Source organism: Notechis scutatus, chromosome Z (genome assembly GCF_049901735.1).
Source record: "Notechis scutatus isolate UNSWTSFEM ecotype Mainland chromosome Z, rNotScu1.2, whole genome shotgun sequence".
Taxonomy (NCBI): domain Eukaryota; kingdom Metazoa; phylum Chordata; class Lepidosauria; order Squamata; family Elapidae; genus Notechis; species Notechis scutatus.
The window spans coordinates 57615484-57721850 of record NC_142025.1 but is presented as its reverse complement, the minus strand read 5'-3'; the positions used below and the strand labels follow the sequence as shown (position 1 = coordinate 57721850).

General features: G+C 39.8%; 1 protein-coding gene and 1 pseudogene across 11 annotated transcripts; one reads left to right on the top strand and one right to left on the bottom strand.

Annotated features, from left to right (window-relative positions):
• Positions 1-11578: 11578 nt before the first annotated feature.
• On the bottom strand, positions 11579-73217 carry FYCO1 (FYVE and coiled-coil domain autophagy adaptor 1). 11 transcript variants are annotated; one of them, XM_026678495.2, is made up of 18 exons: positions 73168-73217; positions 70932-71113; positions 69611-69717; positions 69054-69179; positions 56315-56421; positions 56087-56230; positions 55024-55117; positions 52101-54692; positions 50902-50994; positions 47290-47408; positions 42839-43006; positions 39427-39576; positions 37610-37815; positions 36834-36975; positions 16499-16594; positions 16098-16308; positions 15012-15121; positions 11579-13527 (listed from the first exon to the last, which is right to left on the bottom strand). In XM_026678495.2, exons 2-18 carry the CDS (start codon positions 70984-70986, stop codon positions 13452-13454), a joined length of 4596 nt encoding a protein of 1531 aa, XP_026534280.1. In that variant the 5' UTR covers positions 70987-71113; positions 73168-73217; the 3' UTR covers positions 11579-13451. The 11 variants fall into 11 exon arrangements, with proteins under 11 accessions (XP_026534280.1, XP_087802408.1, XP_026534281.1 ...); XM_087946282.1 differs by having other exon boundaries at positions 69107-69179; XM_026678496.2 differs by having other exon boundaries at positions 70932-71033.
• On the top strand, positions 18278-19709 carry LOC113419213 (lamina-associated polypeptide 2-like; annotated as a pseudogene).
• Positions 73218-106367: the final 33150 nt, after the last annotated feature.

Sequence of the window (106367 nt, the reverse complement as noted above, 5' to 3'; positions counted from 1 at the left end):
GGGATATATCTTTAATGTATAAAACCACTCCTCTTTTCTTGCATTGTGTCAAAGAAGTAAATATTTTCCCTAATTTTGGCTGTATCAGCAATTGTTCATGTTGCTTTTTGATATGTACTTCTTGTAGGCAGATTATATCAAATTTTAATTTCTCTAATTTATGGAAAGTTTTCCATCTTTTAACAGCTGAGTTAAGTCCATTTATATTAATTGTAATCAGTTTTGTCTCTTCCATGGTTATATTTTGTAGTTAGGTTTAGCAGCTTTCGTAGATCTTAGTTCACGTTGTTCTTTGGCTTCCACCTTTCCACCTACTGCACCTTCTTCTTTTTCAGTCGCCATTTGGCAGTCCTCTTGGAATTCAATTAGTGAGATTTCTTTTTCTGTCTCTTCCTCTGTCCCTCCAAAAAATTCTGTGTAAAATGATTCAGCTTTCTCAATTGAGTCAATTCTATGCCTCTGTTCTTGCCATGTGAACATTAAACCTTCTGGAATCAGACATCTATAATTCACCTCTTTTTTAAGTAGCATTTTGGTCAGAAATCGGTATTCTCTTCTCATCTCTCTCACTCTTCTGGGTACTTGTTTCAGGACCACAATCTCCTTATCTTTATATTTCAATGTTTTCTCTCTTGCTACTTGCAATATTTGCGTTTTAATGGCTTTCTTTGTAAATCTGATGTGAACATCTCTTGGTAAGCTATTTCTCATTGCATATCTTGTGAAGACTCGATAAACCTCATCTATTTCATCCATCATCTTCTCTTTAGTAATTTCCAAAGCTTCAGCCAAAATTTCTATCATTATCTCAGCTAGATTTTGTCCCTTTTCTTCTTCTATGTTTTGGTATCTGAGATAAAATTCTGATCTGTCCATCTCCCACCTCAGCATCCCACTTTTATCTTGTTCAACCACAGTTAATCTGCTATCAATACCTCCAATCTTCTTATCTCTTTGTTTGTCTTCTTCAATTTTTTGGAATCTCTCATCAAACTTCATCATCATTTGTTGAATGTTCTCCACCTTTTCATCAGTTTTCCCTGTTCTCTTTTCAATATTCTCTGTTCTTCTTTGAATATTTTGAATTCCTTGCATAATCAACTGCAGGTCACTTTTTCCTGTTCTTTTTCTTGCTGTAACATTGTCTGTATTGAACATTGTCCTCCAGATGGTGAAGAGGAAGAAGTAGAAGTTGAGGAACCTGGGGCTGTTATTTTCCTACTCATTTCAGACAATTCAAAATCTTCAGGTTCTTCTAGACCTTAATCCACTTGTGAAATAACCAATTGCAATTCCAAATAAAAATAGTAGGAAAAAGAAACCAAATAGTAGCAATAATAATAATAATAAAAATTCTTCAGGTTCTTGTATTCCTTAATCCAATCGATTGGCTAGATAGCAGTAAAAACTCAAAAATGGAAGAAATGACCATAAACACACACAAAAAAGAAAAAATTGTTAAATCCTGAAAAAGGCAGAAAAGTAAAAAGTAAAAAACTAAAAAAGAGAAAAGGAAAGTTCTTCAGGTTCTTCAACACCTTAATCCAATTAAGAGGTCTCAGGTATAAAAGGATGCATAAGAATAAAAAGAAAGCTACAATATATAAAAATTTGACTTCAAAAGACAAAAAGAAAGACAAAAACAAGTTCCAAAAGGCCAAAAATCCAAATAGCTATTACGAAAAGTAAACTAGTAAGGAGGGGGTTTGTTAAAGTAAGAAAGCACAGCTTAAAAATAAAAATAAAAAGAGCACACTGCACCTTGTTTGATTATCCAAGGCTTTTGTTAAAATTTATAACTCTCTTCTCCAGAGACTTATCACCTTTTTTTTCCCTATAAGCTTCAACACCAGACTCCAGCTGTTGATAGAAACCCAGAAGAGCACCTGCAATAATACTCTCCCATGCTCTTCCCTCTATCTTATCAAATAGCAACGTCCTTGAAAAAGAGTCTCAGTTCTTTCTCAGCTTTGTCTGGTCAAGAAAAAGAAATAGAATATTTCCAAGCCTCTAATTGGCAGTGTTACAAAGTTTCTTTGCTTTCACTTTCCCCCTCCTTTTCCAAACCAAATATAATAAAAATTAATTTAAAAGGGAAAAAGATATTTAAAAAGATGACTAAAAAGCAGTCTCTAGCCTAAAATATTATAATGTCAAAAAGGAGAGAAAGAATAGGTGAAAGAAGAAAAAAAAACCAGTCCAGTTTCAAAATATAAAATCATGTGTAGAAAATCCAGCAATGAGAAAAAAAATAAACATATTACTTTGACATTCCTGTTTAAAATTGCCGCTTAATCACTTCTGTCAAAACTTTTACAGATTCTTTCTTTTCCTTAGGGCGTCGTTTCAAATCTTAAAATAAAGAAAAAGTTCTCACCAAACCGGCACACTTTGTCTTTCCGTTCTCTTTTGTTTCAGAGCTGTTCCAATTTCAGCAGCTTTAATGGCTGCCTCTTTGCCGCTGGCAAAAAGAGCTTCTCCTGGATCTACCAGGGACTTTGCGGTATCCCTGGGATCAACAGGATGCGCTCTTTACATTCACCGTCTCTTTGGGATGGTTTAGAACCGATTGGACCATCCAGGAGCAAAGATATCGGCAGCGATCTCAGACCTCCAAGATCGCATGCCGTATCGTCGTGATGCCAGCTTCACCCTCTGGTGGCATAGTTTCTTATGGGACAGAAAAAATAAACAGCATGCCCACTTCCAGAGGCATCAAATTAGAGATGCATTAATTCAAATATGGAGTAAAATCAAGAAGAATCACTATGTCAAAATACCATGCTGGCTGTCAACGATGGAGGCATTAATCTATCCGAATGCAATGGAATGGGCGAAAATGAGGAACTACAAAGATCTGTTAGATGAACAAGGAAGATTAAAAACTATACAGGAGCTACAATAACAAAATATAGATATAGACTGGTGGCTATATATGCAAATACAGGCATGATATAAAAAAGATAAAGAATACAGATTCTATTTAGATAAGCAACATTTAGACAAAATCCTACAAGGAACAGAAAAAAAAGATAATATCTAAATTGTACAATGTTCTTTTAAATTTTAAGATGGAAGAGGAGGTAGTTAAGGAAACAATGGTAGCATGGGTGAAAAATGTGGAACATAACATAGAATTAGAACACTGGGAAAGAATGTGGGAGATAAATTATAAATTAACATTGTCCATTGCATATAGGGAAAACACGTACAAAATGTTTTACAGGTGGCACCTACCCGCCGCAAGGTTAGCAAAAATGTTTGCAAATCAAAATGCAGAATGTTGGAAGTGCAAGAAAGAAAGGGGCACATACTTTCATATGTGGTGGATCTGCCCAGAAGTTAAAAAATATTGGAACACAATTCGACTTTGGTTAGAAGAAATAATAAAACAAAAGACTGAATTTCAACCAGAATTATTTCTATTAGGTATAATAAAAGGGAAATATAATAAAAATGATATATCATGCTGCACATAATAACTGCTGATAGGATCTCATATGCACAGTTTTGGAAACAGGGAAACATACCATTAGAGGGAGTAGTCGTAAAGAAAATACTTGACTGTGCAGAAATGCACAGGACACACAAATCACAAGAAATCACAAGAAATCACAAGGAGAGTTCTCCACTCTTCTACTCGTTGTAGAATACCTTATGCCACCAGACTTGTAATTCTAGAACTAGAAAACCTTGAATTACGCCGTCTTCGGTCTGACTTAAGCATGGTATATAAAATCATACATTGCAATGTCCTACCTGTCAATGAATACTTCAGCTTCAACCATAACAACACAAGAGCACACAATAGATACAAACTCAAAGTAAACCGCACCAAACTTGATTGCAGGAAATACGACTTCAGCAACAGAGTGGTCAACGTCTGGAATACTCTACCCGACTCTGTAGTCTCTTCCCCAAACCCCAAAAACTTTAACCTTAGACTGTCTACTATTGACCTCACCCCTTCCTAAGAGGTCTGTAGGGGCGTGCATAAAGCGCACCAACGTGCCTACCGTCCCTGTCCTATTGTTTCTCTTATTCTTTTATTTTTCTTATATGTACCCATTTCATGTATTCACAACTATGTATACGCTTATACTTATTATCTTGTAAACAATTGGCAAATCAAATAAATAAAATAAATAAAATAAATGGATAGGCTGACTCTAAAACTAAAAGATAAAGAGGAATTGACATACTATATAGTCTGGGATGCTTGGTATCAGAGGTGGTATTCAGCACTGGTTCTGGCAACCCAGTAGCAAGAATTTGGCATGGGTCACAGAACTGGTAGCGACTTCTGGCTGGCCACGCCCCAGAACCAGTTCCCTGGTTGCCAGTCGCTCAGTTGTCCTGCCCACCCGATGCTCCCTTGCTTGCTCACGCAGCTCGCCCGCCCGCTGCTCGCCCCACCCAATCACTCCTCCCTTCTTATGTGGCATGCTGGGCCCTCGTGGCTTGCCTAACCTGACTTCCCCACGTGCTGCCTGCACCCAACTGAGCAGCCCTAATCTGCCTGCTTACAGGTAAGCCTGCGAGTCGTGTTACCCCCCCATTTCTGGATCTTGGCGGAGCCCTCCACTTTTCCTGGGCTCAGCTGGCAATCAGAGAGCATGATGCTATGCTACCCACATCACCCCTTCCTCTCCCACCCATTGATCTGTGTGCTTTGGGCGAATGCAGGCAGCCGCTGTAAGAATGCTGTGATTGAGTCCTAATGCTGATGGCGGGAAGGAAGATCCACACCAGGTTTGCTGCAATCAGCCAAAGGGCTGCCTGCAGGGGGGTATGACAAGGCTGCCTTTTGGGCCCAGCTTTGGCTTCCATGGGGCCTTCCATGTGGGAGGCCTGAGAGAAAATGCCTCCCCCGAGGGTCGTCTGATTGCCCATCTGCCATCCTGGAAGCGGCATGTCCCCTTGTCGTGGGCTGATGCGGGACCTGAGGCAGGGTGGTGGTCAAGCAGGCAGCAACCCAGAGCAGCACCCAAAAGGCAGTCAAGCCTCGCCAGCGTAGATCTTCCTTCCCCAACTGTACCTTCCAGCCCATGGACCTCTTTTAGCGGAGCCCGCACTCTGCCAAAACATTCGGCCCAACAAGGGAGGGGCAGCTGGCCAAGGGGCAATGCAGGTAGAATAGCCTCATGCTTCCTGGTCATCCCCCCTGGCAGGCAGGACCCAGAAGCTGCCGGAGAATCCAGGCAGGGGATGAGATGTGGCCTGGCGGGGAGGGGCGTGCGTATTTCATGGAAGATTAGGATTGCTCAACTTTAAGAACAGTGGGCTAATGGGACTAGGCAATAGGGTGCTCGCAGGCGTGGGTAAGCGCTAGGAGAAAGGGTGAGCATGGCAACCTTTTCCCACCTTTTGATACTCCTCATTGCCCAAAGAGGCTGTAACTAAACAGCTCGCTGGTGGGGGTCATATAGGGAAAGTTTGTGTGGAAAAAAGATTGGGAAACCAAGAAAACGGTTAGCGGGAGTGAAGCGGTGGGGCAGTGGGGCGGGGGCAAGTGCGCGTGGCAGGTGAGGGGCTTTGTGTGGGAGTGTGGACTTTGCTTCACTTTCTGGCTTCGCTTCTCGTATCTTCCCCGCTGCTCTTGTTTCTTGTCAGGCCGTATTAACCTCCTTTTTTTGTGGTGCCTAATGGTGGGATAGGTAGAAGTTGAGCAAATGAAGCTCCCCCCCAACAACTGCCAAAACACTTGTTCAGTGAGGGAGGGGTGACTGCCCTGGGCGATGCAGGCAGAGTAGCCTCGTGCTTCCTGGTCCCCATGCCTCCCAGCAGGCGAGCCCCAGGAGCTGCTGGAGAATCCAGGCAGGGGATGAGATGTGGGCTGGCAGGGAGCCGAGTGGTGACAGCCCTAACCTGGCTGGCTTCTTTCCCTCTGCCACCAGCTGCAGGAGCAAGGTAATGTTTCAGGCAGTGATGAAAGCCAAACCGCTCCCTAGCCCAGAGCTGCTGGCAGGGGAGGGGGGCAGGACGCTGCAGCACTTGCCTCGCTTGACCTTCTCAGCCCTTTCCTTTCCCCAAAAGCAGGAGGGGAGGAAGACTTTGGAAGTCTCAAAGGGGTGGCCCCTTTGTTGGACCCAAAAGCCTTGCCTGTCGGCTTTTCCAGGCAACGTGGGACAGGAGACTGGCCAGGAAGAACCCTCATAAGGAGCGACGCTGCTGGGTGCTTGAAAGCTTGTGTGTGTGTGTGTGTGTTTGCTTCAGGTGGGTCTCCTCTCCTATCTTTAGAAGGAGAGAGGGAAGGAGAGAGAGAGAGAGATGGGAAGAGAGGGAGGGGAAGAGAAAGGAGGGAAAGAGAAAGAGGTCCCACAGGCAATAGCTGCTCATTGTCCTTCCCTTGCAGTATTTATCATATTTATATATCTCACATAAAGATGACTCTTAGTTCACTTTTAGTATTTTAGTATTGAGTATGGAGCTCTTCCTTATCCGTTGTTTCCCCCAGCTGTATTTTATTCCTCTCTTCACCAGTGACTTGTTAGCACAGTTATTTTTGACATGGATTTGGTGCTTTATGTCTAAAAAATAGCAAGCTGATAATTAAGAGATGGAAAAATAGATCACCCCTTAACTGAGCAGATGACTAAATTAGCCATTCTAAGCACCAATCCACACTATCCCATCTTGCCTTATATTAAAGAGAGCAATTAGTAATGTTTTTCCCATCTGCAAGGGATCATTGGTGGGAAGGAAAATAAAGCCAGTTGATTCTTTTTAAACTTACCTACACTGCGGACACTATCATTCTCTGTTCCCATTACTTAAGATAGTGATAACTACTGTTTTCCTGAAAATAAGACCTGGTCTTATTTTCTTTTAGGCCCCAAAATAAGCAACAGGTCCTATTTTCGGGGGATCTTTCCCGCTTACCTTAGGACCGCCTCCCATGCCCTGACACCTGTCACACCATTGCCTGATTTCTTCTATATGGCATGTTGTGCCATTGCATAAATGGTGGTACTTGGCCTCCTGCGAGCACCACCACCAGTGTGACATGATGTGTTGCCTCTTGCTGCGAGCAGCAGCACTGGTGTGATGCCACACATGGCGTCCAGCCATGAGTGGCCAAAGTCAGGTAGCACTGCAACAGGTGTCAGAGTGTGGAAGGCCTGGCTGTGGTAGTCCTAAGGTATGCAGGTGCGGGGTGTGTGGGACAGCTTCACCACCACCCCATCTTGATTTTTACACATGCGCCTCACCTTACCTTATACAACCAGAAGGTGGGATGTAGTTGGCGGAGTCTTAACTAGAACTTATTTTTTGGGTAGGGCTTATATTAGATGTGCACATAAAAATCAAGCTAGGGCTTATTTTCAGGATAGGTTGTATTTTGGAGGTAACAGAATTACTATATAGCAACAAAAACTCTTTTACAAAGTAGTTGTCTGAATTTGTACAGCCTAAAGCTGATGGCTCTAAGTAAACCCAATCAAACAACTGTGAATTCAGATGTAAGCTTATAGTGCTTGGAAAGCATGGCTTCTCCTGACTTGGGATGTCATGTTTCTGTAATAAGTATCTCCAGCACTGTCTATGGAAATTCTCAAGTCATCGTTATCCCAAGGTGCTTTTTCAAAAAGCAATTGGATTTTCTTTGTTTTTCCTTGAAGATATTTCAGTTCTCATCCAAGAATTAATTAGATGCTTTTAATTAGGTGCTTCCCTTTCATGGGCTACTGCCTTATTGTGGCAAAGGAGCTTGCATAACTCAATGAAGCTATGGCTATGCCGTGCAGGGCCATCCAAGATGGACAGGTCATAGCAGAGTTCTGACAAAATGTGATCCACTGGAGAAGGAAATGGCAAGCCACTCCAGTATCTTTGCCATTAAAACCCCATGGACAGTACCAAAAGGCAAAAAGATATGACGCTGGAATATGAGCCCCTCAGTGTCCAATATGTTACTGGAGAAGAGCAGGGGGCTAGTACTAGTAGCATCAGAAAGCCAAAAGGACGCTCAGGTGTGGATGCATCTGGTGGTGAAAGGAAAGTCCAATGCTGTAAAGATCTATTCTTCATAGGAACCTGGAATGTAAGATCCATGAATCCAGGCAAGCTGGACGTGGTCAAACAAGAGATGACAAGACTGAACATCGACATCTTAGGAATCAGTGAACTAAAATGGATAGGAATGGGTGAATTTAATTCAGATGACCATCAGGTATACAAGGCGATCAAACTGGTCAGTCCTAGAGATCAACCCTGACTGCTCTTTAGAAGGCCAGATCCTGAAGATGAAACTCAAATACTTTGACCACTGGAGAAAAGCCTAATGCTGGAAAGACTGAAGGTAATAGAAGAATGGGATGACAGAGAATGAGATGGCTGGATGGAGTCACTGAAGCAGTAGGCGTGAGCTTAAATGGACTCCAGAAGATGGTAGAGGACAGGAAGACCTGCAGGAATGTTATCCATGGGGTCATGATGGGTTGGACACAACTTCGCAATTAACAACCAACTAGATGCTTCTGTCCGGTAGGATGGATTATTTTCCTTCTTTGGCCAATTAGGGCCCTGCCTGCTTTGTTTGAATAAGAAAAAAGATTAAAAAGGCTTTCCTCATTGGTCACTTTGTTGTTGTCTATTGGTTGCACAGCCACATCAGTTGCATCTACCAGAATTAAATTACTCTAAATGAATGTCATTCTTCTAAAAACTAATAGGTATAATGCTTGGAAAACAAGACATCTTTCTGAGAGTTACCGTGTACTTACTGTGTTTTTTCCTGCTATAATCCCTTCTTATACAAAGCTCTGAAAGAATGTTTTAGCTAAGCCAGGAAAAAATTGTTTCCTAATCCACTTAATAATTTAATTGACAAATTAAATCAAATGTATGGTGGGACTACCAGAACTAAACTGCCAAAATCTAGAAAGCTACTAAATGGCATCAAAATGATTACAACTTTCTGGACGATTTTGTTTTCCTCTAGTGGTCATCTGGATATTTACAGCCCAGATCTTTACCTCTATTATGAAGTGACAAAAGAATTAACTGAAATTTCTACTGGGTAATGTTTTCCCCAATGAATAAAAGATTTTATTTAGCGTATGACATACAATGACAGGGAAATTTATAAATGCTAGACATAGTGCAGCCCTGACAGTGTAGGTTAGTTCATTCTGTTCAGCACTTGTATGTCAATCACTGATGCACTGGGGTGGGAGCAAACTATGGTAGCTTTACATCAGCTAACTAGCAGTGCTCAGGTTGCTGGCTCTTCTGGGCTCCTTCACTGGTCTCATCTTGCCTCACTTTATGTCATATTGCCTCACATTCAGCCAGATCCAATGCTGGCTTCCACACTCTACCCCCCAAAAAAAACCACAAATACAGCTAGATTTTTCCCGCTGAAGTGGTACCCATTTATCTACTTGCAATATTGCTTGCTTTCAAACTGCTGGGTGGGAAGGAGCCAGGGAATGAATGATGGGAGTGGATTTGAACCATTGGAGTGCAGACCATTTCTGGACAATAATTCCAGAGTCATTACATCATTGCGTCCCCATAAAGGGAGATGATGACAGATGGAAACAATCCCCAGAGTTCCATAATCTTGTAACTTCAAATTTTTTTTTGGCATAAGACTAGCACCAGGGCAAACTAAATCACCAAGTTTTGTATCTTTCCCAAAATGCCTGGTTACAATTTGTTTTTTGCTATCTAGTCAGCATCCTTACTTCACAAAATGCTGTTAATAGAATTAGTAAAAAGGTTGAATAAAACTTGGCAAGCAGGCTCTCTTCAAAGTTGAGTTGAATCTCCCATTACTATTGTGTGCTTCCTGCACACCTTAGTTGATTAGCAAAACATTTATTTTTATTTTTTTGGTTTATCTGTAGTATGCACTTATGCCAATGTCATTATTTTTTTCTTTTATTTTAACCCAATTGCATTCAAGGTTTCAATTTTTTCCATTCCTAGAGGTGTGTGTGTGTGTGTGTGTGTGTGTATAATTAGATCAATTTCTTTTGAACAATTTAAATTCCTCTAGGCTGTATGTTCTAGTCATAGGTTTCATTGTCAAGTTTTAGTAATGGCTACAATGTCATAACTGCCCTTGTATAGTACTTCAAGTCCACCATTTCTCATACGTTATGCGTGAGTGTATAGACATCCAAGTCCCTTTTGACTGATCCTGTATTTGCTTCCTACATCTGTTTTGTATCTGAATTCCTATTCTTTTAGACTTGGTTGATTTCCCTGAGATTTATGCTTGGAATTAGCTTCTAAAAGTTCATCTCCCTCTCCTTTCCGTTTTAGTTTAAAGCCTTTTGGATACAATGAACCAGTTGGTTTCCAAAGTGTTCTTCCTGGTTATTGTGAGGTGCAGTTCACTCCCTGCCAAATATTGTAGATTGGGAATCCAAAGTTTTATTGATGGCACAATCTACTGCATTCCCTCATTGGATGCCTCCCTCTTGTTGAGAATACAGAAGAAAATACCACTACCAGAAAGCCATCTTTTTAGCTTTCATGCCTAATTGTTCATAGTCTCTTCATATTGTTTTTAGGCTCTTTGTTGTATCAATCATCCACACACGAATGGGGAGAAAGGGATAACAAACTGTGGACTTTACATTTTCAACTATTGCGGTTTCATTTTTAGCTGTATACTTTAACATATTTTGTTCTGGAAAATAATTACAACTCAAAATTTATTGTAAGCTATTTTGGGAAAACATGATGTCACATAACAATAAATATGGATTTGAGAATGCAACAAGGGAAAAATTAAAATGAAATTCAGTGGAGCAGATATATCAGCAAAATTGCACATTTAAGTTTTTTAAGATAAGATTGAGAATATTCTTGTGTTATATTAATTAACTTCTCTCTGCCCCCCATTAGTCAAATTGAATTCTGAGAAGTTTCTTAATTTAAATTAATTTAATTTTAAAACATTTTTCTCTAATAAATGTATGTCCTTCTCTACTAGATATTTGTTGTTTTTCTCTAGGGAAAGCACTGGGGCTCAGTGCTTAAGACTCTGGGCTTGTCAGCTGGATAGTTGGTAGCCCGGGTTCGAGACCCAAGCTCCATGTGACAGGATGAGCTCCTGTCCTCACCTCACTGTATGCTTTTGAACTACCAACCTAGCAATTTGAAAGCATACAAGTGCAAGTGGATAAATAGGTACCATTTCAGTGGGAAGCTAACTCCAGAGGTGGTATTCAGCAGATTCTGACCAGTTCTGGAGAACCGATAGTGGAAATTTTGAGTAGTTCGGAGAATTGGAAAATACCACCTCTAACTGCAGATTTTACAGTATTCTTCCCCTGCCACGCCCACCAAGCCACGCCCACAGAATGGTAGTAAAAAAAAAATTGAATCCCACCACTGGCTAACTCCATGACGTCATGCTGTGGAATGTCTTCAGACAGAACTGACTCAATGGCCTTGAAATGGAGATGAGCACCTATAACTGGCAATTACTAGCAAGGTGATACTATATCCACAGGAACTCCTTTATGTATTTTTGGGCATTTTTTGATGATGGGTGTAAGGTGTTGTTTTGTAAGGACTTGAATTATAATTAATACACTGCAGATAAATCACTCTGACATATCTTCATCAATAATATATATTTAAAATAATACATCTGTATATTTGAGCATCCTTTTCATGTTACTTTTATATATGAAAGAAACTTATTTTTGGAAAAAGTAAATATTCTATTAAATTTCTACAGAAAAATAGACTGAGAATGTCCATCATTAATATATTATGGAATTTTAGTTCCAAATCCATTTGATATTGCAAAATCCACGGCAAACAACACCCCAGATTTTAGCATTAAATTCTTATTGCTTCTCAACTCAAAATAAAATATGCTGTTAACACATAATAACATTCAACCAAAAAATGGACAATCCACAATATATTTCATTTTGCTTCTAAGTTATCAGCATTTTTTAACCATATCAGACAACTCACAGGTCTGTTTGGGATTATACAAGCACTGAGAGAATTGTAAATCATTATCAGACTATCTGCATTACATTGCTAAATCGATTAACTAGACCTACACAGTATTCTGTAATAATATCAAGCAGTAAGTAAGCCATATTGTTCATATCCTAGTTTTAAACTGGCTGAACTTAAAGTTCAAGCTAATTCGTACAGAGTGCAAAAGAAAAGAATAATTTCTAGAATGATGGTGTTTCTGCCAGATAAAAGTTCTAGTGGATGGCATAATAACAATGTAACTCTATGTTACATCGAACTACATAGTTTAGCACCTTTTCTGCCAATTGAGGAGTCAAAAATCTACCTTTGATCTCCATCATAAATACTAATTATTATTTTTTTAAAAAGACTACTCTTAGCAGATATTGGGAAATCTAAGTGTTATGTCTGGGAGTCAGAAATTCATAATACTCAAAATTAATTGGAAAAGGCTGGAGTAAAGTATTGCTTAACTAAGTGCATTTTCTGCTCCTTGTTTCAAAGTTTCCTTTAAGCCTGTTTTCAGCATCTTCAAGAGGAAATATTCAAACCTTGTAAAGTCTATGTCTGAGCAGCAATAATTTCATTTATATTAATTATCCTTCGCAAACATGCTACTCATATGACTATCAGGTTAATACACACACACTCACTCACGATCGCCAATATTCAATGATGGATATGGCACAAGAAAAAGAAATATAAATATATTATATATTAACAACTACTAATGAAGAATAAGGCTGCACGAGAATTTAATTTGGTAAGAGTATTGCCAAGATGCATATGATGGTGTGGAGAACAGCTCTTTAAATGAAAAGTATGAATACAAGCAAAAATAAGCATTTTCATTAATGAGGGTCATATGAAGCATGTAGGAGGACCAAATTGATAAAAACTTTCATGTACTATATGAAATAATAAAACTATAATTGCTTAAAATCTGAAAATTTAAGGTACTCCTTCAGATTCTGAGATCCTAAACTGTAACTTACTTACCTGGGAAGTTAATTTATCAGTATTAATGTTTATGCAAAATTGATTTTCTAGCTGTCTGTCTGATGCTGACTCAATATAACCAACAATAACTAGTATTATACATACGTTAAATCTTCTAAATTGAAAAATAAATTTCCTATTCTTATCTCTGTGTATTTAGAATCATTTTTGGTATCAAATGAAGCAGAATATAACTATATTGTCTGTTTAATAAACAAAATGGCTTTTGAATAACTGGCACACAGTTTAGTATCATTATTGCCCTCATAAAAGCTGTGCTTTTTTCTGCATGCATATATATTTAAGTATGGTTTATGAATTATTGCATAAAATGTGGAGGATTTATAACCTTCTGTGATTTTAGTGTTTCATATCTATGTGCGTGTGTGTCTGTGCAAAGACACACACACACAGTTACACATATGCATGTGCACACATGCACTCATACAAAAATAATAGTGTTTCTTGCAAGATATTTCATACAAGAAGAACTATGGAAAATCACTTCCATCATAAATCACTGGCCGTTGAACAGATAGGTGGAAAAATACTTTTTTTGAGATAAACCTGTAAGAAAAACAACATAGGAAAATTAGTCGAAATTGTAAAATTAAGATCATCAAGGAGAAACAATGGAATTACAGGTAGTCTTGACTTACAATCATTAAATGTATTTTCTAAACTACAATGACACTGAAAAAAAGTGATTTATGACTGTTTTTCACACATGTTGCAGCATCCCCATGATCAAAATTCAAATGCTTGGCAACTGGCATATATTTATGATGGTTGAAGTGTGCGGGGTCATGTGATCAACTTTTGAGACATGACAAGCAAAGTCAACAGGGAAGCCAGATGTACTGAACAACCATGTTACTAACTTAACAACTGCAATGATTTACTTAACAATTGTGGCAAATGAGATTGTACAATAGAGTAAAATTCACTTAACAACTATCTTACTTAAAAAGAACTAAACAACTAAAATTAAATAAAGTTCAAATCTCTTTCTCTGAATTGGATCAATATGATCCAATCCATACATGGTTATTTTTTTCTTTATGGCAAAATTGCTTCATTCAATAGAATATCATAATATATAAAAGAGTAATGAAGAGCCAAATAAAATGACATTTTAGGACTTAGAGATGAACAATTAAAGCATCAACAATAAAAAAAATAATTTTGACTAAGAAGATAAAAATATTTCAATATTTTTTAAAAAAGATAATTGTGTATTAATTCTTTCTATGAGGTTTTAGAGGAACACAATTTCTATATTCACTCCACTCAGAATGAAATATCATATTTTTCAGAGTATAAGATGCTCTGAAGTATAAGACGCACCTAACTTTGGGGAAGGAAAGCAAGAAAAAAAAAATCTGCCACTGCCTCTGCGCAATTTTCCTCCTTGCAGCAAACAAGGAGGTCAGCTTCAGTACAGCCTGATTAGTACAAGCAGCTGATTGTTGGATCAGCCTCCCAATGATCAGCTGTTTCAAGCTGCAGGAATTGCCATCGCCTATTGCACGTCCCATTTTCGGGCTCCACATCCCATTTTTGGCCTCCTTGTGCTCTGTTTTTGGCCTCTGCATGCCCCATTTTCCGCCCATTCTGATCTCTGCCGCTCGGAATGGGCCAAAAATGGGGCACGTGGAGGCTGAAAATGGGACGTGAAAAGGCTGAAAATGGGATACAGAGGCTGAAAATGGGGGGCATGGAGGTGGCAATAGGTGATGGCAATCCCTGCAGCCTGAAACAGCTGATTGTCGGGAGGCCGATCCAATCAGCTGCTTGTGCTAATTAGGTTGTTCTGAAGATGACCAGGCTGTTTGCTGCAAGGAGGAAAATTGGGCAGAGGCAGAGGCCAAAGGGTGGAGGTCGGCAGGGCTTCGGCAACATTGACTGTATAAGATGCACATACATTTACTCACTTTTGGGGTGGGGGAAAGTGCGTCTTATACACCAAAAAATACGGTAAGTGATAATTTCTAAAATCTCCATAACATCACAACTATATAAAAAAATTCTCTGCTCTGTAGCACACCAACCTAGAAAAAGTGTTGTCAAAAATAAGTATGTAAATTCCAGCATTTCGTATTTTTACATTCCCTCTGATAGTTTCCTTATGAGAATTGCAGCGAGTCATGGGAATAAGAACCTGCAAAATATATATCAGTATATTAGTCAGAAGGAACTTTGCCATTATTAACTTGGGGAATGAGTGAATGAATATGTTTTTAACCAGCCTGCCCATACAAATGCTTTCTTTATGTGTTGACCAAAGCTTCCATCACTATCAATTCATAATCAGCCATCAATTGATTATGTATTTATTTATTAGATTTATATATCACCCATTTCACTATCAAGCGACTTTGGGCAGCCTACAATATTCAGCGTACAATATAGTTAAAATTATATATAAAAAAGGGGTGTCAAATTCGCATTGTCATGGCAGTGTCACATGACGTATCAGGATTCCCCCCCTTTGCTAAACTGGGTGAGGGCGTGGCCAGTGCGTGATGCATCTGACTCACGGGGCATGAGTTTGACAGCCCTGATATAAAACATTAAAATGTTAAATATTAAAGTTAACAAAATTAGCTAAGATAGGAACCAATATACAATAGGTAGAGATGAAATCTTTTTTTTAACCCACCAACTACATTATGGAATGCCCCAGGCTAATTGGCAGAATCAAGTTTTCAGGCTCTGAAATATTAATTGGGCCAAAATGTTAATTGAAAGATACAGTAATGAGAAGGAAATAAAGACCAGAAGATTTTTCAGCAGCAACAATCTTGTGTTTGATACTAATAGGATAATGGATCAATCAGAGCTTCTTATGACAGGGATGGACAACTTAGGACTCAAATGCCCCCACATTTTTAACCCCAGATCCTCTTCACGCATGGCAAATGCAAACAAAAATTAGCTATATTGTTTCCTGCTATCTACAGATTACCCACTAAAACTATAGCATGTTGTTTAATTATATTTTTGGGGCAGAGATTTAGAATGGTATAGCTCTGGTAACAAATAACAGGTTTTTAAAATTCAACTGATTTGTTCATAATTATATTATGTGCAATGTTTCCATGAAGAAGAACAATTCTGTATGAGGGCTAACTTACTTTACATTGATCCAGAGAGGTTTCTTCTGATTGCTTGAACACGACACTGAATGATACGCTCTTTGGGTCTGATGAAAACACCCAACTTATTGTAAGGCCAGTTTCATCTACAGTGATTGGAATAATGCTGTAAGTATTTGACTTAATAAATAGTTCTCTGGTACCTTCTCCAAACTTTAAAATTTCCTCCACTGTGAGAGGCAGCTTTAGCCTGAAGACAACAGATAAGAACAAAAATAATACTTGACCAACAAATGACACAAAATGTAGAAACTCACTTCTTACTTGCAAGAACACTTGTTATAAATCAGTGTTGTAAAAAGAAACAATTGTTTAAGATTATTGTGCTTCTAGCCAATGGCAGTTTCTTCCAAATAACAAGAGGAAATAAGCTGGCTTACATCAATTCTCCTGACTTCAGCAAACAAATCTCTGCATCTTGGGTAATTTCCAAATCCTCAGATTCATCAACAATTGAGGAGCTATAGGTGCTGTTTCTGAGGACACAGAAAACCATATCATAGTCAGATATTAGTCTCAAAATGTACACAGAAATCTTCTGAAAATCCAGAATACATGATGATAAAATTAAATTAAAATTATCAAAATTAGCTAAGATAGGAACTAGAACATATGGGAGGGAGATAGAGTGGTTATGGAGTGGAAGAGGCGGTTCTCTTGTTATTGTGTATGAAACGGATTATCTGGACTTCTTTCAGTCAGGATTCAGGCTCAGATATGGAATAGAAAGAGCACTGATTATGCTATATGATGTCTTGGTGGGAGCAAGACAGGGATAGTTACAACAATTTTTTGCACAACTTGACCTCTCAGCAGCTTGTGATACCATTGATCATGGTATCCTTCTGGAATGGCTCTAGAGGCTGGATGTGGAGGGCACAGTGTTCTCCTGATTTACTTTCTTTCTTCAAACGTTCTCAGTTGGTGTTGATCAGAGGCAAAAGTCTAATCTCCAGTCTCTATTTGCAGTCTCAAGACTCAGATTCTGTAAATAGTTCTATAAACAGCCTGCAAATTCCTTCTTTATTAGTGAAAAGATTCAGAGTTTGCCAGTTACACAAAGACAATAAATAAAACAATTAGAAAGATTGTAACTTATCCTGAGGGCATTGTGTATGCTCGGAAATGTTTCAGTTGCCGCAATCCTGATATTCTCCAGTATGCCGATTGGAGAATCCACACTTGGGTTGACACATGCATTTGTGCCCAGAGACTGAGTCCTCAATCTTTTGCTATGCCTCTCTGTCAACTGCAGAGACCCCAGTTTTGACTCAGTCTTGGCCCTATAGAGATGTGGAAAAGATTGGCTTAGCTCTGAGAAGATATTGACTTTGACTAAAAGGACTTTTGAATAGAACTCACCAGACAGGTTCGATCAGGGCGATCTGTGAGTGAAGAGGTGGATGGTCGTTGCGCCATTTCGTTCCAGTCTTGCCGTGATTACTGACTTTTGCTGCTTGACTTCCCCCAACTTTGGCAGCTGTGTTGCTTGGGGGGGGAGTGATTCCACCTTAGCTGGCTGGCTCACCTGGGTAACTCCAGTGAGGCCACCAAGTGCCAAGTGCCTTTTCAAGTGTGGGAGTGTGCTGGCTCACCCAGTCTCTCTGGCGCCATTGTCACCCCAACCAATCTCCAGCCGGAAAGGAAAGTGGAATAATTAAAACTGCTCACACAGGCGCTGGTTCACCCAGGTCCCCTGGAGCAGCTGCCAACTATCAAGCCCCAAGGAACGCTGTAGAGCCATTGTCCAGTTGGCTCTAGGTAGATTCAGAGCAGCAGCCAATAATCTGAGTTAAAGGTCATTCACTCTAGTGCTGCCTATCACAGGAACCGGGGCTGTCATGGCAGATCAAAAAACAACAGCAGACAGCATGGAACACACCCTTTCCTCTGTTCCACTCAGAAGCCTGGAAAAAGTTCCAGGAAACTGATCAGCTAGTAAAGAAGGCAGCCGAAAAAATTAGAGCAAAAGTCCTGTATCCTATGAAGGCTTCCAAAGCCGAAGAAAAGGACACTAGAAGAAGCCAAAAAGTCTGGAGAAACAAATATCCGAAAAACAGGCAGAGCAGGAAAGGATGCCTAATCCAGCTCAAATAGAGCCTGTCAGTTCCTGCTCTCTGCAGCGACAGTTGTTGCCTCTGTCAAATGCTGCAGTTCCAATGGCTTGGTCACCAGAGGGTGATAGAGAGCATATTCTCCTTCAGCCTTTTTCAACAGGAGAAAATGAGAAAGGTATTTTTTCCTTCTCCTACCTAGCAACAGAGGAGGAGGAAACACAGTCTAGGAATAGAGCCTTGGCCCCAGAGGCCACATTCACTCACACTGCGGCGGGGCTCCGCCCAGGGGACAGGCAGTGCTCTGGGTTATCTGAAGAAATTAAATTCTTCATTTCAGAAGCAAGATCACATGGTATTGCCACAGAATTCAAAAAAAGATGGCAACTGACCTCATTAGCAACTGAACCACTCTGCCAACCTAACCAACAATACCAGCTCACAACAGAGACATTTAGGTTCCAGGGTCCTCCATCTCCAGAACCTTCCATGAGAAACTCAGCATCAGCATTGGAGGATGAGGAGCAAAGAGATCAGGCCATGTCAGAGGATGAGGATCTCATCCCTGATGCTCCACCTTTTACCGGCCTTTTCCATCCAGTTCTTTTCAAATCCTGGTCCACAGTTCAGAAAGGAGTAGAGCGCCGGGCCCCTGAGGAACCTTCAGACTCCCAGGGCCTAAACAACATCGTATTCTCTGAGCCTGCCATAACGCAGAAGGACATCCCATATCCTAAACTATTTTTGAATGTAGTTCAGAGACAATGGGGCCAGCCATGTTCCATTCCTGCCATTCCAGTCATTCCCCACCCCTGGTGGAAATGACAAAAGGTTCTTCAATATAGCTCCCATCCTCACTGAGGCTCTTCAACTTCCTACAGTGGATGAACCACTGGCAGCCCTGACATTTTCCATCGTCATGTCTGGGGACATAGCAGAGACCCTAAAGGCAGAGGACAGGAGGGCAAAACTGAACTTCTACAGGATGCATCAGGCCAATGCCTGGGCTGTCAAAGCAGCAACAGCCACTCCCTTCTTTACAAGAACCTCCTTACACTGGCTTCACCAGTTGCAAGCGAGAATGCCACCTGAGGAAATTTGGCTTCTCCAAGACATCAATAAACTGGTGGCCGCAGCCAAATTTTCAGCTGATGCTACTTTGCATACAGCTCGGTTTCCCTCTAGGGCTCTTGCTTCCACAATAACACCACGCCAACTGCTATGACTTCACCAATGGCAGTCAGACATAAAAACCAAGTATAGGCTAGCCTCCGCCCCCTATAAGGGGAACACTCTATTTGGGGAGGCCCTAGAACCTTTTCTTGTTGAAAACAAGGATAGACGGAAGATCTTGACCTCTGTGGCCAGGCAGGCAGATTTCTGCCCCTCGCCATATGTGCGTCGGCAGTCCTTTCAGCCGACGGATGCCGGCCTCGACAATGCTCAATTCCACCAGCCCTACCCACAGAGACCTGAACACCAACTGGACAGATCAAGGTTTAGGGAAAGGTCCAGACAAGAGTTCCAGGTCAAGTGACCATTTGTGGGTCAGGAGGCTACCACCTTCTGCTGCTCCATGTGACTGCCAGGGTGATCCTCCTATTGGCAGATGCCTAGCCATATTTACAGAACAATGGAAGAACATCACAACTGATTCTTGGGTCCTAAACACAGTGAGGCTAGGCCTCACTCTAGAATTCCTCTCCACATCCCCGAAACACTTCATCTTTTGCCCGGTCTCCAAAAACAACATCATGGACATGGCAATCCAACATTTGTTGGAGATCCACGCCATTGAGCCAGTTCCAGAGGACCAACAGTGGCATGGATACTATTCCATTCTATTCATAGCTCCAAAGACCTCGGGGGGTGGGGGGGTGGAGAGCAATTCTGGACCTCAAGAAATTAAACTTCCACTTAACCTACAAATGGTTCAAGATGTAGTCACTTCAGTCAATTTTGGAGGGCATCAGGGAAGGCGACTTCCTGACGTCCATAGACCTGATGGAGGCTTACCACCCTGTCCCTATCCTTCCATTTCATCAAAAGTATCTCAGATTCTGTTATGCAGGGTGCCACTTCCAGTAGAGAGCCTTACCATTCAGCTTGTCCTTGGCACCCAGGGCATTTACCAAGTTGTTGGCAGCACTGGCTCAGGGCAATCCCGATGCGCGTCCAGTGCTACCTCGATCCGGAGGTAGAGATCCGGAGACAGCAACTCAAGTGTTGGGGTTCAGGTCTCCTTAGAGGTATTCAGGTCCTTTCAATGGTGGATCTCCCTGGCAATCACCAGGGGAAGCTTGTTCAAGGAGCCCAGCCATTTAATCTTGACCTCTTCGTCTGGGATGCCAGCACCAATTGGCATAGGGACAATGGACTTCTGGTAGATCTGAGAAACAATATAAATTGGCTGGTGCTCCGAGCAGTTCATTTGGCCCTCCGCCACTTCTAGGACACTGTGTCAGGACAGTGTAGCCGCCAAGGCTAACATCAACTGCCAAAGGGGCACCTACTCCAGGTCCCTCATGCACAAGGTGGAACAATTGGGACTCTGGGCAAAGACCCACCTGTGCTCCATCAAGGCGGAGTGCATCTCAGGGATGACGAACATGCAGGCGGACTGGCTCAGCAGGACCACAATAGACTGTTCCGAGTGGCACCTGCATCTGGACCTCTTGAGGGAGCTGTCCGAGAAATTCAGCCATTCAGTCCTGGACTTGTTCACTACTCCGGCAAACTCGCAATTCCCAGGTTCTTCACCAGATTTGCGACACCAGAAACAGAGGGGGTCAACATCTTCTGTAGTCCATGGCCCAGAGAACTGCTGTATGCCTTCCCTCCTCTTCCCCTCATTCCGGGGGTGATCAGGAACGTGATATCGGAGAGGGCGGAAATCCTACTTCTGGCTCCCCATTGGTCCATATGGCCATGGAACGCAGATCTGGTCAGCCTATCAGCATCTTGCCCTTGGAGGATTCCTCAGGACAGGATCTCCCTCAGCGAGGAGGCCTTGGTCCACCTGGAGCCTCAGTGGCTCCAACTGACCATCTGGCACTTGAGAGGAGTATCCTGAAGAAGGACAATTTCTCCAGGAAGGTGATACAGATGATCTAGGCCTCCAGGAGACCTTCTAATAATAGAATTTACGATTCAACCTGGAAGGCTTTTTGCAAATGGTGTGCTAGGAAGGACATTGACCCTGCTGCAGTATCTGTCCCACATATCCTGGACTTCCTACAGGAAGGTCTTGATAAGGGGTTATCCTCTAACACCATTCTCAGACAAGTAGCTGCTTTGTCCATGGTGCTAACCTACAGGGACTTGGAATCCCTCACCCACCATCCAGTGGCATGCACATTCATTAGAGGGACAGTTAACTTAAAACCACTTGTGGTACACAGGTCCCCCACCTGGGACTTGTCAAAGGTACTAGAGGCCCTCACTGCGGCACCTTTTGAGCCTGCCTGCCTCAGACAGCTGGTCTGTGCTTCCTGACATTCAATGTTGCCTTCCTAGTGGCCTTCACTTCAGACAGGTGAATATTGGAACTGGCAGCTCTCTCAGTCAGAGAGGACCTTTGTACTTTCCATTCAAACAGGGTGGTTCTGCAGTTGAACCCCTCCTTTGTCCCCAAGGTGAACTCCTGGTTCCATAAGGCTCGGAAGGTAATACTGCCGGACTTCTGCCCATGGTCATCTCATGATCTGGAGAAAAAGTGGCACACCTTGGACGTGAAGAGGGCACTCCGCAGATACCTCAAGAGAACTTCTGCACATCGAAGAACTGAATCCCTCTTTGTGTCATTCTAACCATCTTCGATGGGTACCAAGGTCTCATCATCAACCATAGGCTGATGGATAAGGGCGTGCATCACCAGGACCTACGAGGATTAAGCTCTCCCAGTACTCAGACAAGTAACTGCTTATTCAACAAGAAGCACAACTACTATGGCTGCATGGGCAACGCAGGCCTCTATTGAGGACATCTGCAGGGCAGCAACATGGTCCTCCCCATTACCTTTCGTAAGGCACTAAAAATTGGACACCTTTGCTTTGGCTGAAGCTGCCTTTGGCAGGAGGGTACTCCAACAGGTGCATACAGATACGGATATATCAGGACCAGACCGCTACCCACCCATAGGAGAGGCTGCTTTGGTGTGTCCCAAGTGTGGATCCTCCAATTGGCATACTAGAGAAGGGGCGTCGGTTTTACCTGGAGAATCCACTCCCACCCTGGCGACCATCTGGATGTAGGCTGCCTCAAATCCTTCTGTCTCTTCATCTAATCCTAACCAGACTCAATTATGTTGAGATCAGGGCTCTATGGGAGCCAAACCATTACTTCCAGGACTTCTTGTTCTTTTTTTATGCTGAAGATAGTTCCGAATGACATTGGCTGTAGGTTTGCCCCATTGTGCTTCTGCAGAATAAATTTGGGGTCAATCAAATGCCTCCCTAATAGTATGGCATGATGGATAAGTATCTGCCTATATTTTTCAGCATTGAGGATATCTATCCCGACCAAATCTCCAACTCCATTTGCTGAAATGCAGTCCCAAACTTGCAAGGAACCTCCACCATGATTCACTGTTGCTTGCAGACACTCATTATTGTACTGCTCTACTGCCTCCTGCTACAGCCAAATCTTTCAAAATCTGGCTCATCAGTTGAGAGCACCTGCTACTAATTTTCTGCAACACACTTCCTATATTTTTGTGCATAGTTCAGTAGCTTAGCCTTGTTCCCACACTGGAGCTATGGTTTACTGGCCGCAATTCTTCCATGAAGACCATTTCTGTCCAGACTCTTCTGGACAGAGATGGATATACATGGGTCCCACAGGTTTCTGCCAGTTGTCAGCTGATGGCACTGATGGATATTTTCCAATGTTGAAGGGAAGAAAGCATGACATATCTTTCATCTATTGCACTAAGTTTCCTTGGCCAACCACTGCATCTATGGTCATCAACACTGCCTGTTTCTTTGTGTTTCTTCAAAACAGCTTGAACAGCGCATCTTGAAACCCAAGTCTACTTTGAAATCTTTGCCTGGAAAGACCTTGCTGATGCAGTATAATTACCACTTTTGCCATGGTGTATGACTTGTGACATGAAACTTGTCCACAACCTCACCTTAGTAGCAGTTTGGCTGATTTCCTCCAAAGATGGCTGCTGAATGGTAAAAGCCTTTTTATTCTCTTACCAACAACCATCTAATTTTATGTTTATGTAAAAACTTGGAACCACACTGCTTGCCAAAATATATGTATGTATGTATGTATGTATGTATAAACGTATATATATACATACACACACACACACACACTGCTCAAAAAAATAAAGGGAACACTTAAACAACACAATTTAACTCCAAGTCAATCACACTTCTGTGAAATCAAACTGTCCACTTAGGTAGCAACACTGATTGACAATCAATTTCACATGCTGTTGTGCAAATGGAATAGACAACAGGTGGAAAACATAGGCAGTTAGCAAGACATCCCCAATAAAGGAGTGGTTCTGCAGGTGGTGACCACAGATCACTTCTCAGTTCCTATGCTTTCTGGCTGATGGTTTGGTCACTTTTGAATGCTGGCGGTGCTTTCACTCTAGTGGTAGCATGAGACGGAGTCTACAACCCACACAAGTGGCTCAGGTAGTGCAGCTCATCCCAGATGGCACATCAATGCGAGCTGTGGCAAGAAGGTTTGCTGTGTCTGTCAGTGTAGTGTCCAGAGCATGGAGGCGCTACCAGGAGACAGGCCAGTACATCAGGAGACGTGGAGGAGGTCGTAGGAGGGCAACAACCCAGCATCAGGACCGCTACCTCTGCCTTTGTGCAAGGAGGGACAGGAGGAGCACTGCCAGAGCCCCGCAAAATGACCTCCAGCGGGCCATAAATGTGCATGTGGCTGGTCAAACGGTCAGAAACAGACTCCATGAGGGTGGTATGAGGGCCCAACATCCACAGGTGGGGGTTATGCTTACAGCCCAACACTGTGCAGGACATTTGGCATTTGCCAGAGAACACCAAGATTGGCAAATTTGCCACTGGCGCCCTGTGCTCTTCACAGATGAAAGCAGGTTCACACTGAGCACATGTGACAGATGTGACAGGGTCTGGAGACGCCGTGGAGAAAGTTCTGCTGCCTGCAACATCCTCCAGCATGACCAGTTTGGCAGTGGGTCAGTAATGGTGTGGGGTGGCATTTCTTTAGGGGGCGGCACAGCCCTCCATGTGCTCACCAGAGGTAGCCTGACTGCCATTAGGTACCGAGATGAGATCCTCAGACCCCTTGTGAGACCATATGCTGGTGCGGTTGGCCCTGGGTTCCTCCTAATGAAAGACAATGCTAGACCTCATGTGGCTGGAGTGTGTCAGCAGTTCCTGCAAGACGAAGGCACTGATGCTATGGACTGGCCTGCCCGCTCCCCAGACCTGAATCCTATTGAGCACATCTGGGACATCATGTCTCGCTCCATCCACCAACGCCACATTGCACCACTGTCCAGGAGTTGGGGGATGCTTTAGTCCAGGTGTTGGAGGAGATCCCTCAGGAGACCATCCGCCACCTCATCAGGAGCATGCCCAGGCATTGTAGGGAGGTCATACAGGCACGTGGAGGCCACACACACTACTGTGCCTCATTTTGACTTCTTTTAAAGACATTATATCAAAGCTGTAGTGCATCAAACCTGTAGTGCTTTTTCCACTTTTTTCCATTTTGAGTGTAACTCCAAATCCAGACCTCCATGGGTTGCTAAATTTGATTTCCATTGATAATTTTTGTGTGATTTTGTTGTCAGCACATTCAACTATGTAATGAACAAAGTATTTAATAAGAATATTTCATTCATTCAGATTTAGGATGTCTTATTTTTGTGTTCCCTTTATTTTTTTGAGCAGTGTATATTGCTTTTGGGTTGTATATAGTTCTCTCCACACATCCTTCAAGTTTAATTCCCTCAGAAAATTTTTTATTATTATTATTATTATTATTATTATTATTATTATTATTATTATTATTATTATTATTATTATTATTATTAGGAACTTTTATAGTCTTTGTCCTTGTCTGAAAAGCATTTAAATCTCCTACAATACATACATTTGTATATTCATTTTCTGCTATCTTATGACGGAGTTTATCATAAAATTCTTTTTGATTTACATTTGGGGCATATACTGTAACTAACAAAGTCTTTTTCTGGTTTAATATTATTTCTATAAATAACATTCTCCCTTCATCATCCTTATATACTTGCTTGTGTTGCAGCCAATCTTTTATATATACTACGATACCCCTTTTTCTTTGATTTGAAAGAGCCCAATACATTTTTCCCAAATTAGTATCCTTTAGGAGGTCTGCCTGTTTATCTATGATGTGTACTTCTTGTATACAAGTTATGTCTGCATTTTGTTTTTTAAGTTTTTCAAATGACTGTTTTCTTTTTAATGTTGAGTTTAAACCATTGATATTAACTGAGAATAAGGTGATTTCTCTGCTCATGTTACTGTCTGTGTAGAGCGTTTTTTGTTTCTTTCCTTGTTCTGGGTTCTCTTGTGCTCTTCTACTTCTCTAAGTTTCTGAGATTCTGACTGTGGTGCAAGTTGTTCTTCCTGACTTCTTGTATTTAAATCTTCTCCACTTTCACGTTCTTCCTTAGGTCCCAGATATTGTTCGCAAAATTGATGTGCTTTCTCTGTTGTATCAATTTTATATTTTTTATCCTGCCATGCTACTAGGAGCCCTTCTGGGGTGAGCCATCTGAACGATATACCATTCTTAATTAACTAGATGACAAAAACTGGTAACCCCTTCTTTCCTCCCTAACTCTCCTGGGTATTTGCTTCAACTTTACCACTTCATGATCTTTATATATCAGTGGCTCATCTCTGGTCTTGCCGTATAGCATGTCTCGTATCATCTTTCTCACGAATCGGATGTGGACTTCTCAGGGTAGTCTGTGTCTTCGGACGTAATGCGTGTATACTCTGTAAACCTCATCAATGTCATTCTCAATTTCCTGTTTGTCTTTCTGTTAGGGCTGTTGCTATCAAGTTTGCCATTATTTCATGTAGATCTTCCTTTTTATCTTCAACAATGTTCTGGAATCTCAAATAAAATGCTTTTTAAAATTCTATATGCACCACAGAATCCCAAAGTTCACAATATAAAACTTTCCAATTTTGTTCCAATTCCTCTAATCTCTTTTCCACCACCTAAGTTTTGTATCTCGTTCTTCACTCCTCCTATTTCCGTTCTCATTTCTAATTTCATGTCTTCGTGATTCCTCGCTATCAGTTCATGGGTTTTTACCATCATTTCCTGCATCATGGCAAGTGTTGACTGTACTGCCTGCAAACTTTGGGCGGAACTTGTCTTTTCCGCCAATAACATTGGTACAATCGATCTCTGTCCCAGAGATGAAGATGTCACTGTTGTAGGTTTCTTCCCTGATTTTACATTTGTAGTTATTGTTGCCATTTTAACTATTTGTAAATGCTCTCTCCAATCCACCATCAACTATCCTAGTAGAACTATCCTAGTATTGTCTTCTCCTTTAAATACAGTATACGTATTTATACATGTATTGTTAAATAAGAGTTTTCTATTATAGATAGTCCCAGACAGATCTTATTTCTATTTCTTAACTGGTCAAATATTCTAAGGTTTAGAGCAGTGGTTCCCAACCTTTTTTTTGGCCCACACCCCTAAAGAAATTTCACTCGAACCTCGCACCCCCTGAAATAAATAATAAATAAAAATGCCAACATATAGCCAATATCCTATTATTTACCTGGACTTTTCTCGCACCCCCTGGAATATCGTCTCACACCCCCAGGGGGTGCGAGCACCCCAGGTTGGGAACCCCTGGTTTAGAGAGTTAAATATTAATCCAATATATATTTAGTTAATCCACTATAAATACAAGTAGATACCAGTATGTTTAACCAGAAAACACCAAACCTATATAATCACGTAATTAATGTAAATAGTTAAAGCACCCAGCTCATTAATATATTTAAATATATGAATGTATCTATTTCCTTAAGGATATATATTTAATTGAAGTAAATAAGTCTTTTCCCTTTCCTTTGTTTAACTTTCTGAACCATTCCCTCCTTCATTATCATATCAAACCACAAAATTTTGACTTTAATTCCCCCTATTTAAATGGTTGTTGTTCCACTTGATATTCAAGACTGGTTTCCTATTTAACTCCTCCCCCTTGGTTCTCTTTGTTCTTCTTCAATCTGAATAACCATTTCTAGTTTTTGTAGTATATTGCTGCACATTTCCAAGTTTACTTTCATCCTTTCCTTCATATCTTGTAGATCCAGACTCATTTCCGTAAATAATTCTCCCGTTTTGTATGTTGCTACTTCCCACCCTTCCTTGATAATTATATCCAACCCAAATGTCCAGTGTTATTTCAACCAGCGTCTTTAATATTTAATTTCAACAATCAATGTCCATAAGTCTTTTTTTCCAGGTTTCTTCTATTAGTTTCTTTTCCAACTTTTTCCGAAAGCCACCAGGTGGTTCCAAAGCAATTTCTTCAAATATCTTTCCCTTTGTAATATTCTAGAATTTCACTTCTCAGGGTTTTAAATTTTATTATGATGGAGTTTATTTTATTTTAAGTTCCAAGTTTAAAAAGACCAAACACTTTTTAAAGAGTCACTGAAATTTTTCCTGTAGGTGGCATTCTCAGTTCTATTTCCATGTTCCACCCTTTCTTTCACTTTTCCTTTTTTTTGAATAAAATTTTTATTAATTTCACTAATTCCAATTATTAGCTATTATTCCTTTTCAACACATTCAATTCCAGCATTTACTTATGCCTATTTATTGCCAAAAGTCCAATAATTATTCAATTTAATTTCCAAGCCTTTTGTAATCAAATATTTTCCTCTTCATTTTCACCTCCAAATTAATTTGTTTCAATATTCAAAGCCAGTTTTATAAGTTCCAGTTTCCTTCTCTCTTTCTCTCTGATCACCGCTTCTACACTTTCATCCACATTAGTTCTTTGTTTCTTAATTCCTGGATACCTTAATGTCCTGGTTCACACTCTGCTCGCAACTTCACCGCTCCAGCACAGTCTTAAAATTTCCTGGATTGCTTCCTGTCTTCGTGGTGGCCATTTTTGATCACTGCTGCCACTTGTCTTCAGAGGGGTTTTATCTTGTCAGGGAGGGGAAATGCGGCTTCCTTCAATCCTCCAAGCAATTCCCCCTTTCTTTACCACCCCTCCAGACTGATTTCGGTCCTAGTTGCCCTGAGCACTCATGAAAACAAGCAGTACGTATTGCACATTTCTCAATATACCTATCATGATTGTATGGGGGGGGGGGTGTTTGACAAGGAAAATGAAGAGAATCTCACTGCAGTCTTAATTCTTATGCTATAGGTTTCATCTGATGAAATAAAGACAAAATTAAAATATGCTAAATTATATAGCAGTTTTGGAACAAATTCTAAAATGCTTAGGCTAAATCTTGGCATCTTTTATTTGTAATCTATTGGTATTTTGAAAATGCACTGCCAAAAATTAAGAGTGATTTGAAGAAAGCACCAATATTTTAGCCTATTTTGTTCAATGTAAGAACCTTTTCACATTAAACACTGATAAGTACAGTCTATATAGTACAATCTATATAGACCTTCTATTCCTGTTTATAATAGGTTCATGAGATATAAAGTAAAAGAGCTTTCATAAACTTTGTCCCCTCAGTTTAAAAACAGTTGTGTGGTGCCTAACTCGATTATAAAATATTTCCTGGTTGTTATTATTAAATAAAATTAACTCAAGTCAATGGCTAAATAAACAGTTGGCATCTGCTGAAATATCTCTAAATTCAGTTTTCCCATCTGCAGATAGAAAGGGGAGGGAAAGAAACACGGAAGGCCAGGCATTGCCTCAGACATTTTCTGTGTTTTTCACACAATTCTAAAATGTAGTTTGATTTATGAGATCTTCTACTTGCTAAATTGGCCAAAGAAATAAATACCTTCAAGATTATGCCTGAGTTTATCATACATTACTTTGCATTAAGTCCTCATATCTATGGAGCTCACCACTGCCTTCTCTGTGCACAGAAGCTTGGCTATGCAGCAGTCAAATCCGTACATTCATCGACCTACCATTTATTGAGCATGTACAAGTCGAGGGCCGGCTGTCATTACAAATTCTTTTATCCTATGTAGAAAATGTCACCGATAAGGCATGAAATTAATGAGGGGGTTGAGACCTATTATATGTGAATGACACCAACAGAGACAGGCTAATAGCACCAATGATCAGTTAATTTGACCAATTAATTCTTACTACGTCTTTGTTCCAAAAGATTATTTCACCAAACAGAAGTTACGACAGCACTGAAAAAAGTGACATGATAGTTCCAAAGGTGCTTTTTCAACTATGACTTGGATGACTGAAAATCTCCATTAGACATGACTTATGATAATTTTCACACTTACGAGTGTTGCAGCATTCCCATGGTCATGTGATCAAAATCCAACCACTTGGCAACTGGCTCATTTTTATGATGGTTGCAGTGTCCCTGGGTTATGTGATCACCTTTTGTGACCTTCTGACCAGCAAAGTCGATGGGGAAGCCAGATTCATTTAATAACTAAGTTATTAATGTAACAACTGCAATGATTCTAAATAAATTCTAATAACTGTGGTAAGAAAAGTCACAAAATGGTGTAAAACTCATTTAATAACTATCTTACTTAGCAATGGAAATTGTTGGCTCAATTGTGGTTGTAAGCCAAAGATTATCTGTATATAGGCTCAGATATCAAGATCAAGTACAAAGAATTTAAAAATGTAATTCTTCAACTTAAAAATATGTTAAGAAGAATATCTGTTATTTATAGAAGTATTATTACTGTATAGATCACCAATTAATTGAGCAACAAATGAGGGCATGAAAGCCCAGGAAATAAAAGCTGTTGGAAAAAAAGGAACAACATTGGTTTGGTAAAATAGAAATTAAAGTATCAAGTGAGCTTACAGATATCCATTAGAGACATGATGATATCACAGTGAAGTTGCAAGTGCCATTAGTCATCAAACAAATCACATGAATTATATATTTGCCTGATGATTTCATGATGCATGCAACTTCATTTCTCTCCCTTGCTATTCCTGTAGACATCCATGTCATGTTCTCTACAAAAAGAAAACAACACTTACAGAAGATTCTCTGTCAAAGTTTGAATCTACAAATATAACAAGATATATACGAAGACAGGTTCCTAGGCACAACTTATGAAGGGCTTTAAAAATCTAACACAATAGTCTGAACTGGGCCTAAAGGAACAACTCCTCTCACCACTACTCATATTTCAAAGAAAGGGAAGAGAGATGAAAAGTTACACATCTCTTATATTTTTTGCATTATTCTGACAGAAATAGTAAGGACTCATCTATATGGTCATTGGCAATGTGCTTTCCTCTTTTCCTTGAGATGAAGAGAAATCTGATAGTACAAAAAGTGCTATCCCAATATATTATCCTTAATGCATCCTGACAATAAGGCTGGTCAGTGCAGTGCCCACACACTAGCTTCAGGGCACTGCTTAGTGGGTTGCCTGTCATTCATTTTCTTACCTGCTCAAATCATTATTACCACTGTACTGAATGCCTGTAATGTGCTTGGGAGGCAGTGCTTCTGCCTCTGAAAAAAGAAAAACAAGGCATTTTAAGAGCTACTTCAAGAAAGTTAAAAATGGGGACTTCTGGTGATGAGGTATGGACGAGTAGAGGTGGTGAAGCTCCTTCGTGGCTTTTCTTGCTGTTGGTGCAACCCTTAGGGGTGCACATATCCTCTCGGTGTGGGGAGATTCGAGTTGTGGTGTGGAGAAAGCAATTCTCATTGTGACATAGATGGAGCCTCTAGAGACCAACAAACAAGAGACCGTCAACCAGTAATGACGGTCCTGACGTCCGAACTGTCACCTACAAGAGGAAGCGAGTGAGTAACAGACTGTGGCTAATGGAGAAGAGTGTGTGTGAGGAAATCTGCGGCCCTGATAGAGCATGGAGCATTGGAGAAGTCCCGTAGATGAAAATAACAACAGTTGGATCGGAGCCTGAAAGAAGCGGTTAAGAAGTGGATGCGAGTGGCAGTGAAAGCGAAAGGGCTTGAGAGACGGAAGAGGGTAAGGACGCTAATGATCAGACAGAGAAGACAAGAATATCGGAGAGGTTTGTCTCATCAATACCAACGGGGAAAAAAGTTTAACATCTGGAAAGTGTGAGCAATTTGGATTGTTTTCATTCGGAAAGACTGGATTAATAAGTTGGAGATGGGAGGAAGATCGGAAGTGGTGAAGTAAACAAAGCCATTGTATTACTATAGACAATACTTAACAATTCACTTGAGCTTTTTAGACTATTGATTGGAGGTGTAATATGCTGATGAAATGTGTTAATTGAAGAGACTGTATTAGCTGATGAAATTTGGAAGATCTGACTGTAAGAGATTTGAGCGAAAGGAGGAACAGCTACAGCGGAGTGTGCTGTGATACTTTGAAACCAGAGACATTACTCAGCAACTCTCCACTTCCAGTGTGCTTGGAGACGGAACTTTCTAACTTCAGAGACGGAGAGTTGAACAGTTACATTAAGATACTTCATGCTTTCTAACCTTTGCTGTTTGGACTAATTATTCCTCCTCTATTAATTTTTTTTCTTTAGTTACAGTTAAGAAAGAAAGATAATTGATTGTGGTAACTATCTGATTTAGTTGATGCATTAGCAATATTGAGGTTTATACCTCATTTAAATACTGTATATAGGAAAAACAAAGGAAATAATAATAGCAATAAGTATCAATTAAGTAATAAATATAATTAATTAAATATCAGTATTTGAATATATCTGTTGATCATTTTAAATAATTAATTGTGATATTTACATTTTAAATAATTAATTGTTGTATAGTGAGGTAAACTTATTCCTACTTAGATTTATAAACATTTAAAATTATTTTATAGTATATATATTTAGATTAAGTGCTTGACAGTATTTATAGATATTTGGATTCATATATAGTATTTATATATAGGATTAGAGCGATAGGATAAAGCAGTTATTATTATTAATATTTATAAATTAAGTATAGAGATTTTGATATAAGTACTGGATTCTATATATTTATATATCTGATTTAGAATTTGAATTTGAAATTACCTTGGATAATATTTACATTTATAAGAGTGTCTAGCCTGCCAATATACTAAGGAAATTAGGAAACTAATAGATAGAGAAACCAATCAATTAGATTAGTAGTTACTCTCACCTGATATTATTGAATATTGAATGTTAATTTAGGATAACGTATTTAGTATAATACAAAAACAGAAAAAATCCTCAAAGAAATGACTTCTACAACTACTACAACGCTTAAAACTGGGAAGAAGACTATCCCAACACTAACAACCACGGCGGCATTGCCCTGAACTATGGCACAAAAGACAATCGAGGAAACATTACCGGGGAGAAGCAATCCTGTACCACAAATGCCAATATCCAGTTGACACTCCTCATCTTACAAGAATCTACGCTGAAGCTTCAAGAAATAATGACGAAAAACCATATTGAGACAAGAGCTGAACTAAAATGAACTAAAAGAAGAGATGGGGAAACTAAAGGTGGAAATGAAAGTAGATATTTCAAAGTTGGATGAGAACATTGGAACAATTCATCAGGCATTAGAGACAAACGAATCGACAATAAAAGAGGTAGAGAAAAGGACAGAACAAACTGAAAAGAAACTGGAAATGGTTGATGAACACCTAAGGAATGTGAGCAAAGAAATGGAAGACTCACTGGTCTACTTGGAGATGGATAAGGCTGCAGCATACTTGAGATTCCAGAACATAGTGGAATCAAAAGAAGAGGATCTGGAACAGGTGATAGCAGAAATACTAGCAGAAATGTTGGAAAAAGACAAAGATGATATTCTGAAAGAGTTGGACAAAGTTTATAGAATGAGTACAAATTATGCAAGACCCCACAAATGCCCAAAAGAAGACCATGTAAGATTTGCTAGAAGGTCCAGGATATTATATACAAAATATCTAGAGAAGAAACAATTACATACAAAGATAAAGCAGTCTTGGTTCTTAAACAAATCCTAAGAAGAGTGAGAGAACAAAGGGGAGACTATAAAATTTTGGCGGCTCAATTAAACTAAAAAAGTATTGTATTTAGATGGCTAATCCCAGAAGGGATGTTAATTTCATGGGAAGAAAGGAAAACTAGAGTAGATTCTATGGAAAAAGTTCAAGAATTTTATGAATGACTGGTAGGCCCGGAAGAACTGAGTAGCAAAGATGAACTAGAATCAAACTCCCAAGACGACCAAGATCACCAAAAGAATAGAGATGGGAGCCCTAGAAATCCAAAAACTACACAACAAGAAGAGAGAGAAGAACCGAGGACACACTACCAATCACAAAGAGAAAGAGGAGTACTACAAGACAAAGAGCAAGAATTAACTAGACAATGGATGAGGAAAAGAAAATACTATCAATTAACATAAACGGTCTAAATTCCATGACAAAAAGGAAAAGAATATTAGCCAAATTAATTAAACAAAATGCAAATATATGTTTACAAGAAACCCACATAAGGAAGTCAGGTTAAAAAATATTTAGAATGCCCGAAGCTAGGGAAACTATACACGACACCCGCAGACCCCGGGAAAAAGAAAGGGATAGCAGTATATGTAAAAGAGGATATGAAAGCAGACCTAATTTGGACAGATCCCAACGGAAGAATTCTGGTTTTACAAATCTGGATTAATTCAACCCCAACTCTATTAGTGGTAATTTACGCCCCCAATGAAAACCAAAAAGAATTCTTTAAACATTTGCATGAAAAAATAGTGGGATTAGAAAAAAGAAACATTTGTATCTTAGGGGACTTCAATGCCATTGTGGACCACCAAAAAGATCACAGTAGTAGGGGGAGGAAGAGGAAGAAAAAGAGAGAATTACTGAAAACATGTGTGGAAATTATGACTGAATTAAACTTGATAGATATGTGGAGAAAATTAAACCCAGAGAAAAAACAATTTACATTTTACTCAAATCCACACCAATCATGGACACGAATTGATATGGTATGGATGAACGGTGAAATAGTAAATGAATTAAAAGAGATTGAAATTTTACCCAATGAATGGGCAGATCATAACCCGATTCAGATACTGTGGAAAGGTAGGCAAAAGCCAAAGAAAAGGTGGACACTAAATATACAGCTAATTAAGGAAAATGAATTTACGAATAGACTCAAGGAGGAACTAAATTATTTTCTAAAAGAAAATAATAATGAGGCAACTACGAAGCAAAATATTTGGGATACAATGAAGGCAGTAATAAGGGGCACAACAATATCACTATATGATCATATATCATATCATATATCATAAATTATGCCCAGCAAAACAAATTAAAACAAAGAATTAAAGAATTAGAAAGCCAGTTACAAAGTACCCCAAAGGATTGTAGATTGCAAAATGAGATGACAGTAATTAAACACAAATTGAACTTAATTGAACAGGAAGGAATGATTAAAAAGTTGAATACAGCTAGACAGATATTCTTCGAACAAGATAACAAACCAAGGAGATGGCTGTCCTACAAACTCAAGAAAGTTTCAGATTAATTTACCAATTAATAGATAGAAATGGGGATGCCCAACAGGGAATAGAACAGAAAAAAGGAATTGCATATAAATATTTTGAAGACCTTTATAAAAAGGAGGAGGTAAATGAGGATATGATAAGAAATTACTTGGGCAAAACAAAAGATAAAGTAGTTGGGGATGAGATGAAAGAAATACTAATTAAAGATATTACGTGGTCTGAACTGAAAACAGCAATAGAAAATCAAAAAAATAATAAAACTCGGGGACCAGATGGGATCCCAGGGGAACTCTACAAGGCAATAGGAGAACAAATAGGACCCTTTATGGTGGAAGTATATAACAAGGTTTTACTTGCAGCTAAAATGCCAGATTCATGGAGGGACGCATTGATTTCGTTGATCCCAAAGGAAGATTCAGAGCCCCGACTCATATACAAAACTATAGACCAATTTCTTTGTTAAATACTGACTACAAGATTTTTGCTACTATCATAGCAAATAGACTAAAAAGAACCTTGAATGAGTATATACATAAAGACCAAAATGGATTTCTCCCCAACAGACAAATTAGGAACAATCTAAGAATAGCGTTAGATGTCTTGGCATAATACGAAGCCCATCCAGAAAAACAAATAACCCTTGTATTCTTGGATGCGCAGAAGGCAATTAAATTGGCAATTCTTAATCCAACAAAAATTTATAATATGAATTTAGGCACTAAATTTGAAAACACTGTAACTACAATTTACGCCTCACAAAAAGCAAATATTGTAATTAATGGAGAATATATTTGATCAATAAAAATAAGAGAAAGGAGTTAGACAGGGATGCCCACTATCACCCCTGCTCTTCATACTATCCTTGGAAACATTACTCACATGAATTAGGCAGAACCCAGAAATAAAGGGGTTAAAGATTAAGAAAGAAGAATATAAATTGCAGTCATTTGTAGATGATATGGTCTTTTTCATTGAGGATCCAATTGAAAAAGGACAGGAATTGTTGAATGAGTTAGAACAATTTGGAAAAGTCGCAGAAAGAATAGAAAGAAAATGAAATTAATAACCAAAAACTTAACAGAAAAACAGAAATCAGAATTGGAAAAGGCGATGGGATTACAAGTGGTAAAGAAAATTAAATACTTAGGAATATGATTGACGGCTCAATGTAAGACACTAATGGAAAATAACTACAATAAATTATTGCAACAGGTAAAGAAAGACCTAGAGATATGCGTCCAACTTTCCCTATTAGGAAGGATTGCCACTGTCAAAATGACTATTCTTCCTAAATTTATCTACTTATTTTATCTTAAAATTTATTAGGTTTATGACCCACCTCTCCTGGAGTTCAAGGCTGTCCTCAAATTTCTCCCCATAACAAACCTGTGAGCTAAACTGAACCAAGACAAATGGATTGGCTCAAAATTACCCAGACAGCTTATGTGATCGAAGGTAACCTAACTTCCCAGACCTACTCCAACAGCTTAACCACTATACTGCGCTTTTATTTACTTCAATCCTTGCTGCAGACCTAGATCTTCTCCCATAATGTGGAGACATGCTCAATACTTTTTAGATGAGAATTAGCAACTTTTCATGACCAAAATCTTACAGAATTTTTCTCCTTTGATTCTTGGCAGCCAAGAACTTCAATAGGCAGGATGATGAAATGACCTTATTAGAAAAGATTGAACCAAATTTTTGCTCTTTTGGAGGTGGCGGGATTTTGTTGGTTTGGTACTAGGAATGTGCATTAAAAAAGTTCCCACTGGATATACTGTTTATTTTGAAAGAACATATGCATTTACAATCCTGAAAGAAGGCCAAAGCAATCTCCCTCTATAATTATATTCTCTATGAATCGACGATGTTTTTGATTTTTGAATGTGAAAGAAATAATTTTCCTTTCCATTACATATCATGCACATCCTTTTTCTGCTAATCAGTGGCATTAACATCTATTTTTTAAAGTTATATTTACTCACAGATCAGGCACACCATGGTCCAGAGATTCTTCAGTTCGATTTTTGCTGTGAACAGAATCACCTTCCTCTATTCGACCTACTTCTTCTTCTGTTATTATATCAAACAGTGTATCATCTGTGGACTTAGTGGCCTCGTTTGTAACTATGCCAGAAGGAGAAGATATAAAAATATTATTTGTGTAGCAGGAAAACTTCATTTTGAGGAAATAATTGTAGGGTTGGGTTGCCAGAAAAGACATTAAACAAATTGCATTGATATTTTACCAATAGACATTTCTTATGTACTGTATTGCAAAAAGTAACGACTACATGCAGAATGACAGTCTCCAAGATTTGAAAAGTGGCTGTTTCTAATAGCGTACAGCACACATCCATTTCTGCCTAATCCACATAAACTTTCATAAAGGTAGATTCTGATTTTTGAGCTGAAGGAGAACCTATTGTATTGATAGATTTTGAGTGCTGCATATGTACTATTAAGGTTCTAATACCTAACTACCTGAACATGAAAAGCATGCATTTGAAAGAAAATCCAAAAGCTTAGGTGCTCTTTTGCACACATTTCCACCATAGTGAAAATACAGCATTGCACTATTGTAGGGAAAGAAAACAGATCATTCTAGCATGTCACCATCCCAGTTTCACAGGATAATTCAATTTCCTCATTAGGGTCTCCTAAATTAGGAAATATATCCTGCATTATTTAACAAACTGACCAAAACAATCTGAAGTTTTGTAAAGTCACAGTAAATTCTGAAAAATATATTGAAGCTCACCCAAAATTTTGTGGACCAGGGACAATGCTGAGGCTAGCAGACTTGATGATGAAGATGATTCTTCTGGTGTCAAGTTTAATTCAGAATCAATGGGATTGGCAGTTACTTTTTTTAAACAAGCTCGACAACAGCGTTCTTTCTTTCCAGTTTGCTTTGAAAAGGCATAATTGTTGCAGCAGTAATAGCAGAAAATACGTCCACACATTCTACAAAAAATGAAGTAAAAACATATATTTAAAATTAAGGTGTTAATGGGACACAATAAAATTGTATCTGAAAAAAATATTTTATTTTATTGTCAAATAATCACAGCAACCAGAAATTATTTTTAGCAGGTTCATCTTGATCCTGACACTTATTTTTTTCATTCTACACTTTTCAATACAGTTTGTTCTCAGTTAAAAGTGTAGAATGAAAAAAAAGATGATGAACCTGTTAAAAATAATTTCTGGTTGCTGTGATTATTTGACAATGAAATAAAACATTTTTTTCAGATATAATTTTAATATTTCTAATGATTTCAAGGAGATCTGGTTTTGAACTTTCTCTTCAGTTCATCAATTATAAGATGACATCCTGCTACAAAAGTGATTTCCTAATAATACACTTACACATATGTTCATCAAAATCTGAACCAATTCATTTTTTGCCATAAAGGGCAAAAACTTTGCTGCTGAGTAAAACATGCTTATTGCCCTTCTCTCTTTACTCCTGCCTTCCTTCTCATACCTATAGACTATTGCTTTATATATAGTTTCCTAAACCATAACAATACAATATAATGTTCTAGGAATATAGGACCTGAAAGTTTGTATTAGAAACCTACGAAGTTTTAAAAACAGTCAATGTTGTGATTTAATAACTGAATAGGATGATTGAGAATTCTGTTTACAGAAATACATACAGATTAACTACCCATAGCAAGATCTGTTACAACTCTCTGCAAAAATATTGCTGCAATGGTTGTAAGTGTGAAAAATGGTCATAAGTTACCTTTTTCAGTATTATTGTTAACTTCAAACTGTTGAAGAACTGAAACTGTTGATGAATGATTGTAAGTTGAGGACTCACTGTATGATCAAATATTGAATTCAAAGTAAAGCAACATTATTAAAGATTCTAGAGTATACAAATAAATGAATTTCTTCCTACAGGCTTTTATTTGTATTTGATGAAACACAACTTAGTAATACCTTAAGAAAATAATAGTAATAATTTATTTTGGTCTGAATCACTAAAACTTTGTGAGAGTTTCACACTAGAGATGGTGTTTATGGAAACTGCATTTCTGACTCTAAGTAAGCGATTTATTTATTTATTTATTTGATTTGTCAATCGCTTATAAGATAATAGGTATAAGTATAAACATAGTTATGAATACATGAAATGGATACATATAAGAAAAATAAAAAGAAATAATAGGACAGGGATGGTAGGCATGTTGGTGCGCTTATGCGTGCCCCTTTTTTGGTGCAAGTAACTCAGCACTTCGGACAAATTACTGTTTTACCCTAAGATTAATCCACAGAGAATATAGAGTCCTTCAATGGACTCTGTATTCAATGACACTGATTGAATACAGATTAAGTGAAGTGATAGAAAAAGTACTAGTTATTACGGCATAATTGAAGCCCCAATCATTTGTATGTAACATGACAATAACTAAATATCTTTTGGATAGTGTTACTATTTGAATAGTATTTTGGATGGAACTGGGGACAACCCCAAATTTGTGTATAATACACAACATAAAAATAAATTGTGCTGATTATTAAACATCAAGCTAATCATCACTGCTCATCACCTCAAATACTGACCTGCAATGATGTCGGTGATTCATCCAGCCAAATTCTTTTTGACATTCCAAGCAACTGGTGACTTCGGCATCACCAAGCCATCTTTGTTCTGCTGTGAGTTTCTGCTGGAATTCCAGAGCATCTGATTTCTGCCAAAGAGCATCCTTGTCCCTTTCAAAAGCACGTATGAAAAATAATTTGTCATTTGACAATTTGTGTTTTAAAATCTTAAATCTGGTCCCCTATAGGAGAAATTCACTTTATTAAGAATTGTCTGATAAATCTAAAGTTGCTTGGTGTCCTGAGAGGCTACTTTGATTTTTTTAAATTTCCTATAGTATATAAAAAGTTTTAGAAAGTAGCTATATGTGTTGATCATGGCTGGTTTTAAAAACATATGCAAGTTTGTATCTGGTTAATTCTTCGATGGGACTACCAGGAAATATGAAGGTAATTGTCTAGCCTGTGGGAAAAAGGGGAAAACTATTTCCATATCGCCACCAAAGCAAACTTTATGGGCAATCCATGAACTCACCAAAAGTCCAGCTTGAATTGAGGGAGACTTTACTTTTTAGCACATAAGAAATGTAAAAATAAAGTGTACACACACACACATATTCATATCAATAAACAAAAACAGAATTCTGGTTCATTAGAGAACAAGGAAACTCAATGGTACCCATTTCTCATTAATTCTTCCTTGTTTCTTCCTTTAGCAGAAACAGATAATAAACTATGATTCTGTGATAAACATTATGTGTGAATTAGGACCCACATTTTGAGGCTCTTTCAACATGTTTCAATCATTAGCCAATTTATATCTTAGGAGTATAATGACCCAAAGTTCCCACATGAACATATTACGTTAAACCAATAACAGAACCCTTCTGGTTTGTTTAGCCAAATTTCTTACATAATGCCATAAACTGATCATCTGTTACAATCCAAAAAGTTTTGGCTGCAGTTATTGCAATTAAAAATGGTACAATCAGTTATGAAATCTAAGGGAGTACTTTTTCCCAATGATGCATTGCACACTGGATGACTCTGCTTTCAAACTGAATACAATCAGCACCATTTTGTGGTGATTTGTTCATTCAGATTCCTTTTACATATCAATAGGCTATACATTAGGCTCCGATAATAATAAATGGCAAATATTCAAAATTATTGAAAGGGCAAATATTTTTTGCAGAATTTCACATAGAAGAACATAGCCTAAGGAAGAATAAATTTACAAAAACGAACCAGATAAAAAGGCTACCGAACACCCAAGGAAGGTAATTTGTTACAAGCATATAGACAGAAAGCATTTGGGTAAATAAACATTATTAGAGAAGAAGCACTTTTTTCTCTGCAACTTTAAATGTCAAGCTATCATCCACAAACCACAGGATTTAACAAATAGTCAAACATACAATGAAAAAAATTAGTTAACAGTGCAGAGTGTGATGCCACAGCCAGATAGAGGTTATATTGCTTCCAAACAATTACACATGCAAAAGAAAAAGATACTGAATACTCCTGAGTCTGCAAATAAATTCTTCCATTTTAGATTTAAAACAGACTATATTTGCAGATTAAACAATATTAATTTTTTCTCATCAGTATTAACTTCTTTTCATCATTAAAGAACAAGTGAGCAAGTGTATCTGGGCTGAAATGTTATCTGACCCACACCACAATCTTTTCCTGTGTTGAACATGTGATGCAATCAGACTTTGTAGTCAGTGCAAAGGTTTAAATATGTATTGCCTTATCAATATAACAATAAAATGGAAATGTTATTGGTATCATATATAAAAATGATGGGCTGGATAAAAGAAATGGATTCCCTATGCCTGTGATAGTGAACCTTTGGCACACGTGCTGGAAGTGGCTACTACCAATTTAGTGACCTTATCAAAGAATGAAATAAGATTGGTTTGGCATGATCTGTTTTTAACAAACCCGTGCTAGCTACTACTGTGTTTCTCTGAAAATAAGACCACATCTTATTTTCTTTGGGGCCTCAAATCATGCAATCAGGCTTATTTTGGGGGAGTGCCTTTTTTTCATGTACAGGATGCTCATTTCTTCTGCTTGCTTGTGGCAATGCAGAAAGCCGTGCAGTGCTCCAATGGCATTGCCACGAGGTGGGGGTGGAGCTCCCATGTGTCCCCCACCAGCTTACCTCAGAGTCCCCACAGCCAGGCCATGCACACCACAATAACTGCCTCACCTCGCGACCATGGCAGCAACACACCACTTGGCCTCTTGCTCTGTTGTAGCTGCAAGCAGAAGAAGTGGGCCAGTGGCCCTTGGGCTCCTGCTGTATATGCCTGCTGGTGCTGCGCCGCAAAGCAGGTGTTAGGATGTGGATGTCCTGGCTGCAAGGATCCTGAGGTAAGTATGTGCGGCAGCTCTACCCCCCGCCTGCAGCACCGCAAGCAACCAAATGAAATGGGCAGGCGGGCGGCTGCACAGGCTCTTAAGTAGGGCTTATTTTGGAGTAGGGCTGATATTAGGCACAGATGTAAAACATGCTAGGTCTTATTTTTGGGATAGGTCTTATTTTCGAGAAAATGATAGTTATAACTTTATTTGCTTCTAGTTGTTTGCAGATGTTTTTTATTATCTTTTCCAGTATCTTCCCAGGTATTGATGTTAGGCTGATTGATCTGTAGTTTCCTGGGTCTTTCCCTCTCACCTTCTTAAAGTTGGGAACCACATCAGCCTTTTACAATCCTCAGGTACTTTCTTGATGCTCCAGGATATGGTACAATGGTTCTGAGATAACATCTGCCAGCTCCTTCAGAACTCTGGGATGTAATCTGTCAGGTTCTGGTGATTTATATTTGCCAAGGTCATAGGTATTTTAACATTTTCTTGCTTATTTTAATTTTTATTTCTAGTTTGTCTTTTACAGTAGGTTTTTTGGTACGTTGGGCTATAATTTCTTTTTGTGTGAAAACTGATGCAAAGAACAAATTAAACAGGTCTATTTTCTCCCTTCTGCATGTTACTTCCTTGCCATCTTCTTTCCTTAGGTGACCTACTGTGTCCTAACTTTTTTCTTGTTATTAATTTGTTGAAAGAAACTTTTTAAAAATTATCTTTGATTTTTTTATCCCTGTCAGCTCATTCTATTCTAAGGACTGGAAGCAAACTCCATTCCTGAATGATAACATACTTCCTGGATAAAGGAGGAAGAAATACTGTTTCTTCTAGAATTCCAAACGGAAAAAAGCATAATTAGTGCTGCAGAGAAGAACACAATATATTTAGAATATATTAAATTGAAGATTGTAGATTTTAAGATAACTTTGTGTGGCACTGCCAACCATGAATTTTTTAATACAGAATTCTTTAAATTCTGTAGCAATAATTTAGAAGTGAAAAAAAACAGATTTTCTACTTGATAGTGAGGATACCCAAAAATACATCTACCAACCTGAGAAGTTCAATTAATTTTTCTTCCAGGAACTGCTTTGTTCTAGTTAGATCATCCAGTTCAACCAGTAACTTGGCCTCATTGTTTTCTCGCTCTGATTTCATGTTGTTCAATTTACCACAGTAGTCTTGAATTTGTTCATTTGTTCTGCTGACTTCGGTCTGGGCTCTGTTCAAAAACATATTCTGTTTTCTTTAACTGCTTTTATTATTATCCAGATTACAATTAACAGAAATAATACTGCTAATCTTCACAAAGTACTTAATATGATAATGATTCTATCACTTCTTTATGTTCAAGATAACATAAAGATGTACAGATAAGACTCTTTCAAAAAAAAGTTATCGAACTGTCAACATAGATTTTTTTTTAAAAAATCAGATATTGTGAAACAGCAATCATCCTTAAACTTTACCATATATTTAGAACGCTCATAGAGATCAGAATGCAGATCAAAATTGAATATTTGTAATTGATAATAGATTCCAATCTGAAGAACATAGTTAACCACACCCACTTAAGAGCAATTTGACCTATCCTGGCTGTCGCAACTATACACATAGTCCTCAAGTTACATTTGTAATGGAGCCTGCCAATTATATTCGTAACCTGAGGATTCGTAGGAGTAAATTGATCACAATCACTCCCTGCTTTCACTCACTCATTCACTAATCAAAGGCATGGGTCGTTAACTGCACATGAGATATCTCAGGGTAGGAAAGGCCATGGGGGGCTTAGTGATGCAACAGGCCACCTGCTTAAGACCACCCAAGGTATCCTTGACCCACTGAAATACCTCATGCTTCCCACAATTGCTCCCCACCGTCCTGCCACACCAGGTCACTTACCTTGCAAAGATCTAGCAAGCTGTCTCCTCTCCAGCCTCTCTGCTGCATGAGACCACAACACTCAGAAGCTTCCAATCTCGGCCCACAAAGGGTTTGGAAGCCAATGAAATCTGTTGCCTAAAAGTGTGCCATTAGCTTCCAAACACTTCAGCAAGCTTTTGTAAAAAGCTTTTGCCAGCACGAATGGAATTTGGGAGAGACACGCCAATCCCTCTCAAGCTCGCTCTTGCAGTAAAAGGGTTGCCAAATCCAGCAGCGAGACTGTTTCCTTGTAGGTTTCAGCAGTCCTTTGCAAAAAGTTGTTGCCAGTATGAATGGAGCTTCAGGGGGATGTTGCCCACTCCTCACAAACTCGGCTTGTATTAACAAAGGCACAGGGTACCGAAGCCTACAGGGACACAATCTCCCTGTAGGCTTCAGCAAAGAAAAAGCAAATAGAGGGAAAGCCTGAAGGACTGAAGCCTTTCCTCTGTTTGCAAAGCCTTTTGCCACAAATCTCATTGTGATGACCTGTGGTCTCTCAAAATAACCCAAAGCCCAAAACATACATTAAAGTCCGGTAAGGCCTTCAACTTAACTTCACTGTTTTATTAGGCACAGTTTAAAGTCACAAAAGTAAATAATGAGGCAAAAAGAAAACCAAAACAAACTGCATTGACGAGAATTCTGAAGCAAGCCAAGATAACTAATCATAAACTCCAGGAAAATAACCGAGGAGAGTCCATGGGAAGAACGCCAGCAAAGATAAACCTCTTTCAAAGTAAACACTAAATTGACTCCAGTAATTCTAACTGCGTAGTTACAAACATATATACATAGCTCCCAGCTGCAAGCCACAAAGAGGATCACGGTAATCTTCTCTTGAGTAGACCTTGCTTTTCCCTGATCCTCTCCTCCCTGTGTGACCTAGGATGGATAGCAGATGGGCCTGGATCCTCCTCTGACTGCTCAGCTGGCCTCTGCCCTTCCCCAGCCTCCTCCACCACCTCTGAAGCCACACTCCCACTCCCTGTTGGCTGTTCCTCCTCTTCCTCGGAGTCAGTGGAGACCGGGGCATGACACTTATCCAGGCCTCAATTCACAGAGAACATAGGCCTAAAGTAGTGCAAGATCATGCGAGGTCAGTAAAATGAGTACGTTAGGCCTCTGTTCTTTGAAAATGCACCGAAGGCCTGAAGTAAGGAAGCAGGCAAAGAAACCATAGCAGAGAGGAGATCTTCATAAAGTAATTGAGTCTCCAAGACCTGGCCGGGGGAGGGGGAATAGGCAGGGTGAATATTGCAGCACTTCTGCCATTATTCGTGTGAATGATGGTTGTGGTGGTGCAACATTCGTAACTTCAGGACTGGGTAGTAAGTACTTAGAAGGGCTAGGTCATAGCTTCAAATGGTTGCTAAGTGAACTGTCATAACTTGGAGATTATGTGTATTGAATTACCACTTACAAAGTTTTTTAGGAAATATTAGAAGGAAATTCTCAGAGTTGATTTCCAACATATTTGAAACAAATTTGTAGTGGGTAAACAATATTTGAAAATCTCTTATCCTTAAGAAGAACAAGAGGTTTTCAGGCACAGCTCTAAGGCTTCAGAAAATTCTCTTTTGTTCTGCACAAAAGATGTAACGGCTGTAACAAGACAACTCTTCTGTACAAGATAATGCAAAGATTGATTTTAAGTTGGGGAGAGCACAAAGTTATCACTTGAAAGCATACTTAAGTTTGTTAGCCCTGATTTTGTCTCCCTTCTTATCCTGTTAAACAGAAATTCATTTCTGCCACTGTGTCTTGGCTTGCTTGCATGCTTATTTATTTTATTCAGAACCATATTTATAAAGCTGCCCATCTCACCAAAACCGAGTCTTAATATAATTCTTGTGATAGTCATGTATAGCCTATAAGTTTTGATAAACTATTTATCTAATCTAGAAATGTATTGTATGAATACATTGTATTCACATATAAATTGTGTTATTGGTTCATTTATAATTTTTTTCTTATGGTGAGGTTATTTTTGTGTTTCTTTTTATAATTTCATGTTAATTTTATTTATGTGCATTCTAATAAATATCTATTAGAAACTTCTAAAGAAAGAGCAGAGTAAATATTTGCAAACATAAAAATAATTAATATATGTAGTCTTCAACTTACAACTATTCATTTAGTGACTGTCCAAAGTTACAACAGCACTGAAAAAAGTGATTTATGAACCTTTTTTATACTTACAACCATTGCATGATCAAAATTCAGATGCTTGGAGAAGTCAGCTTCACTTTATAACCATATTATTACTTTAACAACTGCAGTGATTCACTTAGCAACTGGGGCAAGAAAGGTAATACAATGGAGTAAAACTCATTTAACACCTGTTAAGTGTCCTGTTCCCTTGCTTAGCAAGATAAATTTTGGACTCAACCATGGTTGTATGTTGTACAATTGTACAACCTGTACAATTGTACAGTACAATCAAGGGAAACACATTATGGGCCCTCAGTGGTTTTTATTACATCTGACTCTTGAAATGTTGAGAATATTATGAACTAAGAGGCTGCCTCCTGCAATTAATGGGAGAATGCAAGATCAACATTCAATCAATCAGTGTTTTGCCTTCCTTTCACATTTTCAGTTCGTTATGTGCACTGATTGATAATTCTTCCATTACTGAATGGAGAGGAATTGCTTTTAAACTCTAGAGGCAAAATTATCTGGTTATCTTTTTTAAAAACGATGAAGCAATAGCTTCTCTGCAAAATGCAACAGTAGCTGATCCTCTATTGTGAAAGAAAAGTTGTGTTGATTCAAGGAGTTAAAAGTTATTTCCATCAAGCAAAAACAGCTGCCCATATACTTTTCACAATAAATTTAGCATAAGCAATTCACAAAGTATGATTTGAAATGTATCACAGCTGCAAATAAATCAGATCTGCTGACAAACACAAAATATGGATGTCTGGAAGTGCAAAGACCAAGAGGAGAGTATCTTCAATATTATTGTCTTCCTTAATGCAAATGATGGGGACAGTGAAGAAGAGCAAAATAATTTCTTCCAGTCACTTGGCAATCATTGGCACCACTGCTCATCATAAAGGAGCAATGAAAACAATAGAAGGAATTATTTTAATCACTGAACTATAGTTAGTCCTTGACTTATAACCACAATTGAGCTCAACATTTTTGTTGTGAGACATTTGTTAAGTGAATTTTGCCCTATTTTATGACCTTTCTTGCTACATTTGTTAAGTGAATCATAACAGTTGATAGGTTAGTAACCCAGCTGTTATGTGAATCTGGCTTCCCCATTGATTTTGCTTGTCAAAAGTTTGCAAAAGATGATCACATGGCCTTGGGCCCCAGCAATGGTCTTGAGTATGAACCCTTTGCCAAGCATCTGAATTTCCATCACATGATCATGGGGATGTTACAAAGGTTGTAACTGTGAAAAATGGTCATGTCACTTTTTTCAGTGTGTTGTAATTTTGAACAATCAGTAAATGAACTGTCATAAATCAAGGATTCCCTATATGATCAAATATTTATAAAATCCTACACACACACACACACACACACACACACAAAAGACTGAAATAATTTCGATTAAGTTCTAACCTTTTAAGATCTTCTTTAAGTTCTGCAATTTCTTCATCTTTTTTTTGTTGGGTTGCTTTGTACTCAGTCACTTCATCCATGGAAAGGTTCAGTTTTGCACACAGGTCTCTTTTCACAGCCTAGCAGCATGATATTTTAATTGCATCAAAATAGAGCAGTATTTAATCTCCTACTTAGAATAAAAATAATAATAAAGCAGACAATTTTGTTTCCATGTGATCATGGTGTTAAGGGATTATAGAAAATACTGTCCAAGTAGATGTTCAGAGAGGAACAATTTGATGACATATTAAGTTGATAATCTATGCAACATTTTCCATCAAAATGGGTAGCCATGCCACTTTATCAAAAAGTATCTGACCACTCAACCCAATATAGCTCAATGAACAAAAGCTGTTAAAGGGATAAGGATAACACTGCCATACATTAAAAACATTTCAGAAATCGCCAAGACTATTATAACCACATAAACCAACTAATGCCCTCCAAAGCATCCTAAGTAAACCAAAGCATCCAAGAGTCCCGTAAAGAAAAACAAGAGTCATCTGCAACATACACTTTTGCAGCACATGTAGGACAAACGGGTAGAAGATTAGCTGAATACATCCATGAACTAGCAGTGAGAAAATACGAATGAAAATTCCTTAATTTCAAAACAGAACACATGGATAAATGCAAAGTTTCAACAGGGAAAACTATCAGTATCTTAGACCAAGAAGCCTGGAAGCCTGACACTCAGACAAATCAGCTATCAACAGGCACATAGAGATAAACAACATGATTGTACATGGCATTCAAATGAGACGATCAAAAAGTAAAAAAGAAACAAAAAGACCAACTATCAAGAAGTAAACCATACTCCACCAACTCAGGCAAACAGTCTAATTAAGGAATCACCAACATCCATTCCCATCAACAAATAGGGCAATTCCCTTGTATATAAAAAGAATGCAAACCCTATTCTCTTCTAGCAACTGATGATTTTGTTTGGTAATGAAATAGCTGCAAGAATACAAGCAATCTCTGAGAGCATCAAGAACTCCATAGTTCAACTCTGAGCTATAAATATTATCTTCAATACTGTATCATATGCTTAATATTTTATGGTATGAAGAGTTGGTTAATTTTTATTAATGCTGTATGCTACCCAGAGTCACATTGTGTATGTTGGGCATTTCAAATTATATACCAAATGTATTATTCTATAGAAGACAATAGATTTAACAGCCATGGGATATAGCAAAAAAGGTTACTGTTACAATCCTCGCTTATCTTTTACTATATGATAGATGTCCTTCTGGAAGTTACACAGCTATTGTTGGAGAAAGAAAGCAAACTCTGCCAAATAATGGCGGAGTTTACTCTCCTTTGCTCGGCATCCATAGACCACATGGCTGCATCCAGGAAGCGACTGCCATTTTCAGAATGGCCGCAATGAACTGTAGCTGTTTTAAAATGGCACTTGCCAGTTGTGGACGTAAGTGTGTAGCTTGAGTGCGGTGAAGGAGACATGCCTAGTTTCACCTAGCTGACTGTGTGGCTTAAAAGCAGGGGCTTTGTGCAACCTTCTCCTTCCCCAATGCTTCTTGTTCACAAGCCATACAATCAGTTAAATGGCACAATTGCAAATGTGCCGCATTGGGGAAGAAAACTAAGCTACTCCATCCATAGGCAAACCTAAGGCTGCATTGCTAGCCAGCACCCCTTGACCACTCCAAAAATGTCTACTTCTGGGTCTGGGCCACATGGCCTAGGGATAGAGCAGTTAACTCTTCTTTCCCAATGCAATCCACAGAGCTTCATAACAAGATCTATAATAAAAGGAAATGAATGATTGGTGATGTGGGGATGGGGAGAAGCATATGAAAGGAAGACTGAATGCCTGTGGGTCCCAGTGGGGTGGGTGGGATGGAAGAAAGTAGAGGGGAGGGGCATGCTGTAGTGGGTCTGCAGTTGGTCATAAGTAGTATTCAGCAGGTTCTGACCAGTTCTGGAGAACCAGTAGTGGAAATTTTGAGTTCAGAGAACCGGCAAATACCACCTCTGACTGGAGATTTTACAGTATCCTTCCCCTGCCATGCCCACCAAGCCACGTCCACAGAACCAGTAGTAAAAAACTTTGAATCCAACCATTGGTCATAAGTGTGAATGACTCCGGAGGTCTAACTTTGAAACCAAGATATAAGTAGTTTTTGGAGGATCTGTTGTAATTTGAGATGATTGCTAAATGAACACTACCTCTACTTGTTTACTTTCTGCCTATGAATTGGCTCTGTATTAACATACTGTAATAGTAAGACTGACCAATATTGTTCTGTATGGACGAGGCTTAATGCTGTTTAGAAACAGGCATTTTTACATGTGTTTTAACATGTATTTTAGAGGAATTTTCTTTGTGCCATATTATGCATATTATTTACATCTACTTACAATACTATAAATTATGCAGGATACAATCGGGCCAGAGGTTTTGTCTTCTGAGCTGTCAGACTCGTTTGCTGGAGTCCATCCTCAGGAAAGTTCTCTGTGTTTGGGATGTTTCGCGTATAGTATTTACAGTATATGGTGCCTGTTGTGTATAGCTTTTTAGATGTAAATTGGGGAGTTGATGGCTGGCTATTAAGTACTAAGTAGTTGGCTGTTATAATTTTTTTTCCTGTTTTTCTTTCTCTAGTGTTTTCTCTGTGTTAAAGAAATAAAAAACTTTTTTTCTATATTGTTTAAAAATGGTGGTCACAATCTTGATGTAAGCATTCTCAGTTTAATAAATACCCATGGAAGTGTACAGATTCTAGAAGCTACATGCATAGGCACAATGGAACTATACGCTGAAGAATTTTGCATCATTGTCTCTCAAGCTTTCCAAAGTTTTGGTCTCATTATGGTCAGAAAACAGGAAATCAGTTAACATTTTGAATTAGTTTATACTAATGAGTATAAACTGAGTTTGCAGGTCTGTTCTCTTAAAATAATGTTCAAGATTGAGGTAGCTTTCAAAGAGTTTACAGACTTTAGGAAAATCATAAAAATGCATATAGTATAAAGTATTTGTACATTTCTTGACAATAATCATGTTCTAGCTGCCACTCAGATTAAGCTTCTTTAATTTAAGCTTCCTTAATTTCTTTAAACACTGGAATATATTTTCCACTTACTACTGAATCAAAAATGTAGTGGGGAGAGAACACAATGAAACTAATTTAGCAGACTAGATGTCTGTTAAAGGGTAAATTATATTTATGCAATTTATGACATTTGAGTAATAACATAAATGATAGAAATGATACAAAATTAATGTAAACTGAACTGCCTCATCCAGACTATGTTGGATGCACTATCCATAACTTGAGGGTAGATGTCAAGACAAAAATTGGATCCATTTGTATCCTCAGTTTGCTTAATGGGAAAGAAGGTGTTTAATCAAGATTTTATTGTACCAGTACTAGTAAGAAGTCTTCCTACTGGATGATCAACATGCTTAAAACATCAATAATTAGCTCAGTTGAAATAGTTCTGTGAGTTTGTTTAATTAAATATCAATTAATATTTATATTAAATATTAATATAATTAATTAAATATAATATAATAATTAAATTAATTAAAGTTTCAACCTGCATTTCCTTGAGTGCCACTTCTGCAGCATTTGCTTGTTGGTTTTGTTCTACAAGTTGTTCCTTTAATTTTTCACATTCTTCACTGAGAGCCTGCAAAGGTACAAAACAGAACAAATAAAAATGGTTTTTTTCCGAAAGATTATGCAGTTTTCTGTTGATTTCAGGAACCAATTAGGGAAACTGTCATCATTACAAGTGCAACAAACAAAAGCTCCTATGAGATTGACAGGCATTCCTTGCTTAATTACCACAGTTGGGATTGGTTAATGACCTTCACTAAGTACCACAATCACTAAATTGAAAATCCTGTGACCGTGGTGGTTTTATTTCATTTATGAATTAGTGGTTAAACAAAACATCTTGTGACCATGCTTGTGATTTTGCTTCCATATTCTCTATTAACTCTGCTTGGTCACTAACAATGCAGTTGGAAAACAAAGACTATGGCACCTATAGTGCCATATTTAGACCGGGAAATCGCAGTCATATTAGCAAATGAAATCTGAGGGCCAAAAAAAATCAGTGTTATCATTTCAACCATCATAGGCTCACATAGGGTCAGAATCCACATGTCAGCACCAATTCCTCTGTCTCCCATAGTGATTTTTTTTCATCTCTGGGCTCGCTCAAGTTTCACCATTAAGGGAATAAGTAAAAGGTTGTGTGCATGGGTCAAAAGCTTGTGTATATCCTGTTCTATCAGTTCAAGAGATAATAAACCAAATCAGGTTCTCTCTCTAGTTCCAAGTCTTTCTTTCTATATACATAATACTTCAGCCTGAAGTATACCAGGGACTGGTATGCAAACTTATTTCCTGAGGTATTTCTGGGAAAGGTATTGCAGGATCTATTTTCCCCTTAAAATATTTACAGTTGAATATTATTATGCTTTCAAGTTGGAGTACAGCAGAGGGTGGGAACTGAATTTTATCAAAGGGCTAAATTAATTCTCCTCACAGTATTCAGTGGATTAGATGATATAAGGTGAAAAACTTTCCTCCTGGAATAATTATCTTTTCTTTTGGTCAAGTGGCTTTCAACCTTCATTTAACTGGAAGAAACTGGCATTTTTCCTTTGGGTACTAAGGCTGCGGATCAATCAGCAGTTGGAATTGGTAAACTTGTAAGAACAGCTCTGTGTTCAAATGAACTATAAAATTGCAGCCTTATTTAATTAAAAAGGAACCAAAATTTACCTTAAATTTTGTCTGATAGTTTAGAATTTCTGTGCTCAGTTGAAATTTGATAGTAGCTATCTCTTCTTTGCTGGTTTCTTGCAAACTTTTGGTTTGTTTCTCTGTCAATTCCAGCTGAGTTTGCAGGTCAGGTACAATGGCAGCACAAATATTTGAATCTTCCAGTCTCTCTTGTAATTCCTGTTTCTCCTTCCTGAAACTTGTCAGCTCAACTTGTTCTTTGATTGATTTTTCTTTGATAGCTCTGAGCTCCTCTGTGACTTGGGAGAGCTTCTCTTCCATTTCTGTCTTTTCAGATGTCAGACAACAAATCTGAATACCCAGCTCAGCCATGTCCATGTTGGTTCTTTGGAGATGGTCTTTGATTTCCATGTTTTCCATATTAACAACTTCCAAATCACTCCTGACTGTGGATAATTCCTTTGTCAGGCACACCACATTCTTTTCCAGTTCAGCTTTCTGTTGGGCTACTTTTTTCCATTCCTTTTTCTCCATTTCCTCTTCTTCTTTACATTGAAGTAGCTGCTGCATATGGTTTCTGTTCAATATTTCATTTTGCTGTTTCAGCTGCTGAGACAATAATTTTTGCTCACTTAAAACAGATTCTGTGACATCCAATTTGCCCTGAAGCTTTTGTTTCTCTACAGCTGTCTGCTGAAGCTTGGCTTGAAACTCTTTAATTTCTTTCTGGAGTCTAGATATCTCTGCCCAACTGATATTCAGCTGTTCCTCAGAAACAGCCAGTCTTAATGTCAAATTTTTAGCTTCATTCTTTTCATAAGATACTAATTCCATTTGGGCTTTCTCTACAGAAATCTTTTCAGAAGTAAGAGATTCAATTATTTTTGCTTGATGAAGGCCATTTTTCTCAAGGTTTTCAATTTTAATTCTATACCCCTCAGCGTATTCTTGAAGTTGACTGCATTGGCTCTTTAGGCCTTCTAGTAACTCAATTTTCTCTGTGAGTTGTAACTTCAGAGATTCTTCATTCTGCCTTGAAGAAGACAGATCCTTTTCCATTTGCAGATTATGTTCTTTGGCATTCTGGAGCTCTTCTTGGACTACACTTAAGAATTCTGCAATCCTATTTTCATTTTGTTTCAATTTTTGGTAATCATCTTCCAGAGCCTTCAATTTTTCATCAAAAAGCTGGTTCTGTCTTATAGCATTTTGCAAATTTTTATCCAACAGTGTGTTCTTTTCTTGAAGTATTTTCTCCTTTTCATCCACAGATACCATGGCATTATCTATCTGACTCTGGAATTGTTTCTCAGAGGCTCTTAATTGAGCAACTTCTCCTTCTAAAAATGATTTAGATATATCTAACTCTCTGCACTTTTCCTCCAACTTCTGATAGGTTTGCTGCTGTTTTGTATTCTGGGATTTGAGATTTTCATTCTCTTCAAAAGAATTTCTGAATGAGGAGCATTGTTTCGTGATCTGGTGTTCCATTTCCAATATGCTTGTCTTGAGATAGTCTCTTTCCTTAACAACTTCCCCTTTTTGCTCTTCTAAATTTTTCACCATGTCATTGAGTTTTGCCAGCTGCACTTCCAGCAATTCAAGATGCTCCATTAATTTTTTTATTTCTTGTCCCATTGTTGTTTTTGTATGACTTAGTAGCCTTTCAGATTCTGCCTTTTCTTTTTTTTCTTCCTGAAGCTTTTGCTCTAATGATTTTACATAATCCAGTATATCTGCCAGCTGGGTTTGAAAATCAATTACCATTTTGTCTTTCACTGCTAGCTCTTTCTGAATTTCAGCCATTTCAGTAGTCATGGCTTCCAGATTAATAAGCAATTTTTCAGATTCTTCCTTAGTGCTAATGGTAAGGCTTTTCAGTTTCATTTCAAATTCTTTCTGTTTCTCTTCTTTCACATGGAGTTGCTGTTCCATAATTTTAAGATGAGAAAGAAGTTCACTATACAGTTTCTGAGCATCAGCCTTGTCCTCTTCTGTCCAACAAAGCTTTTTAAATAACCCCTCAACCTTTAGTACAGACTCATATTGACTGATGGCCTGGTGACTTTTTTCATCCATAAGACTATTTGCTTTTGCTGCAAGCTCCTCAGTTTTCTTCTCTGCTGACTTTAGTTTAGCAGTAAGTTCATCAATCAAGAGATCTTTCCTGGCCAACCTGATTTCCATGGTTTTTACCTCTTGATTCAAAAGAAAGATTTTGGAATCAGGGGCATTTTTCAAGGACTCCAGGTTCTCAAGCTTTGCAGAGCATTCTTTCTGCTTCTCAGTTGCATTCAGTTCTAGTGTCTCTAAACATTTCTGGAACTCCTGAATGGTGCCCTGAGTATAATGGGAAATCTGTTTTTCTAACTCCCTTAGCATTTTTCTTAGCCTGTCATTCTCTTCTGCTATATTGCTGTTCTTCTCTCTTTCCATTTGCACTTGCTGCTTCTGAAGGCCAATGGTGACCTGAAGCTCTTGCTTTTCTTCTTCCAGATGCTGGATTCTATCCTGTAGTTCCTTCTGCTGCAGCTTTGCCTGGTCAAGATCCATGTGCAAACCATCTAGGCTTTCAAGAGATTCAGTATTAAATAAGCTATTCTCATTTGGGCTAGAAAGGTTCTCTGGAGCCTAAAAAGAGAGAAAACATCTGAGTTAGCAAAAAAAGCTGTTTATAAAAGGCTTTTCAGTGAATGGAGAATCCTTATAATAGTCTGGTAAAGCAGACCAGCAGGGTTTTTCATAGTATTATTACACAAAGTACAAATGAGGAACATATATTAATTCTGATAATAGGGCAACCACCTAAAATAAAAGGATATTGGCTTATGATAAACATTTTTAAAAACAGCCCAGAAGTGAGAAAAAGTGATGAATCACCATAGTGAGGTTATTCATCAGAGCTTTCGAGAGATAACATTACTGCTTCCCTCATTATACATTTATTGGCCAATACAATTACCTGCACAGAACTGCTCACCAAACTGCTCATGCTTGAACTGTGGCTTAGAGACTTCCATAGGTAAGCTGAGGAGCCAAGTGACCACAACGTTCTCCTGAACATGGAAGAAGGATTATTTTTTTAAAAAAATGTTTTCCTATTTTGAAGCAAAACTTTTAAAGATGAAACTGATATTTGTTTATATTTTTAAGAGAGCTTCCTACTTCAGTTTTTTCATAATTTTGAAGTAAATGTTAAATAAGAATTACCTTCTACAATTCTTATCCTACAAATTATAGGTTTGTACAATGTTCATCACTTGGTTTCCATCTTCTTCTCTCATGTGGGTCCTCTTCATCAATTGCTTCTTTTTGTTTTTATTACAACTTGGAATAAGAATTTCAGAATTCAGCTCTTCTTTGAGCCCTGCCTGAGAGTTATTAGTTGGCTCCTTAATTGGTCAATTTTACCAAGATTCATTTGGTTCAGAATTGAATATAAAGATAATTGACTTACAATTGGTTGCTTAGTGACCATTCAATGTTCCAACAGATCTATCTGGGGATACTTACAACTTGGATTCCAATGGTTGGGCCCTCCTGCAGTCATGTGACTACACCTTGAGTGCTCAGCATTTACAGCTGTCTCATGGTATTGTAATCATGTTCTGAATTTGCCAAAAATCAGTATTTACAGCTGACTTTTGGCAAAACCAAACTTGAAGCAAAGCATGTTTGTTTAATGATCAGATTTGCTTAATGACCATTGCAAAAAAAGTCATAGAATTTTATGACTGTCACAACCGTGATGGGAAGGCTCCATTAAGTCCATAACTTAAGGACTATCTGTATGCCCTTACAGCTGCAATGTGTGTTTTAAAAATGTCGGATGATAGGTATATTTCTGATGGTCCTTCTCAATGTCTGATCTGATCTGGAAATATTGCAAAACTGTGAAAAGTCGGTATTATTTGACCACTGATTTATATAAAGAAGCTTTAATACAGCCTGAGGCAAAATTGCTTTATGAAAATTATAGACTTTATAGAAGTTTTTCTAATATAGTGACAGCAGGTTTGCATTACCTGGCAAATGTGGGCCAACCAGCATCTAAATCATAACCTCTTGATGCCAAATCAAATTGAATTTCAGTTAATTCATAGAGGTGACCAACAATATCAGAACTCAGTTTTGGATTGAGGAAGGGACTTCTTGCATAGTACCAGTCACTTTAAAAAATGAAAAAAGAAAAATGATATAAATTCAATTAAGTAATCACCACTACCAAGAAGAACAAAAACAGCCATGTTTACCTTGTTACTTTGGTATTCATAAAACACTGTTGTAACGTGTCTGCAAGCCTTTGGTGCACTAAGGAGTAGCGAATAAATGCCCTGCCTTTACCAAGAGAAGTGCGGAGCTAAAAAAAATAAATCAAATTTATTAAAAATGCTTGATTTCTATTACTCTGTATAAGGATTTTAAGAATTTGTACAGCCAATGTTCACCAAACCAGCAAATAACAAGATAAATTGTTGTCTAGTTATATAAATATTTGAGCAGAACTGCTTTGCTATAAGATATTCACAATAAGCCTTTTCAGATATGAGCAAAATGGGCCTGGAATGCAAACATAGAAGTGGTTGATCCAGAATGTCAAAAATACTTTTTAATAGTGAGTTGCTACTGTATAGAAGGAAGGAGTAAGAGTTTAGTAAACATTTAGACCCTGGGTTTTCTTTTTATTGTGATACAGATGTAATTCTGGAAACAATGAAAAGAAAGATTACACATAAAGAAAACCAGGATCTAGCATTTATCTCTGCACTGAGCTTAAACAGAAAAGGCAATTGTCTTTTTTAGATTAAATAATAATACAAATGGAAAATTAGTAATAGCTTAAATATCAAAGAGGAGATAGTTTAGATAATGGCTGGATTTGGATGTCACATTAAACAAAGAATCTTGGCATAATAAATTGAGGAGTTAACAATAGATCGGTTAACAACACATATAGCAATAGAGCCTTTGATTGAGTGACAATCCCCCTACCCCCTGCTCCAAAGTGTTGCAAGGAAAATTGAAGAGGGAGTGACCTTACACCATGCAACCAACATTTGTATTTGCCCTGATGTCATAGTTCTATCAACTGGGCTGTAGACTGCTTTAAGTATTGAGTCACCCTGGCATGGAAAATAAAAGAGCAAGTCTGGGTAATAGGGAGTTTGGTCATATTGATCAAGGAAGAACTTGGATGGCACAGAAATTACCATAGTTGACTCTTAGTCTTTTTGCTTAGCTATTAAATTCCAATATAAAGGCTTTGTGATTGTGATGTTAAATGTATATATATCTCCACAAGCATCTACATATTATTTCTCTGACATGAGGGTGAATTTAGAACAAATCCTGATAGAGCTAATTGTAAAAACTCACAATACAGTTTTCATGAAGTTGATGTCTTCCCATATTAGTAATCTGAATATCCCCAAATAATTTCACTCTCTATTACCTTTATGATCCTTTAGGGACCAGAAAAGGAATACTGCTGGTATTAGTTGTACAACCTGCTAACTGTAGCTTGCAAATTCTAGCAGACAAAGACCAAATTTTTGTGTTCCCTTTTACTTACCATTGAAAGAAATCAAATAGAATTTTAAAGTACATATGACTTTAATAGTAATGGGTCCCTTATCTCAAACTTCTGGTTTATGTAAGTGATAGTGACTACCGACTGTGGCTGTTAATTTCTACTTCGACCACACAATTGATAGATAGGTTTCATTTCATCTAGTAGTTCACCAGGACTGAAGGATAAAATGGATCAAAGTGGATGTGAGGGCTTTGACCTAATATATTAAATCTGGTCAAGCCCTGATTCTGGTAAACACAGTTATTTCACCTTGCATATATGTCAACTGTGTATTTACAGTCTATAAAAATCTAAGTGCAAAACTAAGAAAATTCTTAATTGAAAAGGCCCTTCATAGAAAGTAACAGATGGAGACTTCCAGTTCAGGCTTCTTCAGTGACGGACCGAAATCTGCGATCGTGTGCGGTTTTGATCCGTGCTCGCCACTGGAGCGCCCCGAGCTGCCCGGATTCGGGGCTGAAGCTACCCCGTAGAGGTGGTGAAGAAGGGGGAGCCGTCAGCGGGGTTGACGCATCACTCCTCCTCAGCTGGCCATTACTCCCTTTCCCAAAGGCAGTTGCAGCAGTGGTCAGAAATGGCCACCTCAAAGAAGAACCCGACCGGACAAGATTGTGCAGGAGGAAGTTTAAAGGAGAAAGTTTGACTGACCGGGTCGAATGGATAACATCTATTGAAGGTACCTGGAACCTGAATTTTATAGACTAATACTATTCCTAAAAAAAGATCTTAAGCGGCGAAAGAGAAAGGGAAAGGAAACGGAATTGGCTTTTTTTCCTCTCATATTGACAGTTTTAATTGACTTGGAACGTTAAAAAGAAGAGATTCAAATAAGAAATTGATACTAATCCACTTTGACATTAATAGGCTATTTCTAGCTGAAAATAAAGTGTCAAAAGGATAAAGATTCTTGAATAATTTAAAAATTTTCTTTAAAAAAGAAAGAAAGCAGAGGAGGGAAAAAGGAAACAAGAGGGTGGAATCTGGAAAATGGAGGAGACCACCTGGAACTTAAAAAAATTGATAGTGGAATTTTAACAAGGTTTGCAAAAGATACATTGTAGCTTAAACTTTGTTATAAGATAACAAAGCCCCTGGAAAGAGAAAGTGAGAAAACAAGCAAGAAACAGTTTTGGATTATTGGATGATTCCTGGAATTTTGGATGGTGGATCCTAATGAAACAAAAAAAAATCAAATGGGGGTTGTTTAAATTTTTTTAAAATGGCATCACTCCTTGAAGAGTTAAAAATGAGAGTTAAAAAAGAGTAATTTGAAAAGCAATCATAATATCAGGAAGAAACAGAAGGGAGGATCACAGAAGGGAGAATCTGACAGAAAAGGGAATAAAAAGGGTAGGGAGAAGAAGAGAGGGAAGAGGGAAAGGAAAAGAAGCTACAAAGGACAGAAACAAGATATAAAGGTACAGGAAAAGCGTACAAGAATTAAAGGTATAAACCTATTAAAAGACACAGAGACAATGGTTAAATTTTAACTTAAGGAGAGGATTCTGCAAGGGTACATGGGATAGCATTATTATATTAGAAATAGAAAAGGGTTAGAAAATATGTTTAGATGATTAAAGTGATAGAAAAAATTGTATTGATGTGTAATGGAATATTTGTTTGTAAAGAGAATAAAGCTCTCAATGATTTAAAAAGAAAGTTAAAAAAAGATTTTTATCAGTTGACAGGATGAATTTGAATAAGAATAATAATTTTATTGACTACTGTTAATAACTATTGTTTTGTTTTTTTATTTAGAGACAGTAATCAGTAAAATATGAAATATAGATGATTAAAGTAAAAGACAACTGATATTACTAGGTAGTTTGTTAAAAGAAATAAAAATGTAAAAGATTGTTATTAATATTTATGGCAGAGCTGTACTTGAATAGAATAATTATTCCATTTACTATTGTTATACATATATACACAGATATATACATATATATACTTTTTTCTTTTAAGAATTTAGTGTGTATTTTTAAGGGAATGTACCAAGCAGAATTTGATTGAAAATAGGTATGTGTTATAAAATAGAGGTTAAAAAATGAATGTTATAAGTAAAGGTGTAACTTAAATTTTTAAAAAAGATTTGAAAAAAGATACAAAGGTGTTATACTCCAGTCTAGTAATTACAGGGGAAAATTTGTTTTATGAGAAAAGATAATATGAAATTGTAAACAGGACAGACGAAAGTATAAAAACATGGATTAGAAAGATTTTAAAAATTAGAAAAAGATATGTAATTGAATTAGGACAAGAATGAGATAATTTAAAATAAGGCTATAGGAAGTAAAGAAAGGGAAAAGCTATTGAAAAAATTGCAAAAATAGTTATAAGATATGGATTAGAATGTATAAGATAAATATGTATTGAGTTTATGTCTGTATGGAGAAGTGATAACCCGGGATCACATTGTTCTCAAAAAAAGATATTTTATTCGTATTTATATGTTTCGTGAAAACTTAAATAAAACTTTTATTAAAAAAAAAGTAACAGATGTTAATAAGAATAAGATTGAATCGGGAGATAAGAGGGTTTAAAATCAAACAAGAAGAATATAAGGTCCAAGCATTTGCCGACAACTTGGTATTCTTCATAGAAGAATCATTGGAGAAAGGACCAAAATTAATACAGGAGATAGAAAAATTTGGGGAAATAGCCAGCCTTAAAATTAATAAAGAGAAAACTAAAATGATAATTAAAAATCTAACAGATGAACAGAAGAGGGAATTAGAGAAAGAAACAGGATTGCAGATTGCAAAGAAAGTTAAATATTTGGGCATCTGGCTAACAGCGAGATGCTCATCAATAAAAGATTATAATTATATGAGTTTAGTACAACAAAGAAAGATTTAGAAGGTGGGGGGAAATACAGTTATCTTTGCTAGGAAGAATTGTGGCCATTAAGATGAATATTCTGCCAAAAATACTCTACCTGTTTCAAACAATCCCTGTGAAATTGGGCAATATTTTTTTTTTAGATCTAAACAAAATAACTTGTATGGGTGGGCAAAAGAGCAAGAATAAAATTAAGTGCATTGCAAAATAGAAGCAGAGGTGGCTTTGGACTCCCAGCTTGGGAAACTTACTGTAAAGTAGCAGGCCTAACATGGATTAGTGCAGCGGTTGCCAACCGGTGGGCCGCAGCCCACTGATGGGACATGGAAAATTTTTGGTGGGCTGCAGAAGAAATGGCCCCCAAAAGCAATTAATCTGGGCCGCACAGTTCTCTCGCCTCCCGACTCTTCGAAAGACCCTGGAGTCAGGTCCCTGAGATGCACGCGCCAACCAGCTTCCACACACAGTGGCAGCGGCGGCAACAACAGTCCCCACCCCAGCGCCAACTGTTAGCTCTCCCCATTAGTTCTCTAGCTTTGAATTGCTCCCGCTTCTCTTTCCTTCCCCCTCCCCCCCACGTGCAGGCAGGCAAGGAAAGGGAGACGGAGCTGTGTGCAGCTCTCCACTCTTCCAGCCCTCGCTGCCTCTCCCAACATCGAAGCCTCGGAGACACAGGCAAAGCTGCCGCAGCGGTAGCGTCCTGAGTTGCCTTAGCATGCTTGGTTAGTTAAGAATCGCCCTACCCAGAGGTGGAGGAGGAGGAGGAGGAGGAGGAGGCGGCAGTAGTGGAGAAGCAAGCAACTCAGGGCAGCTTTGCCTGCGTTTCCGAGGCTTTGATGTTGGGAGAGGCAGTGAGGGCTGGAAAAGCGGAGAGCTGCGCACCACTCCGTCTCCCTTTCCTTTCCTGCCTGCATGTGGGCGGGGGGAAGGGAGGAAAGAGAGAGAGCCGAGACCAATTCAAAGCTAGAGAATTAATGGGGAGAGCTGACAGCGGGCGCTGGGGGAGGGTACTGTTGTTGCCGACTCACACCCACAGAGATGATGAGACACGACCACAGACCAGAAGCCGTACCACAGCTGCATCACTACCCGCTTCAAACCCCTCCGACCCATACATGAAGCGAACAGACGCCCACCATGAAGATGTGGCACGACCACGAACGCGAAGCCAAACAACAGGAGCACAGCTCACCAGCTCAAATCCCCCAGCAACTAAGACTAACCTGAGAACAACCAAGCCCCCACCTGAACAGAACACACCCCCAGCCAATCAGAACACAGCCAACCCCCCAACCAATCAGAACACAGCCAAACCTCCAACCAATGAGAACATACCCCCACCCAATCAGAACACAGCCAAGCCCCCACCCAATCAAGTCACACCCCACTAGCAGTTAAAAGGAAGAAGCAGCTGCAAGCTCACATTATTCTGAGAAGCACAAAGCCGAACACACAAGCCTGAAGATGATGAGACTTCATCGAAACGTCACCTAGATACTTCCAATTTTACGTGGGAGAAAACCTGAATAACCAAAGATCCACATACAAATACCCGCGAAAACCTCAGAATATATATATATTTGTTTTCTTAAGTTTTCACGGGTATTTATGTGTATGTTATTCAGCTTTGTTCGGGTATTTTCCCACGTCATTATAGTTGTGCTTTTAAAGTTGTCGCAACGTTTCGGCAGAATCTCATCTGCCATCATCAGGCTTCTGTATTGTGTTTGTCTGTGAGTCAGATTTTCACAGCCGTTTCTATTTTAAATTTGGGGCTAGCCTACTGCTGTGCCAGAATGGTTTTTTCTTCATCCTGATTGGTTGGGAGTCTTGGTCTGTGTTTATTGGTCTTGGAGTTCGCTGTGTTCTGCTTGATTGGTGTTTCTAATATCTTCTGTCTGTTTTTTGGCTCTTTTTGTATCTTGATTGGCTGGCAGCATTGTGTTACTTTAATGGAGGCCTTTAGTGCAGCTTGGCTTCGGGTAAATGGACGGCTATCATTAGTTAGGAAGCTGGGTTTCATCTGGGTGCCTGGTTGGGGTGTGTTTGAGCTGGAGGTATCAGGGGGAATCTGTTTGTGCCCAGGTGTTTGCCTGGCTTGTGGTGTGGAGATTTTTTTTTTGTTTGAGAGTGCAGGCTTCCAGATAATTGGTGACTGGTGGAGTCATCTCTTCTATTCATGCTTTCAGGTCTTTTTTCAATCTCTATGGCTTCTCTGATAATTCTGTAGCTGGGGTTTTCTATAGTGGCTAGGGTTTTGGTGCCATTGAAGTCGATGCTATGACCTGTGGCTTTCATGTGTTGGACTAGTGAGGAAGTGTGCTCCAGCTTTTTGACTGCATTTTTGTGTTCATCTAGGCGGGTACTTATTCTTCTATTGGTCTGTCCAATGTATGTGGCAGGGCATGATGCACAGAGGACTTCATATATGCCTTGGGTTTCCAGGTCAATTTTATCTTAGGATGGCTGCTATTTTTCTGTCTGTTTTGAAGGCAGTCTTGATGTGATGCCTGTGTAGTATCTTACTGATTTTGTCTGTAATACCTCTTATGTAGGGCAGGACAGCTGTTCCATAGGTCTGTTCATCTTCTAGGTCTCCATCATGTCTCAGTGTGTTTTTGTGGATCAAGCCAGTTATTTTGCTTTTGTGGAAACCGTGGGTGTCAGTACGTTAGTCAGGGTGCATAGTTCAGTCTTTATGTGTGTCTTGTCTGCCAGGTGTTTGGTTCTGGCAATTAGTGTTTTGGCCACTGAGTTTATCTGTGCTGGGTGGTGGTGGGATTGGGCGTTGAGGTAGCGGTTGGTGTGTGTTTTCTTCTGGTATATGGTGTGTCCTAGTGTGCCATCTGTTTTTTTGTAGATTAGTGCATCTAGGAATGGTAGTTGTTTGTTTGTTTCCATTTCCATGGTGAACTTGATTTTTGGGGTGTGTGCTGTTTAGGTGTGTTAGGAAATTGTTTAGGTTTTCTTTTCCATGGGGCCAAATAACAAATGTGTCATCGAGGTATCTTAACCATAGTTTGGGTTTGTGGGTGGCATTGGCTAGGGCTCTGGATTCGAATTCTTCCATGAACAGGTTTGCAATGACGGGTGACAGTGGTGATCCCATAGGGGCTCCTTCAATTTGCTTGTATCTTTGTCCTTTGTATATGAAATATGTGTTCGTTAAGCAGTGCTCTGTTAGTTCCATGAGGTGTTTGGGTGGTTGGTATTTATTTTTGATGATTTCGAGAGTTACAAAGAACAAAGATACAAGCAAATTGAAGGAGCCCCTATGGGATCACCACTGTCACCCGTCATTGCAAACCTGTTCATGGAAAAATTCGAATCCAGAGCCCTAGCCAATGCCACCCACAAACCCAAACTATGGTTAAGACACATCAATCCAAAAAGTTGGCGACCCCTGGATTAGAGAATGGATAAACTTAAAAAATAAAAGAATTCTATTTCTGGAAGGGCACGATCTACAGGTGGGGTGACATGCCTTCATGTGGAGTCCCAGAAGTAAGGCCCATATATATTTCCACAGACATATCCTATGGGACTCGCTCATACGAATATTGGAAGAAATTAAAAATAAACATTACATAAAAATCTCGGGATGGGTATCCACTGTGGAGGCAATAATACACCCCAATACATTAGAGCTAGGAAGAATGGCCAGATATTATGAAATTTTGTACCCCAAGGAGCATTAAGGACCAACCAGGAATTAAGAGATCTGGGACTAAATATAGACTGGTGGCCATACCTCCAATTAAAATCAAGATATAAAAAAGACCAAGAGAAATTAGGAATTGAGGTGGAGCCAAACCAACTAGACAAATTAATGGTAAGTACAGAGGAAAAATTGATATCAAGGATATAATTATTTATTAGAATATGATTTGGCAGAAGAAATAGTGAAAGGACCGATGATAGCGTGGGCCAGGAATTTGGGATATAACAGAGCTGGAGGACTGGGAAAAGATCTGGAAAAAAAAACTATACAATAACAAAATCAGCAGCATATAAAAAAAATCTATATAAAATGGTGGTATCTAGCCCCCTTGAGATACCGGTGGTATCTAGGCCCCCGAGATACTGGTGGTATCTAGCCCCTCAAGATTGGCTAAAATGTATCCTAATTTAAGCCCAAATTGTTGGAAATGTAAGCAATCACCAGATACCTTCTTTCATGTATGGTGGCTATGTCCGAAAATTAAGAAATATTGGTCCAAATATAAAAATGGTTAAAGGAAATTATGAAAGTTCAAATAGAATTTAAAGCAGAAATATTTCTCCTGAGAATTATCAAAGGGAATTATACAAAAGAGATAAAATATCCAATCCTGCATATAATTACAGCAGCAAGATTAGCACTCACACAATGCTGGAAAGGAGATGCTATGCCAATAGATGGCTTAATAATCCAAAAGATTTTCGATTGCGCGGAAAACTTACATTGGAATTAAAAGAGAAGGAAGACTCAGATTATTATAGAGTTTGGAAAAATTGGTATCATTGGGTAAATAATAGAAACAAGCAATCAAATAAATAAGAAATGTATAGTTTAGAAAGATAGAGGTATATATATAAAAACAATTAGGAGTATAAAATACGCGCTGGATTAAGAATTAAAATGTAAGTACTGTCAAAATGGATTGTAATATATACAACATTTTCATTTTAAATATCTGTATTGTATTTTCTATTTTAATGTTTTAAATTTTCAATAAAGGTTATTTTTAATTTAAAAAAAGTAACAGATAAAAGGCTCTCATTGATTTGACTCAAGAGAATCACTCCCTGAGAAAAAGATTAAGGCTAACTATGCATTCAGCATAGAACTATCCATCAAATATTTGTGTTACAAGGCTCTTGGGAAAGATCTTCAACTTTCTGAATTATTTAAATGTCACAATGACTAGTGGGCTCCACTCATAAAATTTATTTAGTCATATAAATAACTTTTGCCAAATTCCAGCTGACTGGGAGATTTCTATTGTGGTCCCACATTTTGTATAACTGAACTTTCCAATTATGGACTGATTAACGTAATTGACATCATTGCAAAATTGTGTGCCAAATATATTTTATACAATATAATTAGTTAACTGAAAAAGCTTGCTTCTTGAAGACCAAACTGGTTTTAAGTTGGGTCATTCTACTGTTGATAACTGCTTCATTTTATGTTATCTAATAGAAAAATATACAGTTAAAGGGAGCCAACTCTTTACAACTTTTATAGACCTCACTGCAGCATTTGATTCAACATAGAGGGATCTTCTTTAGAAGAAATTAGAATTTGAGCATGGACATGACTTGTCTCTTTAATCAAGGCATTATACTCAAATTCATGCCTAAGGGTATGCACAGAACACAGAGTTTCCTAACAGGAAAAAATAGTTCCAATAGAGGAGTTAGACAAGAGTGTATACTGACTCCTTTTTGTGGAATCTGTATAAATGACATCACCAAATCCATTCACTCTACTGATACACACGTATGCCTAAAGTTAAAAATAAACATGTGAGCATTCTGCTTTATGTCAATGTCATAGGGATCAGAAGAATGCTGTGAAGGTATAGCACATACTGCACATTCAACTACCTGAACTACTGTAAGTCCAAAATGAAGCTAGTTGCTTTGGGAAAGAGGCAGACAACGTACAACTGGAGCCTGGATAGGGAACGCATAGATCAAGTTAAGTTCTATACTTGTTTTAACAGAAACAGGTTCCTGGCTCCCACATTTTAAGATAAGTTCTTTAAGGGCTACAGCCTGCCAACAACATAAGGTAACTCACTAAGCATAGCAACCCATGTTGTCTAATTCTGATTATAAAGATTTATAGAGTTACAAAAAAGTTCCAATGATCATATATGATGCAGAACTGTGGGAACATACAAAGGCCCCCTTATTGGAACAGATAGATTCCACTTTTAAAAAAATGTATCCTGGGGTGGATAAATCTACTTTATCTCTAGCTTTAAGAGCAGAATATACCTGCTACTAAAGCTTTGTAGTAATTAAAATAATCAATTACTAGTTGAAGATATTATCTATGAACCCAAACAGACTACCCAAGTTATGTCTTGAAGAGTAGCTGCACAAGAAGCAACCTCAATTTGGGCCTCCCAACATTCAAATGTCATCTCACAATGTTCTCCATCCAATTCCCAGCCAATCAGATCTAAAGGCAAAGAAGCTTTGTAACAAGGGGTTATTAATGTGGCTGCTCAGAATGATATTGTACAACTTAAATATGTTCAGTCTTTGAAATGACTCAACACAAACCAGCTTCTCAGTTACAGAAATATTGAACATTCCTCAACATTTCACAACAGCTTTTCCTAAAACTTGTTTCAAACAACCGGACTCCATAATAAGACCTGGGAGGCCTCATGGAGTTCCACTTGAAGAAAAACTGCATTTGTGAGCAGCAGCCATTGAAGATATTCTTGTTGACTCCAAAGTATACCCTGCAGAACAAAAAATATTAGGGTACCCGGGGGAAACTTTTATGTTTGGAGGAAACAAATCTGCACATCACTAATAAAACTGCAGTCTATATTTCAAAAGCCATTTCAAAGAGGGTAGAATATTTAGATTGGGGTTAACTGTAATGATGATGACTTACTATCAACATGTCCTATTGTTTTCTTTGTATCTGTTTCTATAGGTTTTATATATTTGATATGGAGCACTTTAAGTAAAGCTTTCTGTAAGGAAACTGTGGTTGTAAGATGACTACACTAACAAAGGACATCATTCATTTCCCATTCTAAATCCCTCTGACTTTATACTTATGAAATCACATTATTCCTGCTATTAAAAGACATTAACAAAAATTATTATCAAAAATAATATTCAGATTTTACACCACACAGATCCAGGTTAAGCGATATATTTATGTCAGACTGAATCTGATCTTAAGGGACAAAGTAGCCACCCATTAGAATTGGATAAATTCCAGGAAAGAGGGCACAATAGAGATTTGACACTGTTGATCAGAAGTGGCATAAAGCCAAACAAAAGAAAATATGTCTGTATATCATTAACTATTAGGATTCAGACAACTTATGTGGCTGATAGCTAAAATGACTTTAAAAGGTGAGCAGATAAATTCATGGAAGATTGCTTTATTGACAGAAATCAGTTATCACAATAAATCAGTCTTCCAAGTTCAGAAGTAAGATGTTGTAGAAAACTACCGTGTTTCTCATATAATAAGGCCGGGTCTTATTTTTTTTTGAGCCCCGAAAAAATGGCTAGGCCGTCTTTTCGGGGGTGACTTAATTTCCCCCACTTGCATCTTCGGGCGGGTGGGCAGTGACAGCTTGGATGTTGATCTCGGCGTTGGTGGGGCACTTTGTATCGGGGTCAACGCAGGCAGCACCATATCCGGGTGTGCAACAAAAGTGCTTCCTAACGGCAAGCCCCCCCCCGCCATTTCCCCCCCCCCCCCATTTCGCATGTTTTAATATAGGCCTTAATTTGGGGGGAGGGGCTTAATTTCATTTCATGCCTATAAAACATGCTGGGATTTCCTATTGGGGGAGGCCATATTGTTGGAGAAACAGGGTAGTTATAGGAAGCAGGGAAAACAGGGCAAATATGCATTAGTTACTGCTTTCCTAGTTTTTTTTTCTGATATAATGAGGTTATTCATTCAAACTAGAAAGATGTCAAATCCAACATGAGGATCTTACTGCAGTATAGTAATTACACTTCTAAACCACATTTTTAAATTTAACTTTTGGGAAGGTTTTCCTAAAAGGATTTATATATCCAGTTTGGTAATGTATACAGAATATAATCAATCCTTAGATCCATTCATAAGATCTTCAGAACTCCTCCAGCTACCTAAATTAGACAACAAAAAGGCTATTTTCAGTAGCATAAATTTTTTGAATGAAAGGCTTAAGTTCTGGACATGCTCAATTCTATATGACTAACTTTCTTCTCTATTCCCTGAACACGTTGGTCCAAGTCCGAGGAAAAAAAATCTCTTTTTGTTGTTTTTTTGAAGAAAGAAGTAAATCTGATATAGATTCTTGAGTTGAGGAAGCTCATTATGGATCAGACAAAACAAATGTACATATGGCACACAGATTCAAAATATGTAATGACAGGATTAGTGGTGATTCAATAGAAAACATTCAAGGAGGACAAGAGAACAGTGTATAGGGTGTTTTTTAAATTTATGAATAAGTGCATGTTTTCTTGTTGTTTTCCTCCATATTTGGGCCCATATTCACAAGAACATATGTTCATACTGAATATAGATCATCAGAATATGCTGGTGTTAAATAAAGTTAGTAGTAGTGTTGATCCCTACAGTTTTTTCCCTAGACAAGATTGATTGGTGCAGTTTATTCATTGCTTCAATACCAAAATTTTCTGAGCAGCTGTCAAGTTGGCTTATAAGGCAGGAGAAAAAAAGGAGCACTGAAAGAACTAGTGTTGGTCTACTTGTTGACAAATAGGAAGTGATCCTCACATGCATTATTGGATTGGCTGCCCTGAAAATTAAATTATATGGTTATAATGACAGAGCAATATACTTTACTTACTTCTGAAATAGATTTGACAAAGCGAATCCCATCATTTGCACCTTTTACCTTACCCAGACAGTCACAAAAATAATCCCAGTAGTCCTTCGGATTGCCTAGTAAAGTGGATTTTTCCTTCTGATCAAACTTTGAAACAGAAAAAGGGGAAAAGGTACCTTTAAAGCAGTGATGTATAAAACAATTCTAATGTGTCAGAATTAAATGAATTAGTATAAGCTAATTTTTGGTACAGGAGCCTATTAATCATTTGAAATGAGATGTGTGATCTAATAATGCAATTAATGATCTGTAAATAAGCCACTCAGATAGCCATCGGCTACATTCTGCTGAACTTTAGAATGAGCAGTTAATTGTATTACAAAACTCAATGATAGCCATGAGAATATACCCTGCAGTTATTTTTATTTCCTGCTTACAATTAAATTTTTTTGTTTAAATACAAAACAAATTGTATTTATTTTTATTCATTTTTCATTCTTCTTTTCTATAAATGGTATTTAAAATTCACAATACTTGATATTAATTCTGTATAATATCTTAATTTCCTGAGTCCTTACCTGCAAGAGGTACTCAAGCTTATAAGAAAACTTGTGCAAGATTATACAGTCATCTGTGATTGGTTCTCCTGCTTCCAAAAAATCTTTGTTCAGTTCTGTCACAGCATCTTTTGGAAAGAACACAATGCAATCATTTGTAGTTAATTAAGAACAAGGAATGACTGTACAATTGTCTTTTTTCCTCAGAGAAATCTTGAACAGTTGGCAATGTCATATGCTAGTACCAAAATACCACACTGAAAAAAACACAATTATTCTATTACAATTTAATCAAAATATAAATTAATATAGTATTAGGCCTACTCTATTTATTTGTTAAATTTATTTGCTGCTTATTGCACCATACAGCTACTCCAGGGAACTTATATTAATAAAAAGAAAGAAAATGAAAGAAGTTGTAAATAGAAGTAAAATAATAGAACAATATTATCTTTCTCTCTGGTAGAGTCAGACTGATGCAACTAAAGCATAAGAATCTTAAAAGCTAAGATTATATGCATGTGACAATGCCATAACAAAATGAGAAAGACAGGTGTGGGGGAGAGAAGGAGAGAGAGAGAAAGAGAGGGAGAATTATCAGTCGAGGGTATAATGCCTATACTATACATACTTTAGAGAAGTAGCATTAAATTATGCATATTGTATAACTGCATATTTTACCTCCTTTTATTTGGGAATAAAATACAGTTCCCTACAAGTTGAGAAATAACAGAAGAAAACTACAGGGCTTCAGGTTACCATACAATATATGCACAAAATGAGGGGAGCTTGCATTTATGATTGTGTAAGAGAGAGAAAAAAATCTGCTAAAATGGCTGCAATCCAAATCTCCAGCCAATGCTAATAAAAATAGATCTGTCGTTCTTGGAATAGTTGTGGTACATTTTCAAGAATCTTTGATCAGGGAGAATGAAAAACTATAATTTAAACATTAAATAAGGTCTGAAAAAAGACTGGACTATTCCAACAATCAAATGGTTTCCACTGTAATTCTCAAAAAAAAACAACCAACCCTAAATAAAACCATCTACATATTATGGCCAACTTGCAAAGACTACTTAAAACTGAAAACAAGTTCTGCAAATGTTCTTCCTACTTGACTATAAAATTAATTTCTGAGTTGCCTGGTGAGCATTTAAATATTTCACAAGTCAAGTGTAGAATTTAAAGAAGATTCCTATTGGATAGTTGTAACAGACATACGGGAGCCTACATTGTCTTATTCTTTGTATCATGGGAATATTCTTGTTTTCCTATAAAAGGATGTGATATTCGTACTGGAATAAATAAATAGAAAAACAAATAAACAAGTGACATTTACCCTGCATATCCCATATAATCCTCTGTAGCTGAGTTTCACCACTACTTTTTGCCATTGCTGAAATTAAAATGTGGAGATTGCTCTTTTCAATTTCTCACATAGCTAGGTAGAAAAGGGAGAGTTCATGTTGTCAGTAATCTTTAGATTAGTGGTAAGTAGTCATCTCTTCAGTATTTTTAAGTCTAGAAGAAAACAATATTTTGAGTTACGATTGCTAACATTCCAATTGTTAAAAGTCATGTTTAATGTCTGGCTAATTTTTAAGTCATAATGTTTTTTCCCTCTCTCAAATTATACATTTCTCAAGGTTAAGACAAAAATCATCAAGGTTTTCATATTAGCAGTCTGCATTTTAAAATGTTTACCTGTTTAGGCTTCCAAGGGGTTCTAAAACATATTTCAAAACATGGTAACATAATAAAAGGTCTGTTTAATTTTCTTTTAAAGTTTGAAATGATTTTAAAACTACAAGTAGATATGTATCCATTTAGCACCTTTTGGGGAGAAGAAACAAAAAAAACCCATCACTGAAAATTAATGTCATAGATTCAGTTTGGGGACCATGACAAAGTTAGGCATAGAGATACACCATAAATAAGGCATCCAAGTATCATTTTCAATGCTTTCATTGCAACCGTATGAAGTGTCAGTAAATGGAATATTTCTTGACTGCTAGTTCCTTTACAGTTGACAGTGGATCGTAAAAGGCAGAAAATACTCAGTACCTAAATATCTTCATAGTCAATTCTAATATCATATTGTGGGTTTGTTGTTCAGGTTTAGGTAACTTGGAACTGACACATAAATGGTTTGTAATGTGTTCTACATTCAGAATAGAAAGGAAAAAAGTCTACACACTATGGCGATGAAATCCAAATGCAGACAAATGCAGTCCAACATAGTCAATTCTAAGGAACTCAAACTGTGGTAAAAATGTGTCTGAGCTAAGAAGTGTTGTGGTCCTTCAGTTGTGGTCAATTTTGGCCCAGTGACAAAAGCCAATCCTGTGATGGGGATAATTACAGACAGAAAAAAAATAAATTAAGCATAATTGGTTGTATTCAAATTTGATGGCTCACATTTCAAAAATACATTGTACAGTTGAATAAAATGTTGAAAAATATACCTAATATTGTGCAAAGGCTAGGGGAAATTCATTGTATGGGAAGCCTGCAGGTTTTTCATTCTTTTAAAGGGGTGCTAGATCTGTGTTCAGAAATAGCCCAACTGGCAAATCACAGGAGTGGAACATGTCCATGTCAGCAAACTGTTAAGCAATTTCGCAGGTGGCTAAATACACCACACCTGTCTCTCTCTTTGTCCAACTTCACCCACTCTATATAAGGGAGATTGATTTGCTGTGTGCTCTTGTTAGCACATGATATTTAGGTGAGAAAACAAAGCAACCAAGGTAATCATGAATTTTCTTTAAGCAGCAAATTTTCTTTCCACATACATTTCTGCTGTTTTAGGGCTATTTGACCATACTTTTCTCACAATTAATCCAGCCCACTGTTTATTCAATAACCCAGTTGTGCCCCGACATGTTTTATAACTAAATACCTGATGCAATCCATCAAATATTTTCTCAACCAAAAGAGCTGCAGCCAATAGTTTGACTTAACCGGAGACAAATGAGAGAAGAATCCTGTTCGCGTTAACTAGTTGCTTCCCTAGAAATGCAAAGGCCCTGTCTGCTCCTTCATTCCTCTTTTCTGCAAGTCGATGTTGCGCTTAAAGTGCTTATCTGCTGTTTGTGATGGGTTATTGTTATCCTTGTTATCCAGAGCTAACCTCCGACGCTTCTTTTCGAAATCAGAAAGAAAACACTCCAAACAGAACGATAAGTTGCAAAGCGACGAACTAAAATGACCGGGATGTCGTTCAAAAGCGCGTGCTTATGGAAGAAGAAAAAGAAAGGAAGGTCTGTGTGAACTAATAAGTTATGCTGAAAAGTTAAATGGGACTCTTTTCCTGCCATTTTAGCCCTGTTAAACCTCGACGCTTTCAACAATCATTACAGCCAGGACACTGCAGCGCATCCAGGAAAAAAAAGCAACAAGTAGAAATAGTAAAGTTGGTGCAATAAGACATTGACACACAAAAACAAAGTAGATAAGATAATCTTCCACCAGCCACTTTCTGTAGAAGAAATTATCTTTATCGGGGCGCTTCTACGAGTTGGTGGATAGAGGAAAGGGGGTGTCATTATTCCAACAAGACAAACGCACATTACCTCAAACTCAAGGCAGCCATGACATAGCTAACATCTCCATATTTTCCTACGATTCCCATGATTCACAGAGGCAAAATAACTCCCGTGGCTCTTCCGGGCAACCTTTTTTTTAACCCTTTAACTGCAAACCATAAGCAGTTTACTGAAAACCTATTAGTTTTCGCGTGTGTCTGCAAAAATCAAAGTTCTTGAACACTGATATACTAATATATCTTTTATGATTGAGAATTGCCTTAATAAATGCATTGGCCCACCAAGGTTTGGGAATTTCACTGGAGTTTTGTGTGGGTGTTGTTAATGTTTGTTTAATTTTAGTATTTATCCCATTCCAACCTTTTTCCAAGTGTTGCCAACAGACTCAGGCATCCTGAACTTGATGTTTGGTTCGAGCTGCCAAGAATTTGATCTCCAAACTTGAGAGAAAGAGACACTTTTGTTCTGCAAAGAGGCATCTTTGGCCACTGGAAAATAGAAATCACCAAGTAAATTCAGGCAAAGCAAAAAGCATTTATTATGGGAACACCACATCTTTTTTTATCAGAAACAGAAACAAATGATATATACATTTCTATACATAATATATCAGAAAACAAGTGATCAAACAATAAAAATGGGTGAAGGCATTTAGCTGGGTGTCATCATCATCATCATCATCATCAGTGTGAGACTTCAATAGTAGTGTATTGTAGTGTAGTGTGTGAAGTATACCCCAAAAGGACAGTGCCAGAAACCTCATAGCACCAGAAACCTCAGAAAACAGTGCCAAGAGATTCAAGCCAGCCCTTCCCCCTTTAAGAAAAGGGGGAAGCACCAAGAAGCACCAGCTGAAAGGAAAAACTCAGAGCAGCCCTGCTAATACCTGTTACAAAAGTAACAGAGCTGACAACAGAAACATTTAAGTAGAGCCATTAAGATAAGGGGAATAAGCTGTGGTGGGCTGCAAAATTTTTAACAACCAGTTATCTGCCCTAATGACTGGCCAGGTGGACGTGGGTGGGCATGTGTGGGTGGGGCCATGTGACGGAGTGGGCATAGCCAACTCTGTCACTTGTTTGGGTGGTACCTATATTGGACAGGCAGGGTTGGGTAAGGAATTCAGGTGTAAGAAATAAGAAAATTCAAAAATAAAATGTAGGTAAATATGTTAGAGATGCATATAATCATTATCTTGCTTTAAGATGGCTGGAGAAAAGATGTGCTGAAAGTACACTAATATTGTTTTATTTTTTATTTATTTTATTTGGTTTGTCAATTGCTAACAAGGTAATAAGTATAAGTAAAAACATAGTTATGAATACATGGATACATATAAGAAAAATAAAAGAAACAATAGGACAGGGACGGTAGGCACGTTGGTGTGCTTATGCATGCCACCTACAGACCTCTTAGGAAAGGGGTGAGGTCAATAGTAGAAAGTCTAAGGTTAAAGTTTTTGGGGTTTGGGGAAGAAACCACAGAGTCAGGTAGAGTATTCCAGACATTGACCACTCTGTTGCTGAAGTCATATTTCCTGCAATCAAGTTTGGTGCAATTAACCTTGAGTTTGTATCTATTGTTTGCTCTTGTGTTGTTATGGTTGAAGCTGAAGTATTCATTGACAGGTAGGACATTGCAATGTATGATTTTATATACTATACTTAGATCGGACTGAAGGCGTCGTCGTTCTAGGTTTTCTAGGTCTAGAATTTTGAGTCTGGTGGCATAAGGTATTCTGCAATGAGTAGAGGAGTGGAGAACTCTTCTTGTGAAATATTTCTGGACTTTCTCAACCGTGTTAATATCAGATACATAATGTGGGTTCCAGACTGATGAGCTGTATTCAAGTATTGGTCTAGCAAATGTTTTGTATGCTCTAGTCAGTAGTGTAATATTACCAGAGAAAAAACTGTGTAAAATTAGGTTAATAACTCTTAATGCCTTTTTGGCTATGTAGTTACAGTGGGTTCTAGCACTTAGGTCATTAGAGATGAGTACTCCAAGATCCTTGACAGAGTTTAGATCATCAACAAGGTCTTGATTATTCAGCCTGTATTTTATTTTCTGATTTTTTTTTTGCCAATATGTAAGACAGAGCATTTATTTGTTGAGATTTGAAATTACCATTTGTTTCACCATTCTGATATAGTCAAGGTCTTTTTGAAGGGTAGCAGAATTGTCTGTGGTGTTGAATAGCTCTACATTGTCAGCGAAGAGAACTCAGTTGCTCTTAATATGATCACAGAGGTCATTTATGTAGAGTATGAAGAGGGTTGGTCCTAGAAGCACTCCAAGATCCTTGACAGAGTTTGTATCATCAGCAAGGTCTTGACTATTCAGCCTGTATGGTAACAGTGTTGTGTTAGAAACAGATATTTCTTTGTTCTCGGATCATTAAAAGAGGTCCTACTGAAGGAACATTCCTTAATGCCAAGAAGATAAGATGGGTACTTATGGGGAGGTGTTGAAGGAGATGATGTTGTCTCCATAAGGCATTTTGGATTAGCTGTGATTGGTCACTGGACCCAATATAGGAGGGGCATGGGGGTGTCGGGATAGAAAAACTATAAAATTAAATTTTCTGAAATCTCAAGGTGTAGTTCTTGGTTCAAACTTCATGTTGAAGTCAGCTAAGATCCTACTGCTGTTTGCAAATAGCTCTTTTTCATTGTATGCTTTGATTTAAGCTTAAAAATAAACTTTCTGTGTTTTCACTGATCCAAGTTCTTATTATCTGGAGTCATTTCCAACACAGGGGTCTCTGGTGGGGGGGGGAGAAAGATCCAACCTGTTTGTGTGTGTGTGTGTGCATGTGTGCGTGAGAGAGAGAGAGAGAGAGAGAGAGAGAGAGCACATTGCTGCCAGCCCTGATACTACTCTCCAAGATTGGATCAGAGATCTCTGTCTCTCTGTCTCTATCTCTATCTCTGTCTCTGTCTCTCTCTCTCTGTCTCTCTCTCTCTGTCTCTCTGTCTCTCTCTCTCTCTCTCTCTCTCTCTCTGTCTGTCTCTCTCTCATATACACACACTGATTTAGGCAAGTTTAGAAAGCCTGCCAGGCCCGTCATGCTGCGGATGCCCCTTGCTTGCCCCTTTGCCTGGTTCACATTCTCCCTCCCCAATCTAGCTTGACGCAGGTGGCAGCACAGCTCACATTGCCTGTTGTGTCCGTCGCGGGAAGGAAGCTCGGAGTCAGTGACTTGGTTTCAGCTCTTTATTGGGCTCCGGTTACAGCTTAAGCTTGAGGGAAAAACTGCGGCTTTTATTTCCGAGCCACGGCAGTCACGAATGGCACCGCTGAATCTCCCGCGATTAGTTTCCACCAATCGCGGGGATTCGTGAACGGGCCAATCAGTGCGGCTCGCCGACCAATCCGGTCGCCGCGCGCTTTAGCCAATCGCGACGCGGGCTACGAGTATGTAAATTGACTGTACAGAACACCCTCCCTCTTGGTTCGGTCCCACGTAACGTAGTCCCGTAGGTAGGCGGGCTTTGATTGCCTACTTGACTTGCGCAGATTAGTTGTTTGGCTCCCGGCCGGTTCGGTCGGGACCTCTGTTTCTCTTGGCCTTGTCGATGGAACCCCTGGAAGGTGTCGCTGGGCCTTTGTTGCAGCTCCTCCCGGTCTACTCCGGGTTGGTCGAGCTGCGACTTTCGCCGCTCCTGCCTGGTCTTTCCGGGCTGGTTGAGCTGGCCTGGCTGTTTCTTCCTGGTGAGGCTTCGGGCTGGCTGTTGACTGGTGAGTATTGCTGGTTATTTTCTATTCTTTCTTGATCCCCTGTATCTTCCCTCCCCTCTTGGTTTGTGTTAATGGGGTCGTCTGTGTTTGGTTGCGGTCGGTTGTGTTTTTTGTTCTTGATCTTAATTGATCGATGTGGCGTTCCATGTTTGTCCGTCGGTTGTCTGCAGCCGGTAGGAGTGGGGTCCTGTCAGTTGGGTTATAGTTGCCGGTACCCATAGTGGGTCTCCGGTAAGGTTCTTTGCATAGATCATGTCGCCTGGTGCAAAACCCGTGCTTGCTTGATGAGTCCGGGGTTTTTTCCGGGTTGTATGTGGGGTGTAGTCTGTCGAGTGGTGACCTTAGTTTTCTCCCCATCAGTAATTCGGCCGGGCTTTTGTTTGTCGTTGTGTTTGGGGTTATATGTTGTATTAGGAGCATTTTATTTATTTTTTCTTGTATGTCCCCGTGTTTGATTTTTTGAGGGTTCTCTTTGTAAATTGAACCATCCATTCTGCCCTACCATTGGCCGCCGGATGCGCCGTCACTGTCAGTGCATGTCGTATGCCTCGCTCCGCTAGGAATTTTTCGAATTCCAGCGAGGTGAACTGGGGTCCGTTTTCTGACACGATGACATCCGGGAGGCCGTGGGTTGCGAAAAAGCTTGTTTAAGACCTTGGTTACCGCGCCTGTTGTGGTGGTCTTCATGTTGCTTACCTCCAGCCAGTTGGAGTAAGCATCCACCGTGATGAGGAATGTGTTCCCTTTGTGGGCCCGGCAAAATCTATATGGAGTCTCGACCATGGCCCCCTGGGCGTTTCCCATTCTAATATTGGTGCTGGCGGGGGATTTGGTCTGGTTTCTTGGCAGCGCGAGCACTTGGCTACCCAGGCCTCGATCTCCTTGTCCATACCTGGCCACCAAGCGTAGCTTCTGGCCAAAGCTTTAGTCCTCACAATCCCGGGTGCCCTTCGTGTAATAATTTTAATACTTTCCCTTGCAATTTTTCCGGTATGACCACCCTGTCCCCCATAGCAAACAACCTTTCTGTAGTGACAGTTCTGTTTGCCGGTTTCGGAATGTCCTGAATGCTTCATCGTTGTCTTTCTTCTGGCCATCCCTTTTCTACCCAATGTAATACCCGCGCCAGACGCCTGTCTTTATTAGTCTCTCGGGCAATGTCTGACGCGGTTATGGGTAGATCGGGCAATGTCTCTATGCTGAGGGTGGTCGCCGTGGGAGCTGGGTCGTCGCCTCAGGTCAGGAAGCGGCGAGCGGCTCAGCGCGTCTGCATGGGAGATCGTCTTACCGGGTCTGTGTGTGAGCCGGTAGTCGTAGGCGGCGAGGAACTCGGACCACCTTGTCATCCTGGGGGATAGGATGTTCGGGTGGCCTTGTTCCCCGCCAGGATGCCCAGCAGTGGCTTGTGGTCCATGATGATGGTGAATCGGCGGCCGTAGAGGTACTCGTGGAACTTCTTTACCGCTGCGACGATGGCCAGTGCCTCCTTGTCTAAATGGCTGTAGTTTCTTTCGGTTTGCTGAGTGTTCTCGAAAAGAAAGCGATGGGTGGTTCTTTTCCATCCGGAAGTGTATGGCTGAGGACGGCGCCGACGCCAAAGGGTGAGGCGTCGCATGTGACGGCGATGGGTAGGGTCTCATTATACTGAATGAGGATGGCATCCGAGGTGAGCAGGTCTTTGGTGTTCTTGAATGCGGTGTCCTCCCATTTCCCCCAGGTCCATTTGGCCGTCCTGTCCAGGAGCCTATGCAAAGGCTCCGCCGGGTCGCCTTTTGGGGCAAGAACACATTGTAAAAATTTAGCAGTCCCAGAAATGCCTGCAGCTCTGTTTTGTTCTTGGGTGTGGGGGCTTCCTTTATGGCTTTGATTTTGCTTCCGGTTGGGTGGATGCCATGTCGGTCTAGGAGGTACCCCAGGAACTCGACTTGCTCTGTGCATAGCTGGCATTTCTCTTTCTTCACCTTTAGCCCGGCCCCTTTGAATTTTTCTAGTACCTCCCTTAGGCGACCCTCTAATTCTTCCTGGTTGGCTGCCGACACTAATACATCGTCAAAATAGGGGACCACCCCCTTGATTCCTCGCAACAGCCTCTCCATGAGGCTCTGGAAAATTCCTGGGGCCACGCTGACTCCAAACTGGAGTCAGTTACAATGAAACGCTCCCCGGTGGGTGACTATTGTTTGCGCCTCGGCGGTTTCTTCATTGACCGGCAGTTGCTGATAGGCTTGCGCCAGGTCGAGCCGCAAAGACCTTGCCCCCCCAGCGAGTGTAATAGGTGTTGCACTACTGGGACGGGTAGGCGCTTTGTTGCAGGGCGCAGTTGAGGGTGGCCTTATAGTCCCCCGCAGATCCTTACTGACCCATCTGGCTTGACTGGGGTGACTATAGGGGTCTCCCACCGGGCATGGTCGATTGGCTGCAAAACCCCTGTTTGATGAGCTTGTCAATCTGCTCGCTCATTTTCTTCCGGAGTGCAAAAGGCACCCGTCTGGGTTTTAGGCGTATGGGGGCGACATTTGGGTCTAGGCTGAAGGATATAGGGGCCCTCGGTACTTGCCTAGTGTGCCGTCGAATACTTCTTGGAAATCCCTCGCCAGTTGCTGCTCCCAGTCGGCCTCTGTGGTGTGGTTTATTCCCGTGACCTCGATTCCGAGTGGTGCAAACCATTGGAGTCCTAGGAGGCTGGGTCGGTTCCGGTCCACGATAGTCAGGGGAAGCTTGGTGCGGTTCTTGAAAGTCACCTCGAACTGTCCGGTCCCAATGACGGGGATGCGGTTCCCTGATAGTCCTTGATGATCAGCTTCTGGTTCTCCAGTCCTCTTTTCTGGATGTTTGGCACCAGTCGCTGAGTTCTTTCCAGGCGACCATGGAGAGGTAGGATCCGGAGTCTACCTCCATCCGGCATGGCTCGCCCTCGATGCTCACCTCACGTAGACCTTCCGGGCATCAGTGGTTTCGGCATGGCCGATGGTGACCGTCTGGTGGGTTTCTTCTCTCTGGCGGCCTTCCCCGCTCCGCTGTTCTCTCGGTTGTCTCGGCTCCAGCGATTGTCGGCTTGGCGATCTCTGGTCCTCGGGGGTTTCGCCTCGTCCCCGGTTGCTTGGTTCTCGCCGGCGGGGCTGTGTGTCTTTCTGAGTCGGCAGACTCGAGCGATGTGGCCCTTCTTGTTGCAATGCCGGCAGATCGCGCCGATGAACCGGCATTCTGATCGAAGGTGATTTCCCCGCACCGGCGCACTGGTTCCCCGACTTACGACCCCGTTGATCTCGCCGGTCCCATCCTGTTTGTAGCCGGTGGACGTCTTCCTCCTCGTCTGTGGTATCGGAGGCGGAGTCCAGGTCCCCGTGGTGTGTGGTGGTCTCTCGTCGGCTTGCCTCGGGGTTTCAGTGCGGTCCCCGTTGTCTGCCCTCCGAAATCTGGCTGCTGACTTCCGGGTGGCTTCGGCCGCGGAAGCTTCGGCCAGGGCGTCCCGAGGTCGATGTTGCCTTTGCCATCAGTCGACTTTTCAGTGCCTGATCCCTGAGGCCTAGGACCACGCGGTCTCGGAGGACATCGTCCAGGTCCCGGAACTCGCACATCCCCCCTAGGTCCCGCAAGGCGGCTATGAAGTCGCTAATGCTCTCGTCCTGCCGCTGGTTTCGCCGATAGAACTCATCCCGCCGGATGAGGATGGGCACAGCGGGGGCGTAGTGGTTCCGAAGGAGTGGCTCGAGATCGGCCCAGTCCATCGCCTTCACATCCTCGGGCTTCGCGAGGGCTTTGGCCATCTTAAACACTGCGGGCCCGCAGTGTGAGGAAAACGGCCCTTTTCTTCTGCCCGTTCGCATCCTTCAAATTGCTACTTTGAGGAACATTAGGAATCTATCCGTGTACGATTCCCAGTCCTTGGTAGCCGGGTTGAAGGGTGCTGGTGGGGTCATGCTGGCCATCTCGTCGGTCTTTGTCTTCCTCGGGACACATGCTCGGTGGTTATTCTCTGGATCCCACCCTCGTCACCAGTGTTGTGTCCGTCGCGGGAAGGAAGCTCAGAGTCAGTGACTTGGTTTCAGCTCTTTATTGGGCTCCGGTTACAGCTTAAGCTTGGAGGGAAAAACTGCGGCTTTTATTTCCAAGCCGCGGCGTGTCGCATGCCAATGGCACCGCCAGATCTCCCGCGATTAGTTTCCACCAATCGCGGGGATTCGTAACGGGCCAATCAGTGCGGCTCGCTCGACCAATCCGGTCGCCGCGCGCTTTAGCCAATCGCGACGCGGGGCTACGAGTATGTAAATTGACTGTACAGAACATTGCCTTTTCCAAGCCTGCTGTCAGTGAGACTGGGTGCCGGTGAGGACTGGCTTTTTACCTAGCTTTGTCCAGCCAGGGGAAAATGGATGGGGGCCTGGGGAGGAAGCCTGCATCAAACTAGACTGGGAAAGCTGACTGCAAGAGGAAGAGAAGCTAGGTGAGCTAGACTCAAATGCTTCCTGGTTTTCCTCATCCCAGAAGCAGTAACTTCACACTCTCCTCTCTCTTCACATGGGATTACCTCTTCACATGGGATTACCTAGCAGCGGAGAAAGAGAGGGAGAAGGGGACAGTGGCAGTTGCTAGCATTCAGGGGAGGTGCCACACAGAAATGCCACCCCCTTCTCCTTCTCTGTCTCCATTGTTGAGCAATCCCGTACGAAGAAGGGGGCTAGCAGAGAGGGGAAGAGTGCAAGGTTGCTGCTCCCAGGACACATCTGTGTCTGGCTCACCCGGTTTCTCTTCCTCTCTTAACCAGCTTTTTGGAGCCATTTTCAGGCCATTTTTCAGGTCATTTTCAGGACGTTTTTAGGCTGTTTTCAGGCTGATTTTCTGTCCAAAAATGCCCCCCAAACAGCCTGTTTTTATGCACAGAAATGTACATTTCATTTGTTTCTATATCCGATAAAAGGATTTGGTGTTCCATAATAAATGTTTTTTGCTTTGCCTGAATTTACTTGGTGATTTTATTTTTCCAGTGGGCAAAGCCTGGGCTGTTTTTATCTTCGCTCCACTCTCTGTGCTTAGAGATCAGGAGGAGATGGTCCTTGCTCATTGCCTGAACTCTGTCACTCCTTGTGTTCACTGCTTGCCCTCTCTTGGTCATCCTGCCCTCATTCCTCCCTGCCTTCAATCCTAAAAGGCCCTGGTCTGATTTGACCTGCTCCTCCCCACATTCCTCTGAAGCCATCAAAGCCATCCCCTCAATCTCTATCAGCTCCAGCTCCAGCTTGTGTTCCTCCTGTCAGCTAGATCTCCAGCATGGGATTTTCCTATGATGCATGCCTGCTATTGGCTGCCATAGTAATGGGAAGGGGAGGACATGGCATTTGGGTTTGGGAAGTGAGCTGGTGTGGTAAAAACCCATATGAACTAAAAGGGAGGTTTGCTCTCAAGAATTACTGTACTGCTGAGTGGAGTTGTTTATACCCAGTGAAGGCTAACTGTCCTATAACTCCAGATAGGAGAAATACCTGAGGATGAGCTTCACATGACATTATATGGGATGTGGATTGAACATTCAGCCTGGGACCTGGGGGGAGGGCTTTGGGAAAACTTTCAACCTGTAACTTTTGTGTCTTTTGAATCAGATTTTGCCTTATTTTTGCTGCTATAATTTCAAACTCAGTAAAAGTACCTCTTCTCTACTTCAGTGGAGTTGGGGGTTTTCTTTCTTGGGTTTTGAATAGAGGTAGGCCTGACATTAGGCAAGATCTGCTTTATTGGCCAACCCGGAGACCCCAGTCTTCCAAGGGGGCTGAGCACATAATATAAATTCATAGGAGTGACCAGGAACCTTGTGAAACCCTGGAGTTGACCTCTCCCCAGCCACACCAATGCCATGAGGAGATGAAATGGCTGGAGGAGCTGCAGCTCGAGGAGAATCCAGTCCAAGCCAGATGGTCATTGGGCATAGGACGCATGGAAGACCCTGAGAAGCACCCCTCGGGGTGACTCTAACCAGAGGCCAGTGGGGAGATTATGCCTTGCAGGAAGCTGACAAAGAGGACCTCCTGCTGACCCATGTTCTGCAACTTCTACACAAAGTGCTTGAGAGTCGGAGAGCTCAGAGAAGCATGCCCTGCCAGTGTGCGTAGAAGCTGAAGAGGCAACAGGGGGAGCTGCCATCTCTGCATCCCCAGCTGCAATTCCTGTAGCTCAGTAGGGGCTGGCTCTGGCAGCAACTGCCCTGGAAGTCACTGCTACTGCAGCCCAGGTCCCTCCCAGTGGGGGGGGGGGCATCCCCCGAAGGTACCAAATTCCAAAGGGTCCTCAGCTTCTAGTAAAATATGGATAGAATCCCAAAGCCCTGGGATTCTTCCTAGCTCGAGTCTGAAATCATATACAGGAGAGGACTTTGCTTCAGATACAGCCTAAGTGAGTCACCATGGCCCTGGAAGAGGCTAAAGCAGATTGGATGGTCATGCTTCACAACAATAATGCCCCCCAGCAGAAGGATTACAAACAGTTTATAATGGCACTCTGCATGTGGTTCGAGGACCCCCTAGCCAAATGCAAGGTGAGGACCAGGATGAAGACCATAAACCAGGGGCGGAGGTCAATAGCTGAATACAACCAGGAGTTTCATGAATCAGCCTGTGGAAATCGATCTGGCTAGAGACTGGCATCATGGAAGCTGCAGCTGAAGCAAACCTTTCCCCTCTGCCCCCAAAGAAGCTTCAAGAGCTGCCAAAGGTGGGTTAGCAGCCAAACTGAGGTTCACAGCAAGTGTGCTTCAAGTGTGGGAAGGAGGAACACCAAGCAATTGATTGCTTCACCAAGCCAAGCTCCAAGGCAACAACTGCAGGGAGCAAGAAGCCTGAGAAGCATCCAGCAAAGCACCATGAAACAGCACTGAAGTGGGCAGAGGTCATTGAATTCACCCCTCCTGGTCAGGAAGAACAGGGAACTCCAACCACCCCAGAGAAGAGTGAGACCAACTCCAATGATGACCCCCTGCTAAGTCACTGGCTGCTAAGTCAGCATGGCACCCATGACCATCCTAGTGGAGCTGCAGGTGCCTTTGTCTGGTGCCCAGGGGAAGATGCTAGCCCTTTTGGAGGGTGCACCAGATGTGTGATTAGCCCTGAGGTGGTAGAGAAATTGGGACTGAGACTGAAAACACTGAGGGTGTCTATAGCACTTTGCGAACTGGATGGGTCGGTGGCTGGGAAAGGCCCAGCTCACTTTGTAACTGGACTAGTGGAGATGTGGACAGGGGATCACAATGATATTGAATTTCATAGCCTCTGGAATGGAGAGACCCTTCTTGCTTGAATTAACCTGGCTCCGAAAATAGAACCCTCACATGAATTGGAGGAAGGGGCTTTTACAAATCCACTCCACATAGCCAGGAAGAGACGGAGTCAAAACTCCACCCAGAGCCAAGGTTGTGAGGGAGCTTGGAGCTGCAGTGAGTGAGCACTTAGATGGTGAAGAGAACCGCCCCCCAAAAAAATACTGGGACCTCAGGGAGGCACTCAGCTAGAGGGGCTTGGATGTGCTCCCACCCCATAGCCCCACAGACTGCAGCATAGAAATCCAGGGGTGAAACTCTCTAAGCCAAAGTTCTGTGGGAGTTGTGGGCCTTTATTGGCTGCTAGAGCTGTGGGAGCTGTGGGCCTTTATTGACAAGAATCTAAAGCAGGGCTTCATCCAACCAGCTAGGCCATGGGTGGCCACCCCTGTGTTGTTTTGTGAGAAAAATAATGGGTCTCTTCATCTGTGTGTGGACTATAAAGGGCTTAACATGGTGTGTGTTAATCCACTGCCCCTAATGAAGGAATGATGGCTCATCTGGCCAAAGGAAAAATCTTTACTAAGCTGGACTTGAGAGAAGCTTATTACAAAGTCCACATTAAGGAGGGAGATGAGTGGAAAACCCCTTTGGGCTGCTTCAGGGTGCTCCTGTTTGGATTACAAGAGACATCTGCTGTGTTCATGCAATTGATCAATGAGGTGCTGCATGAGCACTTGTACAAGGGGGTCCTGGTTTACTTAGATAACATTCTTATATACACTGAAACTATGAAGGAATATGCGAATTTAGTGCATGTAGTTCTGAAAAAATTCAGGACTGCTGAACTGTATGCCAAATTGTCAAAGTGCGAATTTCACCAGGATAAAATTGACTATTTGTGTTGTATATGTACATGCGCATGCAGTAGGTTTCAGTCCGGTCTGTGAGATGTGCAGGGAAATAGTTTAAATTCATTGGGTAATGGCTGACAGCCCTCTATAAGAGCACTGCAAGCCAGCATGTGAAGCATTCAGATACTATGTAGCTGTTGCTGTTGAATAAATGAAACTGTTACAGATTCTGGCTCCATGTCCATTCATTGCCCAATCTAACACTGGCAACAAAAGTGGGATCAAATGGAAACAGGAGCCGCCTGAACTGATCACTACAGCAGAAGCACTCAAGTGAAATCACCACACATTAGCTGCAACTTCGATCAAACAGAACTATTGGAGATGGCTATGCTGCCACCGTTCACGCCATTCAACCTCACAATGGAAAAGTAGGACTTCTACATAATCCGCTTTGAATGCATTTTGGAAGCCAATGATTTTACTAACATTACTGATAACTGTAAAAGGGCATTATTCCTGAGCCACTGTGGCACAGACATATTTGAGACAGCGAGGGCCCTCATCACACCTCAATCATTACAGATGGTCTCATGGGACACTTTAGAAGACAAACTGTGGGAGCACTATGCACCCAAACCCTTCCGCATTGCCAGGAGGCACACATTCTATCATAGGAATCAAGCTGAGGGTGAATCCATCAACAGATACATGGCAGCCCTCTGGAAAGCAGATGTCAGATCTGTGACCTGCCATTCTTCAATGGAAGAAGAATGGGGGGCAATTGGTATAAGTAATCCTTTTTGATGTAACCTGAATATCTTAAGTCTTGTATTGAATCTGTATAACTTGCACATGATATACAACTGGGGACTGGAGCCCAGATGCCTGGAAACTTGTCGCGTCTTGGAGAGATAGAAAGAGGAGAAGAACCCATAAAAATTCTAGCTCCGAAAGAAACTTCCTGGGAAACTTTTCTCAACTACGTTCCCAGAAAAGGGGGAGGAATTAACATGTTGCTTCTTTGTATTGATGAAATCCATATCAGAATAAGGGAAGGGGTTCTAACTCCCTTTATCTATACTGTATCCCTGGAGGTGTATTAGACCCTGCTTTGACTAGTACCTGGATAACTTCATTTCAATAAAGAATTCCTTTTGTACCCAGCTTTCAGAAGTTCATTCTTATTGTTTGAAGGGGTCTGGGCATCACATAAAGCAGGGTCTGCAATAGTGGCCAACCCGGAGAGGAATTTTTTTTTCTTTCCCAAAAAGAACTTCACTCTACTGAGGGGACCCTGCAAAAATGTCTGAACATAGCAAGAAGCAAGGGGAAGCCCAATGCTGGGGAGAAACTTCAACAAGTACCCAGCCAGACACTGGCTTTGTGTATCCCATCGAAGACATCAAAGTTGCCTGTGAAAGTTCCATGAAGCCCTGATGGTCTGTAGGCATAAGGAAAGAGAGACAGCTGGAATGGAAGAACCAAGGGAGTAACCTTACTTGTGGTAATCATAAACCTGGGTGGAAAATGGAGCTGGAGGCCCTTTCTGATCAGGAAGAATGGGTTAAGATTCACACTGGCAGATGACCAACTGAAACAGTACATAAATTGTCTCATGAGGGAAGCCCTGGAGGGCCTCAATGTGTGGGATAAGCCAGGTTGCCAATGAAGGAGAGCGAGTGAACAAGAAATTGAGAGAACCGAAGCCATCGCCCCTGATCCAGCTGAGAATGATCAAGCAATGGAACAAGCTGGAGGACAAGCAACAGTGCCAGGTACCGGATCCCTTAACATTCCAGAGCAAGGGATTAACCCTGGCCAACTTTTCCCTTGGCTAGGTGAGACAGCATATCTTTCATGAGAGAAGGAGGTATAGGTTGTTTATACCTCTAAAGTCTACACATAATCTTATAGTTCCATCTTTTTTTTCCTTTAAATAGGATTGGGGCTGTGACACGTGGCTTGGCTGGCTCAATGAACCCCCTTGCTAGGTTTTTGTCTATGTATTTGAGCATTTGCTGGGGCATCATGGCATACAGTTTGGGTAGTTTTACCCTGAGGATGATTTCAATGGCGCAATCCATCTCACAGTGGGGGAATAGGACGTTGTACTCGGCCTTGCTGAACATTTCTGCAAGGTCCTGATATTCTTTGGGGATCTATTCGACCTCAGGGGTTTGTCAGAGGTGGCTGCCAATTGTTCTGGTGGGGCCTTGGGGGGTTTTCCTTTGTGGGTGATGCTTCTATTTGCTGGTGCAGGAATGGTTGGGGTCCTCTAGTTATCCTCAGCCTCCGGGTGCCCCCTTGCCACCAGACGGCTGAGTCCCACTTGTCTAGCCAAGAGAGCCCCAGTATGACTGCACCTGTCATTTGGGGGGCTATTATGAATCGAATTGCTTCCCAGTGGTCCAGTAGCTCTAGCCTCACTTGTCCAGTCAGATGGGTGGTGTAGGCTCCCCCCAATAGTGACCCATCGAGCTGTTCGAATTTGATTGGATGGGCCAGTCTCTTCGCTCTAATCCCCAGTTTCAGGACCGTAGCTAGGTTAATCAGGTATCTAGTGCAGCCTGAGTCTATTAGGTCTTAAAAAGTGTCCTGGGTCCCTGTTTTTGGGCTGTGAGGCATATAGGGAGGATGAAGGGGTGGATTGGTTCACTTACAATTGGGTTGTTTTCACCTTCATCCTCACTGCCATAGGGATCCGGCGATTGGTCATCCTTCGGCTGGGTGGGGAGGGATCTCTACAGTTTGGAGGGCTTTTCAGGACATGTTGGCTGCATGCATGGGGCCAAATTCCAGTCACACTCTGGGTGGTGGCTCTGGCTTGGGTTTTGGAGCTGGGATTGTACGTGCTGATGCAATGTGGCCCGTCCCTCTGCTTGTGTAGCATTTCAACTGGCTTTGTGGGAGGATTGATTTTGAGGCTGGCTGTGCTGCTGCAGCCTCCTGTCAGCCAGATGGTCTCCCGTCTGATTGGTCTCTCTCCTTGGTATCCAGTTGCTTCTGCATGTCATTGGCATGCAATCTGCAGTCAACTTTTATGGCTACTCAAAACCACTTGGTTTGGAATGTCGTGATAGGTGGTTACTTGGCCAATTTTCTTGTCCAGAAAAAGTGAACTAATAGTCACTCTGGCAAAGGGGGTAGCTTCCCCACAACTCTTCTGAATTCATGGATGTGTTCCTTAATGGGTCACCCTTTCTACTTTAGGTTTTGAAGCTCATCCTCCATGCACTGATCCTCCTCCACCTCATTAAATTTGGCTTCTAACTCTTGCAGGAAGTCGTCAACATCTTGCAGCTTGGGGGCTCTCCTCTAATGGAGGGCTGCTAGCCATACCTTTGCTTCTCCCTCTAGTCCCCTGGCAATGGTATTCACCATTGTGCGACAGGTAGAGATGGCCATAGCACTCTAGGTGGACCCTAGCAGAATCAAGGAATAGAGCCAGTTGATCTAAGTCCCCATTGAATTTCCCCCTGAATCGGGACAGTTCATTCATCGCTGCTTCTCCCTCATCATGTTGTTCCCTGTATGCCTGCACTTGATGTGTTTGGCGATCTCTCTCAGCTCTAGTTCATGGGGGGATACTCACCTTGGGCAGATTGCCTCTTGCACAGAGGAGCCACCAGCAGCAGCCTTGGGTTCATTCTCCTTCTAGTGGGTGGAGAAGGGGGGCTGCATTCCCATCTGCTTCTGCTCACTTCAAAGGGCTCAGTTGCAACCGCCTCTCTTTTGGGTGGCACAATGCCCCCTTATCATGAAGGGTGGTTTGGTCAAATTTCTCCCTCAACTGCTCTAAAGATCCCTCCAAGGGTTTCATCAGAGTTTTTGGGAGTCTGGCCTGTATCCAATCCCTCATCCATTCCAATCTTCCTAACTCACTCAGGGGTTTTCCCCAGCCCTGGGCTCTGGGTTGGGGGAGCTCAACCTCAGCTGCTTTAGGGACTTTTTTCCACCAATACTCATCCCTTTTCATCCGAGATGGGCATCTTGGCTGTCTTGGCTTTGGTGTCCAGGGAGGGCTGCAATTTGGTTCTGATTGGGCTGCTGGTTCCTGGAGTTCTCTGGGTGGGGGCAAGTTCTACCCTGCACTGGGTTGCCTGGAGCAGGCTATCTTAGGATAGTCCACCCTCTGCCATGGGAGCCTGAGTTTCTCTCCATGCACCCCCACTCTATTCCCTGAATGGAGAGTCCGAAGCTCAGGAATCCCCATCATTTTTATTAGTTTTGAGAGACTTGGCTTGCTGTCAGGGTTCTGACCGATACTCTAATTAAATCATGAGCCTCAGGCCAAGCTTCAAAAAACATCTAGTTATCTATTAGGAGTTTCATGTCAGCACTTTGACCTCACTTAATTCATACCTTGGTTCTAACCCTGTTTCCTCCTTCCCCCAAAGTATGTCATCAGTCACATTCCCCAATGAAGCAATTTCACGGGTTGTAGAAGTCACTCCTTCTGGCCACTGTGGATCTCCATGGAGATGACCTTGAGGTTGCTGGCAGGAATGTGCTTTGTTTTGACTGAAATGCAAGTTCCGCAATGCAACTGCAAGGCTCAATTCCCCATCCCTCTGCCTATGGCAACTTGAGAGCAGGTCAGGAATGCTTCACAAGTTGACAAACTCAAGTATAAAGGGGTATTAAAACCTAATAGGCCCAGTTTGTTCATCAAAGGAATGTAAGGAATTATTGTGTTGAATGCCAAACTAAAATCAACAACCAGCATTCGCATATGAGTATTCTTTTTCTCCTGTTGCACCAAACTAAAATGCACAGGAAAGTGCATCATCTATAGAGCAGTTCTTCCGATAGGCAAACTGTAACAAGTCAAATATAGGGGAAAGCATGAAACTATATAGTCCTTTGCCAATCTGTCAAAACACTTCATCATAATGGTAGTGAGTGAGAAAAAGAAATAATACAGAGAACTATACAAAGAAGAACAAGTGGAGACAAGAGATAGAAGAATACCTAAAGAAAATGGAATTACCCAAAGTGCTCAGAGAAACTAAAATGATGTTGGAAGGGAAAATTACAATTATGGGATTAATAGAAGCAATACAAAGACAAAACAATGGAAAAGCACCAGGACCGGATGGCCACCAGAAATGTATAAAGCATTACAGGATACTATAAGTGACGTGTTATTAGAAGTTGTAAATGAAATTTTGATTAAAGCTAAAATACCTAACTCATGGATGGAAGCATATATTACCCTCATACCAAAAGAGGATACTCATATACAACAAGTGAAGAACTATAGGCCAATATCGTTGTTGAACTCGAATTATAAGATATTTGCGTCAATAATGGCTGAAAGATTGAAGAGATACCTAAATTACTTTATACACACAAATCAAAATGAATTCTTACCTAAGAGACAAATAAGAAACAATATGAGAATAATTTTAAATACGTTGGAATATTATGAAGCACATCCTGAGAAGCAGAGGGCACTGGTATTTTTGGATGCACAAAAGGCATTTGACGATGTGAATTGGCAATTTATGTTGATACAAATGAAGAAAATGGAATTTGGGGACAGATTTATAAACATGATTAAGACTATATATTATAAACAATATGCAAAGGTATTGATTAATGGAGAGTTGACTGCGAAAATACACATTGAGAAAGGAAAAAGACAGAGATGTCCTTTGTCACCATTGTTGTTTATATTAACTTTAGAAGTGCTAAATAGAGCTGTTAGGGAGGATAAAGAGATAAAAGGGATGGAAATAAGGAAAGAGGTGTACAAATTACAAGCATTTTCAGATGAGTTGGTTTTTATATTAGAAGAACCTCTAGGAACAGGACCTAAGTTGATAAATAGATTAGAGGACTATGGGGAAATGGCTGCATTAAAAATAAACAAAGGGAAAGCAAACATATTGGTGAAAAATAAGACAGAGAAACAGAAAAAAGAATTGACAAAGGGTACAGACATTCAGATTGTTAAAAAAAGTTAAATATTTAGGAATACAATTGACAGCGAAATGTGGAATAATTAAAGAAGATAATTATTATAAATTGAAACAGCAGATAAAAACAGAGTTAGAAAAATGGGACAATATGCAACTTTCATTAACAGGAAGAGTGACGGTGATTAAAATGAATATATTGCCTAAAATACTATATTTGATTCAAACAATTCCGATAAAGTTAGAAAAAGACATTAATAAAATACTGTTGAAATATATATGGCAAGGAAAGAAAGCACAGATTAATATGAAAATGTTACAGGATGTGTCAGATCCATGTATCTGTCATTTCTTCAGTGGAAGAAGAAAAGGGGGGCGGAGTCTGATAAAACTTTTCTTGATGTAACCTGAATATATTTAATCTTATATTGAATTTGTATAACCCACACATGATACAATGGAGGGAAAAAAGCCAGATGGCAGGAACCTATCACCTCTGAGAGGCATAGCCAGGAGATGAGAAGAACATAAAAATTCCACAGTGAGATGTGTCCTGGGAATCTCTGGAAAAGTTCGTTCTAAAAAGGGGGTGGAGGGAAATTAGGTATGCCCTGGGAAACTGTGAAAAAGATCGTTTCTACAGAAGAGGTGGAGGGGGAATTAACATACTGGCTTTTGTTTCACCAAATACACATTGAGATGAGGGGAGGGGTTTCTAAACTCCCTTATATATCCCGGTATGCCTGAGGGACCTCAGACGCTGCTTTGAACTCCTACATGAATTGTCGTATCTCAATAAAGGATTCCTTTTGATACATTTGGTTTTCAGAAGTTCATTCCTATTAATTGAATGGGAAAAAGTTCTGTAGCCTGACATAAAGCAGCGTCTGCAATAGAGGTCAGCCTGGAGAGGAATTTTTTTTTAAAAAAAACCTTCATTCTACCGAGGGGACCCTACAAGAAAGGAAAATGTCTGAGCACAGCAAGGACCAAGAAGAAGCCGAATGCTGGGGAGAAACGTCGACAGTTACCCAACAAATACTGACTCAGTGCACCCCATCGAAGATAGCGAAGCTGCCTAAGAAACCTCCACAAAGCCCCAGTGGTCTATAGGCGTCGGAAAGAGAGACAGCTGGGACAGAAGAACCAGAGGAGGAACCTTCACTCGTGGCAATCGTAAACCCGGATAGAAATTGGAGCTGGAGGCCCTATCGGATCAGGAACGATGGGGTGAGGAGCCACCGGCTGATGACCGACTGAGACAGTACATAAATCACCTTATGAAGAAAGCCCTGGAGAACCTCGAGGTGAGGGATGCAACCAGGACGCCAATGCAGGAAAGCGAGGGAACCAGAAAATGAGAGAACCCGAGCTGCCACCCTGGATTCAGCTGAGAATGATCGGGCAGCAGGACAAGCTGAAGAACCAGCAGCCATACCAGGTAACCAACCCCTAAATGCCCCAGAACAGGGGATTAACCCTGGCCAACCCAAAGACATACAACTGCAGAGGAAGGTCCCACCCTTTGGAGTAAAATTCAATGGGGACCCCCAGAAATTGGGATTTTTCATGGTGCAAGTCCTCACCTACATGCAAGAATATGGGCAGAATTTCCAAACCCAGGGATCCTGAGTACGAGTCATCACCATGGCCCTTGAAGGGGCAGCAGCCAGATGGATGGTGACGCTCTGCAACATCAATGTCCCAGAATTAATTAACCTTGACTGCTTCATGATGGCCCTATGCCACCACTTTGAAGACTTTCTCACTGATAGAAAAGCCCGAGACTGCATCAGAGTCATAAAGCAAGGCCGTTGTCCGGTAGCTGAATACACCGAGGAATTTCGTGACCTGGCTTGCCAAGTCAACTGGCCAGAGGATATCCTAGTCTGTTGGTTCTAAGATGGACTAAATGATGACCTATACGCTGCCTGCCTGGCTTGTGGGGCCCCAAACCTGTTCCATGAATAGTACATGATGGCAGAGGAGGCAGAGATAGACATGACTCATAACTGGTACCACAGTGGCAAGTTTTGGAAAAGATCCCCACCCCTGGGAAATTTTCAAACCCCAAACCACCATGACTCCAAGAACATCTGGTTGCTTTAAGTGTGGAAAGGAGGGACACCACGCAGCAGAATGCCATTTGAAGACCCCTGCCAGAAAGCTAGACCACCCAGCAGGGGGGAAACCTGGAACATCCAGTCCTTGAGGAAAGAAGACTGGCCTGAGAGGCCAACTAGTTGGGGGATTCCGATCCCCCCCAACTCAGAGGGAGGAAGAACCCCCAATGCTCCAAGGGGACCTGAGCCAGTCCGAAAGCGATCCGGAAGATGACCCACTGGTAAGCAACCCAATTGAACCAATCACTCTACCCCTAAGACTGTTTATCCCAAGCCAAGGGAAGGGGGAGGAAGTCTCAGCATTGCTGAATTTGGGATGCACCCAATGCCTAATAAATCCCTCCCTTGCAGAGAAATTTGGGATCCAACTGAAAGAAATGGAAAACCCCATTGCTTTCTGCCAGTTAGATGGAACTACAGCAGAGTGGGGAAAGCCAGCTAGGTTTACCACAGAACCATTGAAAATAAGACTAGGGAACCATAGTGAGATGCTCACATTCATTGTAGCCCCAGGAATGGAAGAGCTGCTAGTCCTAGGTCTCACATGGCTGCGGAAATGGAATCCAAAAATAAATTGGAAGAGAGGAACTGTGCAATTCCAGAGAGACGTAGTATTTGCAAACAGTTCAGAGGAAAGGATAAAGAAAGGAACAGAGAACAGAGAGTTAGCCATGACCGGACAGTCGGCTGAACCAATTAACACCCCCAATGAGTACCAGGATCTGGCCCAAGTATTTAGCAAGGAAGCTTGTGATGAACTCCCACCCCATTGCGCCACAGACTGCGCTATCGAAATCCTACCAGGGGCTAAACTCCCAAAACCACAAATGTACTGCATGTCTCCCAGAGAATTAAAAGAACTCAGAGCATTTATTGACCAAAATTTTAAAAAGGGTTTAATTGAACCTGCCTGACCAAAAATAGCTGCCCCAGTGTTATTCCGTGAAAAGAAAGATGGCTCCATGCGCTTGTGTGTGAATTACCAAAAATTAAACACAATTTGCATAAAGAATATGTATCCACTCCACCTCATGAAGGACATGTTAGCCCACTTCTCGAAAGGAATTTTTTTTTCAAAGTTAGACCTATGGGAGGCATATTACCACATAAGAATAAAGGAAGGGAATGAGTGGAAGACAGCTTTTAACACACCATTGGGATGCTACCAATTTAAAGTGTTCCTCTTTGGACTGCAAGGAGCGCCTTCCGTGTTTATGCAATTGATCAATGAAACCCTTCAAGAATTTTTATATAAAGGGGTTCTAGTGTATCTTGATGATATTTTAATCTACACGGAAACGATGGAAGAACACATCAAGCTACTCATGCAGTCCTCACAAAACTCTTAGACGCTAAACTATATGCAAAACTCTTTGCTGCAATGATGACACTATTAAAGCCAATCTCTTTAACACATTCTTTGTCCCAGTATTTGTAAACAGCAATGGATTATGCCCAGTATTTCTTAGTTGAACCACAGAGAACTACAATGATCTAATACATATCGATTTTACAGAAGACAATGTTGAAAAAGCACTACGCAATCTAAAACCATCTCTAACAATTGGACCGGATGGAATATGTGTGTACTTCTTAAAAAAGCTATCCATTGCCATAGCCGAACTTCTAAGCATAATCTTTGAAAAATCTTTCAGGACCAGCTCCGTGCCAAAACTATGGTCACAAGCCACTGTCATCCCCATCTTCAAAAAGGGAGACCCCAGCCTAGTTGAAAATTACAGACCAATCTCTTTATGCTGCGTCACCTGTAAAGTCATGGAATCAATTATTAACCAATCCATCATCCTCCACTTAGAAACAAACAACCTACTCTCTAATAAACAATTTGGTTTTGGGAAAAAGCTATCATGTAATCTGCAACTCTTACACTGCAAAAACATATGGACTATACAATTCGATCAGGGCAAAGCAATAGATGCAATCTACATAGACTTCTGTAAAGCCTTTGATTCAGCGATACATGAAAATCTACTCCTAAAACTAAAATCTTACAGTATCTCTGGACAACTGCATAACTGGATAGAAGCATTCCTGTCAAACAGACAACAAATGGTCAAAATTGGGAGCGTCCTATCAAATTCTGTACCTGTCAACAGTGGTGTCCCCTAAGGCAGTGTTCTAGGACCAACTCTTTTCATACTCTACATAAATGACCTCTGTGATCATATCAAGAGCAACTGCGTTCTCTTTGCTGATGATGCAAAACTATTCAACACCACAGACAATACTGCTACCCTTCAAAAAGACCTTGACTATGTATCAGAATGGTCAAACAAATGGCAACTTCAAATCTCAACAAATAAATGCTCCATCCTACATATTGGCAAAAAAAAAATCAGAAAATAAAATACAGGCTGAATAGTCAAGACCTTGTTGATGATCCAAATTCTGTCAAGGACCTTGGAGTACTCATCTCTAATGACCTAAGTGCTAGAGCCCACTGTAACTACATAGCCAAAAAGGTGTTAAGAGTTGTTAACCTAATCTTACGCAGCTTTTTCTCTGGTAATATTACACTAATAACTAGAGCATGCAAAACATTTGCTAGACCAATACTCGAATACAGCTCATCAGTCTGGAACCCACATTACGTCTCTGATATTAACACAGTTGAGAAAGTCCAGAAATATTTCACAAGAAGAGTTCTCCACTCCTCTACTCATTGCAGAATACCTTATGCCACCAGACTCGAAATTCTAGACCTAGAAAACCTAGAACGACGACGCCTTCGGTCCGATCTAAGTATAGTATATAAAATCATACATTGCAATGTCCTACCTGTCAATGAATATTTCAGCTTCAACCATAACAACACAAGAGCAAACAATAGATACAAACTCAAGGTTAATCGCACCAAACTTGATTGCAGGAAATATGACTTCAGCAACAGAGTGGTCAATGTCTGGAATACTCTACCTGACTCTGTGGTTTCTTCCCCAAACCCCAAGAACTTTAACCTTAGACTTTCTACTATTGATCTCACCCCTTTCCTAAGAGGTCTGTAGGTGGCGTGCATAAGCACACCAACGTGCCTACTGTCCCTGTCCTATTGTTTCTTTTATTTTTTTATTTTTCTTATATGTATCCATGTATCCATAACTATATTTTTACTTATACCTATTATCTTGTAAACAATTGACAAAAATAAATAAATAAATAAATAAATAAATAAATAAATAAATAAATAAATAAATAAATAAATAAAATGCGAATTCCACTAAGAAAAAAATGACTACTTGGGGTATAGAATATCCCATGAGGGAATAGAGACAGACCCACAGAAAGTAAAAGCTGTAATGGACTGGGACCCACCGCACACCTGCAAACAACTGTAAAGCTTCCTGGGGTTTGCGAACTTTTATCACCAATTCATTCCAGCTTTTGCAAACATCGCCCTCCCTATCACAAACTTGCTAAAAATGAAGGGGGGGGAGAAACCCAAACCAAGGCAACCCCTTATCTGGACAATGGAATGCCAAGCAGCATTCGAGAAATTCAAACGTCTGTACTCAGCAGAACCGGTCCTTAAGCACCCAGACCCTGTGCTACCTTTTGTCACCAAGCAGACTCTAGTGATGTTGCAGTTGGAGCAGTCCTCCTCCAAAAGAATGGAAGTTGTCAATTACAGCCATGCACTTCAAGAAACTGACAGAAACCGAGCAAAGATGGGCCATTGAGGTAATAAAACCGATGATCCAACCGACCCAACTAGTAGCCAAAGTAATTACCCGGGCACAAGAGAAAAAAAAATCATTCCTGACTGAAGACACAACGATGTCAATATTTAAGGAGGCACTACTTAAGGATGATTGGCTCCATGCTAACAAAAACACTTGTTTACTCAAAGATGGATTGGCTTGGGTAGAAAACAAACTTTATGTCCCTGCAAGCCAGAGAATGGACTTCATGAAATGCTGCCACGACTCCAAAATAGTGGGACACTTTGGGTTTGTAAAAACCCTGCACCTCATCAAAAGACAATTTTGGTGACCGTCCCACAAAAAGGACATTGAAAACTATGTTGTGAGCTGCCCACCTATGCTGCTGCAAAGTGAAGACAAGGAAAATATCCTGGACTTTTACAAACAGTAGCAGACCCTTCTGCACCCTGGAAAGAGATCTCTATGGACTTTATAGTGGAGCTTCCAGAAAGTGCTGGAAATACTGTCATTTGGGTTGTAACTGATTTTTTTCCAAACAGGTTCACTTTATTCCATGCCAAAAGATCCAAACTGCCAAGGCATTGGCAAAGATGTTCTTAATACACATTTATCGCCTTCATGGAGCTCCCCAATGGATTATCTCAGATAGGGGTGTTCAGTTCACATCCAAATTTTGGCGGGCATTTTTAAACCTATTAGGCTCCACCCAGGGGTTGTCGTCATCAAGTCATCCTGAAACGGATGGCTCGACGGAGAGAGTTAACAGCATATTAGAACAATATTTAAGATGCTTTATTAATTACCAACAGGACAATTGGACTGGCCTTCTTCCTTTTGCAGAGGTAGCATACAATAACTCAGTCCATAGTAGCATGGAGTTCACCCCATTCCAGATAGCCACGGGCCAAGAATTCAACCCCATGCCGGAACTACTCACCAAAGATCCTGAAATCCCCTCCCTTAAGGAGTGGATGGATAACTTACAAGCCCTGTGGCCAGTGGTAAGATTATCTTTATAGGAAGCTAGAGCAGTTTTCAAAACTCAAGTAGACAAAAAACGTTGCGAACCTAAAACTTTCAAGATTGGGGACCGTGTATATTTGTCCACAAAATTCTTAAAATCATTACAACCCTCTAAGAAATTAGGACCAAAATTCATTGGCCCATTCCCCATCTCCAGAATTATTAATCCTGTGATGGTTGAGCTTCGACTTCCAAAAACACTTAGGCAGATTCATCCAGTATTTCACTGTAGCTTGCTCAAACCAGAGATCACTTCAAACCTCAGACCCCCCCACACCTCCAACCCCCATCATGGTACAACATTTTGAAATTAAAGATATCCTTGATTCACGCACTCATTGTGGATCCACACAATATTTAGTAGCTTGGAAACACCTTCCTTCCTCAGAAAATGAGTGGGTAGCCAAACGACATGTAAAAACACCCACATTACTATGAACGTTCCACCTAAAATACCCTGATAAACCATCCTGAATTGCAAACGCATGATTTTTTGTTTTTTCCAGGTAGACCTATCTGTTTTTTTAAGGAAGGCACGATGTCAGATCCGTGTATCTGTCATTTCTTCAGTGGAAGAAGAAAAGAGGTGGGGGGGAGATTGATAAAGAAATCTTTTCTTGATGTAACCAGAATATATTTAATCTTATATCGAATTTGTATAACCCACACATGATACAATGGAGGGAAAAAAGCCAGATGGCAGGAACCTATCACCTCTGAGAGGCACAGCCAGGAGATGAGAAGATCATAAAAATTCCACAGTGAGATGTGTCCTGGGAATCTCTGGAAAAGTTCGTTCTAAAAAGGGGGTGGGTGGAAATTAGGTATGCCCTGGGAAACTGTGAAAAAGATTTTTCTACAGAAGGGGTGGAGGGGGAATTAACATACTGGCTTTTGTTTCACCGAATACACATCGAGATAAGGGGAGGGGTTTCTAAACTCCCTTATCTATCCCTGTATGCCTGAGGGACTTCAGACACTGCTTTGAACTCGTACATGAATTGTCTCATCTCAATAAAGGATTCCTTTTGATACATTTGGTGTTCAGAAGTTCATTCTTGTTAATTGAATGGGAAAAAGTTCTGTAGCCTGACAGGATGCTAGAACCAGAGGAGGATTTTGCTTACCTAACTGGGAGATCTACTATCAGATCACAGCCTTAACATGGATGGAAGAATGGATACTGTTGCGGAATAAAAAAAATTACTAACGTTGGAAGGACATGATTTACAAATGGGGTAGCATGCATTTTTATGGTGTAGAAAAGGGAAAACACATAGGTATTTTCAAAGATGTCATCAGGGATGCATTGTTACATATATGGGGGAAAACTAGGGAGCAACACTATATGAAGATACCACAATGGAAGCACTTGTATATCCACAATGGAAGCACTTGTATATTCAAATGTTTGTAAAATGGGAAGTGTTATTAGATACAAAGATATTTTAAATGAAATGGGTGAGCCAAAACAAAATGAGAAATAAATGAACAAGGATTAGATATAGAATGGTATTTATATATGCAGATACAAGCAAGGTATGAAAAAGACATTAAAGATGAAGGAATTAATAAAGAATTGACAGAATTTGATAAAATACTAACAGGAACAGAGGATAAACTTATTAAAAGATTATATTGTTATTTATTAGGTGCAAGCTGGAAGAAGAACAAGTTAAAGAAACCATGACAGTATGGGCATTTTTTTTTTTTTGGATATTCTATAGAATTGGATAAATTACAGAAATTATGGGATAGGAATTATAAATTGACTATATCGACAGCATACAAAGATAATTTGCATAAGATGTTTTACAAATGGCACTTAGTGCCAGCAAAATTAGCGAATATGTTTAAAGATAAATCAATTAAATGTTGGAAATGCCATCAAATACCAGGAACATATTACTATATGTAGTGGACTTGTACAGAAGCTAAAAGGTATTGAACTAAAATACACACATGGTTGAAAAAAATGATTAAACAACATATAGATTTGAAGCATGAAATATTCCTATTAGGAATGGTACCAGAAGGTTACAGTAAAGAAAAGACTTACTTAATTATACATGTTTTAACAGTGGCTAGAATTTTATTTGCCCAAAACTGGAAGAATGATAAGATAGAGGGAAAAATAATTGAAAACTACTTGAATGTGCAGAAATGAATAGACTGACACTAGAAATTAAAGAAAAAGAAGAATCTGAATATTATATGGTATGGGATCTGTTTTATCAATGTATAGAAAATAGAACAAATTAAAAGGGATTGGATGTATCTGTAGAGTAATGAGAGAAATTAATGTAATAGATTTCATTTATATTATTTATATGAGAATGTGATTGTTATAGGTGATAATTTGGTTATTACACTTGAGAATATAAAGAGCCGAACTGAAGCCATTTTGTGTTCGCAGTCTGAACTTTTAAAGTTCAGAACATTTATGTAATGTGTTTTCTGCTAGAAATTATACAAGATTTCAAAACTATGTACTTGGCATAAGTTAGAGGTATGTGCTGGGACGCTCTGACATTAGACGTCACATTAAGAGATATTATTGGTTTCCTTATAATCTTCTGGAATTTGAATAACAGGAAATCTGACTACAATGAGAATGTTGGGAGTTTTCCATGGAAGGTTAGAACTTTCTTATGAAAACGTTGTATAACTTCCATATATGGAAAACAGGAAGTGTTATGTAACCATGTGATTTGATAAACCTATATAAGCTGTATTCACTAAATGGAAGGGTCTCCTTCCTCCTAGAAAATGGTTTTTTTCTGGAGTAAAGGGTCCATACTGCTGTATTTTCCCCAACAAAGCATCCTATGGATCAGATTATCAAGTCTGTTGATTCATTTTTATGTACTTCTCACAATTTTGACGAACTGCCAGGAGATAGATGGTTTTTTTTCTTCCTTTGGATGGATGGTTTTTCAGGACTGTAATGGTGCCTCTCCATTGGGTTTGTGGAGGCAGTTGCTGGATCTTCCACCCAAGGGAGGGAAAATCGCTCTTAAACCTATGTTTGACTGACTGATAATCTATGATCATAGGAGTTTGGAATGGCCAAAGTTTGGTGCACCGGGGCTCAGGTGAGCTGAATCTAATTAGTAACTTTTAAAACTTTTAAAATTGTGTTGCAACATTTCCTATATCATTTTGGGATTGTTTAGAGGGATAGTGGTTGTCTGAGAATGATTTCTGGTTGACGTGTGTGTGTGAGTTTACACTGTTTTTTCTTTTCTCTTTTCTCCCTGTCATATTTTGCGTTAAGGGGGATTAGACTTTTTTTGTTTCATAAGAACAAGATGTTTGTAAAGTTCCAGAGTTCTCTCCTTTTGGAGAGTTGGTTCAGCTTTTGGCTGCTGGTATTTAAGTATTAACCTCTTGATGAATGACACAGATTGTATGGCTGGAATAGCTGAATTATGTTTGAAACTGTCCAAATTTGGGGAGTGTAATGAAATGTGTATTGGTTTGATGCCTTAAAAGTTGTGTTAAACAGTTAACTGTTAACTCTTTGTATTGTCTCTTTTAATGCTGTGTTGAAGAGTTAAAGAGGTTAGATGCCCAGGTGATTTATGTTGATCTGTGATATGTGGAAGAATCTTTCCCCTCTTAGTAAGAGATTTTATTAGGGAGGGGGAGCCTCTAGAATATGCTAGCTGTTTATGCTCATCTCCCCTATAATTTGTTCCAGCTGTTTCAGATGCAGCTGAGGGGGAGAATTAAGGGGGGCTGTTTCACAGTGTGGTGAGTTGAAACATGAGCTAGTTTTGTAAGAGAGTTGAAGGATTTTATGTTTTGAATAGTTATAAAATTTAAGACAAAGAAATTTTATTCATAGTGCAAAATGCCTAATAGTCTTACAGTTGAGGGGGGTTCCTGTGAGAATTTTTGTAAATGTGTTACTTACTTCCTCTGTTTTGAGGAATTATAAGTGGTCTATGCTGTCATTGCAAAGTGTTCTGATAAGGAGTTGTTCCCTGGTTCCAACATTTATATTTTTGTGGAGTTGCAGCATATTTTGATTATTTGTTTACTCCAGAAGGGATATAGATACTATATTACTCGTACAGCCTACTGCAGGAAATACCTGGTAATATACTGGCTGGAATAGTCAGGGCGGTTAAGTACAAGGTGTTAAAACTGATGTGCCATGAGGGCGGAATCTGGTTAGAGTTTTTTTCTTAGATAGATCAGTTAAGAGATGAATCACCAGCTAAATTCTTAAATAGAATTAGGGATAGTTTGAATAAGTATTCTGTTTCTGCTTCAGAGACACCAGAATACTAAGCATTAGTGAAATTGTAGTTTGTGACAGAGGCCACGAAAGTTTTTTTTAAAGTTGTGATGCAATGAAGTCTTGTCAGTTAATTAATGTTTTCTGTGTTCGAAGCTGTTACGAAGCTAGAGAGAGAACAGAGTATAATAAGTCAGATGGACTTGGACTTGCAATAGTTAATAATAATCACAGGATTGGAGCTTCATATACTGGAAGTATACTGTAGTATACTGGAGAAGGGGAGAGAATAGGATTCTTTTCCTGGAACAGAAATAGCTGCTAAAGAAGTAAGCAGTGTTTTGCTTGTGGCATTTTGTGAGAAATTTGCCCGGATAAGCAGAGAATGCAGCAGAGGCTGTATACCCTAATTGAAGATTAGGGGGGTCAAAGGCTTTTAACACTTGCATCTCATTGGGAGTTTTTAGTGAGACTTGAGGAAAACGATTGTGTTTTCTTGATAGATACTGGTGTAGCCAGAATTTCTTTGAATTTACCTGAGGGTATTACCCAAGTAGGGAAAACTATGATGTATCTGGTGTTAAGGGAGAGCCTTTTGATGTTGCTATTGTTGAAAATGTGTCTCTGCAAGGAGGACACTCTGAGATAACAGTGGATGTTATGTATATACCTGAAGCAGGTATGAACCTTTTAGGGTGGGATGCTTTGTCCTTATTAGGTTGTGCTTATCTTTCTGAAGATAAGTGTACTGTTCGTATATTGACTGATGAACAGGAGAGATTTATAGATCTATAGATCCCATAGTGTGGGAAGTGAAAGGGAATAGAGGTGTTTTGAATATTGCACCTGTGGAGGTGATATTGAGCCAATGAGGCGGAAACAATGTGATATTTCCCAGGAAGGGAGATGTGGCTTGAAGCCAGTGATAGAGTCCCTGTTAGGGGATGGGCTAATTGAGCCTGCAATGTCACATTACAATATACTTACATTACCTGTAGAGAAACCTAATGGTTTTTGATGTCTACTGGTTGGTTTCATATAATCACTTGGTGATTATTACTCCAGACCCCTATACGTTGTTAGGGGGAATTCCATATGAATACAGGTATTTTAGTGTGATAGATTTGAAAGATTTTTTGGGGGGACTTGCCCAGTAGTGAGGGCTGATCCAGACACACATCAAACTTGACAGTATCGATGGTGTGTTTTACCGAGAGGGGTTCTTAGAAAGCCCTATTTTGTTAGGACAAGCATAGAACAGGTCCTTGGGGGTTTTGAATCGCTTGTGGGTATAAAGGTGTTACAGTATGTGAATGGTTTGTTGGTATTAGGTGGGAAGAAGAGAGATGTGGAGAAAGGTGTAAATGCTTTGTTAGATTTCTTAGGACAATAGGGCCTGAGAATTTTAAGGAAGGAATTGTAATATGTAGAGTCTGACTTAAGACATTTGATTAGATATGGAAGCAAGAGTATCAATCCAGAGAGAGGATTGAGGGGAATAGTTAGATAATCTATACCGAGAACTAAGAGAGCTCCTGTGTTGAGTTTATCTGAGTTAAAAAAAAACCTTTCCATTTGTTTGTAGCACTGGAAGAAGTATAGCTAAAGGTGTTTGTTCTAGCTCAGGTGTGAGCTGGGAAAACGAAACTTATAGTGTTTTTTTTGTTGTTGAAAATTGATGGATTCAGTAGTGCATGATTGGCCTTTGTGTATATAGGCAGTAGCTGCTATGGCTATGGCTATATTCGTGAGAGGAAATAGGAAGATGACTTTTGGAAGTGCTTTAGTAGTACGTGTTTTAATGCAGAAAGCATATGTGGTTTACATATGTTAGATTTTTAAAGCTATTTTATTGTCAAGAAGGATTTGTTCTTTCAACTGACAGGAATTTAAATTCAGTTGAATTCCTTTTGGGAGAGCGACAGGAATGGAAGATATACATGATTGTATTGAAGTTCCAGATTTACAGACAAAGGTGAGAGAAGATTTGGAAGATATCCCAATAGAGGGAGGTATTAATTTGTTTATTGATGGATCTTCTCGAAGTGGAGAATGCTTATCTGTTGAGTATTCTGCTTAAGTGTGCGAAGTGTTTGCTTTAGTGCAAGCTTTGAAACTTTTAGAAAATGAAGTGGGTAAGCAGTGGCTGAAGTTATAGAATAATTGGCTATAATATATATTGAAGCTAGTAAGAAGAGAAGTTTTCCCAAGAGATTTGGGGAAATAGATTAGCAGATGAGGCTTATCTATTTATGTATAGATGCATGTATGAGAGAAGTGCCGATAATGGTTTTAGTTCCTGTTTTGGAATGGGATGTAAAACCAGGTTTCATTGATGAAGAAGAGAAACAGATGACGTTATAAGATGTGGAGTATGTAGATTGGAAGTGGTTAATAGAGAATGGATTGCAGATAGTTAATAAGCCTATTATGAGAGACATAGAGAAGGTACATGAGGATACTCATTGGGGAACACAAGTATTTGTGGCTTTTGGGAAGAAAAAATATATTTGTAGAAGTATGTACACAATAGTTATGCAAGTGAGTAGAAAATGTATACATTGTGTGTGAATGTGTATAATCCTGACAGGAGGAAGAGATTTGGCTATTTGGACATTTTAAAGAATATAAGTTGATTATACTGTAATGTCAGCAGTGAGTACTTTGAAATATCTGTTGGTGATTGTTGATCATTAGACTGGATGGTTGGAAGTTTTTCTGTGTGCGAGAGCGAATGCACAAATGACTATGACATTAATATTGGAACAGATATATATATATAAATATAAATATATATAAATATGCATTGATAGTGCATTGATAGTGATAGTGATAGGTACACATTTTACTTTTCGTGTGGTAAAAGGGTATAAGGAAAGAATTGGAAATAGATTGGCAATAGACCTGTTGGGCCTTTTTCCTCAGGTAGGGTGAAGAATAAGAACTATAAAACAATACATTACAGAAGTGATGTTTACTTTACAGGAAGGGCCTGTTGATTAGGATAGCATTTTGGAGATTCATCATCTTCCTAAAGGCATACTTGATATAGCATTGTTTTTGGTAAAAAATTCCTTCATTCAAGTTTTCAAAAGATTGCTTAAGCTAGTTTGCATTCTATTTAGCTGCTTTTATTGTTTCACCTTTTAACATTTTAAATGATTTAATATTAATTCATAATTTATCTATGCTAGCAGTGTAAATGTAGAACAGTGGGGTATAAATATTCAATACCACAAAACTTATTTCCAAACAGTGAACGTTAAAAAACACTATTTTTTAAAAACAAATTTTATTAATTTTCAAAGACAATACACAAACAAACAAAACATAAAACGTAAGAACATAAAACATCTTTTCTAAAAACTGCTTATTGAGTTTTAACAAAACAAATAAAACATCTTGTTTAAGTACAGCATAATTCCAAATTATCACATTTCCATACAAACACAATTTAATATTCATCTTATGTATTCAACTTCATATCTTATTACTCTTTTTCCAACTTCTCACTATTTCTTCCTTTACTTCTGTTCAATTTTATTCATTGAACTTCATAAGGTGAGTTCCGGTTTGTCAGACTTCGGCGGTGGCAGGAATCCGCGATTGTGCGCGGTTCCTGCTGCGCTCGCCGCTGAAGTGCCTCCGATCCAGCTGGATTTGGAGGCTATAGTTATCCCGTAGAGATAACTGAAGATAGGGGAGATCCGGGCAGGGGTCTGGGGGCATCGCAACCCCCTTCCTCAGCTGGCTTAACTCCCTTTTCCAAAGGCGGTGGAGCGGCGGTCAGCAATGGCCGCCACAAAGAACCTCTCAGCCGGACAAGTTTGTGCAGGAGGAAGTTGAGAAAGTGAAAGGTTTTGGCTGAACTGGGACAACAAGCAACATCTGAATACCCTGGAAATTTAGCTTTCTAAATGATACATTGTTTCCCAAGAAGATCGTAAAGCTGTGGATGAAAGTGAAAAGGGAAAGTTTTTTTTCTCACTCTCCTTCCCTACAGAGATAGCAGATGGAAATCGGAAATACCCGCTTTGGCAACAGAAGGTAACTAATTTTGAAAACTAAAGCCAAGGGGACATTAAAGATTTCTAAACACTGACATTTAAAAATTAAAATCTTTTTGCTATAAGTGGGAAGGGAGAGGTAAATGATTTATAAGATTTGCTGAAGGAGACTGCTTGGAGCTTATAAGATCAGAGACTAAATTGCAATAAGGCTTCCAAAAAATTATCTTGGAATTGTGTAATTGAATTCTACCCCAGGAAGAGAAAGTATTAAAAGAAGAAAGTGCTAAATGAAACAGTTTGTGTTGATTTTGATTGCTTGATGACTTTCGGACCTTTGCAAACTATCTTTTGAAAGACTTAAAACATTTGGATTGTTTAAA

Excerpts from the sequence above, each read along its gene's own strand:
- FYCO1 (XM_026678495.2), bottom strand. The coding sequence starts at position 70,986 with ATGGCAAAAAGTAGTGGTGAAACTCAGCTACAGAGGATTATATGGGAT. Across the intron at positions 69,180-69,610 it reads AGCTTGAGTACCTCTTGCAG|TTTGATCAGAAGGAAAAATC; the intron begins GTAAGGACTCAG and ends TCTGTTTCAAAG. Across the intron at positions 56,231-56,314 it reads ATGAATACCAAAGTAACAAG|TGACTGGTACTATGCAAGAA; the intron begins GTAAACATGGCT and ends CATTTTTTAAAG.